This window comes from Saccopteryx leptura, chromosome 10, assembly GCF_036850995.1.
Source record: "Saccopteryx leptura isolate mSacLep1 chromosome 10, mSacLep1_pri_phased_curated, whole genome shotgun sequence".
Classification (NCBI taxonomy): domain Eukaryota; kingdom Metazoa; phylum Chordata; class Mammalia; order Chiroptera; family Emballonuridae; genus Saccopteryx; species Saccopteryx leptura.
Window position 1 is genome coordinate 11,442,987 of NC_089512.1, and position 121,897 is coordinate 11,564,883.

Here is a 121,897-nt window from a genome sequence, read left to right on the forward strand (position 1 = left end):
TACTTTGGTTTTATTTTAAAGAGAGAGAGAGAAAGAGACAGAGGAGGGAGGGACAGATAGGGATAGTCAGGTTAGAAGGGAGAGAGATGAGAAACATCAATTCTTCCTTGTGGCACATTAGTTGTCCACTGATTGCTTTCTCATACGTGCCTTGATGGTGGGGGGTGGGGGGGGGGTGCCAGAGCAGAGTGGGTGAGCCCTTGCTCAAGCCAGTGCCCTTGCTCAAGCCAGTGCCTTGCTCAAGCCAGTACCCTTGCTCAAGCCAGTGCCTTGCTCAAGCCAGTACCCTTGGACTCAAGCCAGCGACCTTTGGGCTCAAGCCAGTGACCCTGGGGTCATGTCTATGATCCCACACTCAAGCTGGGCGACCTCGGGGTTTTGAACCTGGGTCCTCTGCATCCCAGTCTGATGCTCTATCCACTGCGCCACCACCTGGCCAGGCAAAAAACCACTTTCTTAACACAAAAATAGATTAATACTAATGGGTCTTTTCTCTTAAAGATTTCTACGCTTCATTCTAACGATTCCCTGGGTTAAAACATGTCTATCCCTCTAAAAAGGCATAGCACACCAGCACACTGGAGCTATTTACTAGCAGTCACTTGGGCTGAAGCTGAGAATTTTGTTGGAGATCCCATGAGCAACCCCAAATTCTCTATATAATGATGCGAATGACTCCATATCACCAAGGGGGTAATAACAGGGGAAAGATATGATATCTGGGGTTTGCTTCAAAATACTCTAGAAAAAAGTTAATACATAAATATATACACCTAAAAACATAAATAGGGGAGTGACCACCTAGTCTACTTCCTTGGATTAAAGTTTTCTGTTATATATTTTTTCTTCTTAAAAGTCTGCAGCAACTAGCCAAGTAGATTACTTGATTAGGTTTTGAAATCTTAAGATATATAAATGTACATATGTTAAGATATGTAAATATCTTTACATAAAAAAGTAAAGGTATGTACATTTCTCTGGAGACCCTTGAACTTGATATTCCATGGTGTCTTTTGTTGTATTTAAGACACAAAGACTTGATGGAATTGTGAATTCTTCCATATTCATGGAACTATGTCATGTCTAAGGATCTCTAAAATTAGATCCAGTTGAATTTTGGATATTTCACATAGCTTCATTTGACTCAAAGTCAAAATTTATAAGTTCATTCTGCTAATATTCCCGTAAATCAGAAAATATCTCCTAACTGCTATTTTTAACAGTGTCTGTATTCTTCATGATGCCTGTAAATGGGTGAACAGCAACATGATTGAGCAACAAGGTCAACAGTAATGCTCAACAGTGCTCCTCCTTAAATCCTTGTCTGAAATTGTACTTTCCTTCCATACTGAAAATGTTGATTCCTAAAATAATACACAGCCTGACCTGTGGTGGTGCAGTGGATAAAGCATTGACCTGGAATGCTGAGGTCGCCGGTTCAAAACCCTGGGCTTGCCTGGTCAAGGCACATATGGGAGTTGATGTTTCCTGCTCCTCCCCCTGTTCTCTCTCTCTCTCTCTCCCCTCTCTCTCTAATAAAAATGAATAAATAAATAAAAAATCTTTTAAAAAAAGTAAAAAAAAAGTAAATAAATAAAATAATACACATAACCACTCTTATGTCCACTTGTATCTAATACAAGAAAATGGTTGAAAAATATATGAATATGATCCATAAAGCTACAGAATTAAGTCCAATATTTTTTATGCAATTTCTTTTTCTTTTTTCACTGTCTCCCAAAGTGTCACTCCCATTAAGTATGTGTGGTCAAAATAAAAGTTATTGCAAAAAATAAAAATGTATGTGTGGCCTGACCTATGGTGGCGCAATGGATAAAGTGTCAACCTGGAATGCTGAGGTCGCCGGTTTGAAACCCTGGGCTTGCCCGGTCAAGGCACGTACGACAAGCAAGCAATGAACAACTAAAGTGGAGCAACTATAAGTGACACTTCTCACTCCCTGCCCCTCCCTTATCTCTGTAAAATCAATTAATAAAATCCTAAAAATAAAAAAATGTATGTGTGGTCAAACCATGATTTAGCCATTAACCAGTCGTGGCTCTGGAGCACTTAAATTGTGACTAGTTGGAACTGAGTGGGATGTGCTGCATTAGTCAGTGCAGCTGGTCATGAGGTCATGGCTTTTGTCTGGTCTGGGCTGCTTTTCTGGGCCTGGAGCTGAAACACAACTGAGGCCCAGATGTTATCTCTAGGGGTTCATGCTTAAGCTCTATTTTTCGGCTTTAGTGTTTGTTCCTCCTCTAAGGGGGCCTAAAGCCACCCGACCAGTGATATGCAGGGGGAGGAAGTCAGGGGAGGGTACGAATCCCATGACCAGTGATACGAAATCAGGGTCTGAACAGCATGCCCGGCTAAGGTGGGAAGGGTCACCCTGGGGGCGAGGTGTTTGTTTTCCCAGAGTTGCCCATGGGTGGGCACCTGGGGCTTTCTGCCCTGGTGGCCTTCTGTGTGTGGCTATCGTCCTTGCTCTGCTCACGTCTGTCTAACTGCCTGCCACACTAAGGTCTTAAAGGGTGGAGGCTTTCTGCTGTTTGACTCTTCTCCGTGCTGATTGCTACTAGAAGAAAATGGAGACTCTGTCCTCTTTTTCCAGAAATCTGTCTCCGAAATTTTGTAAGAGTTTTATTTCACTCCCATTAAACCACATAATAGTTTAATACCAATTCTAAGTACAAAACTCCTAGATATGATTTCTGTCTGGATAAACTGGTTTTGATTCATTTTGTGTCATTCCTAGTAATAGTAGGACCCATGTATTTTCACATGGTCAGTGGACTTTGGGATTTATCAAAACCTCGACCTAATAGGGCATTGTTTTGCTTACTAGTAATTGCATTTTCAACATCATGGCCCACGAAAGGACGGTGAGGAGACAGTAACCACAGTGACTTGAAAAAGGAAATTTTAATATAAAGTATTATTAACTATTTAAAAGGACCTACTATGAGGGAATAAGAGTGAATTCTAAAGAACTCTATGGCGAAGGGAAAGTACTCAAAGAAGGAACTAACTCGGGTGGGGCGAGAGCCTCTCCCTAAGGCCCAGACACAGGTCTCTCTGGAGGGGTTGTGACTGCAGCCACTGGACGGCAGAGAAGTTCACTGGGCTGTCAGGGCCAGAGCTGGTACAGCTGAGGCTGGCAGGCAGAATACTACGGGCCTTGCCCGGCAAGCAGGAATCTGCCACCTCTGGTTCTTAGTATACAAAAGCTAGACGGCTAGAAACCACCTTTTCACATGGATGAAATTTGCCCTCTAGCGCCCCCTACTGATAACATTGAGCCTGCTGGCAAGGAAGAAATCTTATTTATTTTTTCTTATTTATATAAATAAAAATGTAAATGTTTGTTTGTTCAAAATCTTAAATTTCTGAAATCTTCACCGATTGCTTTGAAATTTTGACACGTTGCATTCAAATATGGGTGTTTTTATATACCTACTATTATATAGATGTCACACCTGTGACAGGTAAAAACATGCTTTTTTGAAAAACAGCGCCATCTGCTGGACGTAAAAGCAACAATTTATTGGAGAACGACCAACACTGGGATGTATGCATTAATGATGCGTGCAAACAAGTCACATCCAAATCAAATTCGTGCATTGTTTGCAATCATATTGACTGCCTGCTCTCCTTCATCTCCAACAGAGTTACGGGAGAAATATAAAGCACACATGGCTGAAGATATTTTCCATCGAATACGCAAGGAAAATTCAAATATGAACATGGATTTCACAGCAGAAATCTACAACGAAGCATTGATCATGATTGAAGATGTGTGCTTAGAAATCGAGAACAAAGTTCTCAATCAATTGGGGATGTATCGATTTGCTGCTGCTTCATTCGATGTAGAATTGTGTCTTGAACAAAATTACAATACAGGTGATCTTTTGTCGTATGTACAATCAACTATTCCTAAGCTAACGCTTGAGAAAAAAGGCATTTACGATCAAATAATGCAGTGGTGGTCAACCTGGTCCCTACTGCCCACTAGTGGGCATTCCAGCTTTCATTGTGGGCAGTAGTGGAGCAACCAAAGTATAAATAAAAAGATAGATTTAACTATAGTAAGTTATTTTATAAAGATTTATTCTGCCAAACTTAGTGAAAATCCGGCACAAAGTACTTGGTAAGTAATTATTATTATATGCTTTAAATTGCTGTAACTCTGCTTTATAAATTTTATAAAGTAAAGTTACTTCCCTACTTTATAAATCACCATTACTATGGAACCAGTGGGCGGTTAGAAAATTTTACTACTAACAGAGATACAAAAGTGGGCGGTAGGTATAAAAAGGTTGACTACCCCTGAAATAATGCAAACTGTCAATAACGGGGTTGGAAAGCTAGAAGAGAGTGGACCCCAATATTTAAAGCCCTGAAAGAGAGGAACTTTCAGCCAAGAATACTATACCCATCAAAGCTATCCTTCAAGTATGAAGGAGATATAAAAACATTCACAAATACAGAAAAGATGAGAGAATTTATCACGAGAAAGCCCCCACTCCAGGAAATACTAAAGGGGGTTTTCCAACCAGATTCAAAGAACAAAAGAAAACAACACCACAAGTAACAGCTCCACCAAGAACACAATAAAACCAAACTTAAACTGTGACAACAAAGGAAAAAAAAAAGGGGGGGAGAGAATGGAGATTAACAGTAGCAAAGGACGATGAAGTGCAGAAATACTTATAAGATAGGGTACTACAATGAATATGGTAGGTACCCTTTTCATTACTTAATGGTAACCACCCTAGAAAAAACCACCACAAAAACACATGACTTAAAAAAGGTAGCAACAGAGGAAAGAAGTATGGAACACAAACAAACAGAAACAAATGATAGAAAAACAAAAGAGAAGAATCAAACTAGATACAAAACTAACAGAAAGCAATTTATAAAATGGCAGTAGGGAACCCACAAGTGTCAATAATTACACTAAATGTAAATGGATTAAACTTACCAATAAAAAGACATAGAGTAGCAGAATGGATTAAAAAAGAAAATCCAACTATATGCTGCCTACAAGAAACACATCTAAGCAACAAGGATAAAAACAAATTCAAAGTGAAAGGCTGGAAAACAATACTCCAAGCAAACAACACCCCAAAAAAAGCAGGTGTAGCAATACTCATATCTGATAATGCTGACTACAAGATAGAAAAAGTACTCAGAGACAAAAATGGTCACTTCATAATGATTAAGGGGACACTGAATCAAGAAGACATAACAATCCTTAATATATATGCACCAAACCAAGGAGCACCAAAATATATAAGACAGCTACTTATTGACCTTAAAACAAAAACTAACAAAAATACAATCATACTTGGAGACCTCAATACTCCGCTGACGGCTCTAGATCGGTCATCCAAACAGAGAATCAATAAAGATATAGTGGACTTGAACGAAATACTAGAACACCTGGATATGATAGACATCTACAGGACACTTCATCCCAAAGCAACAGAGTATACATTTTTCTCTAGTGTACATGGAACATTCTCAAGAATTGACCATATGTTGGGCCACAAAGACAATATCAGCAAATTTAGAAAAATTGAAATTGTACCAAGCATATTTTCTGATCATAAAGCCTTGAAACTAGAATTCAACTGCAAAAAAGAGGGGGAAAAACCCACAAAAATGTGGAAAGTAAACAACATACTTCTAAAAAATGAATGGGTCAAAGAAGAAATAAGCGCAGAGATCAAAAGATACATACAGACAAATGAAAATGAAAATACGACATATCAGAATCTCTGGGATGCAGCAAAAGCAGTAATAAGAGGAAAGTTCATATCACTTCAGGCCTATATGAACAAACAAGAGAGAGCCGAAGTAAACCACTTAACTTCACACCTTAAGGAACTAGAAAAAGAAGAACAAAGACAACCCAAAACCAGCCGAAGAAAGGAGATAATAAAAATCAGAGCAGAAATAAATGAAATAGAGAACAGAAAAACTATAGAAAAAATCAATAAAACAAGGAGCTGGTTCTTTGAAAAGATCAACAAAATTGACAAACCCTTGGCAAGACTCACCAAGGAAAAAAGGCACAGGACTCAAATAAATAAAATCCAAAATGAAAGAGGAGAGATCACCACAGACATCATAGATATACAAAGAATTATTGTAGAATACTATGAAAAATTATATGCCACCAAATACAACAATCTAGAAGAAATGGATAAATTCCTAGAACAATACAACCTTCCTAGACTGAGTCATGAAGAAGCAGAAAGCCTAAACAGACCAATCAGCAGGGAGGAAATAGAAAAAACTATTAAAAACCTCCCCAAAAATAAAAGTCCAGGCCCAGACGGTTATACTAGTGAATTCTATCAAACATTCAAAGAAGACTTGGTTCCTATTCTACTCAAAGTCTTCCAAAAAATTGAAGAAGAAGCAATACTTCCAAACACATTTTATGAGGCCAACATAACCCTCATACCAAAACCTGGCAAGGATGGCACAAAGAAAGAAAACTACAGACCAATATCTCTAATGAATACAGATGCTAAAATTCTAAACAAAATACTGGCAAACCGAATACAACAACATATTAAAAAAATAATACATCATGATCAAGTGGGATTCATCCCAGAATCTCAAGGATGGTTCAACATACGCAAAACGGTTAACGTAATACACCATATCAACAAAACAAAGAACAAAAACCACATGATCTTATCAATAGATGCAGAAAAGGCTTTTGATAAAATACAACACAATTTTATGTTTAAGACTCTCAACAAAATGGGTATAGAAGGAAAATATCTCAACATGATAAAGGCCATATATGATAAACCATCAGCTAACATCATATTAAATGGCACTAAACTGAAGGCTTTCCCCCTTAAATCAGGAACAAGACAGGGTTGTCCACTCTCTCCACTCTTATTTAACGTGGTGCTAGAAGTTCTGGCCAGAGCAATCAGACAAGACAAAGAAATAAAAGGCATCCATATTGGAAAAGAAGAAGTAAAGGTATCACTTTTTGCTGATGATATGATCCTATACATCGAAAACCCGAAGGACTCCACAAAAAGATTATTAGAAACAATAAACCAATACAGTAAGGTCGCAGGATACAAAATTAACATACAGAAGTCCATAGCCTTTCTCTATGCCAACAATGAAATATTAGAAAACGAACTCAAAAAAATAATCCCCTTCACGATTGCAACAAAAAAAATAAAATACCTAGGAATAAACATAACAAAGAATGTAAAGGACCTATATAATGAAAATTACAAAGCATTGTTAAGGGAAATCGAAAAAGATACAATGAGATGGAAAAATATTCCTTGTTCTTGGATAGGAAGAATAAATATAATCAAAATGGCCATATTACCCAAAGCAATATACAAATTTAATGCAATTCCCATCAAAATTCCTATGAGATTTTTTAAAGAAATGGAACAAAAAATCATCAGATTTATATGGAACTATAAAAAACCCCGAATAGCCAAAACAATCCTAAAGAAAAAGAATGAAGCTGGGGGCATTACAATACCTGACTTTAAACTATATTATAGGGCCACAATAATCAAAACAGCATGGTATTGGCAGAAAAATAGACACTCAGACCAATGGAACAGAATAGAAAACCCAGAAATAAAACCACATATATATGGTCAAATAATCTTTGATAAAGGGGCCAACAACACACAATGGAGAAAAGAAAGCCTCTTCAACAAATGGTGTTGGGAAAACTGGAAAGCCACATGCAAAAGAATGAAACTCGACTACAGCCTGTCCCCGTGTACTAAAATTAATTCAAAATGGATCAAAGACCTAAATATAAGACCTGAAACAATAAAGTACATAGAAGAAGACATAGGTACTAAACTCATGGACCTGGGTTTTAAAGAACATTTTATGAACTTGACTCCAATGGCAAGAGAAGTGAAGGCAAAGATAAATGAATGGGACTACATCAGAATAAAAAGTTTTTGCTCAGCAAGAGAAACTGATATAAAAATAAACAGACAGCCAACTAAATGGGAAATGATATTTTCAAACAACAGCTCAGATAAGGGCCTAATTCCCAAAATTTACAAAGAACTCATAAAACTCAACAACAAACAAACAAACAATCCAATAAAAAAATGGGAAGAAGACATGAATAGACACTTCTCCCAGGAAGAGATACAAATGGCCAACAGATATATGAAAAAATGCTCAGCTTCATTAGTTATTAGGGAAATGCAAATCAAAACTACAATGAGATACCACCTCACCCCTGTTAGATTAGCTATGATCAACAAGACGGGTAATAGCAAATGTTGGAGAGGCTGTGGAGAAAAAGGAACCCTCATTCACTGTTGGTGGGACTGTAAAGTAGTACAACCATTATGGAGGAAAGTATGGTGGTTCCTCAAAAAACTGCAAATAGAACTACCTTATGACCCAGCAATCCCTCTACTGGGTATATACCCCAAAACCTCAGAAACATTGATACGTGAAGACACATGTAGCCCCATGTTCATTGCAGCACTGTTCACAGTGGCCAAGACATGGAAACAACCAAAAAGCCCTTCAATAGAAGACTGGATAAAGAAGATGTGGCACATATACACTATGGAATACTACTCAGCCATAAGAAACGATGACATCAGATCATTTACAGCAAAATGGTGGGATCTTGATAACATTATAAGGAGTGAAATAAGTAAATCAGAAAAAAACAAGAACTACATGATTCCATACATTGGTGGAACATAAAAATGAGACTAAGAGACATGGACAAGAGTGTGGTGGTTACCAGGGGTGGGGGGAGGGAGGACAGGGGGAGAGTTAGGGGGAGGGGGAGGGGCACAGAGAACTAGATAGAGGGTGGCGAAGGACAATCTGACTTTGGGCGAGGGGTATGCAACATAATTTAATGACAAAATAACCTAGACATGTTTTCTTTGAATATATGTACCCTGATTTATTAATGTCATCCCATTACCATTAATAAAAATTTATTTAAAAAAAAAAAAAATAACGGGGTTGGAGAAATCTTCTTAGATGCACCAGGAGGAACTGGTAAAACGTTCCTAATTAGATTGATTCTGGCAGCAATTCGATCCCAAAATGACATAGCCTTAGCTCTGCGACATTGTAATAGCTGCGACATTGCTACCAGGTGGAAGAACTGCTTATTCCACTTTGAAATCGCCACTGAACATGCAATTCATTGAAACTCCCACGTGCAACATTTCCAAAGCATCTGGCATGGGAAAAGTATTGCAGAAATGTAAACTTATTGTTTGGGATGAATGCACAATGGCGCACAAAAAATTGCTCAAGGCTCTTGATCGATCATCGCAAGATTTGTGTGGAAACATCAGACCATTTGAGAATGCATTAGTATTGCTTGCAGGAGATTTCAGGCAAACATTATCTGTAATTCCTCGATCAACACCAGCGGATGAAATAAATGCTTGCCTGAAATACTCTACTTTGTGGAGACACGTAAAGACGTTAAAATTAACTACAAATATGCATGTCCAGCTGCAAAACGATCAATCAGCTGACATATTCTCACATCAATTGCTGGACATTGGGAACGGAAAGGTGCCGGTTGATCTGACCTCAGGACGAATTTCATTGCCTCATAACTTCTGCAATTTAGTGATGTCAAAAGAAGAATTGGTTGAAAAAGCATTTCCCATATTCAAACCAATTATAAGAATCACGATTGGCTGATTAAACGAGCTATTCTTGTGGCCAAGAACAAAGACGTCTATGAACTTAACAGTATTTTTCAGTCTAACATTCAAAGGGAGGCAGTCACAAGTCCGCTGACACTGTTGTGGGAGCAGATGAAGCGGTTAATTATCCAACAGAATTTTTGAATTCACTTGATCTGCCAGGGATACCATTGCATGTACTGTAATTAAAAATCAGCATGCCAATTATCATGTTGCAAAATATCAACCAGCCAAAGCTTTGCAACGGCACGTGGCTTGCAGTAAAAAAATCAATGAGCAACATTGTAGAAACAACAATCCTGACAGGACCTTTCACAGGTGAAGATGTCCTCATTCTAGCATTCCTCTAATTCCAACAGATATGCCATTTCAATGTAAGAGATTGCAGTTCCCAATTCGATTGGCATTTGCAATCACCATCAACAAAGCTCAGGGCCAATCTTTAGAATTGTGCGGTTTAGATCTAGACACAAATTGCTTCTCACATGGACAATTATATGTTGCGTGTTCTAGAGTCGGCAAACCAGACAATCTCTATATCTGCACAGACAATGGAACAACAAAAAATATTGTATACCCACAAGCATTGTGAAATTAAACATGTTAGAAACGTGCGCTTTCTCTTTTCTTTCTTTTCCATTTAACTAGACTGAGCCACAGCAACGCGTGGCCGGGTATAGCTAGTATTCTAAAATAAGAAAAGCAATGAGGGGTGCATTTGGAATAAGGAGGCATTAAGTGACAACTAGCACACCCCCTCTAATGGCAGAAGGCTTGATATTTTGCAATCAGGAACATAAAAAACTTCCCAGAAAAGAATTTTACCAACATATTTGATGAGGTTTTCCAAGTTCTCTTGAGTGGCAACTAAAGACGTAGCCTTTTACTTTTTAGGCCTCATTTTCTCACAGTTCTCTGACTCAATGTGGCCCCACCGCGAGGTTCCTCTCTTCCCTGAAACATTTCAGGAAAGTACAGTCCCGGGATCTATCTCAGAAGTTTGGGGTCCTCTCTGGTACACCAATCCCAAATTATACAGAAGGAGGACCAAAATGTTTGCAATTCACTGACGCAGGGGAAGCTGGAGTTCCCTTCCTGACCAGACAGGAGCCCCATGGAACACTGACCCAGCCCGAGGAGAAGAAGAGGACACGATTCTGAGGGGTCTGAGCGGAGAGGGCTACAAGAGAGGCCAGTCAAACAGGTAGACCAGCAGGCTCAGTTTACGATCCTTGCCTTTTGGAAGAGAACAGCAGCCCGGGTCCTGCAGCTCCCCCAGGGGTGGAAAGCAAGGCAGGAGGAGACAGAAGCACAGTGAGGGATCTATATCACCGGGTGGGCCCTGGGGTCCCCTCCTGCCTCACCCCTCTGCTCTCCCTGGAGCCTGTGCTGCTCCCTGTTGTGCCGACTGTGCCAAACTGTTAGGGGAGGAGTAGACACACCAAATTTATAAGCAAGATTGTGTTATTTGTAAGGGCTTTGTTGCAGAAGGAAGCAGAGGAGTGCTTGTCAGCCTAGGTCAGAGACCAGCACCTTCCATTTTTTTATGCGTGGAAATGACACACTTCCTTTGATACATGGATACAATGCTGTGCCCTAAACAAAACTGTCCCGTAAAACCGAATTTTCTCTTGAGAATAGGACACGGAAGATGAGCCTCAGCCCCCAGACTCCTCCTGCCTCCCCATTTGTTCCCTGGGACCCTCTGCAGGTGAGGGACAACCGCTTCCAGCTTCTGCCATGGCCCGTTCTGTGTTGCCTTCGCCTCTCAGTTTGCGCAACGGGGAGAAGACTCGAAGAGGAAAGCCGCGTGGAGGAGGACAGAGTGCAGGGGGCTGGGAGTCTAGTCCCGACTCTGAAAGCAGCGTGCTGTCGGAATGAGGGCAAGTCCCTTCCTCTCTCTGGGCCTCAGGGTCTCGATCTATAAAGTTAGAGCTATTTCAACTGCAGGGCCCTGTCGGAAATCTCAAAGGATGAGAGACTGACAAAACCAGAACTTAGGAAAAGGGGAAGAGAATGAGCAGCAGAGAAGCAAAAGCTCTTGACCTGATCTCCTGGGATTGGCACTGGGGAAGGTGACCGACTCTGGCCCACCCAGAACTGCCCGTCAATCCTGGCCCACCACTCCCGTTTTCTCCCCCGACCTTTTTGGGAAGAGAATTCCCAGTAAGTCGTAGGTGGAATGCCTTAATCATCAGATCAGTAGGACTACTGCCAGAGTACCAGGAGTCACGTGGGTGAGTTATCTGCACTTAGTAAGCCGACCTTCCTGTGTGGAAGCTCTAAACGTCCTGACACACCCATGTGAGCACATGGGCAGCAATTTTCCTGGGGCTCGCTTCTCCCAAAGCCCAGATCTACAACCGTCCAGGTACTCTGCATTGATCCAAAGCTCACCCACTCTTCCACTCTGCGTAAGGGACAGACGGGACACCCGCTCTGTCCCTCCTCTAATTCGCCAATATCAGATGGCTCGATGTTCCCCTGTCCTGGGAGTGCCTTTCCCAGTAGCATTCTGACTGGCTGAGAATAAATGTGAACATAATGATTGTGATAAAGAGACCATCCGTCTAGCCCCCATTATATACAGCTGTGGGCCAGCCCTTGCATTATCCTCCCGCTTTACAGAATGCACGTCACCAAGACAGTCAGTATTATACTTCCTAGTATACTTCTTTTTTTTTTCTTTTAACAGAGACAGAGAGAGTCAGAGAGAGGGATAGACAGGGACAGACAGACAGGAATGGAGAGATGAGAAGCACCAATCATTAGTTTTTCGTTGCACGTTGCAACACCTTAGTTGTTCATTGATTGCTTTCTCATATGTGCCTTGACCGCGGGCCTTCAGCAGACCGAGTAACCCCTTGCTGGAGCTAGCGACCTTGGGTTCAAGTTGGTGGGCTTTTTGCTCAAACCAGATGAGCCCGCACTCAAGCTGGCGACCTCGGGGTCTCGAACCTGGGTCCTCTGCATCCCAGGCCGATGCTCTATCCACTGCGCCACCACCTGGTCAGGCCTCAGAAATATTTTATTTCAGTTCTCCCAAAAGTGACCCTCTCCGATGAACCTGATCCAACTTCCCTTGCGTGATATCGAAGTGTGATATAAGTATCCTTTGACCTATCCCACTGGGATTAAAGCTTATGACTAGAGCTCTTTCCTTGTTGACTTTACACATTCTCTAAGAGATTGAACTTATAATAAAACAACTTCCAACACACACAAAAAGCTCAGGATCAGATGGCTTCACTGATGAGTTCTAACAAACATTTAAAGAAGAATTAACACCAATCCTCTCAAAATCTAACAAAAAAATACAAGAAGAGGGAACACTTCTCAACTCATTCTATGAGGCCACTATTACTCATATTAAAACCCAACATAAACATTATGAGAAAAGAAAACTGCAGACCATATCCCTTGTGGATAGAGACACACACACACACAGAAATTCAACAAAATACTAGCAAGCCAAATCCAATAACATAAGAAAAGTGTAAAAACAAATGAACAAAAAGTGCTAATAGGTTTTTTAAAACTACTGGTGAACTGCCCTTAAGCAACAACCCATCTGGTTTCTAGAAAATTCACAATCTGTACAGAACACTTAACACCTGGCCATCTCACTGCCAGTGGTTTCTCTCTGATCAGCCATACTGCACTAGGCAACAGGACCGGGTCGCTAGCTTACTTTTTTAGTGGTTACTTTAATACTCGTTACCCTTGAAAACCATGTCTAGCCCTTAGAAAGCAGAGTAGAAGGACTCTGATGGCTAACACTTGACTTCTGATTCAACAAGTTGAACTTGGGGTCAGACAGATGCTCTTTCTTTTCTGGTTTCCCCTGAAGAGGGAAGGGAGGTCCCTGTCCCAAAGCAAGAGCATCAGCATAGGGAGAGTCACTCAGGGTCACCAACATGAGTGAAGTGTCTGCTTGTATAATCCATTTCTCTTCCAGAGCTAGAAAAGTAATCTGTCCATCCATCGTTTTGTCCTTATGGTGCCTGAATCTAATTTAGATGTCAGCTGCACTTCTGAGACCTCAATTCATTAAAGCCATCAAGATAAACAGATGGTGCTTTGCACTCAGTATGAGGGCAAAATGACTCGGAGCGCCTGGAGATCAGTCAATAAAAACCTATTTGCAGTGCCATTGAGTACAGCAGTGCCTCCCAGAAGAGGCACCTCGTTATCAGAGAATTAACAGACCATAAAAATAGCCCTAAATCGATATTGGGAGAGACAGAATGGGAGAAAGTGGAGAGACAATCAGTATCCAGGGCCGTGGAGGGGAAGGCAGGGGGGGTTCTTTTCCAGAATGTGTAATGGTGGATGGTCAAGAGCATTAAGAAGCCACAAGACCCCACAGGCAGCCAGTGTCACTGAACTCAGGTACTCACCTCTGAAAGAGACAGCCCGAACCATTCAACCAGTAGTTACTGGAGGATGCCTACATGCAGAACACCAGGCTCTGTGGGTGAAAATGTAACAGAGGTTTTGCTGCCAGGGTACTTGTGACTCAATGTTCGTGCACAACCAAGTACTCATCATCACACCAAATGTCAGGAACCAGCCAGGGAGTCCGGGCACAAAACCACGTTTATCCCTTCTGGTGGAAAGAGCTGTTTGCCTGTGGTCAACAGAAAGGTTTTGCTTCTAGAAATCAATTCGGTTTCTGTGTAATCTTGTCCCATACCTGTACAAATACAAGATTATAAAAATAAGTAAGGTTTTTTTTAGTTATATATATTATATAAGATTACGAATTTCCTAACTTTTAAAATCAGGCTATCAACCATATAAAACTGAGTATTACAGACACCAAATTCTGCCTATTCACACTTTACTGAAATAACAAAATATACGAGACATAAAAATATGTAATTTTTTTTTTTAGGTGAGATTAGGGAAAATAGTGAAGCAGACACCTACATGCACCCCAGCCGGGATGCCCCCAGCAACACTATCCAGGGACGATGCTCCTGTAGCGAGCTATTTTTAGCACCTGAGTTATTCTCAGCACCTGGGGCCACTCTCAGACCAGTCGAGTCACTGGCTGCAGGAGGAGAAGAGGGAGAGAAGGGGAGAGAAGACATGGTTGTTTTATTATTCCCAAAACTAAATGCCTTCAAAACAAGGCAAAGAGGCAGGGGGGCTTCAGCTATGCTAGGGGAGCTCTGTGCCCACCACCCCATGCACTCATCTCTCCAACTCTCCCCACCCCCACAAATAACTAAGAGGAAGAACGAAAAGGAATTTTGTTGAGCTGCAATGAATCCAAGATCCATTTTTCAGTGACCACCTCACAGCCTTTTGTTTGAAAACATTGTCAGTCTTGTGTCAAGCCTAAAATGATACAAATGTATTGCCTTACTTGGACTATTGAAGTGCCTTCCTGTGAAAATGATTCTTTCAATATGGCTGCATACAGGAATTGTGCAAACCTGGGCCAGTGTGATCAGAGCAGGGAACTGTGAAGTCTCATCTCCACCATGGATCTTTCCTCAGATCCTCACGGGGCTGGCCCATCCCATTCAGCTCTCTGCTCAGATGTCACTGGTTGGGTGTGGGCAAAAGGAGGGAACAGCGCTAGGGACTTGCCCAGGTTTCCTGCTTGGTTAATAGGGTAGACAGCAGTTCCACCAACCAAGTCAGGGAGTCCAGGAGAAATTGCAAGCTTGTGGGAAGGGGATGTCCAGCGCAGGGGCAAGGAGAGCAGAGAGATGGTGAATCCAGTTCACTTACGGACATGTCGAGTCTGTGCAATACTGAGGTGGAGCTGTCCAACACACAACTGAATACTAGACTATATGTGTAGTTCTGGAGCTCCGGCAAGAAAGGTGGCAGAGAGAGAAGAGAACGTCAGTAGACAGACGAGAGTAAGAAACCATAAGAGTACATGACATCACCCCAAGATAAGGAGAGAGGAAGAAGAAAAGAGAAAGAGCACAGAACACTGGAAAACACTGACATTTAAGGGACAGAGGAAGTGAATTCAGTGACAGTAAGTGTTGGTCAAATAAGTTTGTAAATGTGATATATATGTTTGCTCGCTTGTGACTTATATTGGGTGTGGGGGACAGGCTATAGGCAGGCCAGGTCGTTGTAGCCTGGGGTTTGGTTTTGGGACTAAGCTTTTCCCCACACCCTTGAATGATTGTATTATCTGGGTGGTGCACTCTCATGAGGAATCCAATTATGCCTTGGATGGGTGACTTTGTATCGGGGACTTCCTTGTTTGTATATTGGATTAAGGGATTTTGGTTTTCTACACTATAAAGTGGGACAGACCGGGAGCTTGGACACACAGTTCCTGCTATCACAATTGCAGGGGCTTCCCTGATCCCTTGCCCTTCATGGGAAGAGCTGGTTTTCTGCTTTTCCCTTGTCTTCTTTTGTGGTTTGCCTGTCTTGGTGAGACACCAATAAATAGGATGGCCCCCCCGTCCTCTGACTCCGCCATTTCTTTATCGTCTGCCCGAATCCAATGGGAACCTGCATGTGAATGGCCACGATGGCGGCTCCTGGCCCTACAACTGGCGTAGTTTCCGGCAGGATTCAGAGATTGGTATGGAGCCACCACCCTTGATGGGTGGGATAGAGTACTGGTTGCCGCTCTGGCTCCCCATGGCTGTCCTTTTAGGGGCCATGGGCTACATGTTTTTTACTCAAGAGGAAACTGCCCGAGGTCAAAAGCTTCAGTATGAATTGAAAATAGAACGGCAGAAAAGGCTGGAATTGGAGCGAGCACTGGAGAAGGAATTACGGGTTCGCGAGTTGCAGTTTACCCTGGAAGTTGAACGTGTTCACCGGCAGTTATTGGAGAAACAACTGCGGATTCAAGAGCTCGAGTCTCAGCTTCTGGCCAAAAGCCAGCAGCCACAGGAGCCTAAACGGTCACCAAAGGAGCAGCAGCATCCGTGCCGGTGGATTGGCTTTGAGTCAGTGGGAGCAGGCGCTTGCGACTCCTCTTCTGAGGATGAGAAGGCTCAGGCTGAAGCTGCCATACGCACAGTGAGAGCCCGACCAGTTGTCGCCAAGAAGGTAAAAACCCAGCAACAAAGAGTCCCTCAGGGGCAGCCACAGCCTCCAGCCCAGGTAATGGAACACTCTGTGGTCCGGCCCTATACCCAGGCAGAGCTGATGGAGTTGGGGGCACAATTTAGGCAGAAACCTACTGAATCCCTGGTAGCCTGGTTACTACGATTATGGGATATAGGGAGGGTGGATGGCATCATGCTCTCTGGAACAGAGATGGAGAAATTGGCCGCCATTACCACACACTCTTCCTTGAGGCAGCGTCTTCAGAACTGCCATGGCAACCCAGGAGACCATACCCTATTAGAATGGGTGATGGCTGCCATTCGTATGGTCTGGCAGAATGCTGGAGAACTGCCGGGGGCAATGAGTCGGTGGCAGTGCTACAGTGAGTTAGTAAAGGTCCTTCGAGAACTAGGTATGAAGAATGCTGTTTTCAACCCTGGGTCTCGTGGGCCAGACGAGGAAGTGTTTACGGCCAAAATGAGGGAATTTGTCCTTGCTAGCGCCCCGTCAGCCCTTTTTGGGTCACTTGTGGCTATCTTGGGCCCCTATGTGGGGCAGCCCATCAATGCAGTTACACAGATGGTAGCACATTTGGGAGAGCTGGAGGCCGCTCGGGATCATAAAGCAGTGAGGGCTGCTGCCTATGTTTCCCCCCCAACTAACAAGGGAAACGGGCCTGTAAAGGTTACCCGAACACAGATGTGGGTAGACTTGATTGCGGCTGGAGCAGATAAGGGGAAATTGGATGGCCAGTCTAATAAAATTCTTTTGGAGCTTTGGCGGCAGCTTAAACCAGAACAGAAGTTCCAGCCACTGAGACGAAAGGCCCCAGCAGCTACCAATAAAACGTTTGGTGCGCGCACAGCTCGGTTACAAGATTATATGATAGAGACGGCCGAGGGAGAGGGGAACTCCCAAGACCCACTGTACCAGTTTGAATAGGAAAAAGGCCGAGGGACCCGTCTAATGGGGATGGGCGGGGACCGGAGGCCACATGTGGAACTGGCTATCCACTGGTCCCCTTCCAATGTACAACAGGTGTTGGCCTTGGTGGATACAGGTGCAGAATGTTCCCTTCTCTATGGAAACCCAGAGCGGTTTGCTGGGACCCCAGTGGCCATTGACGGTTATGGGGGCCAAACTGTTCAAGTGAAGCCAATAACTATTCCATTGGGGATAGGGAGACTGCCTCCTAAGCCATATAAGGTGTATGTATCTCCTATTCCTGAATATATTTTGGGGGTAGATGTCTTGCAAGGACTGTGGTTGGAAACTACAGCTGGGGAGTTCCGGCTGCGGATCAGGGTTGTGAAGGCAGTATTGCGGGGACATGCATCACATTCCCCTTTGCAATTACCCGTCCCTCGGTGTGTGACTAACACCAAGCAGTACCGCCTGCCAGGTGGTTATGAAGAAGTCACAGGGACAATCCTTGAGCTAGAAAAGGTGGGGATCATCCGGCCAGCACACAGTCCTTACAACTCCCCAGTATGGCCTATGCGCAAAGCAGATGGAACCTGGAGAATGACAGTAGATTACAGGGAACTTAATAAAGTTGTTCCCCCTTTGCACGCTGCTGTTCCTTCGATAGCTAACATGATGGATCGGCTAAGCCATGAGTTGGGGACATACCACTTTGTGGCAGACTTGGCCAATGCTTTTTTCTCTATTGATATAGCCGCAGAGAGTCAAGACCAATTTGCCTTCAGTTGGGAAGGGAGACAATGGACCTTTACAGTGTTACCCCAGGGCTATTTGCATAGCCCCACCTTGTGCCATGGGCTGGTGGCTGCTGACCTGGCTAAATGGAAACAGCCAGAGGTAGTCCGCATGTACCATTATATTGATGATATTATGCTAACTAGTGATTCTCTTTCAGAATTGGAGCAAGCAGTCCCTACCCTGCTATCCCATTTGAAAGCATGTGGCTGGGCAGTTAACGAGAACAAATTACAAGGACTTGGGTTATCTGTTAAATTCTTGGGAGTTGTCTGGTCGGGTAAGACAAAAGTTATCCCTGACGCAGTTATAGATAAGATTCAAGCCTACCCCGTGCCCACTACGGTAAAACAGTTACAGGAATTCTTAGGTTTGTTGGGATATTGGCGAGCATTTATACCGCATTTGGCTTAGTTACTACGCCCCTTGTATAACCTTATTCGAAAGGGGGTTCGCTGGGATTGGACTGAGCAGGCGCAAGGTTCATTTGCAGCTGCTAAGAGAGCTGTCAAGGTGGCACAGGCCTTGAATGTGTTTGATCCTGCCAGGCCCTGTGAGCTGGATGTTCATATAACCTCGGAGGGGTTTGGATGGGGCTTGTGGCAGCGGACAGAGCGCCTACGGCAACCTATTGGATTTTGGTCCCAATTGTGGAAAGGTGCTGAAGTTCGTTACTCATTAGTAGAGAAGCAGCTGGCAGCTGTGTATGCTGCCCTCCTGGCAACTGAGAGTATTACAACCACAACACCAGTTACAGTCAAAACAACATACCCTATAGCTGGATGGGTGAGAGATTGGGCAACTAAACCACGTAGTGGTATGGCCCAAATGTCTACCCTGGCCAAGTGGGGTGCCTATCTGCAACAACGCTGTGCTCTTAGCACCAGCCCATTGAGGGCAGAACTGCAGGAAGTCTTGGGTCCAGTCACCTATGCGACTTTAGAGTCAGGTGCAACTGGGGCTCAGGAGGCAGAACATGAGGTCAGTCCCTACCAGGAGGGGCGGGTGCCCATCCCCGAAGATGCCTGGTATACTGATGGTTCCAGCAGGGGCCAACCTGCCAAATGGACGGCTATCGCCTTCCATCCGGCCACTGAGACTATTTGGATGGACACGGGTACAGGCCAAAGCAGCCAATGGGCAGAATTAAGAGCTGTTTGGCTAGTTGCCCATAATGAACCTTCACCTCTGGTGATCTGTACTGACAGTTGGGCTGTCTATCGTGGACTGACCCTTTGGATTGCTACTTGGCACATTAACCAGTGGATGGTAATGCACCGTCCATTATGGGGTCAGGCCATGTGGCAGGACTTATGGGAAATAGGACACCAGAAGCAGGTGACAGTATATCATGTCACAGGGCATGCCCCTCTAGCCCATCCTGGGAATGATGAGGCAGATACGTTGGCAAGGGTGCAATGGTTGGAGACTGCACCTGCAGGTGATGTGGCACAGTGGCTCCACCGGCGCCTGCTCCATGCAGGACAGAAAACTATGTGGGCTACGGTTAAGGCTTGGAACTTGCCTGTGTCCTATGCAGAGGTACTTGCAGCCTGTGAGCAATGTGCAGTATGTTCCAAGGAACACCCTCGGAGACCACTGGTGTCACCTGGACAGATCCAGAGGGGTCATGTCCCACTGACACGATGGCAGATAGACATCATTGGACCCTTACCAAAGTCAGAAGGGTACCAGTATGCAGTCACTTGTGTAGATACTGCCACCGGGCTGCTTGCTGCTTACCCCGCTCGTAACCCTGACCAGAGGGCAGTCATACAGGCTCTGGACCGCCTGAGTGCTGCATATGGGCGACCGCTGGTCCTTGAAAGTGACAATGGTACCCACTTCACTGGTTCAACGGTGAGACAATGGGCTCAAAAGCTGGGGGTGGACTGGAAGTACCATGTTCCCTACCACCCCCAGGCTACTGGTATCACTGAGCGTTATAATGGACTCTTAAAGCAGGGACTGCGACAGGAGGGGGGCACCGGCTCTCTTATTGGATGGACATGCCGCTTATGGACAGTACTTCGGATTTTGAATGAGCGACCTCGACGGGGAAGCCCAGCTCCAGTAGAGGCCCTCCTGCATCGGACAGCTGCCCCTATTCAGTTGCAGATACGCACCAAGGACATTTTACTCAAGCCAGGTTTCGGACAGCAGGGCAACGTGCTCTTGCCTGCTCCAACAGCCCTTCTTAAAGGACAACGACTTCAATGGACTTGGCCCTGGACTGTACAGGCCCCCCATCTGAGATGGGTGGCCTTGTTGGCACCATGGGGAAAGGGGTTAGAGGTGGACCTCCAGTTAACTCCTTGGGCAACCAGCACCTGGCCACCTAAGGTAGAAGTGTATTATCCCTTGAGTGCTCAAGGGGACAGCATTTTGAAGGGCACCTTTGTAATTTCTTTATGGCCAATAATGAGTTCCCCTATTTTACTACACATAGAACCAGCAGATGCTGGTGTATTGGCCAATAAGGTTTGGTATGCCCGCTCAGGGCGGCCTCTGGTGCCAGCTACGGTGCTGTCTGCAGACAAAACTCTGGCCTGTATTCTGCCAGAGGGAAAAGATTTGCCTCTCTTGGTGCCACTGACAGCTCTCTCATTTCGCCCATAGTTTTTGATCTGTTAATCCTATTGCTGTAGTTGGTACTATTTCTGTTTATGCAATGTATCCTACTCCTTGCACAGTGACCATCATGGAAGATGCCTGTGGTTTAGATTGTAAAGCGAGCAAAAGGGGTGGAATGTTGGTCAAATAAGTTTGTAAATGTGATATATATGTTTGCTCGCTTGTGACTTATATTGGGTGTGGGGGACAGGCTATAGGCAGGCCAGGTCGTTGTAGCCTGGGGTTTGGTTTTGGGACTAAGCTTTTCCCCACACCCTTGAATGATTGTATTATCTGGGTGGTGCACTCTCATGAGGAATCCAATTATGCCTTGGATGGGTGACTTTGTATCGGGGACTTCCTTGTTTGTATATTGGATTAAGGGATTTTGGTTTTCTACACTATAAAGTGGGACAGACCGGGAGCTTGGACACACAGTTCCTGCTATCACAATTGCAGGGGCTTCCCTGATCCCTTGCCCTTCATGGGAAGAGCTGGTTTTCTGCTTTTCCCTTGTCTTCTTTTGTGGTTTGCCTGTCTTGGTGAGACACCAATAAATAGGATGGCCCCCCGTCCTCTGACTCCGCCATTTCTTTATCATCTGCCCGAATCCAATGGGAACCTGCATGTGAATGGCCACGATGGCGGCTCCTGGCCCTACAGTAAGGAAAAAAGAATGATCAGACTGGACGGAGAACCAAAAAAAAAGGCATCAAGAGAAGAATCGTGGTGTCAAATAAGATAGAGGAGCCAGGTAAGACAGGCTGGGAAAATGAATTATGTCCATTGAACTATGTCCTTCACACTGTAGTTTTTGAAATGTGATAAGAAGAGAAACCAGTGGGATGAAGGAACAGGCTGAAAATGTGGAGATCATATATGCATTTTTTTCTCTCCTAAACATAGTTTTATTTTATTTTATTTTTATTTATTCATTTTAGAGAGGAGAGAGAGAGAGAGAGAGGAGAGATAGAGAGAGAGAAGGGGGGGAGGAGCTGGAAGCATCAACTCCCATATGTGCCTTGACCAGGCAAGCCCAGGGTTTCGTACCGGTGACCTCAGCATTTCCAGGTCGACGCTTTATCCACTGCGCCACCACAGGTCAGGCCGAGGTCTTGTTGTTTTATATAAGGCTATTTAGATTACACAATGTGAACTTATAAGGTACTTATTAATATCTTGTTGGGCAGATAAAATATATTATGCTCACTTTGTTAAAGATGGCACTGCCCACGTGGAAGCCCGTCTCCCAGGTGATGGTATTGGTTGCCCTTCTTGCGTGGGATGGGCGTGATTATATTAATGTGTGTTGAGGGTGGGCTGTAGGCAGGCAGGATCCTTGTAGCCTGGGGCTTGGTTTTGGGACTAAGCCTTTCCCACCCTTTTTGATGTGGGGTGGAGCTCTCTCTTGAGGAATCCCATTATGCCTCAGATAAGTGACCTTGTATCAGAGACTTTCTTATTTGTATATGGGATTAATAGTATTAATTTCTACACTATAAAGTGGGGCAGACCTGGAACTTGCTCTCTCAGTTCCTGAGATTAGCATTAGAGAGGAGAGCAGAGAAAGGCCACATGGAGGAGAGGAGAGGCAGCTAAGATGGCAGAGTGCTAAAGGAGAAGCCAGTTTGTGCAGAGTTTGTGCAGAGAGAAGGAGATGGGGAACAGAGGTGAATAAGGCTGGTGAGGTAGATACCTTTGATTCTAGGAAACTCGGATAAGTCAGTAGCTTTGTGAGCACTGAATGAGTGGGTTTTGGAGCCCAGTGTGTGTCTTTACTTGCCCATCGGGTACAAGCTAGGATTAAAGGTAATGGCCCACCAGTTCTTGGCTCTGTTGTTTCATTACTGTCTGTTCGAATCTAATGCAAACCTGCATGGGCCAGGTGGCTGTGATGGTGGCTGTGGTCATTGGCTTCTCATATCTCCATTTTGTTGTTTAAACAGTTGAGGTTCGAAGAGGCTAAATAACTTGGTTGAAGGTCTTAATGCTAATGAGCATCTGCCTCCGTGTCTTCGGCCTCGTGCGTGGTAGCTACCCTGGGCGCCAGGCCACTTTCCACTCCGCCACATTCTCTCTCCTTGGCCCTTGTTAAGAAGAATGCTGCCGCCCGGGCCACAGAAACAAATAATACCGAGTGCATCCGTGGGAAAAATCACTTCAAGACTAAAATATTTCAAGCATAATATTTTTGTTCACTAAAGAAAATATCACTACAAAAACACACTAATTACTGCCAGGTAGGGAATCACCCATCTAACCTTGAACCCTCTATGACTGGGATTGGGGAACTTCAGTAAAAATCCCTGAGTGGCCTGACCTGTGGTGGCGCAGTGGATAAAGCGTCGACCTGGAAATGCTGAGGTCGCCGGTTCGAAACCCTGGGCTTGCCTGGTCAAGGCACATATGGGAGTTGATGCTTCCTGCTCCTCCCCCCTTCTCTTTCTTCTCTCTCTCTCTCTCCCTCTCTCTCTCCTTTCTAAAAAATGAATAAATTAAAAAAAAAAAAAAAGCCCTGAGTGAATGTCTCTTGGATACAAAAACACCAAGAAGCTATGTGAGTGGGTGACCTTTGAGCAGTCACAAAGGAATGCATGTGACTGGGCTTTAGAAAATTAGCCTAGAGGTTCTGGATTGCCCCTTCCTTTGGGCTTGTTAATTAGCAAAAAAAAAAAAAAAAGAATATTCTGACCAAATTAGCCCTTCCTCCATGTAAGGGCTTTTTTTCTCTATGCAGAAAGTCCATTAGTCATTCTTCCCCTTGTCACAGGGTCTCCCTCCCTTGTCATCCTGTTGCCTCTCTTCTGCTTCTGATCAATAAAAGCTAAGGGAGAAGGAGATTCAGGAGGTCTCTGTTTGCCTCCCTTGGCAGGCTCCTTCTCTCAACCTGTTGTGTCTTGAGAAGGTTTTTTTCCACGCAACACCGGTAGTGCCCAGCGGGCTAGAGTAAGTACTACACTGCCACATTGGTTACTATCGAAAAAATTGTTTACCTTGTTGACTGAAATGAATGACATAAAAGTAGGATACAGTGAAAATTAAAAAGATAAAAGATGCGTGATAGCTCCTTGTGTGATAAGGTGCCGAAGAACTGCAAAAATTCTTAACATTAGTATTTTAAAAGGAAGAGTCAGGCCCCCTTACCCCTCCTCTCTGAAAAGAAAAAAACCCAGGGAAAGCGATTAAAGGGGCAAAAGTTAGTAAGTAACTAATCATAGTTCTCTGAAAGGACTGAGGTCCTTACTTGCTAGACAGCAAAGAAGGTAAAACTTATCTGAAAACTTCCTCTTCCCCATCCTTAAGATCCTTTAGGAGACAATGTTTACATATCTTAATTAAAAATTCCTACACTGATTCTAACTCTTCCTCCCCTCCTGGGGTGCTGAGGGTGACATATACCAGTGGTCAGCAAACTCATTAGTCAACAGAGCCAAATATCAACAGTACAATGATTGAAATTTCTTTCTCTTTTTTTTTTTTTACAGAGACAGAGAGAGAGTCAGAGAGAGGGACAGACAGACAGGAATGGAGAGAGATGAGAAGCATCAATCATCAGTTTTTCGTTGCGACACCTTAGTTGTTCATTGATTGCTTTCTCATATGTGCCTTGACCATGGGCCTTCAGCAGACCGAGTAACCCCTTGCTTGAACCAGCGACCTTGGGTCCAAGCTGGTGAGCTTTGCTCAAATCAGTTGAGCCCGCGCTCAAGCTGGTGACCTTGGGGTCTTGAACCTGGGTCCTCTGGATCCCAGTCCAATGCTCTATCCACTGCACCACCACCTGGTCAGACTGATATTTCTTCTGAGAGCCAAATTTTTTAAACTTAAACTATATAGATAGGTACATTGTTATTAAGTTAATTAGGGTATTCCTAAACTGGCCTTTGCACCCGCACTCAAGGAGCCAAAGAGCTGCATGTGGCTCGCGAGCCACAGTTTGCCGACCACTGCGACAAAGGGATCATGAGCCCACTCCCCTTGCTTGAAAAACCTGCATTCTGTTACATTTATATGCTTTCTAATAATCATCCCTTTTGAAATTCTTTATATGTATAAAACTTGTAAACTAAACAAGCGGGGACTAGCTTATTAGGTTTCCTAATAAGCTGGCCCCAACACTTTTAGCAAAGATAATTTCATTTAGCTTCTCTCCTTATCCTAAGCTAAGCATTTCGCTGTGGCGACAGGGATGGGTGGTAGACACTAGAGGATTTGGGAATGTCTTTGCCAGGTGTGTAAAACAATTATCACTATTGTGTTATCTTGTGGTCTTGATGTGTAAGAATGCTTGCTTTTTCCTTTTAATAGATCCTATAGCTAAATGTTGTAAGCTTGTTAGTAATTGGCTATTGTATCATGTTCCCCCTCCTTACCAACACCCAAACAGGACTTCATTTTGTCTAAAAGAAGGCTCGGAACTGTATGAGAACCTACATGATTTGGGACCATGCCCCATGTAGTATGCTGGCTAATTAATAAACTCCTCAGATTTCTTCTATAACCTGCCTGGTATCTCTATGTAACCCATGGATTGCAGTATTTTATAACACTTGCTTCTTCTCTGCTACCATCCTGGTTGTGAGCATTTTATATTTATGGTTTTTACATAAATCCTTTGTAGTTGAGACTTTTTAAAATGGAAAGTGCACACACACATGAAACTATCAATTGTGTTTACAGGTTACCTAAGTAAGACCTACAGGCAGTCACAAAAACAAAAAAATCATTGTATTTTTAATATAATTATATAACTAATATATATAGCATTTACTATGTGACAGCCAATGTTAGGGTTTTAAATATCACTTAACTCTCTGAAGAGCCCTATTGGTAGGTCCTATTATTATACAAATGAAGAAACTGAGGCACAGAATGATTAAGTAATTTGCTGAGAATCACACAGCTAGTAAGCAGCAAAGCAAACTCCAGAGTCGGTGGTACTATATATACACTATTGTACTGTGTCATAGAATTTAAGAGGTGGCTGTGACTTTTCCCCCTTTGGAGAGTTCTGAAATTGCATTTTAGAACTATGTTCTTCATAAAGGGCAAAGGATGGACCAGGTATCTTCAGACTTAATGTTCAGAAACACATAAATCATAAAAAAATAAAAACTATCTTAAACCTGGCAGAACATGGTGTTCTGATAGGATTATCAGCTGTTCCTTTGGGGGGGGAGGAGATAGCATTTCTTAAAAAGCACTTAAATAAGCAATCCAGGGAGGGGCCTGATTACTTTTTGCCAAGAGAGAATACTTTGTTTGCTTTAAATCTCCTTCCTTTCAGGCTAATTTAAAGCAAAACTTTCAAACGTTCTATTAACAGTGCCCTGGAATTTAACCAACAGTTTAAGCACTATTCCAAGTATTCCTTCAGGGTAGTCTTCCAGCATGGAACTTCGTGATGATCTGGACCCGGCCAGTTCTGCATGGGGACTGGTCTCCACGCGGGCTATTGCTGCTTCAAAGCAGTGGTCCGTGTCAGCGTGATAGAGGGATGACACTACTACATGAATCAGCCTTCCACATCCTTATGACCAAGGGTATGGCCTCAATACAAAAAATATAACGAAATGTGTACAGAACAGTTTTTAATTCCTTGGCCGAGTAATACTAATATTCCCTTTTTAATTCATTCTACTTCACCACCAAGTACATCCGATTTGTCTGTTCTTGTCCACATCCTCAAAACCTCCAGGGCCACCTAACAGAATACTGTCCAAGTTCTTTAACTCGCATTGAAAGGCCTCCCCAGGGTAGCTTAAGCTTCTTTTCCGCTACTCTCTTTCTACGCTTTAGTCACACATTTTTGCCTTTCCTCCCTCACTGCCCTCCGTGCCGGAACTATAACCCGAGTCTACCTCTCTATTCCTCTCCCTGTGATATTCTCACTTACACGGTCGTCATCTTTTAAAGCGCACTCACTCAAGCCCCAGCCCCAAGTAGCCTTTGAAAATTGCTCCCTCACTGTGATATCTACCTGAATTTATATTCAAGGCCCTTATCATTGTCTTTGAAGTTTTTCTATACTCATTCCTTCTATCTAATCCGATTATAAATCATTTCGGGGAAGGGACTGAGACTTAAACTTGAGTCCAGTCCAGGAGCAAGTGCCCCTGAGGGTAGGACCGTGCTCCCGCTTCACCGCAGCCTCCCAAAGACTGGCCGCGGCCGGTCCTCGCTCGCCGTACGGCGTTTGCACTGCTGGCCGCCGCTGCCGGAGGACCAAAGGGCGAGAGAAATCTGAGGTCCTGCGGGGACAGAACCCAGGAGCCCTCGCGCGCATGGCACAAACTCCACACTCCCAGCGCCGGCTCTGACGCGACCCAGACGCCGGAGCCTGGGACTCTGAGCCGCGGCGCGGCGCCCCAGCCAATCCGAGACCCGCTCCTGGCCGCCCCGCCCACCGCGCACAGGCACGTACCGGCCTTCTGATTGGCTGGAGCCGACTGTGGGCGGAACGGGGAGAAGCCGACCCGACGGCGCGCGCAGACGGGGACCAGAAGCCGGTTGAAGTTTGCGAGGTTTTGTGTTCGGTGAGTGACATGTGAAGGGGTCTTGGGAGTGGTGGACGGCTGAGCATTGGGTGGGAGGAAGTGGGGTCGCGCTTGGCTGGGCTGAGAGCACCTTGGGAAGGTTGGGGGCCGCGAGGCTGGGAGTGGGACGAGGCTTGGGATGAAGCGGGTGAGGAATTGTTGGCGGGGCTCCGGCCGGACCACGTGGTTCAGGGAGGTTGGGGATCCAGAGACAAAGCCTGCCGCCCTGTCGGGTGAGGGGTACGGAGCCGGCGCGGAGATGCGGCGGACGCCTGTGCAGTGAAGGGTGGATGCGGGGGAACACACACGGATGGGACAGTAATGAGTGACCCATAGAGGCGGCTGTGGCCCGAGCGGACCCAGAGCGCCGGCGCCCTGCGAGCGGGGCCGAGCGGTGAGTGAGGAGGGATGGGGAGGGCGAGCACTCCAGCCATGGAGTCCTGACAAGGTCACAGGGAGGGCAGAAAAGCGCACGACCTTCCAGCCCTAGCTTCCTCTCCTCCCGGACCCCGTGTTTCCTGCCACCCTCGGCGACCCTCTCCTTCCCTAGGAACCGGCAGGCGGGGAGGCCGCAGTCCCTGTCTCCAGCACCTGTGACGGAATTTAGGTCTCTTCCGGTTAGCGAGTACAAAGCTTAGCCTGGGTTTACCAGCGGCAGCAGCCGAGATGATTCGGCAGTGTCGCCCGCCCTTGTCGTTTTCTTGCCGGTGTGGGAAGCAGCTCTTTCCCTCCTCGGGGTGATCCCCACCAAAGGCACTTTCGAGCAGAACAGAACCTGTTGGGATGAAGAGTTGGGACAGATGAAAGTACCAGGGCCCCGCATGACGAATGTATTTGAATGCTGTGTCCCAGGGCTTTTCTTAACTTCCGTGTGCATCAGATCAGGATCGCTTGAAGTCCGGGGGGGGCGGTGGGGTGGCGCTTCTGCAAACACACAGGCCTTGAGACCCTGTCCCCAGGTCCTCTGAGTCCGAATCTTTAGGGTGGGGCTTTGGCAGCCATCTTTAAACAGGCTGACAGGTGACTGTTGCAAAATCAAATTTGTAGATTATTGTTGGCTAGTAGTTCCCGAGACCAAAATGACAGGCTGTGAAGATCCTTCAGTCTGCTGCACCACCTGATGCTGGGCAGCTCATCCTCCCTCACGCCTCTTCTAGGTGCCTGTGCGTTTGGAAAGGCCTTCGGTAGTAGTATCTGACTCAGTGTACAGTATAATTCATGTGTACTGGTGCCTCTTTTTGCACCCATTCAACTTTCTGACAGAAATCTGGGTTAGTTGCTCTGTGTGGATGAGAGCATGATAAAAGGGAAAATCTAGAAGTGGTGCTAAGTGGGAAAAAAAATCTTTTCAAATCACAATTGAAATTCTGAGATAGGTTGCTGGGGAAGAAGGTTCCATTTAATTTTAGGTCTGACTTAAGTATTTTTTAACAAATCAAGGAAAGAGATGCGGGCTTCTGTTAAGGCAGGGGTCTCAAACTCAACTCAGCATGTGGGCCGCAGAGCAAGATGCTAGAGAAATGAAAAATACAAGTAGGCCCCTAGGCTTACTTAATTTTATCCAAAATATTTTGAACTTCGTGGATTAGTCTGCGGGCCGCACAAAATTGTTTGGCGGGCCGCGAGTTTGAGACCCCTGTGTTAAGGAATGGATTTTTAACATTTTTCAGATTAAAAATATACCATCATTGCCTGACCAGGCGGTGGCGCAATGGATAGTGTCAGACTGGGACACAGAGGACCCAGGTTCGAAACCCCAAGGTTGCCGGCTTGAGCGTGGGCTCATCTGGTTTGAGCAAAGCTCACCAGCTTAGACCCAAGGTTGCTGGCTTGAGAAAGGGGTCACTCGGTCTGCTGTAGCCCTCCACCTCCACCCCCATCAAGGCACATATGAGAAAGCAATCAATGAACAACTAAGATGCCACAACGAAGAATTGATGCTTCTCATCTTTCTCCCTTCCTGTCTGTTCGTCCCTATCTGTCTCTGTCACACACACCCCATCATCATAAGATCGGTAGTTTGGCATTATATTGGCAATCAAAAGGACCCCAATTCCCTGCCAGGGCACACAGGAGAATGAAGCACCCATCTCCTTCTCCACCCCTCCCCCTCTCCTTCCTCTCTATCACTCTCTTCCCCTCCAGCAGCCAAGGCTCCATTGAGCAAAGTTGGCCCGGGTGTGAGGATGGCTCCGTGGCCTCCGCCTCAGGATCAAGAATGGCTCTGGTTGTAAAGGAGCAAAAGCCCAGATGGGCAGAGCATCACCCCCTGATGGGCATGCCGGGTGGATCCTGGTCTGTCGCATGCCTCCCCACTTCTCACTTCAGAAAAATACAAAAAACGAAAAAAGGACCCTGGACTATGTGTGTCAGGAGAGCTTGGTTCTAGTCCTATCCTGCCAGAAATGTATTCCTGCTGTTGAGCAATTCATATAACCCTTCCTAACCCTTCCCAACTGTAAAATAAGGCTATTGGCATGAATTAATCATCAGTTGTTATTTTCAAGTTATATGATTTATAGTTACTGATGCTGGTGCTTTAAAAGTTAACCAGGCTCAGTTAAAAAACTTGGGCCTGACCAGGCGGTGGCGCAGTGGATAGAGCATCAGACTGGGATGCGGAAGGACCCAGGTTCAAGATCCCAAGGTTGCCAGCTTGAGCGCGGGCTCATCTGGTTTGAGCAAAGCTCATCAGCTTGGACCCAAGGTCACTGGCTTGAGCAAGGGATTACTCTGTCTGCTGTAGCCCCACGGTCAAGGCACATATGAGAGAGTAATCAATGAACAACTAAGGTGTTGCAACGAAAAATTGATGATTGATGCTTCTCATCTTTCTCCGTTCCTGTCTGTCCGTATCTATCCCTCTCTCTGACTCTCTCTCTGTCTCTGTAAAAAAACAAAAAAACCTTGGGAAACTTTTAGGTTGTAATTAGAAAGAATTATCAAAATCTTATATTCAGTGAATATAAATATAACACAATTAGAATTTTTAAGATAGTATAAAATATAATTTAACTTGTATTGGATTTTTAATATTCCTCTGCCGGGGTCTAGCCTGAGGGGAATTCAGGGGTCCCACAGGAAGCGACGACGTCGGCACGAAACGAGTGAGAGAGCCGAATTCTCTAGCATTCACTGCCAGGCATCTCCGCCAGTGGCTAGTACAGCTTTATTTTTATACACACACACTAAGTTACAATCACATGGTATCCAGAATACACTGATTAATAATTGGTTTTGTTTCACTATGGTTACATATTTCTAGGCAACAGTTAGTACATTTCTATAAATAAAGTGGTAAGTCATTTTAAGTATAGTTATACAATAACTTTAAAACAGCAACAACAGTTTCTATGCGAGCTTCCAAAAGGTCAGTATTGATTAATAACTCTACCTTACCTCATGTCCTATTGTCTAGCCAAATTTTATTTGTCTACTGTATTCATATACTAGTTCTAACTTTATTTTTCTCAGAGTGTTCCACCACCTGCAGGTCAGGTATGCAAGAGGAACGGGAAGTTTTTCTATTCTATTAGATGAAAAGGCTAGGGAGGTAAAGTAATGAATTAAGTGAAGGCTGAAAGGTGCTTCTGTGTATAGTTACTGTTTTCTACCTATTCATAAGTCACAATCTATTTTTCCTAACATGATTTATAGGAGGGAATTTTTCTACAGATTAGCCCTTTTGGGGGATATCATAGCCAGCCTCCTATGTCTATGGGCCCAGGCAAGGGGGTTTATAGGCTTTTCTGTGGAACTCACACCCTCTGTCTCATTTCCAGAGAAATTACTACGAATCTGCTGGGAAAGCACGGTGCTATTAACCCTGTGCCATAAATGATAGCACACACACCTAGAAAAGGGGGAGATAAAAATCCAAGTTAATTCAAAAAGTTAAAGGGGAAAGTATTGTTGCGCCTTTTCTTTGCTGTGACTGTGTCAACCAGCGGTTGTTGATCTTCTCTGCTGTGAGTGTGTGAACCAGCAGCTGTTGATCAGCGTCCGACATTCCTCTTTATTAATATTATCCTGAAATGTTCACACAAGAGTATTCTGGATCAGAGACGGATTATCTTTAGTCACTTAAAGCAAGTAATGACCGCATTGTCCCCCCACATCTGATTCTTACCCCAGGGACGACTTTCTGAGAGCCAGATGAACTGTCCTACCCATAAACAAACTTCAGAGTCTGTATCATAGGTGAGGAATGGAAGTCCGTGGATTGTCTTCTGTTCTTTTATACACAGGACAGAGACAGCCATCACCCTTCTTCATAAGGAGGTGGGGGAACTTTTATCTACAAAAGAAGGTGCTAGATTTTTCAAGTGGACTGGTATATAATAGTTTTTGTCTCTTGTGGTTGCAAGAAACCAAGACCTACTCAGGTTATCATTTCTTTCATTGATAAAAATAAGAATTACAAACAAATAAGCATTCAGGTATATATGGTTTGGCATTTTTCTTACTAACTTATTCAACTCTACAAATATGTGTAACTGTTATTTTTCTCACTAAATATATTTAAATAAATTGCCTAAAAATAAGTTTAGTTGTTGAAAAATACTACTTTTAAATTTAGCCAACCTTTTGTGGTGTACTTGCTACATGCAGAGCCTTGTGCCAGGCAGTGTAGATAGACACAGGCAGGGCAGGTGTAGCCTCCTCACTGCAAGGGTTCTAGCACGAGAAACAGTTAACTGGGCATTTATAGGAAAGAGTTAGGATGGAGAAAACAGCATTCTATGGGACTGCATAACCAAAACACTTATCATAAACTTACGAGAATCAGAGAAGACTTTCTAGAGGAGGTCAGTTAAGATGAGAACCTGAAAAGTGGAAGGAGTTAGCCAGGGAAGAGAGTATATGCAGGAGACGGAAAGAGAGAAAAGTGTTAGAGCAGTCAGTTTGTGCAGAGGAGTAGAGATCATCTGTACAAGGTGCTTAATGTGATGGGAATGTGAGTTTCCCAGGGGAGGTGGAAGGAGAATTTGTGATAAAAGTTATGCCTTTAAGTTTATGATTAGTTATGAAGGCAACTAATAAACATATACTAGCCTAAAATACAATGTTTAATTTCCATTGAGTCCATTTATGTAGTTTCTTAAAGGCTCTTCTCAAATATTATATTTCTCTGTGAAGCTTCCCAACCCACTTTAGCTAAAGACACCACACTCTAAATTCAGTTCTAATCGTTTGTTATGCTATTGGCAACTAGTTACACACTGTCATTTCTGTTTTTTAAAAAAATCTAATTTTTAAAAAACATTTCATGTGCTTTTATTCATTTTTAATTATTTTTATTTATTCATTTTAGTGAATAGAGGCAGAGAAAGAGATAGAGAGAGAGAGAGAGAGAGAGAGAGAGAAGAAGGGAGGAGCAGGAAGCATCAAATCCCATATGTGCCTTGACCGGGCAAGCCCAGGGTTTTGAACCGGTGACCTCAGCATTCCAGGTCAATGCTTTATCCACTGCTCCACCACAGGTCAGGCTGAAATATCTAATTTTTGAAACACTAATTACCTTATCACTTCAGATAATAGAAAGAGTGTCTTGAACCATGAGCTTGTTGAACCTTGTATGTATAAGGTGGGGCAAATGTAGTTTTACAGTTGTGAGTACGTGGTGAAATATAGTTATTCTTGTATCATTAATTATTGTATTATTTTCTATACAAACAATGTAATAAAAGCTCAGCAAGTAGAGGTTTATTAGCAGGTAATGGAGAACAAAAAGAGGAAGTCTGGTTCTCATCTGAGTTTTCTCTGTGATACTGCATAACTCCTCTGGATTAAGGTTGACTTCTCATCAGATGACAGAATCAACTCTGCCCGTGGAGATGGGGGTTCGGAGAGATAATTCACTTTTCAAACTAAGTAGTAAGCCTCATCTTTAGAGTTGGATTTTCATTGAGGGCCTAAGCTACTACCAACAACCCGTAAATAGCAAAGTATTGAATGAGAGCTCTTGTTATTAAAGGTGGTTGTGATGCCCATGAGAAACCCAGAAGTGAACGTAAGCTTTTACATGGGTAGCAGGGTGGGCCGCTGACTTTTGACTTTATTGTAGTTGACAGCAATCAGAGACTTGTGCACATACATACTATGTTTGACTGCCTTGTTTTATCTATGATAAAGTTTATAGGCAGTTCAAATCAGCTCCTTGAAGAAGGAAGTACATACGTAGTTACTGTGACTAAGGTGAAACTGAATTTATTAACTCATTGTGATGGAACGCCTGTTAACTTCTTGTGTAAAGAAGAATGACAGAAATGAGAGAATGGAGCCTTTGGGCCCTGTGATCCGAATCTTTTTTTTCTGCCCCCGTATTCATATAATGATCAGACTGGTTTCTTGCCTTTTTTGATACCATTTAAAGCAGTAACGTTATAAAAGAGAATTTTCAGAGGGAAGCCTAGGGATATAATGTATGTAAAGGAAGACAGAGCTAACACTTAGGAGACATTCTTTTATTAAGGAAACCCTGAGAGTAGTTTGATTTTATGCTGTGGTGATGTTCAAAATGATAGTCCCAAGACATAAAAAACTGAAAGATGCTAGTGGTTCTATTGAACATAAGTTATGTTTAAAAGGAGATATTTCTATTTAAAATGAAAGCTTTGTCCTTAAAAGATGTAAATAATGAACTAAGTAGAAATTTGGGGCTGTTCAGAATAACTAATCTTACCCACAGACAGCCACCATCGATTATAGAGATTGGTGTCCTAGGTTGGAAACTTCAGAAGTGAGAACTGAAGGAGTAAATAAGTCAGTTACAGTTGAAAGGAGTAAAGACTACACTCAACTACACTTCGAAATGCTTAGGATTTGTAACATTATATTGAAGAGGCAGTAAGGAGTATTAGTTTGGTTTGAATAATTTAAAGTTGTCAAGTTAAAATTGATTGAGGATGAAGAAAAGATAAAATTTTTAAAAAAGATGAAGATAGTCAAAAAATTAGTAGCTACTATTTTAATTGACAGAAGTTATTCCAAAATTCAGTTATTAATGATGCCGTGCTAAAAAGGAGCTGGTTGTATGGAGAAGCATCAAAGCAATAGAGGACATAAATGCATACAACTCTTCCAAAAAGTGACTATGAATTAAAAATACAGTTGATTTCTAAAAATACTTTTTATAATTTGTGGATAGCATATACCAGGTTTTTATGGAAATTAGGGTTATTTTAAGTACATCCAGTCATTTAATGTTCTAGGTGCTTTTAACTGCAGAACCTCATGGACATTCTCTTTCAGGAAGATTCTTCAGTCACTATGTCATCCGACACAGATGTTTCTCTTTCTTCATACGATGAAGATCAAGGATCTAAACTTGTACGAAAAGCTAGAGAGGCTCCATTTGTTCCTATTGGTAAGTTTGACTTTGACGCTATGCTATAATCAAAGTGTGATCAACTCGTTCATCAAGCACATCCATAAGCATTATTTTCAAATATTTTTTCATATGTTGAAATATATGCTGAGATTGGCAAGCCATAACTCTCATTGTAAAAATTCTTCTGTGTGTATTTAGACTTCTTCTTTTATTGACCCTTATTTCAGTGAATGTGTTGGGGGACCCCAAGGCCACGCTTCGTTTCAGTGATTTGCTAGAATGACTCACAAGACTTTTAAAATGCTGTTCTAGTCACAGTTACTGTTTATTACAGTCTCTGTTATATTAATCGTTCCCTTCAGAGAAAGAAATAACACAGAAGGAAGAGTTCCCCTGGCTCTCTTAAAGAAATTCAGCTACTGGTTTCACAAGCCCACATTCTGAAGATCTTAACTTTCTGGGTCTGGTGCTCTTGGCTACCATCTTTGGATTTTGGTTCTGAAGGGGTGGGGAGTTAAAAACACGATGTGGGCTCTGGCCGGTGGCTCAACGGTAGAGCGTCGGCCCAGCATGTGGAAGTCCTGGGTTCGAATCCCGGCCAGGGCACAGAGGAGAAGCGCCCATCTGCTTCTCCACCCTTTCCCCCTCTCCTTCCTCTCTATATCTCTCTTCCCCTCCCACAGCCAAGGCTCCATTGGAGCAAAGTTGGCCCGGGTGCTGAGGATGGCTCTATGGCCTCTGCCTCAGGCACTAGAATGGCTCAGCTGCAATGGAGCAATGCCCCAGATGGGCAGAGCATCACCCCCTGGTGGGCGTACCTTGTGGATCCCAGTCAGGCACATGCGGGAGTCTGTCTGACTGCCTCCTGGCTTCTCACTTCGGAAAAATAAAAAAAATAAACACAATGTATATGTTAGCTAATTAATAGTCTCATAAAGCATTTTTATAAAAATAGCAGAAAGTACATTGATTGATGGTAAAATCATCTTGTATTGACATAATTGTGACTCTGTTTCTCAGGAATGGCGGGTTTTGCAGCAATCGTTGCATACGGATTATATAAATTGAAGAGCAGGGGAAACACTAAAATGTCCGTTCACCTGATCCACATGCGCGTGGCAGCCCAAGGCTTTGTTGTGGGAGCAATGACTCTTGGTAGGTTCCTACAGAAAATATCAAAATTGCAGTTCTCCATTAGTGGATTTCTTTGTTGATAACTTTGAAGCAGGTCTCAAATATCACTTAGATTTATTTTCATGGAAAAGTGAATTAATAAAAAATAGTTCAAGTGGTGGCATAAAAGAAAGCAAGCAAAGACAGTCCTGTCCATCACTGAATTTATAATTTCACTGAAGAGTCTAGACATGCAATTAGGGTTGAAAGTAAGATCCATTATCTGGGAGAGACATGATTGCTCTTTTATTAAGTTGAAGGTGGAAAAGATGTGTTTGTGGCGGAGGGGGGGTTTTTTAAAATTTTAAGTTGAATTTATTGGGGTGACAGTTAATTAAATGGCAGAGATTTCCAGTGTACCATTGCATACTGCATTATCTGTACACTGCACTGTGTTCATCACCCCAAGTCAAGTCTTCCATCACCGTTTATAAGATTTTTTTAAAGTAGGTATTACATGTTTTTATTGGCTATATAATTCATGGACTTTATCTGGTATTATGTAGCAAGAGCAACGCCTTTTAGAGTTGCCAGATAACTATTGAACAGTCTGAGTTAGTCATACTAGTCTCAAGCTACTTGGGGAACTGAAAAGCATTTAAAAAAAATTTTTTTTTAATTTATTTTGTGACAGACAGAGAGAGTCAGAGAGAGGTTCAGACAGGAAGGGAGAGAGATGAGAAGCATCAATTCTTTGTTGCAGCGCCTTAGTTGTTTGTTGATTGCTTTCTCATATGTGCCTTGACTGGGGGGCTAAGACAGACTGAGTGACCCCTTGCTGGAGCCAGCAACTTTGGGCTCAAGCTGGTGAGCTTTGATCAAACCAGATGAGCCCGCGCTCAAGCTGGCGACCTCAGGGTCTTGAACCTGGGTCCTCTGCATCCCAGTCCGATGTTCTATCCACTGCACCACTGCCCGGTCAGGCCTGAAAAGCATTTTAGAAAAATTGTTTAAGAAGGCAAGGTTTTAAGCAGCCAAGGGTCTTATTCCCCTTGTAAATATTGCATGCTAGCAAAGGTGGTACTTTTAGCTTTGTTATGAACTGTCTTTAAGTGTCTTAATATTGAAAAAAGTATTTAAATGTTTAACTCTCATTCTTTTTCTTTAGGTATGGGCTATTCTATGTATAAGGAATTCTGGGCGAAACCTAAATCTTAGAAGAAGAGATGTTGCCTTGGTCTTGTTGGTGTGTTTGCTATAATTAGACATCTAATATTGAGGTTATCTGTTTATATTGAAAATAAATTGTTTGAATAGTCAGACAATAACATGGTATTTTGAATATTGGCTTACTTTATTGCATTTGTGATTTGCCAGGGGACTAAATTACTAGTGACTACTTCACTAATTAGCACATGAGAAACATGTCACTTTTAAATGCACTTGATTGATAGTGGTAAATGTCCACTTTGTTAAACTCTTCTGGTGGAATTAGTTCTAAAGAGACAACAGTGCTCCCAGTTGCAGAAAGCATATCACATCTTTTTGTTATGTAGGAATCCCATTTGCCTGAGTTAATTTAACTTTTTTCTGCCTGCCTAGTAGATTGAAGTACTTCAGTTTTTAGGGTGACTCTTAACCCTTTCAGAGGTGCATTGCAAGCCTCCCCACAACTGAACATGTGTGTGTGTTTAAACCAAAGCTAAAATGCTGATAACAGCTTCTAGAAGGTAGTATTTATTTTAGAATCATACTTGTAAACATAAAATTATTGTGGATCCTGGTTTAGCTCTTTTATAATTGCAGAATTATATTTTTGCTGCTGTTATTTATTAGAATAATTTTTAAATGTCACCTTGAAAATACAAATATGTATTTTAAGTGCCAATGCAAAGGTAATGAAAAAGTTTTTAAATATGTGCTGTATGTTTATTTTCTCTGTAAGAATCATAAATGTTAAATGAAACAAATGACCTGTGATGGAAGTGATTAACGATTTCAGAGCCAGCTCTGGTCGGACATTTATACACAGACTTGTGTGTGCTACAGAGGGCTGTATTGCACTTGTGCAGTTCTCTTGTCTAACCTGAATTCACATTCAGAGCCAGCTCTGGTCGGACATTTATACACAGACTTGTGCTACAGAAGGCTGTATGGCACTTGTGCAGTTCTCTTGTCTAACCTGAATTCACATTCCATGGCGATAACATGGTAAATAGTGCTATTAAAGTAAGTGAACACCTCAAATGTCTTGTATTTATTTCAATTTGGAAAAATAAATTGCTTCTCAAAGTAGCAGAATTCAGTTCCCAGAAAAGAGAGAACACTGTACACCTTTGGTCGGAACCGTATAGAATATCCCCCATCAGGAACAGTGGCTAACACTCACTGACCACTTCCTGTGTGCAGCACAATGCTGTACGTGTAGTGTCATTTAAGCTTGCTAATAACCCTGAGCCTTGGGAGCTGTGATTCCCATTTCACAGAGGAGGAGACGGCATGAAGACTAAGGAGCTGACCCAAGACGGCATAGTTAGAGAACGTTGCAGGTTTGGGACTGGAACCTGTGTGGTCAAGTGGCAGATGCCAACAGGTGTTAGAGACTTGAAATGTTGGCGTTGGTGAAATTCTGCTGGAGTGGCAGCATTAATTTATGTCAGAAATAAGATTAGACAAGAGGTTATAGTGTGGTCTTGGTTCACCACTGACTATATAACCTGGACTAAATCAGGGTTTCTCAATCTTTTCCTAGCTCTGAAGTGAGAGATTGGTCTAGGTAACATCCGTGGTCCTGTTTATCTTACAGACCATTATATGGGTCTGTGAGAAATGATTGAAATATAACCTATTGCCTAGGAACTTCAATCAGCTTCCAGTAGACGCTTTAGGAGATGCCTGTAGGCCATCCTAACGATTGTTTCACGAAGGATAAACCTGCAGAAGAACAAACAGAACAAGTTTCAGAAAATTGTCGTTTTAATAGATGAGTATATGCTTGGTTCTGTAAAAATAAACTAATACTAATCTGAGAGAAGTTGACTAGACAAATGCCAGAAGACAGAGCAAAAAGCAAGAGGGAGGTGCTGAGAGGGTAGTAAGCATTTTGTGATGAAGAGAAAACCAGAAGGGTTGCTGGCCGAGGGAGGGTGGGTGAGCAGGCTGGCATCGGATTCTGGAAGTTTACAGAAGTGACTCAAGTGGATGTGATGTTACTTTTTATTGAATCAGACCTGGGTTCATGGTTCTGCCACCTAGCTGAGTAGCCATGGTTTCCTCATCTGTAAAATGGGGACGGTATCAGTGGCCCGGGGCTGTTGGGAAGATTAAGTGCAATGATGAATGTAAAGGGCTTAGCACAGCACCTGATGCATTAGTACACTCAGTCTCACCCCTGTTAAGTTTGGGACTGCAACAGCGCAGGAGAGACACGGGCCCTGCCCTCACAGCTGACAGCCCAGCAGCAGGGGCTGGCATTAAATAAGTGATTACCGGGAGCATGATGAGAACTGCGTAGAGAGTGCAGCAGGACGTCGAGCTGCAGACCTCATCCAGGGTTGGAGTCAAGGCATCCCCGAGGAAGTGATGCCCTGCCTTAGGAGGTTCATATGCTGACTTTTCACTGAGTTGGAGCCCTCGGCTTCGTGTTACTGAAGCATTGGTGTGGGACTGCTTTTGCACCCTTCTCCATTCGTCTGTTCAGAGCTTGGGGGTCCTTTTCATCCGCAGCGCCTGGCTCATACAGGTGCTCAATATGTCTGTTGAATGAATTAGAATAAGGTTTTTGTTTTTTCATATTCAGGATCCTATGTCTAGTTAACAAGCAACAGTGACATTGGTGGTGAGAGTTAGACTTTGACTCCACGCTTACATAATCCCCCAAAGTGCCCTCCACTTGGGTATCAGTTAGGATTTGGGAGCAGAGGGTTGGACATGTAGGCCATGCCTCTTGCTTCGGATGAGGAAATGGAACTTGAAATTTAGGGCCAATGCTCACGTAAATCTACAGCCTGTGGCAGCGTATCTACTCGGCCACAACAAAGCTGAAGGAACATAAGGTATTTTAAAGTTCTCATGTGTCCAGTAGTGGAATTGCCAGTTATTTGTATACGTGATCCTGTTGGAAAGCTCTTCAAATAGAATGGGAAATCTGAGAAAGGAAACCACACACACACCAGCCTCAGCTGGATTGCCATCGGCTCAGCGAATGACGTACCTGATACAAGTTCATGAATGAACCAGCGCTGCTCATGAGTCTAGCTTTATTCTCAAAGGGAGCCTGCTCTCCCCTTAGTCACTGGCGTGAGGGAAAAGAGTTTGTTCCCAGCAAGACGGAAGTGAGAAGTGGACACCTAGATTCAGTAGTGATGAATGGTTCTCGAGTAAGGGTCGGCGTCCTCCCCTCAGGAATGGAGGAATGGATCCTCTCGAGTATTCTGAGCCTCTCAGAACCTTGGGGTCAGGTCCTTTTCCCGTCCCCAGTGTGACTCTGAAGTGTCACAGAGTGACTAGGATTTTGCAACGTGAGATGGAAATGCCATCGTGCTTTTCAGCTAGAGCCCTGCTACCCGAAGTCAGCTTGTCTACGACCACACTTAGTGTCTTCCCCTCCGGGGTCCTTCCTGGCTCCCCCAGTTCTGTCGGGGATGCCCTCTGTCTCCCGCTGTCACACTCTGGGCTCAAACTCGGGAGCATCTGTCCTTCCTCTTGTCACCTGTCACTATTAAACCCGTCGCCACATCCTGCCAGTTTTTCATGAGCAAAGTCTCGACATTCAGATGGATCTGTTCCTCTCCATGTTGCCACCACTTTGATCCCAGGCCCTTCGCCTCTGGTTCTGCCACCCAGCCCAGAGGTGCCGCGGATGCCCAAGCCCTGCGCCCGCCCAAGCCCTGCGCCCACCACTGCCCGACACCTTGCTATACTCTCTACTCCTTTCCTGAATGTTCCTTGCACTCCCAGTGAGTTCAGTGCCCTCCTTAAATTGAAGCTTTTTCATTCTAGGCCACAGTGAACTTGACCTATTTTCAGATTTTGCCATATTTGAGTTTAAAATACTGCATGTTGCACTGTGATAATACTAAAGCACACTGCTGTATTGAAAATGCTTTCATACTCTTCCATTATTTCCTCATAAAACCTCTGAAGTACATATTACCCTGATTTTCTTTTTTAAAAATTTTATTTAGTGAGAGGAGGGGAGGCAGAGAGACAGATTCCCACATGCACCCTGACCAGGACCCACCCGGCATGCCCACTAGGGGGCAATGCTCTGTTGCTCAGCAACTGAGCTCTTAGTGCCTGAGGCGGAGGCCATGGAGCCATCCTCAGCTCCCAGAGCCAACTCCCTCCAATCAAGCCATGGCTGAGAGAGAGAGAGAGAAAGTGAGAGAGGGAGTGTGGAGAAACAGATGGGCACTTCTGTGTGCCTGACCAGGAATTAAACCTGGGACATCCACACTCTGGGCCAACACTCTACCACTGAGCCAACTGACCAGGGCTACCCTGACTTTCTCAAGGAGAAAAGCTGTAATTTAGTCAAGGCCATACAAGTGACAGAGCTAGAGCACAAATCCAGAATGTGAGACCCTTGGTCACGTGGGGAGACTGCATGATGGAAGGGGAGGCCGGTATATCAAGTCATGCCTGTTCACAACACACTTGTTCTTTTCCTTCCTCTCCACCGTCCACCACACACACTCCCATCTGGGTCCCGGGTCCAGTATTCTTTCCCTATATACTGTAGCTCAGGGGTCCCCAAACTATGGCCCGCAGGCCACATGCAGCTCCCTGAGGCCATTTATCCGCCCCACCCCCGCACTTCCGGAAAGGGCACCTCTTTCATTGATGGTCAGTGAGAGGAGCATAGTTCCCGTTGAAATACTGGTCAGTTTGTTGATTTAAATTTATTTGTTCTTTATTTTAAATATTGTATTTGTTCCCGTTTTGTTTTTTTACTTTAAAATAAGATATGTGCAGTGTGCATAGGGATTTGTTCATAGTGTTTTTTTATAGTCTGGCCCTCCAACGGTCTGAGGGACAGTGAACTGGCCCCCTGTGTAAAAAGTTGGGGGACCCCTGCTATAGCTACTCTGTCCTCAGACTTTTTCATGTATGAAAATCCTTAGGCAGTATTTGTTTCAGCCTTTAGAAGAAGGAAGATGAGATTCCCATCTACAAATGGTCTGCACTGTGGAGGAGGTGAATATAAACAAAGTATACAGGCATTGGGAATCTAATCATGGGGGAAACCGATCATCACTGAGACCGGTTGAATTTCACCCATGTGTTTTGAATTAAAGGCAGTGATACGAACCAAGAGTGGAGTTGAGAAAACTTGAGGGGGAAATATAAACTGTACTACCAATCCATTGTGCTTGGAGGAGGGCCAGGGTAGATTTCATCCATCAGAGAGGTCCCTTGGAACTAAGGCCTAAAGAATCTTGGCAGGACATTGAGTTTTCTAATAAAGTCAACATATGATGAATGAGATCACCATATATCCAAACACATCTTAGACAAATAGCTCCATGGATAAAGTAAGACTTGACTGTAGCCCAAATGGTATTAAGCTAAAACGCAGAGTGTACAGGGGATAATAGGAAAGGCTGGTGGCCAACCAAGTCCGTGGAGAGCTGAAGAGGTAGAACTGACTGTGTATCCAACACCCTCCAGCCAAAAGGAACCTGAACCTGGGAAAAATGAACAGTTTTTATCAATGTGGGACTCCCGACTGTGAAGAGGGATAGTTCATAAGGCTTAAACCCTGGGGCAGAAATCTCTCGAGGAAGTCTGCCTCTACTCTCCGTCCGCACCCACTTCGTCTTTCTGATGACTTGGCTTCTTGGGTGTCTCATTCCAGGAAGGGAGGGGCTCTGGCTCACAATCCCCTAGAATAAACTGGTGGCTTAGTGTTCTGGTTTACCCGTCAACCAGTTCATACCATGCATGACTGCTGTAGGTCTGGCCCCAAGAGACACCCGATACCATGACCAAATTTGATTTTGGACCTGTGAAGCTGAGGTCCGTAAGTGCAGCTCTGGAATGGGGAGAGCCAAATGGAGCCTGGTTTTAAGCTGTGGCAAAGCTTACTTCCATTTTGAGGCAAAACAGTTATCAATCTCTAATAAAACAGGACACCAGAAGAGTATTCCAGTTTCTGAAGCATTTTGGTGACCTATTTGATTATAATGGTAATAAGGGTACTCTTGCTATTGTAAGAAGAAAGTTGAGGTTTATAACTTGACAAATGTCACAGAGTTAAAACTCAAGTAAGTATACATACTTCTCACGGAGTTTATTTTACTTTTGTTTCTCATAGAAAGAGTAGGATCACTAACTGCTTATATTTACTTATTGGGGAGAGAATATCATTGCAGTGAGGGGAAATCTGCTTGGTGATCTTTATTATTATTATTATTATGATTTTTTTTTTTTTTTGTATTTTTCTGAAGCTGGAAACGGGGAGAGACAGTCAGACAGACTCCCGCATGCACCCGACCGGGATCCACCCGGCACGCCCACCAGGGGGCAATGCTCTGCCCACCAGGGGGCGATGCTCTGCCCCTCCGGGGCGTAGCTCTGTTGCGACCAGAGCCACTCTAGCACCTGGGGCAGAGGCCAAGGAGCCATCCCCAGCGCCCGGGCCATCTTTGCTCCAATGGAGCCTTGGCTGCGGGAGGGGAAGAGAGAGACAGAGAGGAAGGAGAGGGGGGGGGTGGAGAAGCAGATTGGCGCTTCTCCTATGTGCCCTGGCTGGGAATCGAACCCGGGTACCCCGCACACCAGGCTGACGCTCTACCGCTGAGCCAACCGGCCAGGGCCACCATTTTACCATTTTTAAGTGTTCAATTTAGTGACATTAAGAAGACTTACAGGCCCTGGCCGGTTGACTCAGTGGTAGAGCGTTGCCCTGGCATGCGGGAGTCCCGGGTTCGATTCCCGGCCAGGGCACACAGAAGAAGCGCCCATCTGCTTCTCCACCCCTCCCCCTCTCCTTCCTCTCTGTCTCTCTCTTCCCCTCCCGCAGCTGAGGCTCCTCCATTGGAGCAAAGATGGCCCGGGAGCTGAGGATGGCTCTGTGGCCTCTGCCTCAGGTGCTAGAATGGCTCTGGATGTAACAGAGCGACACCCCAGATGGGCAGAGCATCGCCCCTTGGTGGGCATGCCGGGTGGATCCCGGTCGGGCGCATGCGGGAGTCTGTCTGACTGCCTCCCCATTTCCAGCTTCGGAAAAATGAAAAAAAAAAAAAAAAAAAAAAAAAAAAGAAGAAGAAGACTCACAATGCTATACAGCCATTATCGCCTTCTGCCCCCAGAACCTTTTTGTCATCACTGAAACTTCATAACCTGTAAGGGTAACTCCCATCTCCCTTTTCCTGTGCCTGTGGCTACCACTGGTCTACTTTCTGTCTATGAATTTGCATGTTCTAGGAACCTAACAAACGGAATAACAAGATTTGTCCTTCTGTGTTTGGGGTATTTTACTTAGCATAATATTTTCAAGGTTCATCCATGCATGTATCCAAATTCCATTCTATTTTATGGCCAAATTTCATTGCATGGATATACTACATTCTGTTTATCCATTCATCTATTGATGGACACTTGTGTTGTTTCCACCTTTTGGTTATTGTGAATAATGCTGCCATGAATATCGGTATAAAAGTATTTGAGCCCCTGCTTTCTTATTTTGGGCATATACCCAGAGGTGAAATTGCTCAGATTATAATTCCATTTAATAATTTGAGGAACTACCAAACTTTTCTACAGTAGCTGCACCAATTTATATTCCCTCCAGGAATACATAAGGGTTCCAGCTTTTCCACATCCTGTCCAACACTTGTTAGTTTCCATTGTTTTAAATCGTAGCCATCCTAATGGCTATGGCATGGTATTTCATTATGGTTGATTTACACTTCCTTAATGGCTAGTGTTGTTGAGCGTGTTTTCATGCGCTTATTGGCTATTTGCATAGCTTTTGGGGGGAATGTTTATTCAAGTTCTTTGTCCATTTTCCAATTGAGTTTTTTGTTATTGTTGAGTTTGCTCAACTGATTCTTGACAAAAATCCAAAAGCAATGCAATGGGGGAAAGATACCTTTCAACAAATGGTGCTGGACCTCCACAGGCACAAACAAAACAAAAACTCAACCTAAATCTCACACCTGACACAAAACTTACATCAAAACGAATCAGGAACATAAAACTCTGACACTTTTAGAAAATCATAGTGGAGAGTCTTTGGGATCCAAAGCTAGGCAAGGAGTTCTTACGCTTGACACCAAGAGCCCAATCCAGAAAAGAAAGAAATTGATCAATTTAGACCTAATCAAAATAATTATTTTCTGTCAAGTCCATGTAAAGAGAATTAAAAGACAAGCTACAGACTGGGGAAAAAATATTTGCAAACCACATCCAACAAAGGACTAGTATCTAGGATATCCAAAGAATTCTCAGAACTCAACAGTTAAAAATTGTGCAAAAAGACATGAACAGACACTTCACCAAAGAGGTTATACAGATAGCAAGTAAGCACAACGAAAAAGATGTTCAATATAATTATCCATCGTGCATATTAGAACCACAATGAGATATCATCACATATGTATTAGAATGGCTAAAATAAAAAAATTGTGACATCAGACACTGGCAAAGATGTGGGGAAACTCAATCGCTCAGACATTGCTCGTGGGAGTGTCACATGATACATCCACTCTACAGAATGGGTTGACTATTTCCCATGAAACTAAACATGGGATTACCACACGACTGTACTCTTGGTCATTTATTCCAGAAAAATGAAAACTTAGCTTCACACAAAAACCTGCACACGAATGTTCATGTCAGCTTTATTCATAATAGCCCTAAACTGGAAACAGCCCCATTGTCCTTCAATGTGCAAATGGTTAAACAAACCTTGGTACATCCATCCCACGAAAATTACTCAGCAATAAAAAGAAACAAATTATTGATACAACAACTTGGACGAACCTCCAGAGAATTACTCTGAGAAAAAAAAGTCAGTTCCAAAAGGTTACATTCTGTATTATCCCATTTATAATACATTAACATTTTTGAATTGACAAAGTTTTAGAAATGGAGAACAGATAAGCATCACCAGGGTCTAGGAACTTGGTAAGGGGGTAAGAGGGAAGTAGGTGTGGTTCTAAAAGCCCAACAAGGAGGATCCTTGTGACTCAAGGGTTCAGTGTATTGACTTTGGTGATTAAACCTACCCATGTGATAACATTGTATAGAATGAAATACACACCCACAAATAAATACAAGTCCAACTGGGGAAATCTGAGTAAGACGGGTGGATTGTGTCGATGTCAACATTCTGGTTGTGATATTGTGCCAGAGTTCTGCCAAATGTGGTCTGGTGACCGTCTCCATGCCCGTCTGTGAGGGAATGCCTTATGAGGGAGAAAAGAAGCAGAACAACGAGCTGTCGGAAGATTTTCAAATGATGAAGGCCTGGATAAATATCTGGAAAGCTTCCTCTGATCTCCTTCCCTAGAAATGTGTCTCCCACCCCCGTGTAACCTTAGTAGTGACTTATATTGGGAAGAGCCTTTTTAAAAAAAAAAACCATTCAAGTGTTTTCCACTATGAAAATAAACCATGTTCATTATATCTGAAACCCTCTGAAGTGCAAACATAAAGACAGCGCTGCAGCTCCAGCACCCAAATATAATAACTTTCACTATTTCTATGCATCGCTCCCAGTCTTATTTCTGTGCCTGGTTTTTAAAAGCACAGCTTTGTTTAGCAATAACTTTTGTGTCCTGCTTTTTTCCCCCTCACGATCACAAAATGACCTTTCCCTACATTTTGCAAAGACATTTTAGGGTGGGATCCTTCACTCTTAAATTCTCCTGCAGGACATCGGAATGTGTACCACTGTGCAGAAGAACCTTTGGTCCGCAAAACTTTCAAAATATATGTTCCAAAGTTGGACCACAATGCCTGACCTGTGGTGGCGCAGTGGGTAAAGCGTCAACCTGGAAACGCTGAGGTTGCCGGTTCAAAGCCCTGGGCTTGCCTGGTCAAGGCACATATGGGAGTTGATGCTTCCAGCTCCAACCCCCCTTCTCTCTCTCTGTCTCTCTCTCCTCTCTAAAAATAAATAAATTAATTAATTAAAAAAAAAAAAAAGTTGGACCACGGGACCAACTTTGAGGTCCCAGGCACAGGACACCTCTTCCAGCTCACCGCGCCTATTTCCAAACTAGACCGCCGCACCCTGGACCAGGCGGACCTCTGTCACTTTCTGAACTTCCGGGGCCCTCTGGGCCACCGTGGACTCGTGGTGACGTTAGCGGGCGGTGTAGCTGGTTTCTCTGGTGACAGTTGCCAGGGCAGCACGAGAAGCGTCCGGATGAGGTGACAGAGCTGCGGTGGCCCCAGAAGGCCGGAGCGGAGTGACCGCTGTAAGTGCGGGGAAGTGCGGAGGGCGCGGGCTGGAGCAGGGGGAGCCCGCAGCCGCTAGGGGGCCTGGACCCGAGCCCCAGCGCACACGCTGGCCCGAGCACGCAGCCACCCGCCGGACGCTCACTGCACGCCCGGCCCAGAGCGAGGACTCTCCCTTGATTCTGTGAATCTTCACGCACAGCCACCCCCCTCCCTAGGAACTTATTTTTCCGCTCCGTGCAAGGGTTAGTGAGACGCAAAGGGTGGGTCACCTGCCCGAAGTCACCTAGTAGGGGGCAAAGTCAGACCTCCAACTCGAGCCCGCCGGACCTCCAGCGCCCTCTTCTGGTCTGGCTGCAGAGGCCTCTGGCACAACACGGGTGGAGCGGGAACTAAGCGACCCGGTGGCATCCACTTCTCCTGCCCTCCCGCCCCGGGACCAGCCCCCACAGGACCCCGGATTCCTCGAGAGTCCCCCGCAGCGCGGTACCCCAGCCCAGCCACCGGGTCATCTTCACCCCGTCCCCAAACCAAACTCATCCCTGTATCGGCCGTCGGAAAGCCGGGTCCTCCAGGGCGCCCAACGAGGCCTCCCAGTGCAGGCCTCTCCATCCCCAGGATCCCACGCGGTGGCTGGGAATACTTGATGAGAACATAGTTAATCAATAAACAAACAAATAAATAATACAACAGAGGAAGGAAGGAAAGAGGGAAGGACGAAAGAGAAAGTGGCAGGCTGGTGTGGCCAAGGGAGGCCCATGTCTGGGGATAAGGCCTCAGCCCCTGCTCACTGGCCCTAGTCCCCTATATAAGGGGTCCTCCGTTAAGACACAGTTCCACTCCTATGACCATGACTGTACCAGAATTGCGGTGTAAGTCGAAACACACCCTAGCCTAAGTCACTTACCTATCCTAACACAGCTGTAAAATCATAATCTAAGCCACAGAAAAAGGAAAAGGACATAAATATACTGTGCTGTACACTGTGCTGTAATAACAGAAAAAAATGTGTGTAAAAAAAAAAATTCCTTACCTTTATTCCTGTGGCTGGCTTGCACACTGGCAGGGGCATTGCAAGGTGGGAGAGAGTGACCTCCTGGGAGGAGGAAGCTGGAGAGGCAGGAGAACCTGCAGAAGGTGCTGGAGACACTGGGTCAGGTGAATCGGGATTGCCTAAGGAGCATGCAAGCTCGCTGGAGATGATTCTACCTGCACTATAGGTGTTTCATTTCGAGAAGCAGCTGGTGTAGAGGGTACAGGATCTGTTGCAGGCCTCTCCACCTTCTTGAAAAATTGTTCCAGGCTAATCTGGAAGGTTGATGACTTCTTCTCTTCCAGAATCTGCCTATAGCACTGCAAGGCATCCATAAGAGCTCTGTAGACCTTACTGAGTCTGTCATCACTGGGCTCCTCAGCCTGAAATTTTACCAACCCATCCCTCTACCATAGAAAAACCTTCTGCCAAACCCTTGGTGGTAAATCTCTTGGGTTCTGGGGTTTCTAGCTCCTCCTCTTCAATCAGCTGCTTCTCCAGCTGAATGAGGTCCTCAGCAGACAGCTCCTCTCCATGTGACGCCAGTTGATTTCATAGGCGCTGACCCCTTTGCATGCTCTAGGACACGGTCTTTACCCTTGATGATTGTTGTTACAGTAGAGCGGCTAAGGCCCAGCACCTGGCAGATGTTCATCGCTGACTTCTTTTTCTGATCTCTTTACAATGTCTAATTTCACCTCCATCATGATGGTTTTCCTCTTCTTCGAAGCACTAACATCTGAAGACACTGACTTTCTTTTAGGAGCCACAATAAGGGCCCAAAAAATCACCAAACAAAGCAACACTAATGGCACACTTGCACTTTCAATAGTCCAAAATGGCGTAGGTAAGCGTACTGGGGGACATAAACTCCCTCACCTGCTGTGTTACTGTGTGCTCTTCCCCTACAGGCAGCCAAACTAGCTCACTCACGTGGTCTGTAAGTATGACGTTAACAGCATAAGCTGAAACACTCATGTTGTCAATTTTTTAACATTTTATGGGAGTGAGCATGGTAAACTCAAAACGTTGTAGGTTGAGACTGTCGTAACCCAAGGATCCCCGTACACTTAACTGCCCCTGTGAGCTTTGCTTCACCACAGGAAGTGCCATGGGGGGTGGGTGCCACTCTCCCCTCCCCATCCCATAGCGCTCTTTCCTGAGCCTTGAGTTTCTTCCACGCAGACTTAACCTTAATTTAAAAGATAAGAAAAGAAAAATTCCTGCCAGCCTTTGCTTTTCTCAGTGTTTTGGATTTTAGCCATTCTAATAGGTGTGTAGTGGTATCTCATTGTTGTTTTAATTTCTAATTTCTAATTACATATTATTTTGAACTTTTCACATGCTTATCTGCCATCTTTATATGTTCTTTGGTGAAGTCTATGTTTTGATCTTTTGCTCAGTTTTTAACTGGATTGCTTCCATGTTGTTAACTTTTCAAAGTTCTTTGTATATTTTGGATACAGTCCTCCATCAGATATGTGTTTTACAGATTTTCTTCCAGTCTGTGGCTTATCTTTTCATTCTCTTAACAGTGCCTTTTGCAGAGCAGAAGTTTTTAATTTTAATGCAATCTGACTTAGCATTGCAAATTTTTCTTTCATGGATCATGCTTTTGGTATTGTATCTAAAAACTCATTGCCAAACCCAAGGTCATCGAGATTTTTCTCCTATATTACCTTCTGGAAGTTTTATAGTTTAGCATTTTAGATTTAGGTCTATGGTCGATCCATTTTGAGTTAATTGTTATGGAGGGTGTAATGTCTGTGTCTAGATTCATTTTTTTTGCTTGTGGATGTCCAGTTGTTCCCATGCCATTTGTTGAAAAGAGTATTCTTTTTTTCTGTTGGATTGCCTCTGCTTGTTTGTGGGAGATCAGTTGACTTTTTTTGTGTATGTCTATTTCTGAGATCTCTATTCTTTTCTCTTGATCTATTTGTCTATTTCACAAACACCACACTTGTTGAATACTGTAGCATTATATACATAGTAAGTCTTGAAATGGAAGCATCAACCTTGCAATTTGGTTCTTCTCTCTCACACTCCATTGGCTACTCTGAATTTTATGCTTTTTGATATAAACTTTAGAATCAGTATATCAACATCCACAAAGTACCTTGCTGGGATTTTTCTTATAATTCTGTTGAATCTGTAGATCAATTTGGGGTGGGGAACTGACATGTAAACAATATTGAGTCTTCCTATCCATGTATGTGGAATATCTCATTTTCTTTCTTCCATCTGAGTTTTATCACTTTCCACATATGGATCTTGTACATATGTTGTCAGATATATACCTAGGTATTTCTCTTTTTATACAAATGCAAATGGTATTGCGTTTTAAATTTCCATTTCCAGTGGCTCATTGTGGACCACTGTCTTCATCACTCAGCTTTAGGCGGACTGAGGCGCCCGCTTCTCCTGCAGGTCCCCATAGCCAGTCTCTCAGGCCACTCACGCCTCTCTTTCTCAGTTTTGACTCATTATTAGACTCATGTGGGAAGTCTGAAAAATAGACAGACGCCCAGGCCACAACCCAGACCAGTTAAATCCAAATCGCCGCTGGCCGCAGGCGTATCACGGAGCAGGAGCTAATGCCCTGGGGGCTGAGCTGGACTGCAGGTGTCCTCTCAGTGCAGGCACGCTGCCTCCCAGATGCTTATTGGGCCAACGACACCGCATTTCATACGATGAAAAACATAACAGCTAAATTCTCAGGAGGGCTTACATGCCAGGCACTGCACTGCCTGCTTTCCATTCATTCTCTCATTGAATCCCCATGACCGTCCTGTGAAGTATTTAATGAGTACCATCCCACTTTTGCAGATGAGTAAACAGAAGCGCGGTGAGATTATGTAATTTGCCCAGGAAACAGGGTATATCCCAGAAGAACCTGTACTCTATGTTGGAATAAAAAAGGGAAAAGGCTCTAGAAGTTACTGTGTTCATTTGTTTACTTATTCATTTATTCATACTCTCATCCTTGAGCACCTGCTGCATTCAGTGACAGTTCTACACACATTCATTGAAGGCCCATTCTGGCCAAGATAAGTGTAAGACCCCTGCCTTTAAGAGGCCTCTGAGTAAAGGGGAGGAACAGAAAGAGTCACAGATGATTATAATAGACCAAGGTAAGGTCAGTGATCCAGGGATGCCTGGGGGATTCTGGGAGTCCACAGAGTGCCCCCAGGGGAATCCTAAAAGCTAAGAGAAGGGCTGCCCGGGAGCCCGGGGAGGAAGGCATCCCAGGCAGACAGAGTGTCTGCAGCGAGCCTTTGAGATGTCTCTAGGCTTGAGCCTTCTCGGGGCCTTACAAACCCAACCACCTACAGGGGCTGATGGGTAATGAAGAGGGTGAGCCCAGCAGGTGTGAGAGAGGACAGCATTTACTGCGGCAGCACCTGGGAGTGCAAGGGACTGCAGCTGAGTGGAAAGGACGTACCCTGCCCGGAATGAAGTCCCTCTGCCCAGCAGCTGCCGTCGGTGGGAGACCACGGGCTCAGCCCTGCCAGACCTGCAAACTTTCACAAAAGAATCTACCAGTCTGGATTTAATGAAAATCGACAGATGTTTGAATGTTGACAACACATTCAAATCCTGACAAAGCATTCTGGGAGAGTCAAGCAGAAATGGGTGTGGGGTCGATGCAGCCCTCAGAGTGTACGCTGTGGTCCTGGCGGCGCCTTGCACGGGTGGGAGCCACTTGGATCTGGTTTGGAAAGGTTCCAGACGGTTGTGTGCAGCAGGGACTAGAGGGACAAGACAAGACCTGGGCAGCTAAGATGGGAAGCAGGTAGCCAGAGAGATAGGGGGACACTGGGGAGGGGCGTGCTGGGGTGAGCCCAGTGCCACCCAACTCCTGAGGCAGGCAGGAGATGAGGTGCAGAGGAGGTAGCCTTAAAATGTGCGGTAGCGGCTGCGGAGGCTGGAGGCAGCCGTGTCATGAGGCCACTGTGCGCCCAGCAGCCGGGGAAGGCTTTCTGCTGAAGGCTCACAAGAATCGCTGTGAGGGACAGCACATGTCTGGATGTGGGGCAAGAGGAAGAGGAAGGGAGTCTTCAAGAGAGACCACCAAGAAGGGAGAAAATGATAATACTTTGTCTCTACCAATGCATAGCTGACAAAGTGCTTTCACACACACCCCCCCCCCCACTGCATTTGTCCTCTCACGGCAGGTCTGCGGCCCCCATGTCATCCTCTCCTGCTTCCTGAACAAGGGCCTGAGGCCCGGAGATGTACAGAAATTGTTTAGACTCACACAGCTGGTATAAAGCCAAGTTCACCCTGAACCCTGGGCGTAGTAGTCCTCAGCGTGGGCCAGGCTTCTAATACGGTAGCACAGACCAGTATCACCCAACACCCAGGCTGCACCCTGACCAGGGACATCAGAATCCCTGGGCGTGGGACCGGGCTGGGCATCGGCATCTTTAAAGCTCCCCAGGAGGTCCCAGTGTGCAGGCGGGGTGGGGACCGCTGCTTCACAGGCCGGTCACAGCCTCCAAGTTGCTGTCCCGACTCGCTGTTGACCCAGAATGACTATTAATAGCGCTCCCTTGCACTCTCCAAGGCGACCCAATTTGCGAAATGCAGTATATGGTCGTCCTGTCTCGTAATCTACAAAAATAGGTAATCACAGGATAAATTTAATTTTGAATTCTATTAGTTACATTTTCAAATAATAGGCTCAACAGGGTTTTCTTCAGTTTCCAGGCACTTTTTCAGGGGCAATTCCTCCAAATCAGGTCGGCAAACTAAGGCTCCCAGTCCAATTCCAGCTCCCCACCTAGTTTCGTAATCAAGTTTTATTGGAACACAGCCACACCCTCTCATTTACATATTGTCTGCAGCTGCTTCTTACTGCAATGGCATTAGATAGTACAGGGGTCCCCAAACTGCGGCCGCCTGAGGCCATTTATCCGGCCCCTGCCGCACTTCCGGAAGGGGCACCTCTTTCATTGGTGGTCAGTGAGAGGAGCATAGTTCCCACTGAAATACTGGTCAGTTTGTTGATTTAAATTTACTTGTTCTTTATTTTAAATATTGTATTTGTTCCTGTTTTGTTTTTTTTACTTTAAAATAAGATATGTGCAGTGTGCATAGGGATTTGCTCATAGTTTTTTTTATAGTCCGGCCCTCCAACGGTCTGAGGGACAGTGAACTGGCCCCCTGTGTAAAAAATTTGGGGACCCCTGAGATAGTGGTTGCGACAGAGACCGTATGGCCCACAAAGCTTAAAATCTTTACTATCTGACCTTTACAGAAAAAGTAAGTTGGACTCAAGGTTGTATGTTTAGGCTAATGAGACTTTTTCTAGGACGTGTAGGAGCTAGGCAACACTAGAACCAGCATGAAGGGGAAAACGGTCTGGAAGGAGAGAGACTGAAGCCAAACCCCCAATGCCTTTAACGCAGAGGTTGGGAACCTATGGCTCGCGAGTCAGGTGTGGCTCTTTTGATGGATGCATCTGGCTCGCAGACAAATCTTTAATAAAAATAATAATAATATTAAAAATATAAAACATTCCCATGTATTACAATCCATTCATTTCCTACCGCTCATGTTCATGGTTGCGGGTGGCTGGAGCCAATCACAGCTGTCCTCCGGGACAACACCAAATTTTTATTGGATAATGCCTAACGTACACGGGTCGGTGTATGGCTCTCACAGAATCACCTTTTAAAATATGTGGCGTTCATGGCTCTCTCAGCCAAAAAGTTTCCCGACCCCTGGTTTAATGCCTTTGGGCTTGGTTTGGGGCTAACGGGCATCTCCTGAAGATTTCCATGCAGGGGAAGTCGGGCTCAGAGCTGTGCTTCAGCAAAAGTCGTCCCTCAGGGAAGGCAGGCTGGACTGCCGGGAACGCAGAAAGAGGGAGAGGGGCAGCAAGGGCACTAGGGACTGGTTCGAGCAGTTCTGGGGACAGACCATTGTCATTCATTTACCAAGTACTAATTTCATGCCTGCTACACACCAGGCCTGGTATAGGCCTCGAGGACCCAGCAGTGACGTCACAGTGCCTGCCATGGTGGGGCTAATAGGAAGAGAAGCATCAACAGACAAATAAATATATGGTGTGTCAGGTTAGGCTGAGTGAGATTAAGAAAAATAAAACAGGGTAAGGAGCATGGGAGGGAGGGTAGGAATGGTTTCTATAATAGAACGGTGAGGAAGGCCTCTCTGAGAAGGTGAGCAAGGTAGATGTCTGGGGAAAGAATATTCCAGGGAAGGAAACAGCAAGTACAAATGTCCTGAGGTGGCCATGAGTATGTTGACGAGAGTGGTATCAGTGGGGATGGAATTATGAGGACTGATCTGAAGACGTTTCTGGAGAATCAACAAGACTTATGACTAATTGGGTGGTAGGTAGATGACATGATGAGTTAGTTTAGGTCAAGGATGCTTAACACTGGCTACATTTGAAAAGGAAGTAGGGAGAGTTTAAAGATTCCATTGTTAGTGCTCTATTATTTTATTTCCGTGAAGTTCAAAAATAGACAAACATTCAGACAATGTAAAGAACTCAAGAAGAAGACAGCACAATTTTTTAAAAGGGTAAAAAATATGAACAGACATATCACAAAAGAAGATCAAATGGCCAGTAAGCACAAGAGAAGATGCTCAACAAAATTTTCCATCAGGAAAATGCAAATTAAAACCACACTGAGATGGCACTACACCTGCTGGGAAGACTAAAATTTATACTCACTATAGTAGGTGTTGACAAGGATGTGGAGCAACTGGAGCACTCCTCCTGCACTACTGCTGGGAACATCAATGGCACCACCCCTCTGGAAAACAATTTAGCAGTTTTTTATAAAACTAACATAAATTCACCATATAAACAGGCATTTCCAACTTTAGGTATTTACCCAGGAGAAATAAAAACATGTTCACACAAAGATATTTCTTTCTTATTTATTTATTTATTTATTTATTTTTATTTTATTTTTTACAGGGACAGAGAGAGAGTCAGAGAGAGGGATAGATAGGGACTGACAGACAGGAACGGAGAGAGATAAGAAGTATCAATCATCAGTTTTTCGTTGTGACACCTTAGTTGTTCATTGATTGTTTTCTCATATGTGCCTTGACCGCAGACCTTGAGCAGACCGAGTAACCCCTTGCTTGAGTCAGTGACCTTGGGTCCAAGCTGGTGAGCTTTTTTTTTTTTTTTTGCTCAAGCCAGATGAGCCTGCGCTCAAGCTGGCGACCTCGGGGTCTCAAAACTGGGTCCTTCCGCATTCCATCCGACACTATCCACTGCGCCACCGCCTAGTCAGGCACAAAGATTTTTCTTTATGTTAATATTCATAACAGCTTCATTCATGATAGCCAGAAATGGAAATAGCTCAGGTATTCAATAACAGGTGAATGAATGGACAAACCATGACAGATTTCTATGAGAAAATACTACCCAGCAATACAAAGAATGAGCGAGTGACTCGTGTTACAACATGGATGAACCTCCAAAAGGTAGTGCAAAAAAAGGAAAACAAAGAAAAAAACCTAAAGACTGCCTACTGTCTTATTCCAGTTATGTGAAATTCTAGAAAAGGCGAAACTTTTCATGGTGACAAAAAAAATAGATCGGAGTTTGCCTGGAATTGGGGCCAGCAGGGGGAATTGATTGCAAAGGAGCAGAGAAGAACTTTTCGGTGTGATAAAACTATTTTATCATGATGCTGGTGGCGGTTTACACCGGTGCGTACATTTGTCAACACTCATTCGCACACATGAAATTGGTGAACTTTATTGTGTGTAAATCATACTTCAATGGAGCTGATTAAAAAGAAAACAGACAAAACTCATCTTCAATGGCAGAAGTCAGAATAGTGCTTACCTTAGAGGACAATTGACTGGAGAAGGCACAGATAGCCTGCTCAGGGACAAGAAGTACCCTACACCTTGATCCAGGGGTCATCAGAGGAGTGTACACTTAGGTAAAGATTCACTGAACCATGTACTCCGGATTTACGCACTTTACGTAAATGATACCTCAATTTTTAAAGTAATGATTCAGCCCCACTCCTAGGGGTTGGGGTTTAACTGGCCCAGAGATGTGCCCAAGCATTTTGGGTTATATTTTGGGAGCTCCTAGTTTTAGGGGACTCTAACGTTCAGCTGGCATTGGGAGCCGCTGTTTTAGGGACAGGACTGGGTGAAGTGTTGAGTCTGAGTGATGGGGGCATATTCTGATGCCATCCGCAGCCTGGTGGCACAGTCAGGGCTAGAGGAGGATGCTCAGCTCAGCTTTGGCTTTCCGGGGGTTTGAAGTGAGGGTGGGTCGTCCGAGCTTGCACGTGGCCACATGCAAAGCGAAGCAGGAAACTCCAGAGTTGGAGGCCGCAGACCAGACTGGCTCCACACCAAGCACGCTCAGGAAACGTGCACTTTGTGGATGGAGTTTGCTTCAGCTCAGGTTTCTGTCCTACTCCTAGGGCGAGATGGCAGCGGAGGAGGGCTCGGCAGACACCTTGCGGCTCCAGTTCAAGGCCATGCAGGAGATGCAGTACAGAAGGCTGCAGAAGCAGATGGAGAAACAGAAGGAAAAGGAACTGAGCCTCAACAGCAGAGTCGATGACCCGAAAGAGCCCTTGGAAATCTTCGATGGCCTCAGCCTTCTCCAAGCTGGGGAGCAAGTCTCAAAAGACAGCTTTGAGCAGAGGTAAATGCAATTGTTTTTTGTTTTGTTTTTTGCTCCCCCCCTCCCCCCCCAAAGTGAGAAGTGGGGAGGCAGAGAGACAGACTCCCGCATGTGCCTGACCGGGATCCACCCAGCATGCCCACCAGGGGGCGATGCTCTGCCCATCTGGGGCATTGCTCCGCTGTGGCCGGAGCCATTCTAGCACCTGAGGCGGAGGCCATGGAGCCATCCTCAGCGCCCGGGCCAACTTTGCTCCAGTGGAGCCTTGGCTGCAGGAGGGGAAGAGAGAGACAGAGAGGAAGGAGAGGGGGAGGGGTGGAGAAGCAGATGGGCACTTCTCCTGTGTGCCCTGGCCAGGAATCAAACCCGGGACTTCCACGCCCCAAACTGATGCTCATCCAGGGCCACAAGTGGTTTTTTTTTTATTATTAAATTTATTGGGATGACGTTGGTTAACACCATTACAGAGGTTTCAGGTGTACCATTCCATAATACATTATCTATATGTTGTACTGTGTGTTCACCCCCCCAAGTCAAGTCTCCTTCTATCACCATTCATCTCCCTCTACCCTCTCCACCTCCCCGCCCCCTTCCTCTCCTGTAATCATACTGCTGTCTGTGTCCATGAGCTTTTACCCCCTTTGGTTAATCTTTTCACCTTTTTCACTCAGTCCCCAACCCCCTCCCCCTCTGACAGCTGTCACTGTGTTCTCTGTATCTATGAGTCTGTTTTTATTTTTCTGTTAGTTTATTTTGTTCTGATTTTCTATCAGGTTTACCTAAAATCTAGCGACCTAACTTCAACTTAAGGCTTAAAGAGATTCTGTCCGGTCTTCTAGTATGTATGTGCAGTGAAGACCATGAACAGCGTTCTCAGTATCGCTTTAGCTGCCTTTCACAAGTTTTTCTTTTCTTTTTTTTACAGAGACAGAGTCAGAGAGAGGGATAGACAGGGACAGACAGACAGGACAGACAGGAACGGAGAGAGATGAGAAGCATCAATCATCAGTTTTTTGTTGCAACACCTTAGTTGTTCATTGATTGTCTTCTCATATGTGCCTTGACCGTGGGCCCTCAGCAGACCGAGTAATCCCTTGCTCTTATTCAAGCCAGCGACCTTGGGTCCAAGTTGGTGAGCCCCTCGCTCAAACCAGATGAGCCCGTGCTCAACCTGGCGACCTCGGGGTCTCGAACCTGGGTCCTCTGCATCCCAATCCGACGCTCTATCCACTGCACCACCACCTAGTCAGGCACAACAAGTTTTGATACAGTATATTGCTTCTGTGTTCAGTTCATTTTAAATGCTTATCGTACATGTTATGATTTTTTTCTTAATCTACCAAAAATTTAGGAGTGTGTGTTTTTTAGTTCCAAATATATGATAGCTTTGCTGTTTCATTTTTAATTTTATTTTCGCCATATTTTGAGTGCTGATTTCTAATTTTACTCAATTGCCTTGAAAGGCAATGGTTTGTATGGTGTCCATTATTTGGAGTTTGCTAAGATTGCCTTTGTAGACTACATTCTTACACCTATATGCACGTGCCATGGGTGCTCAACAGGAAAATGGTTTCTCTGAGTGCTTTTATATCGCTGTCTGTTGAATCCACGGTAAACCATGTTACGCGAAACTTCTTTCTCCTTTCACGTGTGTGTGCGTCTGCGCGTGCGTGTGGCACGTGTGTGCCGTATCCCTCAGTTTTGAGACCAGTGTGTTGAATTTGTCTCATTGAGGTCCTTTGATTTCTGGTTCCTATTTTGTACTGAGCAGTTCTTATCGCCAGCTGGTGCCCAGCGAGGTACAGTCGACTGTGGCCGTGGAGCCTGCCTGTCCCCTGTCCCCTGTCCCCTGAGACGCAGCGACTCCCCTTTGCCTTGCAGGGTGCTGGAAGATGAGATCGCGCAGCTTCACAACCAGCTCAGGGAAACGGTGGATGAGAACGGGCGGATATATAAGCTGCTGAAAGAGAGGGACTTTGAGATCAAACACCTCAGAAAGAAAATAGAAGAGGACAGATTCGCCTTCACAGGTAGCTTCACCACTGCGTGACAGTCCCTGCCCTGAGGTGCCTTGAGGCGCCCTGAGGTCCCAGCCCGGTTGTCATGGAGCCCACCCAGCAGGGCACATAGCAGGTGCCAGCAGACAGGTGCCCGAGACGGAGTGCCCAGGGTCAGCTGTGGTCAAGCTCATCCAGAGGAGTCCTAGAAATGAGGGAGAAGGCAGAGGAGGGCCGGCCAAGGAGGTCAGCAGGCCCGGAAATGGCAGCGAGAAGGAGCAGGGGAGAGCGGAGCGGGGTTTGGGGGCTTAGCTGGGACTCGGGACCACGGCTCTGCATGGTGCTCGCTGCATGTTCAGTGGGCCAGCAGGGGCCGTTTCTCATTGGTGCTCTGGCTCCGATGTTGAGTCGTGGACATAAAAAGCCCCAGTAGATGCAGACATTTACTCTACTTGCCAGAAAGGTGGACGAGACAGGAAAGCTAGCTGATCCCAAGGGGTTTCCTAGGCCCCAGCACGGTCTAGAATGGCCCTTGGCTCTTCGGGTCTAGGCGGGACCTTGGTTCTGTTGGGGGAGATCTTGGCCCCATGGGCCTGGTGGTGACTGTGGTTTTGTAGATTAGGACTGATCTTAGCCCTGTGGGTGTGGGCTAGATGTTGGCTCTGTGGTTATGAGCTAGACCTTGGCCCCGCAGATCTGGTGGGGACCTTGGCCTCTGGTGGGGACCATGTGTGCCCATTGAGTAATTCCCGGGTGGCTGACTAATAAACCACAAAGTCAGAGTCACCAGTCACAGAGAGCAGCGGGCCTCACCCAACATCTGCCAAGGCATGCCTCCCTGCCTTTGTTTTTTTAAAACAAATATTATTGATTGATTCTTTTTAGAGAGACAAAGGAAAGGAGAGAGGGAAAGAGAGAGACAGAGAGGCATTCATTTGTTGTTCCACTTAGTTGTACATTCACTGGTTGTTTCCCTGACTAGGGATTGTGCCCTGACCGGGGATTGAACCCACAATCTCGGTGGTTCCAGGAAGGAGCTCTAACCAACTGACCTAACCAGTTAGGGCCTCCCTTCCTTTGTCTTAAATGCCTTTAGGGTGGCTACGTCCAGAGGACCAGTGCCAAATTAAACAGCAAGGGACTTTGGCGTCCTAAAGGTCATCTAACATGCCTGCCTCCATGCTTTGGCCCTTTCTGTCTAAAACAAAACATAGAAGACGAGGCTTAGTGCTGTGAGGACAGAAGCATGCAACCTGGCTCGGGGTCCAGATGAGAAGAGGCAACATGCCCTTCTGCAAGGCTATAGAGACGCTGAAGGGGCCCCAGGGGACAGCAAGAGACCCCTCCACCCCGGAGACGGGGAAGACAGGACCGGGGCCACTGCCTCTCCCCCAGCCTGCCAGGGTCTCCCTCTCCCTGTCCCCGCCAGCTTGCTCGGGGCCCCAGGGGACAGCAGGAGACCTCCCACCCCAGAGACGGGGAAGACAGGACCGGGGCCACTGCCTCTGCCCCAGCCTGCCAGGGTCTCCCTCTCCCTGTCTCCCCCAGCTTGCTCGGGGGGCCCCGCCTGGTGGCCAGCCCCAACTCCCCCTTAAATCTCTCCTCTTAAATCCAGTTCTCACTCTGAAGTCACCGGTTCTGATGTCCAACTTCATGGTTTGAAAAGTCTGCAGCTTTTTTTTTATTATCTATTATTTCTCTATATATTGACAATCCCATCAGGCAGTGTAACCATAGTTGCTTTCAACAATTTTACCTAGTTTAAAAGAAGGTAAGGAGACCAGAAGAGTCTACTGTATTTACCCGGATACTTAGCCTTTCTGTGCCTGTCCACGGACTGTGGCCCCCTTGTCACGGGTGGCCACTCGGAGTAGGGCCGGTCTGGTGAAAGGGTCGGGAACAAATCAGAAGAACTACCCAGAAGATGTTTCCCATTCTCTCCAAGGTCCCCTCCTGCCCTCTGGGTTAGAGAAGGCTGATCGGAGACCTCTTTCTGATGTCTAGCTCCAGGGTTTGTACTGCTTTGGAGCTCTGGGAGGAAGACATAGCCCAGAGGACACACCACTGAGCCATTCACACCTCACTGAACCATTCTCCACACCCCGAGCCCTTCCCCCCCCACGTCATCTCACTCAGCAGACCTGAGGACCAGGATGGGAGGAGGAGGCCAGGAGGGGAGGAGGATCAGGAGGGGAGGAGGGCCAGGAGGGGAGGAGGATCAGGAGGGGAGGAGGGCCAGGAGGGGAGGAGGGTCAGGAGGGGAGGAGGACCAGGAGGGGAGGAGGGCCAGGAGGGGAGGAGGACCAGGAGGGGAGGAGGGCCAGGAGGAGAGGAGGACCAGGAGGGGAGGAGGATCAGGAGGGGAGGAGGACCAGGAGGGGAGGAGGACCAGGAGGGGAGGAGGCCAGGAGGGGAGGAGGGTCAGGAGGGGAGGAGGACCAGGAGGGGAGGAGGGCCAGGAGGGGAGGAGGACCAGGAGGGGAGGAGGGCCAGGGTTTGCAAGGCTGCCCTGCCTGTCGGTGGTCAAGCGCGGCCAGCCCTTACTCCTCGTTGCCCTCGCATTGCCTGGCCCAGGCCACCAGCACTGGCCTGGGTTAAGTAGATTTGAAAACCTTCAAGTACCGTTGTTCACCTTCCACCTCGGCCTCGTTCAGTGGCGCATTACAGTCTCAGAAGTAGTCCTAAGATGGCGTCCCTGCCAAGAACCCATACTGCTGAAGCACCAGAAGCATTCAGGGAGCCTGCAGACCATGCAACCCAGACTGCCATCGCACAGATGGGGAAACTGCCATTCACAGGAGGCCGGGGTTTGCAAGGCTGCCCTGCCTGTCAGTGGTCAAGCGCGGCCAGTCCGTACTGTCTGCCGGCTGTGTGGCCCCGCACCATCCATCCCTCCAGCCTGCCCTTGCCCACGTCCTTCCAGCTACTCCCTCAGACACACCGAGCACATTCCTGCCTCCGGACCTTTGCACTTGCTATTGCCTCTGCTGAGGACACTCTTCTGCATGGCTGACCCCTCATGTCATTCATCCAGGTCTCTGTTCACACGTCACCTCCTCTAAGAGGCCGTCATCCCCTTACCCAGCATCAGTGATTTCAGAGCACTTGTCTCTCCCAGGAATAAGTATCAGAACGCACATTATGCTTGTGTCTCTTATCTGTCTCCCCTGCTAGAATGTAAACTCCTTAAGTCTTTTTTTATTTACCATTCAATCCCTAACACCAAGAGTGTTCAGCGCTTGGTAGAAACTCATCAAGTGTTTACTAAATGAACACATGCATTTGTAGTATTAGGTGTTACCCCAAAATTCCGTGTAAGAGACAACCGCTTAATCTCAGCAGCGTTCAATAGTACACGTTGATTTAGCTCAAACGTCTGGGGGTTGGTCGGGGCCCAGCTGATGAAGGCCAGGCTTGGCTCGGGCCGTTCAGCTTTGCCCCCCGTATCTCTCGTTCCTGTGTTGGGACCAGCGAGCTGCCAGGTTCCTGTGGAAGAGGCCTGAGTGGACAGGGCAGGTTTACCTGCACAAGAGCTTTGCCCCTACCTACCCCTTGTCTGCTAACCCCACTGACTGAGACAGGTCCTTAGCTGAGCCCAGAGTCCAGCAGGCATTGAGGGGTCCAGGGGGCACCCCTTCTCACGGGAGGGCACAGTGAAGGTGTAGGGAATAGGGTGTTTCTGAAATCGTAACCCTATCACTGAGGAGGGTGTGAGGAATTAGCCCAATAAACTTGCCTCCCGTAGAACTAAAACTCTGCTTCCCGATTGTACCATTCTCCCCAGAATACACCGAATCTCCGAGCAGCTGCCTTCCCCTCGCTGGACCTGGGCTTCGGGGTGTGGATGGCCTGGGTGTGGGGCTCTCTGGAGCCTCGTGCCTCGATGAGCATGCATATGGATTAGCTTTTAAAACCTGGCCCTTGGTCGTGTCGCGCGAGTTTGCCACGTGGGCCTGTGTCTCCAACTGACCACCTTCCTTTATTTCAGGGACAGCCGGCGTGGCTGGGGATGCCATCGCCACCAAAATCGTCGAGCTGTCCAAAAGGAACCGGGTGCTGACGGCAGAGTCGGAGGGCGCGAAGACCAGAGTGCGGCAGCTGAGCGCTCGCGTGCGGGAGCTGGAGCAGGAAGTGAGGGGCTTGATTGTCCCTGCCTGGGGGCGGGGGAGGGGGTGCAGCGGGGCTCAGCACCCTGGGCCGCCCCTCCGGGGAGGGAGCCACATTGAGCTGCTTTGGGTCCTTCTGCAGGGCTTGTGGCTCGGAGTGTGTAAGGAGTTCCTCAGTCCTTGTCACATCCTGAGCAGGGAAAGTGTGTCGGGAAGCGAGGGGACACAGGTCACGGAGAGGCAGCGGGCACAGTGGCTGGGACACGGGCGGGAGCCTGACCGCCTGGGTGTGAAAGTCAGCTGCATTGCTGACTTGCTCTGTGACTCTGAGCAGTCATAATAGCACTCACCCTACGGTTTTCTGAGAATTAAATGACTTCACCTGGCAAGATGCTTAGAAGAGGACCTTGCATATAAGCAAGCACTAGGGAGATGTCTGTTAAGAACATTAACAGGTACTTGCTACTTTGAAGCTAGAGCCAGGAGCTTTCCACCAATTGGTCCACTTCTGTTCATCCTCCTCTTTCTGCTGCCCCCACTGCAGCCTCCCACAGCCAATCACAAAGCCCTCCCGTGGGGCACGGGCACAGCCCAGGCAGTCCACGGTCCCTTAGGAGCTAGAATGGAATCCAGAGAGGGCCTACTCGGCTTCCCCTCGTGTGGCTGAGGGAGCCCAGGCTGGAGGGTGAAGAGACTTTCTCAAGTCATGCAGTACGTGGTGCTGCCAGATTTCAAAGCCAGTTCTGTTGCTCTCCGACATCCTCCTTAATCGTTGTAATTGGCCCGGAATTAGAGCTTCTTCATAAACACTTTTTAGAGAACCATCTCAGGCTCTATGCCAGGCCCTGGGGAGACCGTGGGGAACAAGGACTGTGCGGTCCTTGCCCTCTTGGGAGATAGAGCAGCTCCCAGTGCCTCTGAGAGGAGGAGGGAGCGGGCACGGTGGGTCCCTGGGGGATGAGAAAGGGTAGACTCCGAGAGGTGGGGTAGGGGCCCCATGCAGCGTGCCCCCCAGGGATGGAGGCCCTGCGTGGGGAGGAAAGTCTGAGAGGAGGCCAGTGTGGCCAAGAACTGAACAAGAGGAGGTCAGCGAGGTGGTGGGTGGGTCGTGCCCAGCCTTGTTAGCGGGGGGGATGGTCTTTGTGTGAAGAACAATGGGGAAACCAATGAAAGGCCGGTTGGCTGTCCGTACTCAGTGATGGTCTTGGCCACCAGGCCCCGGGCCCGTGTAGCGGGTTCCTCAGTGTCTCCTGGTCTGGGACGTGAAGTCTATAACCCCTTTGCCCTCCCCTCTCAGACTGCTGTGAGAACTCCAGGACACAGACCATGGCTGCAGTGCTCTTGTTTATAAAGCTGTGACTGAGCACCAGGGCCGCTCTTCTGTGCGACTGGGGAGAGGGCAGGCCATCCATTACAGCCTCTCCGTCGCACGGTTAGAACGAGCGTTCTCCCACCGACGTGCGCCCTGCGCCGTGCGCCCTATGCCGTGCGCGGTGACCGCTGAGATGGGTAGCCGCACACCCTGAGAGTGGCACCAGAGTACTTCCCTCGGACTGCAATTGCAGAGCAGAACAAAATCATAAGTCTGAGGTTTGCTTTTTCAGCTGCAGACAGCCCTGGCCAGGCTGCCAGCCAAGGGGGCCGCGGACGCAGGAGCCAAGCTGCCGAGGGTCCAGATGGGAGACAAAGCCGCGGTATGAGTTCCCTTCTGTGCTGGGAAGTCAGCGAGGCCGCCGCCGGCCCGGCTCTCCCCTCTTCCACAGGAGTGGAGGTGCCTCTGTCCGGGGTCCACCTCCAGCCCACTGGAGAGCCAGGACCACCACGGCAGGATCGGCTGAACAGCCGTCAGGGGGCAGTGACCAGGCCGGGAACGCCCCAGCAGAGGCCAGTGAGGGCCGACTCTGATTCACTCCCCAGAGAGGGTGCTCAGGAGGGGCCTGAAGCTCCTGGCACCCCAGAATTTCAGGACCTGGCCCAGCTGGCCGCCCGCTCTCAGCCCAGCTGTGCGGAGCTTCTCTATGGCATCCTCACTGGGGAGCCATCGACCCCTCCCTCACTCCAGGGTCGGGGAGCTCACTGCTGCCTCAGGGAGCCCCGCTTTGGGAGGGGGCAGTCTTCCGTTTGGGGTGCTCCAGGTCTGCAGAGTAAAAGAGATACCGGGAACGGGGGTTTGTTCGCAGATTCTGTCTTACTATGCTGGGGAGCCGTGGTGAAACCCCAGGAGCTGTGAGCTGCAGCTCCATGAGAGAGGGTGGGCTACCAGGAAGGGCAGGAAGCCCAAGCCAGGCAGTGGGTGGGTAGCCAGAGTCTCAGGAACATCCCAGGAGCTGTGAGCTGCAGCTCCATGAGAGAAGGTGGGCTACCAGGGAGGGCAGGAAGCCCGAGCCAGGCAGTGGGTGGTGCCAGAGTCTCAGGAACATCCCAGGAGCTGTGAGCTGCAGCTCCACGAGAGAGGGTGGGCTACCAGGGAGGGCAGGAAGCCCGAGCCAGGCAGTGGGTGGGTAGCGCCAGAGTCTCAGGAACATCCCAGGAGGTCTCCCTGGGTGCCTTCCCAGGAAGCCAGACCATTGGTGGTCCAGGGGTCCGAGCCTCGGGCCGCCCAGCTCTGCGCCCTTTCCTAGCCCCCCCCCCAGCTGCTACAACTCAGGATCTGGTGGCTTCCTGCCCGTCCTCGGGGTCCTCAGTGGGCCGTGATGGGTCCCTAGGCTCCAGGGGCGGATGTGCCTTCTGAGGGCCAGTCTCGCGGAGACCTGTCTTGCTGCTGGGGAGGCAGGAGGAGGCTCCGTGCTCAGCAGGGGCTGGTCTGAGTGTTCAGGGCTGTCCTGGCTCCGACAGGCTTGCTGGGCAGCCCCGGCTTACCCAGAGTGTCAAGCATATCCACGTCCCCGACCAGAGCTGCCCAGGACAGGAAACTGCTCATCCAGGCACCAAGCCTGACAGCATTTTCTGAGCCTGTGACCCAGAGAATCAAAGACAAGGCCTCAGCCCTAGCCAGTTGGCTCAGTGGTAGAGCATCGGCCTGGCGTGCAGGAGTCCTGGGTTCAATTCCCGGCCAGGGCACACAGGAGAAGCGCCCATCTGCTTCCCCACCCCTCCCCCTCTCCTTCCTCTCTGTCTCTCTCTTCCCCTCCCGCAGCCGAGGCTCCATTGGAACAAAGTTGGCCCAGGCGCTGAGGATGGCTCTGTGGCCTCTGCCTCAGGTGTTAGAATGGCTCTGGTTTCAATGGAGCAATGCCCCAGATGGGCAGAGCATCGCCCCCTGGTGGGCATGCCGGGTGGATCCTGGTCGGGCGCATGCGAGAGTCTGTCTCTCTGCCTCCCCTGCCCTTCACAATTTGGAAAAATACAAAAAAAAAAAAAAAAAAAAAAAAAAAAAAAGACAAGGCCTCTGTCCAGCAGGGTGTCCAAGAGGGCAGATGAGTAGCTATGTTGCAGGAAGGGTGGGGGCAGGGCCTTCAGAGAGGCCCAGGCTGTGAGGTCACAGAGGGCCACACCCTGTGTCCAGGGTGGCTGGGAAGTGGCATGCAGGAGGGCTCCTGAGGGGGCCTTGCTGAAGAAGGGGGATGGGAGGGCCTCCAACAGGCAAGCCAAGGCTTGGAGGCCAGGAAGCAGTCAATGTTTCTATCACGTCCACTAGCTGGGTGTGAGCTGGATAACGTTTGCCTGCAGTCCAGGGCCCGCTAGGGGAAGGGGGGTGCAAACCACAGACAGCCGGGCTGGGGTCACCGTGGAGGGCGGCCTGGAGTGGCAGCTGGGGTCGGAGATCCCCCTCTCTCCTGTGGCGGCAGGCAGCCTGGAAGGCTTCTGACAGAAGAGTGGGTGATGGGCTACGAGCCTCCACTCATCAGTCCCATGGGTTTTTTCTGGGCGTCCTCGGATCAGAGAGAGAACAAAAGCAATGCCCCCCCCTCGTTAGACTGTCTGGCAGGCCCACGCCACACTGCCAAGGCCGGCAGGCTCCTTCCGCCTCCCCGCCCCAGCTCCAGGCTCATTCCGGAGCAGAGCGGATGGCCCTCCCTCCAGCTGGGCTGCAGGAGGCGGTGTGTGCACGTCGCTGGCACTGTCTGCTCCCCGTGGGCTGGGTTTCAGTTATTCCCTCAAAGAAAACAGCCCGTACCCGAGGCCCCCACAAAGCCTGTGGAATTTCACTCTGGGCGGAAACAGCTCTGAAATGGCAGGAGGCAGGGTTCGCCCAGCTGCCCAGGAGGGGAGGACAGGGCCTGGCAGAGCAGAGGGGCTGATGGCTGCACAGGCACCTAGCACCATCGGGTCCACAGCCCCTCTGCCAGCTGCCCACCCACGTCAGGCCAGGGCCCCCGGTATCGGCCTCGGTCAGGATCCACCCCAGACAGCACCTATACATGTGTTATCCTGTCCACCGCACAGGCCCCTGGAGGCCGGTGTCACATTCCCCCACGTTTCAGATGAGGAACTGGGGTTGGACAGACGTGTCGTTTCCTGGGTTCTAGGTCCAGGCTCGACCTGTGTGCTCCTCCCCTGCTCTGAGCAGGGTCACAGCGGGCATGTGGGAGGCTCGGGCACTCTTGCAGTGCCCACATCGCCACCCAGAGGGGCCCACGGGCTCACGGCCCCAGAGATCTGACGGGCTGGGGATGTGGCTTCCCACTCCAGGGCAGGGCCCAAGCAGCACAGCAGCAGGGGGACGAGAGTGCCCAACCGCAAGGAGAAGGGACGGCAGGCGGCCAGACGGGGAAGGACATGCAGAAAAAGGATTTTAAAAATATAGGTTTGGGTTTTATGTTAAGTCCCCAGCTTGCAAATTCCGTTCACGTTGGTTACTCTGTCGGCCGCGTGGTGGCGCTGTGGAAGCAGGACAGGGCAGTGTTTAGTGCCCACTCCATGGATGAGGAGGAAGCCAGATGCACCGGGCTTTCTGGACTGTGTGTCCAGGTCTAGTGACCACTGGTTTCTGGCGACCCAAGGCCTCCGGGGTCCCTGGACCTGCCCAGGCCCAGTCTACTTGGATGTGCCCCTCACACTGACATTCCCAGTGCAGGTTTATTGTGTCTGCTAAGGAAAGCTCAGAAAGCCACTGCGGCCCCGCCATGCCCCTCAGAAGTCCAGCCCACCTGGTCTGTTGGGACCGGAGCAGATGGTCTGTCTCAGTGTCATTGCTGGATGGGAAGTTCAGCCCGCCAACCGTGGGCCCCGCTGGGTGGCATGATGCCTGGGCCTCAGCGACAGCGGCCAGCGCGGGGGGAGAGGGCAGGTTTCTGACCCCACTCCCGTCACCCAGACAGCTGTGTGCCTGACGCCAGTTCCCTCCCCTCCCTGAACGTCACTTTCATCACTTGAGGAAGGGGTTCCAATGGGTTGACCTTGGACTACCTTTCAGGCCAAACTTCTGTGAGCATCGGTGGGGACGGAGAAATGGGCATCACATTTTAGAAATATTTATATTCAGGTTGTTTAAATCAAACTATAAGAAGAAGAAAAAGCATTGCTACGAGTTCCAGCAGGCAGAGTTTTCAGGGTTGTAGCCGCTCTTCAAGCCACAGAAATGGAGTGTCTGGGGGTCAAACGGGCTCCTTATTTCTAGTGAGTGAGCTCACCGCCAGGAAAGGGGAGCCCAAGGCCCCAGCTGAGGATTCCAGGAGGAGGAGGAGGCCCCAAGCTTGGGTGGTCGTGGCCCCCCTGCCCAGGTGCTGGTTCCCTCTCTATGGGAGTGCAGACGGGTGAGCGGAGATGCCGGTCTCCGAGCACAGCAGGGTCCGCACCTAGGAGGGGTCTGGCAGTTGCGGAGCCAGCGGGCCTCTCCGGAGGCCCCCCCTCTGTGTGTGCAACACTCAGACTGGGGGCTCAGCCCCCAGTGTCAGGGTGCCGGGATTTGCACCCACACTTCTGTCTCCGCCAGGTACCCAGAGCCAAGGGGACTTACCCTGCACCAGCCTCTGCCCTGCACCCCCAAGGGGCTGACAGCACAGCCTACCCCCGCAGGGGTCTGTGCGGACGAGAGGAGGTCTCCTTGTCCAGCACTCGGCAGGGCACCCAGCACACGCTGGGCGAGCGGGGGCTGTGACTATTATTGCTGTTTAGTGACTGCTCTCCATCCCGTCCTCCCCACCAGCCGGAGACCCCAGAGATGAAGGCCTTGCAGGACAGGCTGGCGGCCACCACCCTGAAGCTGAGTGACCTTCGCAACCAGGTCCAGTCTCTGAAGCAGGAGCTCCGGGTGGCCCAGAAGGTATTTGGGAGCCAGGCTTCAGGTCCCCGTGGCTGGGGCAGGGCTGGGGCTGGGGCGGGGGTCAGGAAGGGGCATGACGGGGACAATGGGTTCCATTCAGGACCAGCGAGGGCTTGGCCCCGGGAGCGTCATGCTGCTTGCTCCGGGTCAGGCTCCAGATCCAGCAACTTCCTCCCGCCAACCCTTGAAACAGACCCACTCGGGGCGTGGGGTTGCTGGCCGCCTGCGGGCCCCGCGTGTACGGCCCCGTGAGGCCCGCCCCACCGTGGACCAAGGAAGCCAGTGCTGTCCACCCAGCCAGAGTCCTTCAAACCATTCCCGTGCTACGCGCACCCCAGTCGAGTCTCCTTCATCAGCCACCTTGGGCCTGGAAGCCCGACAAGGCCTGCCTCCTGCCCTCTGCTGTTTGTAATATTAGAAAATGACTCGGTCACTTGCGTATTAAAGGGCCCTTTCAAAGCAAAATTCTCAGATTCAGGATGCAGGCCCAGCTGGTTCATTATTTATTTTTATTTACACAGTGAATTCTCTGGCGTTTGTCTTTTCTGCTGGAACCACGCAGACCAGCCAAGATTTCCAAAACAGAGTTCTATTGTAGAAACAAGCCCCAGAGACTCGGTCCGCTAGGTCAGGTTTCGTGGCAGGCTTCATAGGGGCGCAGGGCACAAGCTGAGTGCCATCCTCCCCCCTCGAAGCCTGGAGGCGGGGCCTGAGCTCCTCCCATCACCAGCGGCCAGGCCGGGGCCCTTCTGGACCCCAACAGCCCCGGTTGACATTCGGAAGCCCTCTCCCTCGCTGCACACAGACATGGCCCCCTGTCTGTGGCTTTTCCCAGAGGGCGGGACCCTGTGACAATGCACTTCCTGTAGCTGTCCAGGATGAGCTCAGTTCTAGGTGACCAGTGAACAAACTAAGGAAGTAGGTTGGGGTCAGTTTTGTGGTTCCCCCATCCCAGAATATGTCAAGAGCAAGGGGCCCCATCTGGGCATCGTCAGCAGTTCCTTGTCTGCTTTAAGCATCGCCAAGAAATGCTGGGGACCAGGGGTCCACCGCTTTCCCTGAGAGCTGCTCTTGGAGCGTGGTCAGCTGGCCTTCGGGGCGGAGGAAGGCTGTGCGGGCAGCAGCTCTGGGGCTGTGGTGACCCCTCCACCTACACCCCCGCTCCCCCCAACCCCTTGGACCACACTGAAAGCCCCGCCCTTTTCAGGTGCTGGCCAGCGAGGTCGGAGAAGATGTGAACACGCAGCACCTTCTGTCTGCGCCAGGGTCCTGGCGGGGTCGGGCTCAGCAAATTCTCGTTCTGCAGGGCAAGGTGAGTCAGGCACCAGACTTCTCCCGGCCCCGAACCGAGGGCTTGAAATGTCCCAGAAAGACCCGCATTGGCCCACAATCAGAGACACAGGGCCCAAAAAAGGCCTCCTCGCACGGCTGTTGTCTTACATCCTCCCCAGACAGCCTGATTTTAATTTGTTATTTAATGAGCACGCATTTATATAACAGTTACCATGTGCCAGGCACTGGCGCTCGACAAGTGCCAAAGCCTTTGATTTATTTCACCCCAGGCATATTTTCCTCCAGTTCATGTAAATTCGCGTGACTAGTGTACTTGGAGGCTTTTTCCAGATTTGTCCAGATGCCTGTAGCCTTTTGGAAGTTTTAATCACCCAGTAAAAATTCAGCTTTGTCTCCCTCTTTGTGTTCTAAATATTTGGAGCCTCTCTAGAGGCCCAGAGCAGGGGCTCCGGAGCTCGACTGCTAGGACTCGAATCTCAGCTCTCCACCCACCAGCTGTGTGGCCTCGGGCCAGTTGCTTCATCTCTCTGTGCCTCCATTTCCTCACCTGTGTCCGGGGACTGAGGACGGTACCTACCCCACACGGTTGCTGGGAGGACTGAGAGTCAGCATGTGCAGAATGCTCGACACAGTGCCAGGCGGCGCTGCACCGGGGCTAGCTGCGGTCATCTCCCTCTTTTTTTGCCTTCAAACCAAGAAACCCCTGCAGATGTGTAACTTCCACAGCTGCCAACCACTTTGCCTTTGGCCCTGGGGACTTTGGGGTCACAGCTCCTGGGTGGCTTTTATCTTCATGGTCTCCTCTGGGATCCTTGAAGCCAACATGAAGGGGGAAAAGACACTGGAAAAATGGTAATTAATGACCAGCATTTGGGGTTCAAGAAACCTGAGGTCAAGTCTGGCCTGAGTCACTGATCTACAAAGCCTGCGTGACCTTGGGCAAACCACTTTTGTGCCTCAGTCTCCTCACCTCTAAAATGGAGATGGTAGTACTTTTCTCGTGGTTGTTGCGGGTTAAATGAAATAACATTTGTAAAGCACGGTGCTTGGATAGAATAAGTGCTCAGCACATTAATTGTTGTTGTGTAAATCAATTATTAAAAGGAATCCTGAGTTTTTTAATGCTTAGTAGAATTACCACACAAGGCCACACGGGGGCGCTGACACACGCTTTCACAGCCTTACTGCGGCCCTGGACTAGTGAGTCTAGTGGATTTTGCCCCTGCTCAGGTTGACCCAAGTTTGTCCCATCATTTATGTTGTGTAGGCATGGGAACCAGGGTTAGACGGTTCCTAGGAATCATCCACTCCAGCCCCAGAATGATAAAGCCATCGTTCTGTGGGACGATATCTAGATCTGCCCCTTGCTGAGCACTAGAGTCAGTGCTGAGGGCTTCTCCTGGGCCATCCTCGGGTTTCTCAAAGTGGCCTAATCCTAAAAATCACCCAATAGCACTTGTTTAAAACGCAGGTCCTCCCCCTAGAGCTCTGACTTGTTGTTGGTCTGGAGTGGGCACCAAGGTTTGTCATTTCAAGAAGTGTGTTGGGGATTCCCAGGCTCAAACAAGTTCAGGGTACTGAACGCTCATGAGGGCGTTGTCAAGGTGTACCTTTACGGTCATTCCACAGGTGACCTAAGGTTCAGAGAGGTTAAGTAATCTGTGTGTAGTCACACAGCCAGTGAGGCTTTGAGCTGGCCCCAGCCCCCAACCCTGCCCTCCCTCTGCAGCATCTCTTGCAAGTGGCCAGGGACGCAGGACCCTCGGAGGAGCACACTGCACCGTGGGTGGTCCGTCTGTCAGGTTCTTTCTTGTACTAAGGCCCTTCTTCCTCCTTCCTGGGGCCACACCTCTGCTTCTCGGCCTCCAGACCCTCCGAGATGGGGTGATTCTTCTCAGTCACTTGGAAGTTTCTCTTTTCCAAGCTACACCCCTGTTGTGCCTTCTGATGTCTTGCTCAGGGTGTCACCTCAGATCCCTCCTATGGGGCTTCCACGTCCATCTGTCTCTGCTGTCCTCTGTCCAGTGCGGCTCCCCGTCACACCTCAGGGTGGCCCCGGCGAGGGGTCGAGTCTGACTGCAGACCGGTTGTGGGACAACGAATCTTACCACACTCAGGTTCGAGAGCTTGAGAAACAGTTGGGACAGACCCAGAGCCAGTCTGCGGGGACAGCCAGCGACGAGCCGTCTGTCCATCCAGACCCCCGGAAGCTGTCAGCCCAGGAGAGAAACCAGCTGAGGATCCGCAGCCTGGAAAGGGAAAAGCAGGAAGCTTGGGAGGTACCACGCGCCCGGGGGGGAGGTCCGGTGGGCACGCGGGACCGGAGCTCATGACCGCCCCCGCAAGGACTCAGACTCACCCCTTAGAGGCAGGAGGCGCTGGGGCGGGGTCACCTCACATCCTGCCGATTCAGCGCGAGCAGCCTGGTGGGTCCTTACCCAGAGCCTGCGTCATGGACTCTGGGTCACCCCATGCCAGCAGGTTAGGAGATGTTGGATCTGCAACTTTCATTGTGAAAGGGGTGGGAAGTGTCCCGGTCCCAGAGGTGTCCTGGGGGCCGTGGGCCTTACGGGAGGAGCGCTGGGGCTGATGGGAGAGGTGGGCGGGCCGGTGTCAGCTCCAGGGCCTGCGTCTCCCTGGGCGAACGGGGAGGTCAGAAGCTGAAGTTCACCAGGCTGATCCAGAGAGGGGACGCTTGGCCCTTGTAGCTGAACAGTCTAAGGGTGGTTTAGCTCCAGGCACACACGGACCCAGAGATTTGGGGCCTGATCACAGTACTACTGTCTCCTGGGTTAGCTTTGCTCTCGCCATGGAAACTCCTGATGGCCCCAGCTTCCCTCCTCCAACCCGGTGCCACAGGGGGCTTCTCTGTCCCCGTAGTTCTGATCAAGTCCCAGAATTAAGTGTCATTGGCTGGCTTAGGCTGTGTTCCCATCTTAGCTGAGCCAGTCACTGTAGCTAAGGGTGCTTTGATTGGCCGAGCCTCACATATCCACCCAGGTCTGGGGAACAAGTCAACCTCCCCAGACTTGGTCTGAGAGTGGGGAGAAGGGGCTTCCACGACGAGGAGGTGCTGGCAGCACGGGTGGGCCGCCTTCCGTGGCCCCGGCGATGGGCTTCCCAACAGTGAGGCCTCACAGGGAGACTTTCATTTGTGAGCCCCTGTGCCGGGCCTCCTGCCTGGAAGGTTACGGCCAGCGCTGCTGCGCTGTCCTCTGCTAGGGGCCCCCCAGAGCCCAGAGTGTGCAGAGAGCTGTGGTCATGTAGACGCCTCCTGTTCCACTGGTTTTCATTTCTGTAATTCACCTCACCAAGGGTCTAAGAACACTTTTCTAGCATTAATTAACCTTCAGGATCAAATCAGATTCTGTCACCCACTGCCCCAAACCCTGCTGAGTGAGTGTCTCAATCTTGGCTCTGAGGATTTACCGCATCTGGCCTCTGTCCTCTCTGACCTTGCCCCTGACCTGCCCCCTCACTCACTGAGCTCCAGTCACACATGTTCCGCCCCAGGGCCTTTGCACTTACCCTCTTCTCCTTCAGTCTCTGCTCAGATACCACCTTTGCAGTGAGGCCTTCCCTGACAATACCACTGTTCATTCCTTTCCCTGTTCCCCTTCCAACGGACATTTATCACCATTTGGCATCATCTGTCACCCCCACTAGGATATCAGCTCCTTGGGGAGAAGGACTCTGTTTTGTTCTCAGCTGTGTCCCCAGCACCCCTAACAATGCCAAGCACATATCAATAGTAGGCCCTCGGGACATATTTGAGAAGGAATGAGTGAATGAGAGGCTCCAACGGTGTATGTGTGCGGCACGTGAGTTCCCAGTCTGTGGCAGACCAGTCACGGCGCAGCCTGTGGTGGCCGGAGCGCTTGAGGAAGTGAGCGATGGAGTGGTGGGCGGAGCCTCCCTCCGCATTCCCGCTGGTGGTGGAGTGAGGACTTCAGCTGAACCCTAGACCTAGTGCTGTTCGCTAAAGCATAGCTAATCTCTTATCTCCAGTTCGGACAGGGGTTGAGGGGTGGGGACCGCTCCTGGAGGACAGACGCAGAGGTGGCCGGCGGGCTTCCTCTCACGTCTGGCCGTGGCTCTGGCAGAGCAGGGCCAGCTGCCTGGACGCCTGTGTCCTTGAGCCGAGGGAAGAAGTGCTGTCACCCCTTAGCGATGTCTGCCACGTGCTCAGGCAGGGGCTGGGAGTCAGGACCCCGGCTCTACTGACTCGCTGTGGCCTCTGACAAGTCCCCTTCCCATGCTGGGCCTCCCCCCCCCAGTGGGCAGGAGCGAGGGACCAGATGTGGTCGAGGGCCCGCCCAGCGTGTGGCGCAGGACTGCACTTTCTGGTTCCAGAAACTGGCCGGTGAGCGTGACGCCCTGCAGAGCGAGCTGGGAGAGCTGAGGAAGAAGGCCGAGGGCCTGCGGGCCCGGAACAAGGTGCTGTCCAGCGAAGTGAAGACCCTCCGGAGTCAGATGGGGACCCTGGTAGAGAAGGGTCGGCATGACGACGAGCTCATCGATGCCCTCATGGTACGGCCCAGCCCGGGCCCAGGCCCCCAAAGCATGGGCTGCTCACCTACCCAGGAACCCGTGACCGGTCCCAGCCACAGTGAGCCCTCACTTCCCCTTGCGTAACCCAGGATCCCACTCCTTCCAGAGGGGCCCCCGCCCCAAAACCCGCCCCAGGGACAGGAGCAGCTCAGAGGTCGCCCAAGGGCACACAGAGGTCACGTTGTGTCAGGCCAACGTCAGGCACCAGCCACTGGGCCTGTGGACTCCAAAGGAGAAAGAAATAAGTGAGGGGGGAGGAACAGGACCACACCCCGGGGTACTCTTCATCAAGGAACGGAGGACGCCTGATGGGCCAGTACACATTCTGGTCCGTGTGATAACAAAGCCCCTTTCCGTCTGGGCCCTTGGGGAGCAGTTTATAACTGTTAGTCGCCAAGGGAACCCTAGGGTCATATATTATAATCTTATTTCACTGATGGGGAAACTAATACTTTAGTTGGTTAGATAAGTCATCCAAGACCATCCAGCTGAGTTCAAACTGGGTTTTTCTGACTGTAAAACCTCTGGTTAGCGACGCTGCACTGCCGTCCTGACCCTAGTCTGGCCGGTTCTTTCTGGTTCTTTCCGGGACCTGTGGCTCCTCAGAGTCTTGTCTCTGAATGCCAGGTTGTGCCTGGGCTGGTCATGCCTGCTTGACCCGGTCCGTGAGCGAACCGATGCAGGCTTAGGTGCCCCTCTTAGTCCACGATCATTTCCCCAGGCGGGGCGTTGAGGGGGCACAAGAGATCCGGAACCCGGGCCTGCCTCTGTGATACCACACCGGGTGACCCCAGGCCAGTTGCATCCTCTCTCTACGTCTCGGCTCCCAGTTTTAAAATAAGGCCAGGGGCTGAGTGTCCTCTGAGGTCCCAGCGTGCCACCACCCTTGGTCACTGAAGAGGGCACCGTGAGAGCTGCCAACGGGCCCCGCCCTGCCGCCCACCAGCGGTGTTCCCTCGGGCTCCCTGTGCCTCATTCTCCTCCACTGTGAGGTGAGGACACAGCCCCCTCCTGTCCCAAGTCACTGAGATGGCCTTTCCTGGCCCCTAAGCAGGAAGCTTCCGCCTCAGGACTGTCCCTGGGGCATCTTCAGGGGATGGGGCCTCAGTCAGGTGCTGAAGGGTCCCCGGCCAGGGACCCAGGAATTGCCTTCAAGGGCAGTCTCCCAGCAGAGTGGGATAGGGTTTTGTTTTACCCAAATATCTCACCCACTGGCTGTTGTCCCAAGAGCCCCTTGGATGTCCTCTTTGGCCCTGCTCTCATGGAGAAGAAAGTTGGGGAAAGGAAAAGGGCATGGCCCCCCACCTGCCTGGTGCTCCCCCCAAGGGCAGGCCAGAAGGTGATCCTCCTGCTTTTCAAGGGGACGCTGTGTCCCACTGTTAGGGTCCTGAGGTTGCAGGCAGAGGAAGAGGGAGGTCTTCCCTTGTCCTTCCTCACCCAGGGCTGTGGCTGACCCTCCCGCCCCCCTGCTTGGCCCCCAGGACCAGCTGAAGCAGCTACAGGAGATCCTGGGCAGCCTGAGTCTGCAGGAGGAAAGGGCGCGAGCATCCCAGCACCACCTGGACCAGCAGCTCAACAACGAGGCTCAGCGGAGCAGCAGCCTCGTCGCCCAGCTGCAGGCCGTGGTGGCCGAGCGGGAGGCCAGGGTGCGGCAGCTGGAGCTGGAGGTCGGGCAGCTCGCTGTGCAGGTGGGCAGGGCGGGCGCGGGCTCGGCCCAGCGTCTGTTTCCGAGTCCCGGCAAACCCCTCCACCGGCCAGGGAAACCTCAGCCGCTTCCCCACCTTCCCACCGGCCGTTGTTCAGGCTGCGCCACGTCCCGCCTGGCTCCACTCTGGCTCCCTGCTCCCATCTGACTCCCCGGCCCATTCTGCACACGCCTTTCCTCTCTAACGTATGGACCTGATTGTCCCCCTGCTCTGCGTAAAACCTGTCCGTGGCTCTGGTCCTCACCCAGTCCTCCGGGGTCCTGGCTCCTTCCAGCTCACCACCGCCCTGCCCAGCTGTGGCCCTCCTCCTCAGGATCCAAGCTGGCAGCCAGAGCGCCAGCCCTCACACCCACATTCCAGGTAGCAGGAAGCCCACTTCCTCTTCCAGCCTGCAGGGCACCATGTGGCCAGCTCTTGCTGCCGCCCTCTCTCCTTTTCAGCCACACTCTGGCCATAGGAAGGTCGTTTAGCTCCTCACACGGCCCCGCTCTCCCCCCACCCAGGCCCGAGCGCATGCCTGAAGCACACGCGTTCCCCACACCCCCCCCCCCCCCAGCCTGGCAGCTGCCCCTCAGCCTTCAGCTCTTACCTCGTCTGAGTGCCTCCAGGGAGCTCCAGGGCCCCGCTCTCTGCTGCCTACCCCTCCTGGGCACTCTCTGACCTCCCCGTGCATCCCCAAGCCACGCTTTTGTCACACTGTGCAACCATTTCCCAGTTTTCTCCCCCAAACCCGCCGTGAGGAGACAGAGGCCACGGTAGATCACTGCGGTAGATGCTCAGCAGATGCAGCAAAATGCGTGAGCTGCTGGAGACACTCTGACTCAGCCCAGGCTGAGTGCAGCCCGGGCTGCCGGGAGACGGCACTGTGGGCACTGTGGGTACTGTGGGCACTGCGGCGCCTCCCTGGTGGTGGTGGTGCTGGCAGCGAGGGCATCTGGTGACCTCTGGGGAGGAGGGCTACTTGACATTCACACAGGTTTCCCAGAGCCAGGCTGTGTCTGTGTCACATCCCTGTGCTGTGTCCCCAGGGCTCCGTGGTCCAGTCACAGGCCAGGGGGCCCAGCAGCCCCGAGCCCGGGCTGGTAGCTGGCTAGTGCTGGCGGTTTGCCCTGCAGCCGTCTGTCTCTCAAGACCGTGGCAGCCCAGGGCCACAGGGCCAGCTGCATGGAGGACACTAAAGCCCCCGAGGCTGGGGGAGAGCCAGGGCTGAGGAGGGGTCTGGGGACAGAGTATGTGTGGCCCTGAGTGGGGGCATCTCCTCACGGTCCTCACCCCACGGTCTCACAGTCGCTCACTGGGGAGTGAAGTCTGAGGGGGCACACGGGACAGTACAGCATCTTCACCTCACGCTCTCCTGGCTTCAGGCACAAAAAAGGAGGACCGTCCTTTTTTGATCCGTCCCCTAAAGGTCACCCACCGGGCAGCTCGGGGCCAAACACCAGATAGGCTGGCGCATGCTGCAGGTTTTCTCAGGACAAACGGGGCTGGGGGCCGCCAGGTTGTCTGGGGCTCAGACCACCCGTCCACCCCTTGCTGACTACCTGCCGGGGTCCTCCCGAGCCCCTTCTTCAGCCGGCCGCACCGGCTGTCCAGCAGATGGAGGGCGGTGGGCTTCCGGCTCTCGCTGAGGCACTGTGCGCCTCTCTGGCTCCAGGGGTCAGGAAGACCCCAGTGTCCCCAGCTGACAAAGGCAGCTGGCCTCAAGTCACACCTGGCAGTGTGGGTGGGGCTGTCAGGAGCAATGGGCCCACTCAGGACGTCAGTCTCTGATCTGCCCCGCAGGCCGGGCCCTTCCCTTTGGGACCTGAATACAGAACAGCCTGCTGGCCCACACCGCGTAGCTCCTTTTCTGAAGAGAGGCATTATTAGATGTCATTATCATGCAAGGAGGGCCTTCACCAAACAGGCCTCGCTTTTCACTCCAGAAAAGAAGCCTCTTTCATGTCCCCTGAAAGTCCTGAAATCAGGCCAGGGCCCCCTCCCGCCTCGTCCAGGCCTCGGAGCCAAACCCTGAGGATCGCCCCGGTGTCCGTCCCCTGCAGCATCATAAAGGAGTGGGCCAGGAGGCCAGTGGGCCCGAGGTCAGCCCCGCCCACACCAAGCTCCCGGAGGACCCGGGCCCCGCCAGACCCCTGGCCTCGGCGGGCGACCACGTTGGCAGACTCGGATCTTCTCGGTAAGTAGAAATGGGCTGGCGGGGTCGGGAAGTGACTATTAATTATTCAGAAGAAAGGATGTTTGCTGCTGCCTCTGCGGGGAAGCCACAGGTGCAATTTCAAAATGGCCGTGGCGCTGTCCTTCCCACGCGCGGCCTCGCTGTTCCAGCAGCCTGCCCCGCGTGAAGGAGCCGCGAGGCCCAGACATGGTCACTGCAAGAGCGCCTGGCTGCAGCTCGCTGCGAAATCCTCTTAGAATTCACCTGCTTCTCGGATTCACAGCGCAGACCTGTGTGGGATTGTTCGAGGCTCTGATGTCTCCTGGTTCTCTTGTTCTGAGCAAGGGTTCTGGAGAGAAGAGCAGCGAATGAATCCACAGGGCTGCTGGGAGGGCAGCACTGGCCGCCTCCTGGGGCTGCCCAGACCCTGCTGGCCCCTGCTCCCCGCAGTGACGAGCGCTCTCTGACCTCACACAGCTCTGTGACCAGCCTGGGCCACACCCTTGTGGAATCCGCCCCCACACGGCCTTCCCTGTCCGGTCCTGGCGGGGCCTCACCCAGGTAGGAGCCCAGGACCCCCCGGGCCCTCTCAGTCCTTCCCATCCTGGATCGCTCAGCCGGGGTTGCCATCCCATTAAAAGGAGGGGAAACTGAGGCAGACCAAGCCCAGGAACCCTTCCAAGGTTACATAAGGACAGGGAGAGTAAGGGCGGTCCGGGGCTGTGTGTGAGGTGTGTGTGTGTGTGTGTGTGTGTGTGTGTGTGTGTGTGTGTGTGTGCTGTGTCCGGGGCTGGCCTCTGATTCGCCGCCCAGTGTTCCCGCCCCCGCGGAGTTAGCAGGAACCTCCCAGGACCTGGAACCCGCACCTCCCCTTGTCTTCCCTCGCCCACGGGCCCACTGAGAGTCGGTCTCCAGGGGTGAATCCCACGGGCCCGCTGAGAGTCGGTCTCAGGGGTGAATCCCACGGGCCCGCTGAGAGTCGGTCTCAGGGGTGAATCCCACGGGCCCGCTGAGAGTCGGTCTCAGGGGTGAATCCCACGGGCCCGCTGAGAGTCGGTCTCCAGGGGTGAATTCCAGGGCCCACTGAGAGTCGGTCTCCAGGGGTGAATTCCACGGGCCCACTGAGAGTCGGTCTCCAGGGGTGAATTCCTGGTCATATGCGTTCCCACTTCAAGGCACTGATACCCTGTGGGTTCTCCGGCCCCATCTTTGTGATAGAATCAAGCCTTTGGGCTAAAATGGGCCCTTTGTTCTCCCTGCCAGCTCGCAGACAAAGGGTGGCTTTGTCCTGAGCCCTGCCCACTGGAGCCAGGCCCCGGCTGTCAGCCCCACCCCCCAGCCCTCAGGCAGGTCAGCTCAGGTTCAGGTCAGAGCCGGGAGTGGGACCAGGGCCACCTTCACTGTCTGTGTGGCCCCGGGCAAATCGGTCCTCTCTGGGTTCTGCTTCCCGGCAAGTACCGGAGGCACATCTGGTCGGACACTTGGCAGCACGGGGACTGTGGGCCCAGGTCAGGCCTGCAGCTGCCCCTCTCATGAGCCTGGAATCCAAGGGCGTGGGGGTGGGGGCTGAGGAGAGGGCCAGCTCTGAGCCACAGGGCTCCTAGCACAGTGTTCACGCCGCAGAGATGGCCAGGCTCTGTCTCTCCGAGGTTCTAGTCCTGGCAGTAGGAGCGGGGAGATGGACAAGGTGACTCCTCAAGGTCCCTGTCAGGCCTATGTGGCTGTGACCTTCGCACTCCACTGGGACGTGGGAGCCAGTGTGCCCCTGGGCTGCCCAGCCTCCTGGTTCTCAAGCTTGTTTCTTCCACACACACACCTGACCATGTGCGGGCCCTGCCTTCATGGAGCTCACAGTCCCCTCCCACCAGTGACCGGGCAGGCGTGCATGGGGCGGGGGTGACCCCAGAGACCGTCTATCGGGGATGCGGGGAGACTGGTGGGCTTGGGCGTAGGGTGGGGGGGGCCATCAGCCCCTTCCTCCTGTTGCTCCTCCCCACACGTGAGATCGTGGAGATGAATGACTAGAGCGGGGCTTTCAAACTGCGGTGTGCATGCAGGCCAGCCGGGATCTGCCATGTGGGTCCTGGTTCAGAGGCAGGTCCAGGCCAGAGTCTGGGGTCCTGCGTTTCCGACAAGCTCGCGGGGGATGCCCCAGACGCCGACTCGGAGACCGCACTCTGAGCAACAAGGCCGTAGAGTGTATTTAAGAGTCAGACATGGAGGAGCCCTCATCCTCAGAGCCTGTCTCCACCGGCCCACTCCCTGTGCAGAGGGATGACAGGGACCCGAGAAGGAAGAAACCTGTCTGAGCCCACAGAATGAGTCAGCCCTTGGGCTCATGTGCCTGTGTCCTGGGATGCTGGACGAGCACAGTCAGGGTCCCCAGGATCTCACTAGGACAGGTCAGGGCAAAGCAGAGAGCGGCTTGGGACTCCTGCATGGCCTCTGGGGGCTGGGCGGAGGGCAGAGCTCACCTTCTGTTCTGACCCCAGCCAGCAGGTCAGGAGCCGGTAGGCAGGCCCGGTGGGAAGAGGGAAGCAGTGGTGGTCTGCGTCAGGGCTGGAGAAAACAGATCGGGTCACAAAACCAATGTCCGGGCTCCTGAAAAGTGGGCTGGGCCTGGAGCCAAGGCAGGGTGGGCAGGAGGGCTGGGGCAAGCCGGCACTGGGCAGGGAAACCAGGCCTCTGGCCACACAGGGACCCAGAGCACCCCAGGTTCCCAGAAAGCCAACTTCCATAGTAGCCAGACTAATTGTGGGCCCCTACAGGGACTGGATGACCAGAGGAGCTGATGCAGCTCTAGCTGGCGGGGTCTGAGTTTGCAGCCAGTGCTGAGAGGTCTAGAGCAGGCGTCCCCAAACTATGGCCCGCAGGCCGCATGTGGCCCCCTCAGGGGAGGAGGACCAGGAGGGGAGGAGGACCAGGAGGGGAGGAGGGCCAGGAGGGGAGGAGGACCAGGAGGGGAGGAGGCCAGGAGGGGAGGAGGGCCAGGAGGGGAGGAGGCCAGGAGGGGAGGAGGGTCAGGAGGGGAGGAGGCCAGGAGGGGAGGAGGGTCAGGGGGGGAGGAGGATCAGGAGGGGAGGAGGGCCAGGAGGGGAGGAGGACCAGGAGGGGAGGAGGGCCAGGAGGGGAGGAGGCCAGGAGGGGAGGAGGACCAGGAGGGGAGGAGGACCAGGAGGGGAGGAGGGTCAGGAGGGGAGGAGGATCAGGAGGGGAGGAGGACCAGGAGGGGAGGAGGGTCAGGAGGGGAGGAGGGTCAGGAGGGGAGGAGGACCAGGAGGGGAGGAGGACCAGGAGGGGAGGAGGACCAGGAGGGACTGGGTTAGCTTCCTTCTCTCTGGCCCTCACTGATGACCACTGATGTCCTTCAACTCTCTCCCACCATTACAGGGGGAAGTGTGCCTTCATGTAACCCCTCAAATGACCTCATTCTCCCCATCCTGGTCCCCAGGTTCACGGACTCCCTGGAGCAAAAGAGCTGGCAGGCACAGGTGACAGAGTTCAAAGCTCTCTGGCAGGCGACTGAGGTGGAACGGGACCGGCTCACGGAGTTCGTCACAGTCCTGCAGAAGCGGTAACGCATGGTGCTCAGGGACCCACTCTCATGGGTCTACGCCGGTTAGGGGTGGACAGCCCGGCACAGGGCATCCTTGTGGGGCAGGGCCGGGGTTCGTCCGTGACTGGGTCCACCTCACTGGAGAGGTTGGCTCCCACAGTGTCTGTCCAGGACATTCCCAGACACAGCTCGTGTCCCCACCCGAGTGCCCCACAACCTTGAGGCCCTATCGTCACTCTGTGGTTTGCCCCGTCCCGCGGGACTGGTGCAGGCCGGTGGGCGTGGGGTGGGAGTCTCTGAAGTAGTTAAATCAGTCAAATCAACCAGCAGCGACTCACATCTATGGCACTGTCCTGGGCACCCTGGGCGGCTAGTCCGAGGTCTGGAATTACAAAGAAGAAGAGAGCCGCTGACCGGGAAGCTGAGTCCTCCCTGGGGAGGGCGAGGGAAGGGTGTGCCCGAGGCAGTGGACCAGGAGCTGTGGTTTTCTCCAAGGGCTTGTTGACAGGTTTCCATTGAGATAAATCAGGGCTCCTCACTCAAGTGACCCTTTTGGCAGGAAATGCAGGTGTTCAGGCCAACACATGGCCTACCCATGTGACCTCCTCAGTGAAAATATAAAGCACACCACTGAGCTTCTCCCCTAACAGGCCATATCACATGTCAGTCAGGGCTCCTTGGTGACAGGCAATAGAAACCAATTGCGGCCAAGTGAAGAGAAAGGCAGACATTTGGAAGGTGCTGGCAGGCTCCGAGGCACAGAGAAGGAGAGAAGCCCGAGAAGGTCCAGGAACCCTGGAGGCAGGAACCTTGGGTGGTCTCCCCCAGGCCACTGGAACGGGGAAGGCCTGATGGCTTTCAGTTCTAGTGCCCGTGGGGTCTGGGAGAGACGGTCTAGCTGGCCTGGGTGGCCCTGGTGTCCCTCTCTGGACAAGGCCAGACACCTTGACCGGAAGTGCCTCCAGGGGCTCACCGATGGGGGAGGAGCAGTTTGCCAAAGAGAAGAAAAGAATACAGTTACCGAAGGAGGTAGGGATGCTGGAAGTGGTCAGCGCTGCCCACCACCTCCGCAGTGAGAGTGCTCAGCGTTCAGCCTTCCCCCGTAGTGTCATACGCAGGGAGCCCCTGGTTTTCAGACACACACAGGTCTACGAGAAAAGTAACAGCGACTCCTCTATAATGGGCGGTACAAGCCTCTCTGGTCTACCAGGTGGACACTCCATTCAGGCTTTCTCTCCTGCTTCCTCTGAGCTGCACCCGAGTTTGGAGGGGTTTTGTGAACCAAGGTGACTCAGTTATCTATTTCTGGACTGAAAAAAGCACCACAAATGTAGCGGCTTCAAACCCAGTGGTTTGTTTTTTCTCATGATCCTGTGGGTTGCCTGGGTGATTCTGCTCCACGTAACCAGCCAGAATCACTCGCAAGCGCACTCAGCCGGAGCTCAGCAGGGGCGCCTCGGTTCTGCTTACGTGGCCTCTCTGTCCCTGTGGCGTCTCGTCTTCCAGGGTGTCTCCATGCACAGCTGGGATTAGGGTGACCCAGGGCTCACGATTCAAGGGGGCACTCTACTGTCATGCCCATGTGATTCCATCTCAGCCAATACCCTTGACCTTATGGGATCTTATGCCACTAAATAGGTATCTTTTCCAAAAGCCTGTAGCTTTCTTTGTCTGTGACTTCCATCTGAGAATTTGTGTTTGAACAGTAAAGCATAAAATGTTCTCATTTTTGCAATATTTGGAAATATTTTGATCGTTGCAATTAATATTTTCTGTTTGGCATGATTTTTCTTTTCTTTCTTTTTCTTCCTTCTTCTCCTGGATAGTGTTGGATGGATCAAGTTTTATTTCCCCCTCTTGTATACAAGTCGGAAACTTAAACGTTCTAGCTCTGTTCTTCTAGGGCTTACCCTTCACATTTAACGCCAAACTCAAAGTCTAAGGTCAGTGGGTTTTTCCATTGTCACTAGAATACATTTAGAACGCATTGACTGTGGTTTGCCAACGTGTGTCTTTTGTGTTACTATTTTCTAAAATTTCTCTTCTGCATTCTTTTTTAAAGCCCTATGAAACGAACCCTCCACAGCTGTCTTGTTAAAGAGCAGCCAGGATTCACTTACTTTTGCCAACGTGCTTGAAAATGTCTTCTCGCTGTCGCCTCTTAGGTCTCAACCTTCCCTTTGGGCTCAGTTCTTTTACTGCAGTGGACCTTTATTTAGTCCAGTGAGGCCACGCGAAAGGCAACGTCTGAGTCTTTGTTTATTTTTAAATGTCTCTGTTATGCCTTTCTCCAGAGCGAGACTAGAATTGGACCTGGAGTTCTAGAGAGGTGGGAAATTTTTTTTCTCAGCCTGTTAACTTCGCGCATCCACTATTGCTTTAAAAGAAATGTGTTGTCTGCCTGACCAGGCGGTGGCGCAGTGGATAGAGTGTCTGACTGGGATGCCGAGGACCCAGGTTCGAGATCCCAAGGTCACCAGCTTGAACGCGGGCTCGTCTGGTTTGAGCAAAAGCTCACCAGCTTGGACCCAAGGTCTCTGGCTCCAGCAAGGGGTTACTCGGTCTGCTGAAGGCCCACGGTCAAGGCACATATGAGAAAGCAATCAATGAACAACTAAGGTGTCACAATGCGCAACAAAAAACTAATGATGCTTCTCATCTCTCTGTTCCTGTCTGTCCCTGTCTATCCCTCTCTCTGACTCTCTCTGTCTCTGTAAAAAAAAAAAAAGAAGAAAAAAAGAAAAAGAAAGAAATGTGTTATCAGTTTGCTGTTACTTTGTAGATGTGTCCTTGCTCTCTGGCTGCTTCTTCAGAGACCCTCTTTGTCTTTGGCATTTTGAAGTCTTGCTTTGATGTGTGGAGGTATTTTATTGCATTTCCCCTACTTAGGAATTAGTGTGCCCTTCAGTCCGCGGACTTCCCTCTCTCTGTTGCCTTTCCTCGCCCACATTGCCCGCATTCTTTTCATCTAAAATTCCTAGTCAACATGTCTTAGGTCTTCTTATCCTTTCTTCCACTCTTCTGTTTTTTAAATGGATTTTAGAGAGAAGAGAAAAGAGAGAAAAACATTGATCTATATTGTTCCACTTATTTATGCATTCACTGGTTGATTCTTACATGTGCCCTGCCTGGGAATCAAAGCCGCAACTTTGGCAGACAGGACGACGCTCTAACCCACTGAGCTAACTGGCCAGGGCTTTTTCTTCCACTCTGAAATGTTCTTCATATTTTGGGCTAATTCCTGGGTGGTTTCTTCAGACCCGTCTTCTGGTTTACTCAGACTCTTCAGCGGCACTGCATCTGTGTGACACCCGTTTTAATAGCTGTATTATTTTTTTCTAGCTATCCTTTATTTTATTTTATTTTATTTATTCATTTTAGAGAGGAGAGAGAGAGGGAGAGAAAGAGACAGAGAGAGGAGAGAGAGACAGGAGAGAGGAGCAGGAAGCATCAACTCCCATATGTGCCTTGACCAGGCAAGCCCAGGGTTTCGAACCGGCGACCTCAGCATTTCCAGGTCGACGCTTTATCCACTGCGCCACCACAGGTCTCTAGCTATCCTTTATATGTGTGTGAAACCCCCTGTTTTCTCTCTTACAGCATTTGTCCTTTCATTAAGATTTCTTGCCTTTCCCTTTTAATAATCTTAAACGTGGTCCCTTTAAAGTTGCTCTGTCATCTTCGTTATCTATAATAGGATGCCAAGTAACACCCAGTGACTTCCCCTCGCGGTGAATTACCTCCCGCTATGGTCTGTAGTTTTGTGAGCTTTGCTTCTGTGCGTTTCTTTCTTTATCGTGGGAGTTCTTAGGTCATGAAAGTGCTCCTCCAGAATCGTTCTGCTTTTGTTCCTGCACAGCGTTGGGGGTTTCAGTGGTCTCTGGTTGGCAGTTTATGCGAATGGATTGGTTTAGGATTTCCTGAACACATGAGAGCTGGCCTTGTTCTCAATTTTCTCGTGATGGGCGCTCTGCCCCCACTCTGCCCCCCCACTGAGGCCCTGGTCGACTGACTGCAAGCTTCCTTCCCTCTTCCCTGGCGCGCAGATGAAGACTGTCTCGGTCCTTTTATCAGAAACAAGGCCCTCTTGTAGGGTTTCCAGAATTATGCAGAGAACTCACTGGCTGCCTTTTCTGAGCCCAAGTTTCTGTCTTTGGCCCTCACACTGGCATTCAAACCCCTGAGTTATGCTATTGGAAGTTTTATTAGTTGTACTATGACAAATGAATCCTTACTTATTGCAAAAAGCCTCCTTTCCCAACCTCCGATTTCCCGTTCTCCATAGAAAAGCTTTGTCAGAACTTCCAAAATGTCTTCTTTGCACATCCCAATAATATGTATGCATTATGTGTCTATATGTATACGTATGTGCACAAATATACCTATGTGTTATTAAAAGACAAACTCCCACTAGACACATCTTGACACTTTTGTGGGAGTATATCACTATCATAAATTTCTAATGGGAATTGCTGAGTCACAGAACGTGCACATTCAAAATGTTCACAAATAATGGCAAATTGTCCTGTTAAAAGGAATCAATTTACATTCTCACCACTAATGTGAACTACGGACCATTTCTTCCCCATACCCTCCCCTATACTAAGTTTTATCAACGGTTAACATTTTTGCCAAACTAGAAAGGAACACTAATATCTCGTTGTTTTTTCCTACTTTGCTATAACCAGAAGTAGGATGAGCGTATTCTTCACGTGTTTGTGGCCTTTTATGCATTCTTTCTGTCAACTACCTTTTTTATCTTATTGTACATTTTTAGTGACTTGTTTCTATTTTTTTCTTTACATCTCTAAAGAGCTCTTTATAAATTATGTATAAAGTATCATGTTGATAATGTGTAATATTGATCTTCAAAGAGACCTTGTATCATTTGTATTAAATTAATCCCTGGGTAGGGTAACCTTCTTATCTGAGTATCTTTACAAGCCTCCCAACAGTTATAGTCCTCATGAAAGCAAAATTTTTAATGTCAAAACATTCATTCACTAATAACTTGATTACTTAATAGTTGTCACTTCACATTGCCACTCAGTCCATTTGGTCAAATTCCCAAAAATAGAATGAAAATCCATAACAAACTAAAAAGGGCAAATCATTAAAAATATTTAGAGTTTCACGGGCATGATGCACATGGTGTTGGGGAGCTGTTAGGACCACACTCAAAGCCATTAGCAAATGCGAGTCTAGCTGCATTAGCTCAGCCCATGACTGAAGAAGAAAAAACTCACTGAGAACAAAGGCCAGCCAAAAGAGAAGAATCACAACACCAGTGGGTCTGGAAGTTCTCGAGTGGGAACTGAACCCTTTCCACAGGCAGAGGGGCGGCCTAGGCTGGGCCACATGGTCGCGTGAGGAGGAGCAGGCTTCATGCGTGTTTGCAGGAGAAGCCGTCGGGCCTGCTGATGAATCGGATGCTGAAAGCCACGAGGAAGAAAGAGAAGGCAACAGTGACTCTCAGGCTTTTTGGCCAAGCAACTGCCACCTGAGTGATGGTGACATTTATCAAGATAGGCACATTTATCAAGAGAAGGGGAGAAATCCAGACTTTGGTTGTTCCTAAATCTGTGTGAATTCATGACGTGCTTTATTAGCATTTTATAGGATGTTTGCCGTAAGTTTCTTTCAGTATTCCCCCATCACAAATGGACTACAAACTTAAATGGAATACAAGCATTAACGGAAGAGGTGACAGGCAGATAAAAAGCGCCTGTCCCGCAGATAACTAGTCCCTGTCTGCTACATAGTCCTCTGCTTCAGTTCACCCTGAATTACATTAGCATTAATATTTATTTGTTCTTAAATTTTTAATACTATAAATTTTAAAATCAGGTCATTTGTTATACACAATCTTCTGCTACTTTATTTCACTTAGTAACAGATCGCAGACATTCTTCACGTCAGTACAGATTTTTTATGCTTACGGAGTATTTTATTTGTGTTAATCCACTACGATTTATTTACCATTTCTTCACATAAGGGTATTATATGGATTCTTGAGGCACGTGCTTTTCCCCACCATCCTATGACTTGGAGATCTGTCTGTGTCTGTACAGATACCTAGCTCTACTTCACCCTTCCTCATTGCTAGAGCAGTGTTGGCCAGCAGAACTTCTGTGATGAGGAGTTCTATACTCTTGTGCTGGCCAATGAAGTAGTCATTAGCGCATGTGGCTTTTCTTTTTTTTTCTAAGCAAGAGAAACACAGACAGACAGAGAGAGACAGAGAGAGGGACAGATAAAGACAGACAAGCAGGAAGGGAGAGAGATAAGAAGCATCAATTCTTCACTGAGGCTCCTTAGTTGTTCACTGATTGCTTTCTCATATATGCCTTGACTGGGGTGGGGTGGGGCTGCAGCTGAGCCAGTGACCCCTTGCTCAAGCCAGCAAACTTGGGCTCAAGCCAGCGACCCTGCGCTCAGGCTAGTGAGCCTGCACTCAAGCCAAATTAGCCCACACTCAAGCTGGATAAGTCCATGCTCAAGCCAGTAACCTCAGGATTTCGAACCTGGGTCCTCTGCGTCCCAGGCTGATGCTCTATCCACTGCACCACTGCCTGGTCAGGCAGCACACATGACTTTTGAGCACTTAAATGTGGCTAGTGTGACAGAGGAACTGAATTTTTAATTCTATTTAATGTTCATTAATTTTATTTTATTTATATTTATTTTTTATTTAGTGAGAGGAGAAGAGGCAGCGAGACAGACTCCCACATGCGCCCTAACTGGGGTCCACTCAGAAAGTCCACTAGGGAGTGATGCTCTGCCCATCTGGAGCATAGCTCTGTTGCTCAGCATCTGAGCTCTTCTTAGCACCTAAGCTGGAAGCCATGGAGTCATCCTCAATACCTGGGGCCAACTCGCTCCAATCGAGCCATGGCTACAGGAGGGGGGAGAGAAAAGAGAGAGAGAGAGAGAAAGAGAGAGAAGCAAGAGGGGGCAAGGGTGGAGAAGCAGATGGGTGCTTCTTCTGTGTGCCCTGACTGGGAATAGACATCCACATGCTGGGCTGGTGCTCTCCCACTGAGCCAACTGGCCAAGGATAATTTTAATTTACATAACTACACATGGGCATTATGCTGGCAGCCACTGGGTTGAACAGCACAACTCTCTCATATTCCATCATATTCCATGGTGTGAATATGCTACCACTTACTCTGTCTTTACCCTATTAATGGACCTTTATGTTGTCTGAGGATTTTTGCTTTTGCAAATAAAGTTTCAAGGAACATGCTTGAACAAGTTGTGTTAAGAGGTGCTGTATACTGTGTTCGTATACTGTTTTGTGTTAGTTAGTTGTATACTTTTCAAGATTGTCACCGTTCAGTTTCTTCTGGACTCTTCCCAAGGTGCAAAGACCACTTCCAACACTCAATTTCCTGGTGGCCACTCTGATCCGCATGTGTGTATGTAACCTTTGCCTGGGCCAAATCTCAGGGAGTCCTAGCCTTCTAGCTGAGCCTCTAGTATCACCAGAGTCTCAAACGCCACACCGAGCCGCAGGAAGGGCCTTACCCCAAGCCCCAGCCACAATCAACAAGTCCTTCATGTGAAATAACCAAATAACAAGGTCTTCAAGGTCCAGGAATTCATGACAAGCACATAGAAAATAACGGTAATAATCACCACAAATAATGTTAAACACAAAGCGATCACTCTCCAAGAGAAGCAACAATTAAGGAAACCTAACCATTACCTTCCTAAGATAACGCCCTGTGGTGGACAGGATTTTGCCTCCCATGGCCCTCACTCCCTGCTGTAGTGTTTGTGGATTCTCTATATTATATGGCCAAAGGGACTTTGCAGACGTAATTATCATCGCGGACCCTAAAATAGGAAGATTATCCTGGATTACCAGGGATGGCTCAATTTAATCACTGAGCCCTTAACAGCAGAGAAATTTCTCCATCCGGGGTCATCTCTGTCAGAGAGATACTGCAGAAGCCAGAGAGGGTCACGGCGTGATAAGGTATTGCTCTGGCTTTAAAGATAGAGTGGCCACGTGACCTCTTAACGATGATGACCCGGCCAACAACTACCTGGAAACCAGGACCTCAGTCCTTCCATTGCAACTGAATCATTCCAACAACCTGCACGAACCTGGAAGCAGAGTCTCCCCCAAACCTCCAGGTAAGAGCGCAGGTCAGCGAGCACCTGGATTCTGGCCTGTGGAACCTGGAGCAGAGACGCCAACAGAGCCTGCCGAACCCTCTGACTTACAGAACTGCGCGGTAATAAATCTGTGTCATTCTAAGCTGTTATATGTTTGTGGTCGTTTGTTACCGCAGCAATAGAAAACGAACACACTGCCTAATATTCATTCATTCAGCCAAAACATGGCACTATAACCACATTGGGAGGTGCAGAGGTGATTCTGTTTGGTAAGGGGAGAGTATCAAAATAAAACTAAATGCCTGCGTTGCACGGCAGGAAGTCAAAAGATTATATGGAAACCTCAAAAGTAGCAGCATAAGCATCTGTGGAAATAAGGCAGGAAACAGTCAAAACAGCTGCTAAAAGTCATAGAAGTGGTTGCTTCTGGACAGCAGGGATTGGGAGCGAGGAGGAGTTGGGGGAGTGCAGACCTTTTCATTTTAAGCCTCGGAGGGAACAGTAGGGTTTTAAAATGCATGTGCCTGTGTTACCGCCACCAAAGTTAAGAGCAGCCCCTGGGAGTTGTGCCCAGGTCTGTGAGAGCCGGGGCAGGAGGGCGGGGGTGCGCCGGCCCGCGGGGCGCCAGGGCGCGTGGCAGCCCCTCCGTTTGGTTCCCAGGGTGGAGGACAGCAACAGCAAGCTGCTGGAATCGGAGCGGAGGCGGCGGGAGGAGCGGCAGCGCGCCGTGCTGCTGGAGCAGCACCTGGAAAAGATGCGCCTGGAGCCCGGGAGGATGGAGGCCGCTCAGCGCGCAGCCGCCAGGGGCAAAGCAGGTAGGAGCCCGTGCGCGGCGGTGGGAGGGGGCGGGGGGGGGGGGACGGGACGGACGCCTGCGGCTAATGGAGGAGCCAGTCAGCATCCCCAGGAAGGGAATGTGGGCAGCAGAGGCCTCCGTCAGGGTGAGGCTGTGCCTGCCCCTGCTGCTGGGTGTCCTCTCCTGGCTGCCTAGCCAGACCCGGGAGCCCCAGAGTGCCATCGCCCCAGGTGGTCCTGGCCCAGCTCACCTGGGAGCCCACAGTGTAAGGTGGCAGTGCCCTCCCTGAGTGTCCTCAGCCACTGCCCCCAACCCTCTGTTCTGAGCTGGCTTGGGTCGTGGGGCAAAGCTGGTCTGCTGGGGGGTGGGGGTGCCGTGGCTGACCAGCAGGGAGCACCCTCCTGCAGCAGCCTCTCCACGGGCTTGGGGACCGGGCTCCTCTGTCGTGTGCTCCCTCGTCCTCCACACTCAGCTTCCATCTGCTGGTCTAAGGTGCCTGCTTCGGGGTCCACCAGCAGCAGAAGGGGAGGAGGGAAGGGGATGACCTGCTCCTTGACTTTTAAAGGAGTGACCCTAAAGTTGCTGCTGTCACTTCTGCTTTCCTCGCCCGGCCCAGACCCTAGTGAAGTAAGAGGTTACTGCTCTACTAATGGTGGTTCTCAAGGGACAGCCTCCAGACCAGCGGCATTAGCACCCTGTGGGGCTGGGACCCACCGGGGGTGCGGGATGTCAGAGCCAGAGCCCTTCTGGGGTGGCCGACCCCCCAGGGAGGAAGGGTCTCCAGTGGGAGGGGCTGGGCCTGCCTCCTTCCAAGGTCCGCTTCTCGCCCCCTCGAGACACTGGAGTGGAGGTGCTGCCCCCCTGCCCTGCCTCTCAACACCCCAGAACTCCCCTCCCTCCCTCCGCCTAGGACTCTCAGACCTCTGTTCCCAGCCCCGAGGAGAGGAGAACGGGAGACACAAAGTGGGAACTGTGCCCAGCTCCCTTCTCTCACCAGCAGGGCCAAGGCTCACGGGGCCTTCCAGGTGCTGCTGGGAATCCAGGCTGACGAAGGGCCCGGGGCTGAGCCCTGCTGACCCTCCTGGGCCTCACACCCCTCAGGGCGTGGTGTCTCCAGGCTTTAGGCTCCCCTCCTGCTGACCATGGCAGGAAAAACCATCTAGACCAGGGGTCTCAAACTCAACTCAGCATGTGGGCCGCAGAGCAAGATCACAGCCGTTGGGTGGGCCGCACTAGGTCTACAAAAGGCAACTGTTACGCAACACTTTTCTCACTGCAGTTGAAAACAAAAAAAAAATCAGTACAACAAGCACAATCGTACATGCAGTTTACTCAGTGTCACAAAACGACCAGAAACTGTAGTTCGCATCACAACTGCTGTTAACTAAGCTAATATCTAGCTAAGATGCTAGAGAAATGAAAAATACAAGTAGGCCCCTAGGCTTACTTAATTTTATCCAAAATATTTTGAACTTCGTGGATTAGTCTGCGGGCCGCACAAAATTGTTCGGTGGGCCGCGAGTTTGAGACCCCTGCTTTAGACAGTGAAGGGCAGCTCCACGTGGCCTCTGACACCTGCTGGCCTGTGACGGCGGCAGAGCCGCGCTCCTCGGTGGAGCATGGCCCAGCCCCCAACCTGTAAAGGCGGAGGCCTGGTTCTGGGATTGGGTCCCTCACACACCAGCTCCAGTCCGGTGAAGGAGAGAGGCGAGAACAAGTAGGGCAGTGAAAGACGTGACAGGTTAGAGATGGAGGCAGGTGCTATGGCTTGAAGCAGAGGAAGGAGACAGGTGGTCTGAGAGAGCAGCTGTTTTTCTATGTGGTGGCCAGCGAAGACCTCCTGACCAGCTGACATCTGAGCAAAGATGGTAGAAGTGGGAGGGAAGGAGACATACTGATACCTGAGCAAGAGCAGGTGCAAAGGCACTGCGCCGGGAGCTTGGCTGGAGGCCTGGAGGAGCAGCAAGGAGGCAGCAAAGCCAGAGCAGGTGAGGGCTGAGGTCAGAGAAGCCAGGAGTGCTAAGGAACAGAATCACATGCTATAGAGTCTTGAGGGCCAAGTGTGAATGCATTCAGGCCTCACTAAGTTCTAGAGGCGAGAACTGTTATTCTCTTGTCATAAATGAGGAAACCAGCTCAGAGAGGTTGATGGTTTGCCCGAGGCCACACAGCAGGGTGTGAAAGCCAGGTCTGCTGATGCCAGGTGATTTCCCCTGAGCCACACCGCCCTGAGAACCACACTGCTCTTGAGGCCTCTCAGCGCAGAGCATTTCTGATGCTATCATAGTGCCCGAGTTTCCCACTGGTTGGGCTTTGATTTCTTTTTCTCGGAGCATTCTGTGGTTCCTGACCCCGGCCACCCTGGACCCTCTGTATGTGTGTATGGAGCTGCTGGCCAGGATGGGCACTGGAGGGGGGGCACCCTGTGGTATGAGGTCCTCAGAGGAGGCGACTGCCTAGACTCAGGCTCAGCCTGTAGGCCAGACCTGAGGCCTGGCCACCTTCTGGAAACTTGTAAAGTAGAAAGATGGACAGAGGATTGAGAGGAACCACCTTGCTACAAAGTCAGCTATAGCAGAGGCCAACGCCTGTGTCCAGGGGAATGCAGAGCAGGTACCCTGGAGGACTTCTGGGGGGAGGCAAGCCTCGTCCTGCACCTTGAAGGAGGTATCCTGTTTCAACAAGGGGGAAAGCAGGACGTAGGCAGCAGAGGGAGGAGAAGGAAAGTGTTGCCACAGGGCCATGGCCTCATCACGGAAAGCGGATGCTACTGCCCCACAGGTCTGCTCACCTCTAACACCAGGCACCACCCCAGTGGGAGCGAGAGGAAGGCCCCGTCTTTCACCCAACTCTCCAGCATGCCCGTGGAGTCCCAGACGGAGGAGCTGACCACCAGGTGCCCCCTGCCCTGCCTTCCCGAGGGTGGCGTTGTCTGGGTGGAGGGGCTTCGATGGGCAGAAGGATCACATCCCTCCCCTTTGACTTCTTTTTGCCCAGAAGGCTGGTCCTGCTGAGCCGTGGTTTATTGGCCGTAGTTCAGTGACGGGCCATCAGGAAGCAGAGTGACTCAGCCATGACCCTGATAACCCCAAAGCCCTAAGAGAAGTTTTGTTAAACATGGGTTGCTGAACCCACTTTTCTCGCTCAGTTAAACCTCTCAATCAAGTTCAGTGATGGGAAAGGAAGGAAGGGGAGCCTCTCTCAATTAGTACCATCCTTAGGACAGCTAACATTTTGGGGAGCTACCTGGTACCAGGAATGTGGGAGGGCCCAGAGAGGAGCCCCACATGGTATTCCCCCCAAGGGTCCGCGGGCGGTGGGACAGGTCAGAGAGAGCCTGCGCCTGAGAAGCAGCCACGCTGAGAGTCCCACCCCGGGGCCACTGTGCACAATCACGTGCACATGCGCGCACATGCACGCACGCCGCTCGGGCCTCACTGAGCCCTCTCCGTGTGGTCCACAATCACGCGCACATGCACGCACGCCGCTCGGGCCTCACTGAGCCCTCTCCGTGTGGTCCACAATCACGCGCACATGCACGCACGCCGCTCAGGCCTCACTGAGCCTCTCTCCATGTGGTCCACAATCACGCGCACATGCACGCACGCCGCTCGGGCCTCACTGAGCCCTCTCCGTGTGGTCCACAATCACGCGCACATGCACGCACGCCGCTCGGGCCTCACTGAGCTCTCTCCGTGTGGTCCACAATCACGCGCACACGCACACACATGCACGCACGCCGGCTCGGGCCTCACTGAGCCCTCTCTCCGTGTGGTCCACAATCACGCGCACATGCACGCACGCCGGCCCGGGCCTCACTGAGCCAGCCCTCTCTCCATGTGGTCCACAATCAGGCGCACATGCACGCACGCTGCTCGGGCCTCACTGAGCCCTCTCTCCGTGTGGTCCAGGCTGGCCATCCAGGTGGAGGAGAATGCAGTGCTGAAGGCTGCCCTGGACAGTGCCCTGCGGGGGAAGGAGGAGGACTTCCGAGTGTACCACGAGACCCTGGACCAGGTGAAAGGGGTCTTCCTGGATGCCCTGAGGCAGCAGAAGGCGGACAAGCACTAGGATGGCGGCCCCGTGTCACCCTGGGCCGACGGGGCAGCCAGCTCCGCCCCTGCTCCTGGAAGAGGCTCCCTGAGGTAGCAGAGTCAGCAGAGCAGGCCAGGAGGGCAAAGCAGAGGCCCTGGCAGAGCCCTGCAGGGGCCCCTGGGCAGGCGTGGCCGCAGCAGCAGAGAGGCCCAGCAGCCCGCTCGGCATCAGCGAGAGCTCTGGGACAAGCTGCGGACAGACGCCGTCTCACGGACAGGTGCCCGTGGCCCGTGCTAGGGCCCAGCTGGAGCCCTGCGTGCCCACAGGACGTCATGTGCATAGGAGAGCCCTCGTGCTCCGGGCTGGGAGCATCCCCCAGCCCCAGCCCACCCCCTCGCCAGGGCACCCCTGTAACCCACGGCTCCATCTGTGGCCATCCCCACCCTCTGCAGACTTGGGGCCACCTGATTGGCCCACTCCTCAGGGCTCTTCCTTAGATGCAGACCCTCGGACTTGTAATAATAATGATAATGTTCAGAATCGCTGTAGCTCCCAGTGAGTGAGCATCTGCGGAAACCGGCTCCAGCTACGCACCTTGTTTTACACACGCGGAGACTGAGGCTCGCAGAGAGAAGTTGAGCTCATATTTAACCCTGGCCTGCCTGACTCCAGAAGCGGGGTCGTCCTGTGAAGCAGAGCAGCCAGAGGGGGTGAGCCCACCCAGCTGCTGGGCAGGGCCCCCCCAGCCAGTCGCTCCAAGAAGCACCTCCGTTTGCTCCCCAAGGCTGCAGCTGGTGGCTGGGGGAGGGGGGCGGAGGGCAGAGGTGGGGCTGGGCTGCAGCTTTGGGCCAAGTCCAGGCAACGGCATGGTGCTCCCCTCTCCCTGCAGCACAGGGGTGAGCTGGGCGGGGCGCCGCTGCAGGGGAGCCCCCGGGCCTGACCCCAGACACCCTGGCCACATAGATATAGACACACACAAATTCCCAGACCCAGGAACACCCACTGCAAGTGTCCGCGGACAGGCCTGTGCGCACATGGGCTTGTGTGTGGGTGTGGACGCATGTTCCCACACATAAAAACCGCTCTGTGTCACTTGCGCAGTGACTCACAAACTCGGGAGCACAGACTATGAAACCACCCCTCCCCGGGGGACACCACGTAGGGCCCCTGTCGGCTCAGGTCCTGCCCCAGGTGTATGGCTGTGGAGGGACCCTGTGCTGAACGAACCCCCAGTCGGGGGCCTTGAGCCTTCCGGGGGTGATACAGGCCTAGAGATCCCCCAGCAAGGGCAGTGGAGGCCACCAGGATGAAGAGAGGAGTCTGACGGGTCCTGGGGGTCCCGGGGAAGGAAAAACTCTTCTCCGATTCTTGGCAAAGAGAAATGGCCGGACAGAGCGAGAGAGAGGACCTGTGCTAGGAGGGGACAGTGTGACATGAGGAGTGGGCCAAACGCAGTTGGAACCTCAGGTCGAGTAGTTGGGACCTTCACCTGCAGGCAAAGCAGAGTCCCCGAGGTGATCTGAGTGTGTGGGGTGCAGGCTCTGGCCCCCAGCGGAGTCCCTGGGAGAGAGACGCAGGCATAAGAGCAGCCATCGTTCTTCGGGGGTAGACAGAGTGGCAGGGGTCCCTGGGGGGGGGGGGTAGAGGTGTGCAGGGTCGCATGGCTCACACCCTCACCACCCCAGGCTGGTTTTGCTGCTCTTTCTGGCTCAGGACTGGGTCTGAGGGAGAAAGGGGCATCGGTCACAGGGTCTGAACAGGGGGTGCATGGGGCGTGTCTCGTTCTCCACTCATCAATGTTACTTCACCTCCCTGAGCTTCCCAGTCCTCATCTGTGAAATGGGGACAATAATAAAACCCTCCCTCCAGGGAGGGTGTCAAAGGATAACATTAGGCTGATTATTAGCTTGCTGTTTACTTCTGAACAAGGGACATGCATCGATAGACTGATTTCGGTCCACAGAGATAAAAACAGAATTTGTGTAAGAAAGAAAGGGAGGGGGGAGGCAGCCAGGCAGAGTGAATCTAGTCGGCACACTTGGGGGTACACTGTTGGCGTCTTGCAGAGATCAGTCCGGCATTCAGTTCTTGCTTAGGCCAGAGGGGAGTATAAAGACAACGGTTTCGTTGTACAGGTTCCGCGGGCATTGCTGCAAGCTTTGCGGGGGAGCGGTGGGCCAGGGGTCCCTGTCGCGCCTGCTGGCCCCTGCCTTCAACACCCCTGCTTAGTCAGACCAGGTCTGCTCCGTTCCCGTCAGAATCTCTTCTCAGGCATCCCCAAGTTAGAAACTGTCAAGTGCTGGCACACAATAAGCTCTCAGACTGAACATGAGCCTCAGTATTGTCTCCATTAGTTCAATAGATCAAACCGCTCCCTGCCCCAGGCACGGGGGTCCCGGGTGAGGCAGACTCGGTCCCTGAGCTCCAGGAAGTCCCAGCCACCAGCCACTGAGCGGGCCGTTTGTCAGGGTCCGTGAGCGCCAGCTGCACGCCCGCCTCCTGGGTGGTCAGACTTGCTCCCGCTGTCAGGAGAGTCTGTGCAGTCAGGGAGGCCGGGGACAGGGCCCTGGAGCTGCAGGGTACAAGCGAGGCTGGGGGGTACGGACTGCAATGACACTGTGTGGTGCCTCAGACCCTCCGCCTTCCCTGCTGCAGCCCTCAGTCTCATCGCCGGCTCTGGGTGGGGAGGGGGCTGTCGATGTCTTCGTGGGAGAGCATGGAAGTGGGAGGAGCAGGGAGCAGGATTGAGAGAGAGAGAGAGAGAGAGAGAGAGAGAGAGAGAGAGAGGAAGGGAGATGGAGTGGGAGGAGAGAGATGAAAGGTATCAACTCCTAGCAGATTCACTTCAGTTATTCACTGATACAGGAGGGCTCAAGACAAGCCAGTGACCCCTTTGCTCAAGCCAGAGACCTCGGGGTTTTGCACCGGGGACCTCAGCGTCCCAGGCTGATCGGATCCCTGGCACCACCGCCAGTGAGGCAAGAAGGGGGCGGGTTTGTTAAGGACTTGGAAGGATTGACAGAGAGGCTAAGGACTGGGGCCATGAGGGATCTAACCCAGGTGGGCCAGGTGAGGAGTGGGGCAGCCTGGTCTCCTCAGGTGAGTGCTCGTGGCCCCTCCTGAGCAGCACCACCTGTCCCTGGGACCCTGAGGGTGACATTCCCCAACCCTCAGGCAAGTGGGCAGTGGGTGGGCTGGACTTGCCTTCCACAGATGAGAACACCTTGCCCGGGGCCAGTAGGTGGGAGGGGGAGGGGCAGGGGCAATCAACGAGGCCTCACGTGAGGACTGTCCCTGGCTGCACCCCAGGCAGGTGCCGCGGGCCTGGCCTCTCAGGTTCCTGCACTGACAGGTGAGACCTGGTTGAGCCATGGGTGTGGCTTGGTCACTGTCCCCCGTAGGGGCCTCTGGGGCCCCACAGCTGAGCTAGACAAGACTGCCATGAGGCTCGGGCTGACTGAAGCCCCAAACACATTACATTGTCCCCGGATCCCTGCCCCGAGTGTCCATATTCAGCGTCCGGGACCAGCATCTGCTCGCCACCCCCTCCACCAGCCAGCCCAGCACCGCGCCACAAGGAAGCCATCCCTCCCACACCGCCCGAGCCGCATATATACGCACCCACACAGTACCTTCATTACAAACATATGTACACACTCAGTGCAGGCCGAAGACGACACACAACACAGAACCCACACACCACCAGCTCAAAATACAATTATACACGTACGCACCGGATACTTGCCCCACATTTTTACTTTGAACAACAACAGAAACAACCTAAGAGATGAGAAAGAACTCTGCTCACCCCATCTTTCCTAGTAGTTCTTGTGCCGTTTGTGACCCCAGGTCCTTGTGCTGGTCTGACCCCGGTCGGCTTCCTGTCCCTTGTTTTGTGGACCGGCCACACAAGCACTGTCTCCTGCCACCCCTGCGAGGGGGTCACCTGGTAAACATTGACTGCGTGTGAGTCCTGACCCTCTGGAGCGAGGGGGTTTCTGCCTCTCCATGAACAACTCAGAGAGCCAAGCTCTGGTCAAAGCCCTCCAGAGCCCGACATGGTCAGGGCCGGAAGTCTGCTCACGTGCAGCCGAGGGTCTGAGGCTCAGGGAAGAGGTCACAGCCGTGAGGGGCGGCTCAGGTTCACGTGAATCGGCTGGACCTGTGCTCTTTGTTGTGGAGCCCAACTACCCCTTGGACTTCCCCGAACCATTCTCTGGGGGATATCTCAGCCAGCGCCCGGTGGGTGAGCTGGGCTTCCGTCTTGCAGGGCCACGGGAGAAGTGTGGGGCTGATTCAGCTACTTGATCTCCGGGTGTGTCAGTTTCCCTTTCTGTCAACCCCGGCAGATGGTGACACCCTCCCTACAGGCAGTGGTGAGATTAAAGAGCCGGTCCCTGGATGGCCTTAGGACCATGCCTGGCCACTGTGATGGACTTACTCCTAACATGGTGGATTATCTCAGGACCCTGCTCAGGTGTCCCCCGACCCCGACTCCCACAGGACCCCCCTACTCCACCCCACCCCCAGTGCTGGCTTCCTCTAGCGCCCATGATCCGGCTCAGTCCTCACCCCGCCCCCACCCCGGGCAGTAACGGCTCCTCACACTTCTCAGGGTCAGAGATGGGTAATGCAGGCCTCTGGTCACCGTGGGGAGTGAGTACTGGGTCCTGGCTTCTTCTGGGCCAGCGTGTCTGCAAGCTCAGGTTGAAGCTCGTTGTCGGAAGGCACTGTGGGGGGTGGGGTCTCTCTCCCCTCCCCAGGCCTTTCTCTGGCCCTGGTGGTGCCCCTGCTGGGGGTGGGCGAGCAGCCCCTTCTCCCCTCAGTTGTACCTGAGCCTATGGTCGGGATTGGGATCAGCAGCAGCTCTAAGACCTGTGCTGTGATTACAGTCATGCAGCCATTCTAAGCCCCGACTCCAGACCCTGGCCCCTCATGCACACGCATGAACAGTCACCCACAGACTCTGAGGTTCTCATCCCAAAGGGGGACCATCAGGGGTTCCTATTCTCTCTGGGGGGTTCCGTCAGGTAGGCTGGGCTGAGGCCTTGGCTCCCACCTCACCCTTTTCCCCGGAGGAGTCCTAGGTGGTCAGGGACATCGCTGTCTGCCTCCACCCTGCCAAGCAGAGAATGCCAGCCACTCCAAGTGCCCACTCAAGCCTGGTTAAGTGACCCTGCTAATACCCCTCCCCCTGGGACAGGACTGGAGTACGGGGGACCCCCTCCGCCACATGTCTCGTGCCAGTTCCAATCCCACCAGGCGAGTCGGGCCTCCCTCAGGCCTGGTGCCTGGACAGCCAGGACCCTCGGCACGATGAGGTGGACCGGGGCAAGGGGCTCTTGAGAGGTCAGGTATAAAGGTGCAGGTTGGAGTTCATGGAGCTGAGCATGGAAGAGTGTGTGTGTGTGTGTATCTGTGGTGGGGGCAGGGATCTCAAGCCTAGAGATACCAGCAGGGGCCATCTGGAAGGCTTCCTGGAAGAGGGCAGTTCTGGATAGCAGTGAGAGGGAGGCACAGACTCTATGGACCAGCGGAGGCAGGTCAAAGTGAGGCCCAGGTGTCCCTGTCCGAGCTCCTGTCCACCCCTTCCACCCCTGCCCCCCCCCCCCCCCCCCCCGCCGAGATCCTCCCTGCGGCTCCCTGCGGCCAGCAGCTCTGCAGCGCTCTGTCTGCTCCACTCCGCTCAGCGCCGCTCCAGGAAGGCCACCTCCTCCCTGCCCTCCTCCTCCCCCTGCTCCTGCTGTCACCACTCACCGCTCATAGCCTCGAGGGGGTGGGGATCTCACCGTGGCCCCAGAGCCCAGCTGGCTGGACGGACGAGCGGTCGGACGCAGGACCCCGGAGCCCAGAAGTGGGCAGTGTGCCAGGGTCCCTCACAGCCTCCTCAAGGTCAGTGCCGGTCAGGGACGCAGCCACTCTGGGGTCCTTGAGACCTTCGGAGCCCACCTCAGGCTCCTCATCCTAGACCTCAGGTCCCCAAATAGGCTTTTACCCCAGGTGTACCCGAGGCAGGTAGGACCAAGGGACAGGGGGGACCTCTGTGTCCACAAGCTGGCCCAGGTCACAGGGTCTATCAGGAGAGGTCCCAGCCGGGGGCCAGCCCTGGCCCCGCTCACAGAGGCTTCACTGGGGACACCCCGCACTGCACCAGCCATGGGGAGCTAAAATTGGAAAGTGGCGAGTGGGAAGCAGCTGACAAAGCTATTTCGCGGGCTCTTCACCGCGCTCCGGTTTCAAGCTCCTGCTCCATTAACCTGATCCTCCCGGCCTCCCTACCCCCACTGGCCGATGAGGAGGCAGCTTAGCCCTCAGGCCGACGGGGCAGAAGTCCGGCCCAGTCTGGCAGCCCCCTGGTATGGGAAGGAACAACAATGGTCTTCTCTTATCTGTGACTCCAGAGGTGCTCACTGAAAATACTCAATTCTGTCTCAGTTTTGCTGTGTGACCTTGACAGTTCCCTGCGCCTCTCTGTTCCATGACCCCCTCCATCTGTGTAATAGGGAGAGTGGGGACAGTGGGGCTCAGGAGAGTTGCTTTCAAACATGGTGAGGGAGATTTGGGAGGGGACAGAGCCAAGCCTGCTACCTCTTGGCTTGACCCAGCCTGAGATGGCATTAAGACATATTCCTCCCTTTAATTTGGGCTCTGAATGTTACTTATGGGGCCCGTGGGAAGGCCCTGGGCCAGGTTGGAGCCAGATAAGAAGGAAACAGGTGCTAGCTGAGGTTCCAGAGACGGCCCAGCAGAACTCCTGGGGACAAACTAGGCTCTCCGGGAGAAGGGAGTGGCTGGGCTCCCCCTAAGCCCCACGCCGGTCAGCACCTTGGACAGCAGCCAGCACCTCGCTGGTGCCTGCTTGGCCCCCCTCTGACTACCCCAGGGGCAACTCTTCAAATAGCACAGCCACCCGCCAGCATCCAGGCCCGGAATACGCAGAGCACTGAGAGAGGGGGCCGCGGTGGCCACGGACACAGGCAGGGACTAGGGACATGGCAGGCCGGGGCTCAAGGGCTGGTTGGAGAGACGAGGCTGGGTGCTAGGGGTCGGACCTGGGAGACCGGGGAAAGTCAGGGCAGCTCAAGACGGCGTGGAAGTCAGAAAAGGGGGACAGAGGTGGGGCTTCATCAGGAGCTGAGGGAGGCTTACTGAGGAGCCAGGAACGTGGTTGAGGTGACGCAGACATGAAGGGCGCCCAAGGCCTTGGCAGGTACAGTGTGGGCAGAGGATGGGGACCAGCCCACGCGGAAGGTATGGGGCGTCACTGAAGGTGAGGAAGACGGGCAGAGGGTGAAGATTATGTTTTATCGAGCCAGAACAGCAGCTAGGATGGGGGAAGCCTGGGAGGAGTTGGGGGTGGGGGGAAGGGGAGCATGATAGAGTGAGACTCCCAGGGGGCCAGAGAGGCAGTCTCAAGGATGGGGTCCTCAGCACCTCAGTGGGGGGGGGGTCATAACGTGGGGGTCAGCGGTGCCCTCACCCAACCTGTCTCCCTCAGCCCCGTCTAGGCAATGGGCATCAAGACAGCGTTGCCGGCGGCAGAGCTGGGCCTGTACTCCCTGGTGCTGAGCGGGGCCCTGGCCTATGCTGGCAGGGGCCTCCTCGAGGCTTCTCAAGGTAACAGCTGGGCCCCCGGGCAGGAGAGTGGGACCTTCCCTTTCCCGGGGGCCTCAGGATTCCAACCAGCAAGGCCAGAAACTTAGGGGCTCCAGGCCCAGGGTATTCCCTCGGTCCAGGGGGCTGGGCTGAGCCAGGCGCAGTCACAGGGAGAAGCAGAGGAAGAGGCACCCACAGAGACTGGACACGGAGCCACAGAGACAGACACTCAAACACTGGGAGATCAGGGCCCAGACGCAGGGAGACTCGGAGAGGAGCAGAGGCAGACTGACCCAGACTTCCTGAGGCCGGGGTCAGCCTCGTGTAGGGACAAGCGCAGGAGAGGCAAGGAGGTCCTCCCCCTGAGGCCACACTCTGTTCTCAGATGGGGCCCACAGGAAGGCCTTCCGGGAGTCTGTGCGACCCGGCTGGGAGTACATTGGTCGGAAGATGGTAGGTCCGCCACAACCCACGGTCCCCAATGGGGCACCTGACTCCTGGCACGTCTTTCTGAGATCCCAAACCCTGTTCCAAATGTTCAGAGGGCTCACAGCGGGGTGGGTCCCTTCAGCGTCCTCAGTGTCCTGCTGGCCCCTCCTGCCCAGACCCTGCTTATTTAGGGAATAAACTGAGACGTGCCTTGCAGGGGCCGCCGGCACCACCCTTCCTAGGAACAATGAATAATGGTGGAATGTCGAGCCATGTGCCAGGGAGAGGGGGGCTCTGAGGGGCAGGGCAGTGCACACGGTGCCCCTCATTCCCCGCTAGCGCCCTGCCTGGTCCTACTCTTAGTGGGGAAGGCAGAGACCCCCAGCCGGGGACTATAGGGGCTGGGATGGTGCTGGGGCTCTACCAGCCCGAGTGCCAGCCCCCCCCTGCCACCGCCCCGCCTTGACCAGCTCGGGCCCTCCCCAGGATGTGGCTGACTTCGAGTGGGTGATGTGGTTCACTTCCTTCCGCAACGTCATCCTCTTCACCCTCTCCGGACACGTGCTGTTCGCTAAACTCTGCACGATGGTTGCCCCTCAGGTGAGCGTGACCTGAGCTGCCCCAGCCTCCCCCCCCCCACCAGGTCCTCCTCAGCTCAGGAGTAGTGGGGTCCCTCCTCCACGTGTATCAATAAGTAAACGAAGCCTTCCGCCCGTCCGCAGCTCCGCTCCTGGATGTACGCTGTGTACGGGGCCCTGGCCGTGGTGGGCACCATGGGCCCATGGTACCTGCTGCTGCTGCTCGGCCACTGTGTCAGCCTCTATGCAGCCTCCCTCCTGGGTCAGCCCTGGCTCTGTCTGGGCCTCGGCATGGCCAGCCTGGCCTCCTTCAAGCTGGACCCCCTCATCTCCTGGCAGGTGTGCAGCAGGGAGGGGCGGGGGTGGAGGGTGCAGGCATAGGACCCCAAACCTCTCACCCCATCCAAAGCCTTTACCTCCCAAGTCTCCCCAAGCCTTTTCTCCACTTTCCCAGCTCTCTCCATGCCTTTGACGATGGAATATGCCTGGCCTACCAGGTGGTCACCTCCACCAATGCAGGGACGTGTCCAGCTCATTCTCTGTTCTAGCACAGCACTTAACATGAATTGGTCCTGAATGGCCATCGTTGACTGGATCTGGAGAGAGGGCGGGACAGGACCAGGCTGAGCCCCCGGCCGGGGATGGGGTGGGGTGGGGTGCTTCCCAGAGACGAGGGGCAGCTGGTGAGCTGGCGGCCTGTTCTCTCCCATCCAGAACGGGTTTGTAACAGGCACTTTTGATCTTCAAGAGGTGCTGTTTCAAGGGGGCAGCGGCTTCACCGTGCTGCGCTGCACCAGCTTTGCGCTGGAGAGCTGTGCCCACCCCGATCGCCGCTACTCCCTCGCCGACCTGCTCAAGTACAACTTCTACCTGCCTTTCTTCTTCTTCGGGCCCATCATGACCTTTGATCGCTTCCACGCCCAGGTGAGGGGACCCCTGTCGGCTTCCGGAGCTGGACTGGCTCTCCCTCTTCAGACAGGGGCTCCCGTCTCTGATAGGATGCTGAGGGTGGGCTGGGTCCCCATCCTTAAGGCAGGATTCCCATCGTCAGACCCCAGGACTGGGCCACATTCCCCCCCAACCCCAGACGGGGATCACAAGCTGGAGATGTGTCTCCTCCTCTGGGCAGGACTCTCCTCCTGCTCAAATTGGGCTTCCAAGACAGAACTGGGTCTCCCCTAGCAGGCTGTGACCCCCACCTCGGGTGTTTCTGCCCTCCAGTAGGGCTATCAGGCTGGCGCCCAGTCTCCCCTCACCCTCAGGCCCCCCAGACAGTTGGTGACTGCCTTGGCATCCCCCAGGTGAGCCAGGTGGAGCCGGTGAGGCGCGAGGGCGAGCTGTGGCACATCCGGGCCCAGGCAGGTCTCAGCGTGGTGGCCATCGTGGCCGTGGACATCTTCTTTCACTTCTTCTACATCCTCACCATCCCCAGTGACCTCAAGTTTGCCAACCGCCTGCCGGACAGTGCCCTCGGTGGGTGCGCGGGGACCCAGGAGAGGAATGGTGTCTGGGCCACCACCCCAGAAAGACAGACCCTCTGTGCCCCGATGGCGTCACCGCTGGGGAAGCTGACACCTCAGGAGGCACAGCGCACCTATCTGAGGGTCTGGGAGCGGGGACTTCTTCTTTGAAATGTGGGGACTTGTTCACTTTGTCCTGTAAGCCAGACTGGTATCAGACAGAGCCCTTTGCACCTGCCTGGGGCCTCAGGCTCTTCTCCACAGCAGAATGGGGTCTCCCAGAGGTGGCCAGGCCCAGGAAGCGGGGAGCAGGGTGCCCCGGAAGCAGTCTGGGCAGCAGGCCTCCTCCAGGTCCTGGGAAGATTGTGCTGGAAGCAGAGGGCCGGACTCAGCGCTTTCCCCTAGATTGGGGTGTCCAGGGTAGGGAGGCCAGTGCAGGGGCCCCCCAGGCAGTGACAACACGCTGTCCCCAGCTGGCTTGGCCTACTCAAACCTGGTGTACGACTGGGTGAAGGCGGCTGTCCTCTTCGGCGTCGTCAACACGGTGGCGCGCCTTGACCACCTGGACCCACCGCAGCCTCCCAAGTGCATCACTGCGCTTTACGTCTTCTCGGAAACGTGAGTGCGGCCGGGGGCGGGCCGGCGACGGGGACACACCCTCCTTCCCTGAGCCTCCTCCCCTGCGTCCCCAGGAGCCCTGCTCCTGATTGGCTCACACTCAGCCACTCCCCTCCCACAGGCACTTTGACCGTGGCATCAACGACTGGCTTTGCAAGTGAGTTGGGGTGGGGTGGGGTGGGCCAATGGTCACAGTCACGTGCCAGGCGTTTGAGCAGCCAGGGCAGAGACTGGTCCATGGTTTACAAGTTCGCCCCTGGCTCAGAGGAAGCGAGGAGGGCCGTGAGCAGGTCATGGCAGAGGTCTAGGTGAAAGACGTTGAGGTCTGGAGGTGGGTGGTCCCTGGGGGGAGAGAGCCAGTCGGAGCAGGGACACAGCAGGAACCCGGGCCAGGCCCTGGCTGTGGCTCATGGGTATCAGGAAGGAGAGGGAGATGAGTCCCAGATTCCTGGCTAGAGCCTGGGAGGATGGAGGGGAGGTTTCCAGAAAGGGGTTCCAGTGAGAAGTGTGTGGTCGGAACTGGGGAGACATGCTTGTGGAGGGGTCCGCGAGGTGGTTCAGAGCATTCTGGAGGACGGACGGCTGGAACTCTGAGCATTATGGGTGTGGGTGGTCTTCAGGCCTTGGGAGTCCCGCGGAGAGAGGAGCCCCAGGGGAAGAGAATAGAGTGAGGAGAGAGGAGAAGGGCTAGCTGGGGTTGGGCCCGGAAAAACTCTGGCTGGGGGAGAAGTGAGAGCAGGCAGAAAGCATTGAACAGGGCAGTCAAGGGAACAGGAGAAAAGTCAAGGCCATGTGACGTCCTGGAAGTAAGAGAAGACCAGGTATGGTGGGGGCAGCGGGGGCAGGTGCTGCTGGGGTCAAGGAGCTCGTACTGGTGGCACCGGGGAATTCAGCCCTTCACGGTAGAAGCAGGGGCCAGGGACGAGTGAGAGGAAACAGGAGCCACAGGGGAGCTGTGTGCACACTCCCGGCAGAAGCCGGGTTCTGAAGGGGAAGACAGAGGAGTGGCCGGAGGAGTGGCCGGAGGAGACAGCGCGGGTGCCCGCAGGTGGGGGCACTGTTCCACAGAGAGGGAGAGGTGGGTGGTGCAGGAGAGAGGGCTGGCTGGTGGAGTGAGGTCCCCGAGGAGGGAGAAGGTGGAACCAGGCGGACGCTGGCTTCGGGTCAGGGAGGAGGAAGAAAAGCCAAGGTGTGGACATTGGACAGCAGGTTCAAGTAGAAGGGAGAGGGGTTCTCCCGGAAGCAGGAGGCAGGGTCATCAGCTGAGAGATGCAGGGTTGGGGGCAAGGAGGGAGGAGGTGCCATCTGTGTGTCCTCTGCCCTCCTGCCCAGACCCCACACACACACCTCCACTCCTACTTGGCAAGGGGAGCTAAGGGCATATCCACAGAGCATGGGAGAAGCTGACAAGAGAAACCTTGGCCTTGAGAGCCCAGGTGGGGCCGGAAGTAGTGGATTTGTGGACTCTAATACGAGAAGGTTAGGGGTTTTCCCCCATCGGTGCTTCGCTTCTTGGGCTAGGCAAGGGGAAAGGGGGGTACCTGGGCTCTCTCAGATGGGTGAGAAGGAGGAAGGGAGGAATAAGGGGTTTTAGGTTATTGGGAATGAGGACTCACGGAATACAAGCCTGTTAAGGGAGGCTCACAAGACGAGGAAGGCTGGGTGTGGATGAGATCGGAGAACCGGAGCCGGGGGCCAGGTCAGGAGTGGCCGGGTGAAGAAAGGGAATTGGGGGGTGAGTGAAGTTTTGAGTGGTGACAGCGTTGGGGGTGTGACCATGGGAGTGGGTGGCTGAGGTGGAGTGGGAAAGAAACCATTGGAAATGAGGAGGTCAAGGACGTTACTCAATGGGTCTTCTACTGAATTTATTTAACCAATATTTATTGAGTACCTACTATGTGCCAGGCACTGTTCTAGGCACTGGGGATACAGCAGTGAACATGGCAAAGTCCCTGAACTTTTGAAGCTTACAGTCTAGTGGGGAGAAACAGACCATAAACAGGTAAACAAACACATAAATAATTTTAGACAGTGATAAGCATTATTAAAAAATAAAACAGTATAATGGTTTAGAAGCTGGCCACAGGATCTGAGCAGACCTCCGTGAGGTGACATTTGAACTGAGACTTGCATGATAAGGGAATCTCCAGGGGAAGATAATTTGAGATAGAGGAAACAACAAGTGCAAAGGCCCTGAGGCAGGAACCAGCTGTATCTGAGAGACAGACGGGACAATAAGGCCAGAGCACAGTGAATGAGGGCTAGAATGGTGGGTGGCGAGGTCCAGGAGGCAGGCAGAAACCAGAGGACATGGTATGTTCCAGCCATAATAAAGGAGTTGAGTATATTCTCATTGTAATGGGGAGCCGTGGAGTGAGGGTTTCAGTGTGGAAGTGATGTGATCCAAGGTACACTCTTAAAAGATGCTTCTAGCTACTGTGTAGGGATCAGAGTGTAGGGGGGAAAGGCAGAAGCAGAAAGATGACTTAAGAGGTGTGTAGTAATCTGTGTGACAGAAGACTGCCTGGCCCAGGATGGTGGTCGCGGAGGTGGTGAGCAGCGGTCAGGGCAGAGGGGAGCCCCGAGGATGTGCTGGCCTGGGTGTGAGTGGAGATGGGAATTGAGAATCCAAGATGGCACTAAGGTCCCGGCCTGCGGCTGAATGGATGGTAGTGTCGTTGGCTGAGATGGGGATGAAGTGGGCTCGGGCAGGGATGGGGGAGTCTGCCATTCAAGTGAGAGGATCTACGAGTCGGGAGGGGGACTGGGCTGAGGACGCAGAATTGGGGCTCATCAGCCTAGAGACAGTTTTCAAAGCTTTGGGTCTGGCTGAGATGCCCTGGGAACCGAGTGAGCCCAGTCAGAGCAGACCTGCAGATCCAGGCTGAGCCTTCCCCGCTCTGACGCCGGGCAGCGGAAGGGAAGCCCCCCCCCCCCCCCCGGGGTCAGGAAGGTTGCATGTGCCTGGACGACAGCGTGGAGGAGAGCTGTCCCTGTGTGTCCCCTCTGCCCATCGCCCAGCTGCCCTCTCCCACACTGCCACTGGCCCCTTCTCCGCCTTTCCTGCAGGTACGTGTACGACCACATCGGCGGGGAGCATTCTGCGGTGATCCCAGAGCTGGTGGCCTCAGTGGCCACGTTTGTCGTCACCACTCTGTGGCTTGGTCCTTGCGATATTGTCTACCTGTGGTCAATTCTGAACTGCTTTGGCCTCAACTTTGAGCTCTGGGTACTGAAGCTGGCAGAGTGGGGGCCCCTAGCACAAATTGAGGTGAGCGGGGGGGGGGGGGTGGCTGGGGGTGGCTGGGCACTGTTACTCTCCGAAGGCTTCCAGCCGCACTTGGCCCCCAGTCCAGAACATTCTCACTCCCACCCTCCTGGTGGTCAGGACAGCGGCTCACCCTGTGGGTACTTGGTCCTCCCTCCCTTCCGCGGGGGTGTGGGACACCCAGGCCTGGCTCTGCTGGTCAGGTGCTGCTGTCTCTCTAGCCCTCAGTCTCACCATCTCTAACAAGGAGGGAGCTGACCTGGGACTCTCAGAGACCCAGGCACCCCCCCCGGGACCTCAGCGACCATGTGTGCAAGGCCCCTGACCAACCGTGTCCTCTTTCCCCTGGGCCGCCTGCCACACTGACCATGCTCTCTGGACCGGGCAGGCCTCTCTGTCGGAGCAGATGTCCCGCAGGGTCCGGGCCATCTTTGGGGCCATCAACTTCTGGGCTATCATCATGTACAACCTTGTCAGCCTGAACAGCCTGGAGTTCACAGAGCTGGTCGCCCGGCGCCTGCTACTCACAGGTGAGGGAGGGCAGAGTGGGGACACGGGACATGCCAGGCAGCAACCTCAAGGACTGTGACCTTCTAAAATTGCCCCCAGGGACTCAGCAGGGAGGGCCCGCCACATGAGAGAGGCGTGAGGAGTCGCCAAAGGGGCGGTGCTGACCCCAGGCATCGATGACCTCTTCCCTACACAGGGTTCCCCCAGACCACGCTGGCCGTCCTGTTTGTCACCTACTGTGGTGTTCAGCTGGTGAAGGAGCGAGAGCGAGCCCTGGCACTGGAGGAGGAGAAGCAGGACAAACTGAAGCCGGAGTAGGCGGGAGGGGGCGGGGGGCCCTGCTCCGCCATTCCCGGGCCCAGGCCACGCCAGGCCGGATGGGCCTGACCGATAGAATTAAAGACTTTTCTACCAGAGTTTGGCTGTTCTCTGCCCTTCCCCCCAGCAGTCTCCTGGCTCCTTGCCTTTGCTGGACAAGGACCTGGGAGTTCCGAGCCTCAGGGACAGGGGTCAAGCTAGGGCAGAGACCACCAACCTGGGTAACCCGAAAGCTGCACATTGAAGCCCCGACTCTTCGAACCAGCTGATCACTGACTCTTGGAGCACCTGCTTCCAGACCCTGAGCTGTTCGCTCAGAAGGCACTTTATTCTTCTTACAGGCGACTTGTCTGTGCTGCAGGGGGCACTTGGTGGGGACAATTCCCCATGTGATGGGCGAGGACCTGGTCCTGAGGGGGATTTACTGGCACACGCAGCCAGGCTGGGGCAAGGCCAGGAAGCAGCCCTGTGCTTCTGGCTCAAGGACCAAGAACACAGGGGACACATACCAGAGAAGCCTAAAGTTCCTCGTCCCTGCCCCAAGGCTAGGACTGAGCAGCTATTACCTTCCCCGGCTGACGTAGCGCGTGGCCATCACGACAGATCCAGGTGGGCTCTGGCCCCTCCCAGCCCGTCCCTGGAGCCCCCAGAAGGCCCGGCCTGTGTGGGCCGCAGGATAGGGGGTGCTTAGTTCAGGCCCTCCGGGCTGGTCACATCTTGGTCATGCGCAGCACGTTGAGCCGCACAGGTAGGAAGGAAGCACCGGTGGCGTAGGCGATCTCCCGCAAAACACCCTCCCACTTCTTCTCATCCTCGTTGTATCTGGGGGTGCGACAGGGACGAGGAGCTTGGTCAGCATAGTTCAGAGGGGGGACCCAGGAGGGAGGGGCAGCTAAGTGCACTAGGCCCACCTCTGAGGGGTGCCCTGCCCTGGACACCAGCCCTGGAGAATGCTCTCCTAGAGGATGCTAAGTGCACTAGGCCCACCTGTGAGGGGTACCCCACACCCCCACCCCCAGCCCTGGAGAATGCTCTCCTAGAGGATGCTAAGTGCACTAGGCCCACCTCTGAGGGGTGCCCCACACCCCCATCCCCAGCCCTGGAGAATGCTCTCCTAGAGGATGCTAAGTGCACTAGGCCCACCTCTGAGGGGTGCCCCCCACCCCCAGCCCTGGAGAATGCTCTCCTAGAGGATGCTAAGTGCACTAGGTCCACCCCTGAGGGGTGCCCCCCACCCCCAGCCCTGGAGAATGCTCTCCTAGAGGATGCTAAGTGCACTAGGCCCACCTCTGAGGGGTGCCTCCCACACCCACCCCCAGCCCTGGAGAATGGTCTCCTAGAGGATGCTAAGTGCACTAGGCCCACCTGTGAGGGGTGCCCGGCCCGGACCCCAGCCCTGGAGAATGCTCTCCTAGAGGATGCTAAGTGCACTAGGCCCACCTCTGAGGGGTGCCCCACCCCCCCACCCCCAGCCCTGGAGAATGGTCTCCTAGAGGATGCTAAGTGCACTAGGCCCACCTCTGAGGGGTACCCCACACCCCCACCCCCAGCCCTGGAGAATGCTCTCCTAGAGGATGCTAAGTGCACTAGGCCCACCTCTGAGGGGTGCCCCACACCCCCACCCCCAGCCCTGGAGAATGGTCTCCTAGAGGATGCTAAGTGCACTAGGCCCACCCCTGAGGGGTGCCCCACACCCCCACCCCCAGCCCTGGAGAATGCTCTCCTAGAGGATGCTAAGTGCACTAGGCCCACCTCTGAGGGGTGCCCGGCCCGGACTCCAGCCCTGGAGAATGCCCTCCTAGAGGATGCTAAGTGCACTAGGCCCACCTCTGAGGGGTGCCCGGCCCGGACCCCAGCCCTGGAGAATGCTCTCCTAGAGGATGCTAAGTGCACTAGGCCCACCTCTGAGGGGTGCCCCACACCCCCACCCCCAGCCCTGGAGAATGGTCTCCTAGAGGATGCTAAGTGCACTAGGCCCACCTGTGAAGGGTGCCCGGCCCGGCCCCCAGCCCTGCAGAGTGGTAGAGGACCGCCAGGCCCATCCCCAGAGAACACTGGCCCCACATTCCAGGAAGGGCCGCCTCCCTCCAGGAAGGTCGACATCTTCCCTTGAGATGTAGAATTTCCCTCCTTGGCCTTCCAAGAACCCTTCCCCAGCTCCCAGCCCCCCAACCTCACTGCCCCCAGGAGGCTGCCTGCAGCTAGAGGTCCAGAAGGTGCCCCAGGCGACCGAAACCTCTTCAGGCCCCTCTACTTCGGGCCCTGTTTCTGTGGGTCTGTGTGCTAAGCCTGAGGTCAGCTCCCAAATGTGTCACTGTTGGGGCCTCACAGTGGGACATAGTGTCACGTGTGCAAACCCAGACTTTCCCAACCAAACTGGAGAGAACCAGGGCTGAACAGGGTGTGCCGCCCTTCCCCACAGGCCCCCCGGGAGAGGGACCAGCTCTGCCCCTAGCGGAGCCTGCCGTGTGCCTCAGTGCTCGGCCTTGGGGCTGTGGCCTATCGGCCTTGCTCAGGATTCCCCCTCACCTCCCCGGGCCGGGCTCACCTCCAGATGTCGCTGAGCTCTGTGGGGACCAGCTCCCCGGACTCAGTCTCCAGAGTGGCAAAGCCACCGATGGCGTAGAGGGTGCCCGCCAGGCTGACCAGGCTGAGCGAGCTGCGCTCCTGCGGGAAGGCCTCAAAGGGCATCCACCTGGGGGGACGAGGAGGGGCATCAGCGGGGACCCCAGCCACCCAGGGGCTGGCCCACCCCAGCGTCCACAGCCTCGCCGCACCCCTCTGAAGTCGGAGTCCCAGCCTCCCAGGCTCTCAGTACAACCTCCTGTTCTGGACCTTCCCAGGAATGCCCATCTGGAGCCCCTGCCTGGGCCTCAGAGTCCCCACCCTGTCCCCTCTCTCTTCCCTCTGGTCTCCCCTTCATTCCCCATTCGCTCGCCCCTCCCACTTCCCTTCACTGTCCCTTTGACATTCCATCCAATCTGCCCCCCAGATCCACCCTGGATCTCCCCAGTGTCCCTCCTTCACTCCTGAACCAACTTCCACTTGCTACCTCAGTGGCCATTAAGCCCCTGACCCCTTGGACCCCTGCCCTGGCCCCCTTCTCCCGCATTTCCAGGTGCCTTCACTCCCCTCCACCCCTCCACGCCCCCCCCACCCCCAGCTCCGCCCCGGCTCCTGAAGCTGAGCCCTCATCCTCACCCTCCAGAACTGCTCTGAGGTCCCCAACAACCACGGGGCTTGGAAATGGAGGTCCAGCGCGCACCCCGCTGCTGACGAGACCTGCCTCACCCCTCACTGCCCCAGCCTCGGTCTTCAGACTCCTTCCTGGATAGCGCACCTGCCCCCACCATCCCCCCGGGCTTGGGCCTCAGCTTTCCCCATGACCCTTCTCTCCTGAGGGAGCTTGTCCCTCTGTCTCCCTCCAGCTCAGCCCTCTTTCTGCCCCGGGGGGCTCCTCCTAGACACCTCAAATCTCCATGTCTAACTGGAGCCTCACCTTTCCTACCTAACCCCAACGGTTCTCCAAGAAATGACCTCCCACTCTCACTTAAAAGCATCCACGTCTCCCTCCCGCCCCCAACAGCCGACAATCTCTATATCCTATTGCTGTGCCTCCTAAACTCTTGCTGCTCAAAGTGTGGTCCATGGACCAGCAGCATCAGCGTCACCTGGGGATGCTGGAAATACACTCTCAGGCCCTGCCCCAGACTTGCGAGTCAGAATCTGCATTTTAACATGATCTCCGGGAGATTCGTGTGCCCGCTTCAGTGTGAGAAGCCCTGGCCTAAATCTTTCTTTATTGCACCCCCTCTGCTCCGTCCCCTGTGTACCCCCATCTCCCGGCCACCACCACTTCTTGCAATACAGCTGCACCCCTGCTGCAATTACTGATTCCTGGGGAATTCTTGATCTCTTCTCTATATCAGCTGTCATGAACTATCTTAGTAAAACACAGATGTGAGCTTAAAGCCTCTCAGAAGCATTTCACTGCCCTTTGGATAAAGTTCCTCAGCTCTTTTTACTGCCTCTGCAGCCTCACAGCCCCCTCCCCACCTCCGGTCACCCTCCACACTCCATTCTACCTGAGCAATGGCCTTTCCTCCAATGGACCTGCCTTTTCCTCTTAACTGCCTGGGCACCAACCTTTCTTTGCTTGGTCATCCTTCCCCCATGACAGCTGTTTTCTTCCTGACCTCCCAGGGCAGGGCAGCTTGGTCCCCACTGCACCCCCAGTACCAGCCCAGTGCCTGGTACAAGTCTCAGAGTGAGGAACCTGGCATCTCCTACCCCCGCTCCTGTGAGCTCTCTCCCGCAGACCGGGCTGGCCACAGGCCTTGCCCCACCTTGTGGGTGAAGCCCACTCACTACCGATCAGGGGAGAGGGACAATTCTGTGCTGATGCCCAAGCTCAGCTGTGAAAACCCTAGACAGGGGCTATGCTTCCCTCCGGGGCTGACACAAAGAGGGCTGGCATAGGCCCCAAGCCACAGCAAGAGGTTCCAGTCCTTGGCTGTCCTGCCTGGGAAAGGGAGGGAAGACGGGAGGCAAGCAGCCATACTTGTTGTCTGTGATGCTGTACACCTCCACCGAGCTGGTCAGCCCCGTGTCCGTGACACCAGCAGCCACAAAAATGCGGCCATCATGGATGGTGGCCCCGAAGAGTGATCGGGCAGTTTGCATGGGTGCCAGCTCCTTCCACTCGAACTTCTTCGGGTCATAGACGCACATCTTATTCAGGCACTTCCTGTGGGGTGGGGGCAGGGAGTGAGAGGGCAGAGCAGGAGCAGACACCTCCCCCTCTAACCTGTGGCTGCCGGCCTGTCTCCCAAGGCGGCCAGGACGACAGCCTCTAGGGGCCTCTGCTCCCCTCTAACCTGCAACCCTGCTGCTACACCCACGCCTGCGGCCAGAGCCTCACCTGTCGCTGCTTTTGCCGCCGATGACGTAGACAAGGTCCATATGGGAAAGCACGGCATGGCCGTACACCACATAAGGCAGCGGATCCGATTCACCCCATTTGAAGGACCTGGAGGGGAAGGGAGAGGGTGAACACACTGAGTCCCTGTCTCTGCGCGCGCGCACACACACACACACACACACACACACACACACACACCCGCCAACACGCATTCAGGACGCACCCGATACATTACCAGATCTCCCCAAACCTCTCATTTCCTCGCTCCGTCCCACCTGCCAACTGTCCTCCCCTACCCAACCCGGCTCCTTCCGCTGGGGCTGGGGCTCCCTCCTCGCTGTGTCCCGAAGTCCCAGGCCGGTTGGCCTCCAGGCTCCAGGCTCGCACACGCGCATCCTCCAGCCCGCTCCGCCGGCCCCGCCCCCTGCCCTTGCTCACAGCCTGTCGTAGCACATGACCGAGTCCAGGCTGCGCTCCCCGTCCTTGAGCTCCCGGCCGCCGACCACGTAGATGGAGTTGAGAGCCTCTCCCAGGCCGAAGAGGCAGCGCGGCGAGGGCAGCGGCGGCATCCCCAGCCACTCTGAGTCCAGGTGGTCAAACTGCAGGCAGGGGGGCCAGTCAGCTGCGGGTCCCCACCCCCACCCCCACCCCAGCTCAGCCCCAGCGGGGCCACCCGGGTCACGGAAGAGTCCAGGCCTCCAGGGAGGACCAGCGCAGCCTGGAGGCGGTTTCTGGAGACAGTGCGCTCCTCCCTGTAGGCTGAGAACAGTTGAGGTGCCTCCCTTCCTCCCCACTCCTCCTCCTGAATAGGCAGGTGCCCAGAGATCACCATTATAGCACCGGGATGGAGCAGCTTGCGGGGGCCCTGCCCCCTGTTCTCCACCCCACCCCACTGCACAGGAAACCACAATACAGCCAGCCCTGCCACTGACCCCTAAACCTACGGGGTAAGTCTGTCGCCCTGCCCCCTGGACAGACTTATATTACAAAACTAGCAGTCCAGCCTGACCTGTGGTGGCGCAGTAGATAGAGCGTCAACCTGGAATGCTGAGGTCTCGGGTTCGAAACCCTGGGCTTGCCTGGTTAAGGCACATATGGGAGTTGATGCTTCCAGCTTCTCCCCCCCTTCTCTCTCTCTGTCTCTCTCTCTCTCTTCTCTCTCTCCCTCTCTCTCCCCTTTCTAAAATGAATAAATAAAATAAAATTTAAAAAAAAACTAGCAGTCCATATTTTTGAAAGTTTTCTGAGCCCTGCTCTGATGAATACTTCCCACCCACCATTTAACCGTCAAACAACCTTATCAAGCAGGTAGAATGATACTCCCATTTACGAACGGAGGCCCAGAGAGAATAAACAATGCGCCCGCCCGTGCTTTGGCTGGTGGAGCTGCCCCCGCCTTGCAGCTTAATCCTGGCACCGAGCTGCCCCACACGGCTCTCGCACCTGGTCTGAGTGCACCCCTCACCAGGCTCATTCCCCGCTACCCTAACCTTTAGGTCTCCAAATTCCACCCAACTGGCAAGGCTCACGCCTACATGGTTTGTCACCAGGAAGCCATTTCTGTCCTCTGAGATCCCATAGTCACACTACAACTTGGACTGGGCACCCCATTATACTTGTATTTCTTGGGCCTCAGTTTCCTGGTCTGTATAATAGCTGGACTAGGGAGGCTGATCCCTTTGTCTGGGACACTGTTCTACAAACCAGTCCTGGCCTCGTGCAAAGGCCCTGCCCAGAACCGCTATACTGACTCTGCTCCTCCTCCTCACTGTGACTGACCCAAATGCCTGTGCAGGACTAGGGTCTCTGACACATCAGACCATCCTGGGGCTAACATCCCCCCGAAACTGAGACGCCAGTATCATCCAGCGCATTGTCCGCTGCCCGTAGAAGCAAACACCTGTCAGTGAACCTGCCTGGGCTATACCTCATCCTAGACCAGAGACATTCACCGACAAGTAGACGCAGGTCTCTCCTGTGTCTCGGGACGTGGACCCCAGTGCTCAGCACCCAGGACTGGCCCACCTCCTCCCAGGGCTGGCCAGGCACCTGCAAAAAGTAAGCACTCATGGGGTCCTCTTTGTTGTCCTCGTTGTAGAAGAGGCCCCCAGCCACGAAGACCTGGTTCTCCTTAGTCACTAGGCTGACATGGTTCTTGGGGATCTGGGTGGAGAGCGAGGCAGAGTAACACTCATTGGCTGCAGGATCATAGGCCACGGCGCCCTCCTCACTGATCATGAAGATGAGGTCCTGCAGAAACATGCCAAAGCGCAGAGTGTCATTGAGGATGCCGGGTAGGACACGATCATCCTCCTCGTCCTCCTCGGTCTTGGCTTCGCCTGTGCCCTTGTGGGCCGCCTTGGTCCCAGCTGCCTCCTTCTCCTTCTTCTTCTTGCGCAGCACGGTGAGGCGGCCCTCGTGGGCATCCTTCACCATCTGCACCTTGCGCAGCAACTCGGGCTGGGCCCGCACGAGAGGGTGGCGCTCCACGCGGCTCTCCAGGAAGGCGCGCGGCAGCAGGCGGCAGCGCACGCTCTCGAAGACCGTGGGCAGCGCGCGCTGGCGCTCGGCCTTGGCCTCGGCGTCGCCGCTGGCCGCCCATCGCATCACCGCCTCGAACACGGCCTCCTCCTTCTCCACGTTGAGGCCGTCGCTGGAGATGATAGCGATGAGCTCGTCGGCCGAGAGCCCGAGGAAGTCGGTGTCGCGCGCCACCAGCGAGAAACGCGCGCAGATGAAGTCGCGGGCGGCCACGGCCAGGCGCGCGCAGTCGAGCAGGAGCCCGAGGCGGAAGACGGCCAGGCAGTTGGAGAGACACAGGCGCTTCTGCAGGAACGACACGCAGATGGTGAAGATGGACGGGATCTGGAAGCGGTGCGCCGCGGCGAACAAATCCTGCACGCTGCCCTCGTCCAGGGAGATCTCCGACGTGTACAGGTAGTGCAGCACCTGGGCCACCACGTCCGGGGACACCTCCTCCAGACGCAGCTCGCCGGCGCTCTCGGGCTCGGCCAGGAAGCGCGCCCGGAAGTAGGGGCTGCAGGCGGCCAGCACCAGGCGGTGGCACGGGAACTCGCGCTCGCCCACCCGCACCACGCAGTCCAGGAACTTGCCGTGGTCCAGCATGTCCTTGAGCCCGTCCTGCAGGAGCGTCTGCTGGTACAGCCGCTGCTCCTCCGCCTGTTCCAAGCCCAGCGCCATGGTGGGTGGCTTAGGGTGCGGCGACTGTGGGTGCCAGGGGCCTCCTCTCTGTACTCCCTGCTTTTCTGTTGGGTCTGCTCAGTCTACGCAGCTGTCTTCCTGGGGCTATATATAGAGGTGGACCTGGCCCTGTAAGGCGAGCCGCCTGGCCTCCTGCACATGACGCAGAGGGGACAGCTGGGCGGAGGCCCCCTCCCAGGGCAGCCTTGACTCAGCCCCAGGGGCTCATGGGATGGGAGTGGGGTTTCTAGGCCCTTCTGGAAAGAGGAGGGCCTCGCTGCCTCATTTCTAAATGGAGCATAGTATGGCCTTGACTCCATTCCTTGGTTGGGCAATGCCCCTTGGGGGAGGGGGTGACCTAAGCTCCACCCCTTACATCAGGGAGTGGCAAGCATTGGCTCATGGGAGATTTTGTCCTACCTTAAAAATGGGAAGATATTCTCCCATTTCTGCCCTGGCTCTGAAGCCCTCCTTCGGCTGTGCAAAAAGGTGCCTTAGGTAAACAAGGTGGCCACTTTTCTGTGGAGCCTGAGGCAGGTCAGATCTCTCCGCACGGCCTCAGTTTCCCTTCCTATCCAATGAGCAGGTGGAGAATTTAGACTCTGAGGGCCTCAGTTCAGTTCTGCTGAGGCTCAGAAGCACTGAGGTTCTGTATTCCTGAGAGTACACAGTCACAGGGTTTTAACATTCTGGGGGAGTGACAATGTGGATTCTAGTGTTCAAAAAGTGACACTCTAAAAGTTTACTATTCCAAGACTTGAGCCGGCTGTCCTCATTGGTCTTGATCCATACTAGGCTTGGCCTGAGCCAGCCTGGCCTTGGGGCCCCTGCACCCTGTCTGCGGTCTAAGGGGTCAGGGTAGAGACTCAGGACAACCAAGTCCTATGTCCACACCACTCTGGACTTCTGACCACCCCGATCCCTCCACACACAAGCACGCACGTGCGCGCGCGCGCACACACACACACACACACACACCAGCCTCAGCCACCAAGATTAACTTGTTCCCAAAGTGCTGGAGGCTGCGGCTGTGGGTTAAATTTAGCCCCCAGGCCCCGGTGTTAACTGTTATGGGGCATTCTCCCATCATTCCTCTGAGTCACTTGTTTATAACCTCAGGCTTGAGAGGTGGGGGGATTGGAGAGGGAATCTCAGGCTGGGCCAGGACTGAGTCACTCCCCTTTTGTGATGTCAAGATGTCACTGCCTGTCTCTCCTGAGCAGTGCATTTGACCATAGCTTGCTCATCCCACCAGCAGGCCCCAGAGGGCACAGCTCCTGGGAAGGTCCTGGAGGTGGTCCTGTCCATCTTGCAGAAAGGACAAGGAGGGCAAGTGGTGGGCTCCCAACCCAGGCCCGCACTGAAGGACACTTCCAGCACGTATTGTCAGTGACCCGAGGCTCTGAGAGGCTTGGCAACTTGGCCAAGTCACACAGCTGACAAATGGCCCAGGCAGGACTCAAAGCCGATTTGCCTACCTCCAAAGACTGTTGGTATCCTCACCTTACTGCTTCCCACAAATCAACAAAATAAAGGTCCACTGATCACAGTCTCATTTTCCTAAGACCTGGACAGAAGGTGCTGGCTGAACAACTAACTTAAATTTACCAAATGACTCCATGATATATTTTTAGATTATGATGAATGCTATAGTGCTCACTTCCTATCAGGCATTCCACTAGAATATTTATACATGGCTCATTCATTTATCGAGAACCTTCTGAGGATTCGTCAGTGAGCACACCTGGTAAGGTTTCCTGTCTTCATGGAGCACCAATCCAAGTGATGGTAGACTTCTCATCAGAGACCAGGGAAGCCAAAAGAAAGTGGCACCCTGTTTTTCAAGAACTGAAACGACTGGAAATAGTGAATTCTCTATCTGATGAAACTATCTTTTAGGAATGAAGGAGAAATAATCCCAGAGAATCTATAAAACAAAACAAAACAAACAAAAATCTTCCAGGAGGGCCTGGCCGGTTGGCTCAGTGGTAGAGCATCGGCCTGGCGTGCGGGGGACCCGGGTTCGATTCCTGGCCAGGGCACATAGAAGTGCCCATTTCCTTCTCCACCCCCCCCCCTTCCTCTCTGTCTCTCTCTTCCCCTCCTGCAGCCAAGGCTCCATTGGAGCAAAGATGGCCCGGGCGCTAGGGATGGCTCCTTGGCCTCTGCCCCAGGTACTAGAGTGGCTCTGGTCGCCGCAGAGCAACACCCCGGAAGGGCAGAGCATCGCCCCCTGGTGGGAAGAGTGTCGCCCCTGGTGGGCGTGCCGGGTGGATCCTGGTCGGGCGCATGTGGGAGTCTGTCTGACTGTCTCTCCCCGTTTCCAGCTTCAGAAAAATACAAAAAAAAAAAAAAAAAAAAATCTTCCAGGAACTAATAAATGAGCTCAGCAAGGCTGGAGGAGGATATAAGATCAATACACAAAAATCAACTGCATTTCTATTTCCTGACTAAACATGTAGAAACAAAAATTTAAAATGTAATAGCATTTATAATCACCCCAAAGAAAATGCAATCTTTAGGAATATACTTCACAAAACACATGCTCGATCTGGGCGCTGAAAATTACAAAATGCTGATGAAAGTAACCAAAGGATCCTGACCAGGTGGTGGTACAGTGGATAGAGCATCGGACTGGGATGCGGAGGACCCAGGTTCGAGACCTTGAGGTCACCAGCTTGAGCGCGGGCTCATCTGGTTTGAGCAAAGCTCACCAGCTTGGACCCAAGGTCGCTGGCTTGAGCAAAGGGTTACTCGGTCTGCTGTAACCCCACGGTCAAGGCACATACGAGAAAGCAATCAATGAACAACTAAGGTGTCACAACGAAAAACTAATGATTGATGCTTCTCATCTCTCTGTGTTCCTGTCTGTCTGTCCCTATCTATCCCTCTCTCTGACTCTGTCTCTGTCTCTGAAAAAAAAAAAAAAAGGTAACCAAAGGAGACCACATAAATGGAGGCCACATACTGTGTTTGGGGATTGGAAGACTCAACATTGTAAAGATGTCCTTTTTCTCCAAATTGAACTATAGGTTGAATTCAGTATCTTATCAAATCCTAGAAAAGTTTTTAATAGACATAGACAAGCTTATTATAAACCCTATCTGGAAAGCAGAGGCCCTAGGACAGTAAAAACAATCTTAACAAAGAGGATAAAGTGGGAGGAATTGCTCTACCTGATCTGAAATGAAGTCTTCCTGTGTAGCGACAGTAATCAGGATTATGTGGTGTTGGCAAAGAGATAGACACATAGATCAATAGAACATAATAGAGGACCCAGGACAAGATCCAAATATGCT

The 121,897-nt window shown here is 51.4% G+C and overlaps 4 protein-coding genes and 1 long non-coding RNA gene across 12 annotated transcripts; 3 read left to right on the top strand and 2 right to left on the bottom strand.

The window, feature by feature from the left end:
• The first annotated feature begins 27,516 nt into the window (after nt 1–27,516).
• Nucleotides 27,517–38,330, top strand: HIGD1A (HIG1 hypoxia inducible domain family member 1A). Of its 3 annotated transcripts, XM_066351386.1 has the most exons (5): nt 27,567–27,637; nt 32,952–33,120; nt 34,892–35,006; nt 35,991–36,125; nt 37,252–38,330. In XM_066351386.1, the coding sequence occupies exons 3-5, from the start codon at nt 34,910–34,912 to the stop codon at nt 37,299–37,301; spliced, it is 282 nt and encodes a 93-aa protein (XP_066207483.1). In that variant the 5' UTR covers nt 27,567–27,637; nt 32,952–33,120; nt 34,892–34,909; the 3' UTR covers nt 37,302–38,330. The 3 variants fall into 3 exon arrangements, with proteins under 3 accessions (XP_066207481.1, XP_066207483.1, XP_066207482.1); XM_066351384.1 differs by lacking the exon at nt 32,952–33,120 and having other exon boundaries at nt 27,517–27,637; XM_066351385.1 differs by lacking the exons at nt 27,567–27,637; nt 32,952–33,120 and adding an exon at nt 27,875–28,031.
• Nucleotides 38,331–46,216: 7,886 nt separating this feature from the next.
• On the bottom strand, nt 46,217–47,904 carry LOC136382287 (uncharacterized). Its single transcript, XR_010747225.1, has 3 exons — nt 47,782–47,904; nt 47,284–47,513; nt 46,217–46,498 (listed from the first exon to the last, which is right to left on the bottom strand). It is a non-coding gene; the product is annotated as an uncharacterized lncRNA (long non-coding RNA).
• CCDC13 (coiled-coil domain containing 13) lies at nt 47,419–96,243 on the top strand. Of its 3 annotated transcripts, none has more exons than XM_066351375.1 (16): nt 47,419–47,515; nt 56,967–57,193; nt 59,054–59,202; nt 63,158–63,300; nt 64,880–64,969; nt 69,364–69,480; nt 70,688–70,792; nt 72,891–73,052; nt 75,127–75,303; nt 76,806–77,012; nt 79,073–79,206; nt 79,663–79,746; nt 82,637–82,759; nt 91,529–91,683; nt 94,446–94,560; nt 95,576–96,243. In XM_066351375.1, exons 2-16 carry the CDS (start codon nt 56,973–56,975, stop codon nt 95,733–95,735), a joined length of 2,142 nt encoding a protein of 713 aa, XP_066207472.1. In that variant the 5' UTR covers nt 47,419–47,515; nt 56,967–56,972; the 3' UTR covers nt 95,736–96,243. The 3 variants fall into 3 exon arrangements, with proteins under 3 accessions (XP_066207472.1, XP_066207474.1, XP_066207473.1); XM_066351376.1 differs by lacking the exon at nt 47,419–47,515 and adding an exon at nt 53,102–53,154; XM_066351377.1 differs by lacking the exon at nt 79,663–79,746.
• A 5,177-nt stretch (nt 96,244–101,420) lies between these two features.
• On the top strand, nt 101,421–111,255 carry HHATL (hedgehog acyltransferase like). 4 transcript variants are annotated; one of them, XM_066351383.1, is made up of 12 exons: nt 101,421–101,591; nt 103,198–103,316; nt 103,681–103,748; nt 104,211–104,324; nt 104,447–104,641; nt 105,017–105,226; nt 105,604–105,775; nt 106,236–106,380; nt 106,502–106,537; nt 109,450–109,609; nt 110,037–110,178; nt 110,355–111,255. In XM_066351383.1, the coding sequence occupies exons 2-12, from the start codon at nt 103,211–103,213 to the stop codon at nt 110,474–110,476; spliced, it is 1,470 nt and encodes a 489-aa protein (XP_066207480.1). In that variant the 5' UTR covers nt 101,421–101,591; nt 103,198–103,210; the 3' UTR covers nt 110,477–111,255. The 4 variants fall into 4 exon arrangements, with proteins under 4 accessions (XP_066207480.1, XP_066207476.1, XP_066207477.1 ...); XM_066351379.1 differs by having other exon boundaries at nt 101,423–101,591; nt 109,450–109,651; XM_066351380.1 differs by lacking the exon at nt 101,421–101,591 and adding an exon at nt 102,622–102,676 and having other exon boundaries at nt 109,450–109,651.
• KLHL40 (kelch like family member 40) lies at nt 111,161–118,677 on the bottom strand. Its single transcript, XM_066351378.1, has 6 exons — nt 117,447–118,677; nt 115,836–115,996; nt 115,398–115,505; nt 115,038–115,223; nt 113,025–113,171; nt 111,161–111,298 (listed from the first exon to the last, which is right to left on the bottom strand). The coding sequence occupies exons 1-6, from the start codon at nt 118,596–118,598 to the stop codon at nt 111,187–111,189; spliced, it is 1,866 nt and encodes a 621-aa protein (XP_066207475.1). The 5' UTR covers nt 118,599–118,677; the 3' UTR covers nt 111,161–111,186.
• Nucleotides 118,678–121,897: the final 3,220 nt, after the last annotated feature.

Bases quoted from the DNA above. Each gene is read 5' to 3' on its own strand.
- HIGD1A (XM_066351384.1), top strand. From the start codon at position 34,910: ATGTCATCCGACACAGATGTTTCTCTTTCTTCATACGATGAAGATCAA. The intron at 35,007-35,990 runs GTAAGTTTGACT...TCTGTTTCTCAG, and splicing joins GGCTCCATTTGTTCCTATTG to GAATGGCGGGTTTTGCAGCA. The intron at 36,126-37,251 runs GTAGGTTCCTAC...CTTTTTCTTTAG, and splicing joins TGTGGGAGCAATGACTCTTG to GTATGGGCTATTCTATGTAT.
- CCDC13 (XM_066351375.1), top strand. From the start codon at position 56,973: ATGGCAGCGGAGGAGGGCTCGGCAGACACCTTGCGGCTCCAGTTCAAG. The intron at 57,194-59,053 runs GTAAATGCAATT...TTTGCCTTGCAG, and splicing joins AAAGACAGCTTTGAGCAGAG to GGTGCTGGAAGATGAGATCG. The intron at 73,053-75,126 runs GTACCACGCGCC...TTCTGGTTCCAG, and splicing joins AAAAGCAGGAAGCTTGGGAG to AAACTGGCCGGTGAGCGTGA.
- HHATL (XM_066351379.1), top strand. From the start codon at position 103,211: ATGGGCATCAAGACAGCGTTGCCGGCGGCAGAGCTGGGCCTGTACTCC. The intron at 103,317-103,680 runs GTAACAGCTGGG...CTCTGTTCTCAG, and splicing joins CCTCCTCGAGGCTTCTCAAG to ATGGGGCCCACAGGAAGGCC. The intron at 106,538-109,449 runs GTGAGTTGGGGT...CCTTTCCTGCAG, and splicing joins ATCAACGACTGGCTTTGCAA to GTACGTGTACGACCACATCG.
- KLHL40 (XM_066351378.1), bottom strand. From the start codon at position 118,598: ATGGCGCTGGGCTTGGAACAGGCGGAGGAGCAGCGGCTGTACCAGCAG. The intron at 115,224-115,397 runs GTGAGGCTCTGG...CCCACCCCACAG, and splicing joins GGCGGCAAAAGCAGCGACAG to GAAGTGCCTGAATAAGATGT. The intron at 113,172-115,037 runs GTATGGCTGCTT...TCGTCCCCCCAG, and splicing joins TACAGCATCACAGACAACAA to GTGGATGCCCTTTGAGGCCT.